The 144,179-nt window shown below is 37.1% G+C and overlaps 2 protein-coding genes and 2 pseudogenes across 7 annotated transcripts; all 4 read right to left on the minus strand.

Annotated features, from left to right (window-relative positions):
- Positions 1-4,768: 4,768 nt before the first annotated feature.
- On the minus strand, positions 4,769-12,702 carry LOC149831578 (BEL1-like homeodomain protein 1). Of its 6 annotated transcripts, none has more exons than XM_090013990.1 (7): positions 12,556-12,702; positions 12,067-12,121; positions 10,863-11,043; positions 9,066-10,355; positions 5,798-6,174; positions 5,644-5,704; positions 4,769-5,575 (listed from the first exon to the last, which is right to left on the minus strand). In XM_090013990.1, the coding sequence occupies exons 4-7, from the start codon at positions 10,173-10,175 to the stop codon at positions 4,910-4,912; spliced, it is 2,214 nt and encodes a 737-aa protein (XP_089870116.1). In that variant the 5' UTR covers positions 10,176-10,355; positions 10,863-11,043; positions 12,067-12,121; positions 12,556-12,702; the 3' UTR covers positions 4,769-4,909. The 6 variants fall into 6 exon arrangements, with proteins under 6 accessions (XP_089870116.1, XP_089870112.1, XP_089870113.1 ...); XM_090013986.1 differs by having other exon boundaries at positions 12,411-12,702; XM_090013987.1 differs by having other exon boundaries at positions 12,067-12,178; positions 12,411-12,702.
- A 40,605-nt stretch (positions 12,703-53,307) lies between these two features.
- LOC149831579 (inositol-tetrakisphosphate 1-kinase 1 pseudogene) lies at positions 53,308-53,715 on the minus strand (annotated as a pseudogene).
- A 17,246-nt stretch (positions 53,716-70,961) lies between these two features.
- Positions 70,962-87,979, minus strand: LOC149831580 (folate transporter 1, chloroplastic-like; annotated as a pseudogene).
- Positions 87,980-105,359: 17,380 nt separating this feature from the next.
- LOC149831581 (putative ubiquitin-conjugating enzyme E2 16) lies at positions 105,360-111,724 on the minus strand. Its single transcript, XM_090013993.1, has 6 exons — positions 111,659-111,724; positions 111,410-111,513; positions 111,217-111,319; positions 111,040-111,103; positions 105,864-105,952; positions 105,360-105,771 (listed from the first exon to the last, which is right to left on the minus strand). Exons 1-6 carry the CDS (start codon positions 111,680-111,682, stop codon positions 105,676-105,678), a joined length of 480 nt encoding a protein of 159 aa, XP_089870119.1. The 5' UTR covers positions 111,683-111,724; the 3' UTR covers positions 105,360-105,675.
- Between the last annotated feature and the right edge of the window lie 32,455 nt (positions 111,725-144,179).

Raw genomic sequence — 144,179 nt, forward strand, 5'->3', positions numbered from 1 at the left:
ACAACATAATTGTATACGGCTTCATCTTGCTCTCAATTTTTTTGAAAAAAATAATTGCATTTTCATCTCATGAATGCTCGTGCTGCACTCCACCAAAGTGTACTGAGTGATGGACTAAATTTCTTTAAAAAGTTTTTCGTCAAATACTTCATGAAATATCCAATATGACATATAGGTCAGGTATGAGAGGCAATATACTCCAAACATTCATGTCTATCTCAAACAACTATAAGCTTTAATCTCTCTTTATATTCATCAAAGCATATGAGTTCTTACTTTAGATGCTTCAAAAACCACTTTTATGAATTTTGTCTCCTTGTCAACAACTGAAAATGCTACCAAAAATATCTCACCACAAGGATCAATATTATGGGTCAGTGTATCTTTCTTTTAGAAATGTGGCATCTATCATAAGAATTGGAGGGCATCCTTTCAAAAACTCATTGATGCTTGGACATAAGAATAAGAATAAGTATTGAAATCGATCTTTATGATTGGTCTGAATGTACTCTAGCAATCTTCGGTTAGCCTTTATCAAATAATCCAAATAGTCAAAAAACATCATGAATGACTTTTTGAATGAACTATATAATGCCCTCTTAGTTTCTTCTTATCAATGATATACTAGTTTGTAAGTAGTATCCATATATTGCTCATGATTGATGTCATTCATGATTTCTCTTAGAGTTATCTTTGGGTTATCGTGCATGTGTTTGTGAATAACACTTGAAATCTACTTAGAAGATATTTTTCTACTACAAGGTTGTGAAGCAATCCACTATATGTATGCTCACATTGATACTTCTTCGTTTGTTATTTTGTACACCTTTGTGTAATGGATCTTACAAGGGAAATCAATTGTACTTAACAGGTTCTTTCTCATACATACAACAGTAACTGTTATCATAACTCTTTAAAAAAATTATAGTTATTCTTGAGCATATGATCTTTCAAAAACTCGTTAATGTTGAAGATCATTAAACCTTTTGCCAAAAGCAATTTCTCAATTGTTTGAGCCTATTGTTAGCCACTGAAATTATTTATAATGATTAAGATGTTCGTTATAAAACTTGTCATATAAATAAGATGAATATGCTTCAATGATTTTCAATTGCTCTTGATTGTAGGAGAATCCATTGAACGAGAATATATTCAACCATGTCTCATTAGTGTAATAACATAAAATAGTTATACTTCTTAATAAATGCTCATATAACTCATACAACATACCAAGGGCTCGACTTCTCAAATTTTATTTATATATCGCTTTTACTTGCCATTATTTGTTACATGTCATCACTATTTTCATCATCTCTCATTGACATGATAGTCATCATCATTGATATCATCTGATTCTTCACTATTAACATGATCACTGCTATTACTAATTGACTGTTTGATTGCACAAACTAAATCAAAATTCATTGTATCTATTACTTCTTTTGCTTTCATGCATTCAACATTAACCATAAAAACTTTACATTCATCATTACACCTATATTTGAAGCATAAATTACAAAGTCTAACAACTTGTATCTAGCTTTGTCATATGTCTGAGAAGGCTGAATGCCATTCAAATTACTGCGATGAAGATCACTAGCATTGGTTTAATCGTGTGGTTCAACATCCTCTGCAGTGATCCTTGGATCATGTACAACATCAATTATTTATTCTTCATTGCCTACATATTGAACATCTATATCCCTAATTGGTTCGGGCAACTGCATGCCCTCCGCATGCTTAAGCTCAATGTTTGGGACATAAATATCGTTCAGTGTTTGAGACAATTGGATGATCGTCAAAGGTCTGAGCTCGATAGATGGTGTCTCAGATAAATGCACATTATCTATAAGATTCTCATAATTTGACTCATCAACCATTTTTTTGTTTAACTTCGCAAGCAACAATTTCTTCTTTAGTTTTATGAGCAACTAAGTAAATGTCGCTACTAAATAACATTGATCGTACATTATCATTGTCCAACACAGCTACCCATATATATTGGTCATCTAATTTTAGAGAACAACTATGCCGAAGGATAATTTGCTCTCATGCATATCTGATTTAATAAGTTATTAAAGCCATAAATTCTTTATAGTTACTATTTTTTTATACCACTATTGATCTCCAAGTAAGGAAATTAGTGCTAAGATAGCATATTTTAACATATTCAAAAGCTATCATTAATTACCTACACCAACCACAAAAATATATTATTCATCTAATAAAAATAGCATGTGAGAAAAGACCGTCCATATACACTTTATACATTCAATTAACATAACTACCTCCAATAACTACTCTGAAAACTAACTCCTATTCAATGCTTGTGCATAGTGAACCCTAGTCTCATTACATCAACCCAAGAATAATAAATTTTAATTAAAGGACAATAAAATAAATATAAATCATCTACAACACAAAAACACACACACACACACATATATATATATATATGAAAAAAATCCTAAACATAATAAATTTAAATAGTAGATCTAGTGACAAATATTAAATAAAACATAGAAAAACATACAAAAAACATTCACAACAACAACTAAACACAAACACTCATGGGGCTATTAAATGATTATATTTATAAAAAAAAAGTTCTCAGTGAACTAAAACAATATGCATATATATTATTTGTATGAAACTCACCTTTCGGCCTAACCAAAAAAGTCTATGAAAATGATGATACCATAACCTTGTTAGAATGCAGTGCTAAAAAGTACCCTAGCTTTGCTGCAAGGAGAGAGGAATAACGCTGAGGGTTCTACAAGAAAAATATGATTCTTTTCATACACAAACAAACAAAAAAAACAAAAATGAGTTTATATATGATTTGGCAAGCATGCAAAGTTATGCGAATTTGCATGCCAAATATTTGCACAGATAGCTATATATTTATGGATCTCTTTGTTACTGAAATGAAGTTTGCATGGTAACCCATGAATTTAGTATCATATATGCGACTTTAGTTCAATATTTGTGAAGTTACGAGGTTTAGTTTAACAGAAAGTTCATACATTTTTTATACTAATTTTGTATTATATATGTGAACTTAGTCATATATTTGTGAAGTTTTGAAGTTTGAGTTTAACAAGATGTTCACAAATATGATTATGTGAACTTCGTAATGTCCACACACAAAAAATGTGTGGACCTCTTTTTAAGTGAGAGTTTGTGATACTCGATGAGCGAAGCGATATATGCAAAATTCGTGAGTTTCACACATGGGAATGATAAAAAGGTCCTAACGAAGTTGGCTATTTGCGATTTTAGACAAAGCAGATTTCAAAAATTATGAGGCATTTGGAGAAACATGTCATTTTTACTGTAGAGTACGATCATTTTTCGTAGAACATGTGACTTGACTTAAACAATAAGCAGGAGTTCATATCAATCTAATTGCCATTACAAAAGATTAGGAGTTTTTCATTACAAGGAATTTTGGCCCAACCTCTAATCTCACCCGCTCTGCAACAAAACCACTTGTTCCTGATGCGAGAAGTCATCGAGAAGCCACTGAACAACGTAAAAAAGAATGGTATTAGTATAGCTATTCCTTTTATTTTGTTAAAATAACAACATATTTCACCAAAACTTGTTCTTCAAACAAGAAGCTAAGAAACTAAAAAGAGTATTTACAATTGATTCATTGCACATGTTTTCTTTCTTGCTGATCACTGCATTTCTTGTGAAGGTTCAGTTATCCGGACAAATTTTTCTTTCTGCAACTTCAAAACTTATGCAGCCTTAGAATGAAAAATCCATTCGGAGATAGGCATCTATCAATGGGAAAAAAGAAGGCTATCCTTTCCACTACCATGTCCATGAATCTAAAGATTGGAAGAGTTCATTACGATGTTGCAGAGCACAAACAGTTTTCTTATACCATTCTGATAATCACTAGCCAAACAAAATTAACCTGTTTGGAATCTAGAAACTGGGATAGGAGTTAATGCATTTGGCAAAAAAATTGGTCAAACTACCACCTGGTGGCTGTTTGGAAACTGGTAGCTGGGATGGGAGTTAATGCATTTGGGATGGGAAGTGACATTATATTTACACTAAATCCATGATTTGGCAGCTGCCACTTCCTGAAATGCCTCTTCTTCCCATTCCAGCTACTAGTTTTCAAACAGGGCCTTATTGTTTGAAGCAACTCTTGAGATTAGTCTTTTCCATCATCTTGTCACTATTAGTTGTTTGAGGCAAGAGTATTTCTAGCAGCCTGAACATACTTTTTCGCTGGTTACAATGGTGATGGTAAAAGAACAGCTTTTATCAAGGTACCCATGATGAAAATTCTCAAGATGTTAAGTCACGTGAGAGGCCTAGTTTCCGGAATTTAGAACTATTAAACGAGATGGTATCCAAATTTATTCAGTGAACCAACTCTATAACCTAAGCAAATGCTGAATGATCATTGGAAAGAAAAAATTCCATCCCACAACATATGAGAGAGAGAGCTAAGTGCAGCAAACCTGCACCTTAACCCGGTGCTGAACATGAATCAAGTTGACCGGACACTGCTTGTTACAGCACAACAGATAGAATCTTCATTCTGCAGAATGCATATATAATGCTTCCATCTTTCTCTGGTACATTGCAGATCTATATTTCAACTACAAAAGTTTCCCCATGCAACAAGATTCTACTGCAGTGGAGAAGCAAATATTTCTTTTTCCATCTTTACATTTACCCAGCATGACAATTGCAAAAAAAGAAAAAGAAAATATGTAATATACCTATACAATGCATATAACAATACATTCTCATCACTTTTATATTACACAGTGCTTCACACTGGGGCCCCATTTAACAGTGGGACAAGAATGATACAAAACAGCTTTAATCATCATTATTATCAGAGTAAACAGATGACAGTGCAACTCAAGCAACAAAATCATGCAACATATGGAGGGGGACCAAACTTTTGCCTTCTGTTCCCCACATTCAGGAACTCATAGTTTGAAGTGCTTGTGCCAACAGAAGTTGAATTGTATATATCCTCCCCCGTAACTGTCGCAAAATTCTGTTCTTCACTGGATATTGATAGCCCGCCACCATCACAGTGTTGCAACCCTAAAGTGAGAGAAACACCACCATTGGCATGTGCCTTGGCAGCATAAGCATCATTCTCGAATCTCCCTAAACCTGCCATTTGGTATGAAATGAACCTGTCACCGGTATCAGAATGCAAGAAAGCACCTTGAAGAAGATTGCATTGGTCGGTACCAGACCTCTGGGCCCGGAATTTTGTGCTTCCGTAGCTACTGTTATCATCAACAACATGCGAACTACTATCAAACTCCTTGGTACTAGCCATTTCTGTATCCGAGACAAGAACTGACTTTGACCCTTTGTTTTGGTTGCCATGGGTTTTGTCTGCAGCAACCTGTCTGTTACCCTGCAATTCTCTTTCCTCAGGATCTCTTTTTGAATCACCATCTTTAGTTGCACTTTCAGATGAATTTGAGTCCATCTCAGTCTCACCAATTTCCTCTTTATACATCTCCTCAACCATTGGCTTCCAAAGTCGAACACGTGCATTTATAAACCAGTTTGAGACCTGAATGGACATGACATTTATCATCAGAAAATATGAGTGACAGAGAGAGAGATGCCTCATCACAGTACCTGGCTTCTACTCAAGCCTGTTTGCCGTGCCAGTATTAGTTTATCAGACTCACTTGGATAACTGGCAAGGACATAATTACAAGGGAAATGTAAGTAAAGTCTGATGAACAAATACAAACAAAGAAAAACAGACTGCAGCCATGAAAAGTCTTACGGATGAAGAAAGTGTTCAAACAGCCAAGCACGAAGAATAGAAACGGAGCTTTCCGGCAGGCCCCTCTGTGGCCTCCAAGTATGTGGCTGCATCATTCCAAGCTGTTGCAGAGTCCTCTGTTGCCTAAGCTGCTTATCTACAAAACGAAGACGAGTTATGCCACCACCCTTGCCATTTGGTGGATCTTGTTCACCAAGACTTCTTCTAGCTGCCTGTATTTGGCCATTTATAGCATCCTGCAAACAGCGGAAGTGCCTGGAAATAGTTTGAAGGGCAAGTGCAGTGTATGTCTTAGCAGCACCACATCCAGCAATTACATCAAAGGATGAAACGACTATCTGCATTTGATGATAATATTGTTTGTATCTCCTGTCCACCTGTACAATGGAAATTTTGGTTTTGGCTTCAGAAAAGTTATATTTCTCAGAACATCTAGATAGTTATGCAAGATAGATTTGTTTTTCAAAGTCCAATTCACTTGGGACCTGGAGAAGGATTTCAAGTTGGACAGACCCAGATCAACCAGGAAACATCAGATTAACCAGGCCAACTTACAAGTTAATTAACTGAAGATTGATTTCAGGCCCAGACAATAATTGAAATGGCATCCTTGCTAAGTCAAGTTCAAATTTAGCAAAAAATGATGTGGACTGATCTGTCAAAATCATATGTCAAGTCATACCCTCTTAGTTTCATTTGGAAATGCAAATGAACAGGGTTATTGGTTGATGTTTGCAACCTTGCATAGTTACATGGGAGAGAGATACTTTGGGTGCGCTAATAAAATGGAATTGCCTTCAAACAATCAACAAGACAATTAAAATCAGAAACAAACTTAATGTGCTGAATGAATAAAAATAAGTTTGTTACATATTTTATAGGGAACCTTACATTTCCCATGCGGTACGAAAGAGTTGATTGTATGTTGGATACATCCAGGGAAACAAAGATGGAGATGCACTTTTAAATGACTTACAATAGTTGCAATTTCTGTTTGAAGGAAACCATGCACACTAATAATGATTCATGCAGCTTACATGGATGGATCCACAGGAAAATCTTTTAGTAACTGCAAATTGGATTAGAGTAATGCCTCGTAGTGCTTGGCTTATTTCAATTCGGACAAGCTTATTCAAGAGACTTGGTTATGAATGACTTGTTCTCCTATCCTTCAACCTTTTTCTTTCACCAACCACTCTCCCCTTTTCTTCTCTTTGTTTTCTTCTTAAATATTTTTTCTGGGTAAATTTTGGCCTTTATTGATCCAGCACTGTAACTTTTTTTTCAATATATGATAAAATAGCTGGGAATATGCATAAGCCTGTGGTAGACAAGATGAAGGCAATGCACATGCTCAAGATCACACACACACACAGACATACAAACACGACACACACACAAAAAATAAACCAAGGATTTGAAGGGAACTCCCCAACACAAAAAGAGAGCATTCATATGTTACATCCTGACATAAAGACTAAACTAGCCCTCACATTTGCTAATGAAGACAAATGTAGCAGAGTGCATCTCTTGAGTAACCCAGCAACATACTTTGGACAAAGGAAAAGATTGGATGTTTTGTGTAGATGCAAAACCAAACTAAAGGAAATAATGCACTCCAACTAAATCCACTATGGCAAACTAGTCTAAGGAAAGGACTAAAGGCACATCTAAAAACCAGTGAGGGATATAATATATATATATATATATATATATATTAATCAAGAAGTTTTATTGAACTTATTAAATGGACACACTTAGAGAAACCAGCAGGAAAGGTTGATTACCATAATCCCACAAAAAATTCTCACTGCAACAGATCCTAGATCACATATTCATGAAAATACAATCTACAAGTTGCCCAAATCGACGGTTTTGACCAACATCCCTAACTTCAAATATGAGTGTCAAGTGTCAACTTTATGATTTTGAAACCTCAAGTATCTGTCCATGATTTCAGATACTTGTGTGACAAAAAAGCCCCTCCAGATATGTTTAAACTGGGCATAAAACCCAATCCATAATAAGAAGAATTTCTCAATTGAGTTATCATCCATCCAAACAACAAGTGGTGCTCCCAATGACGGTTGTTTTTCATTTTTCTGAGTACAAAGATGAGGAAAACTACATCCAAAGATAGGAAGAGGATGGCAGAGAATGTCAAATGGAACTCTCTGCTATCTGCTCAGTAAAATTGCATTTTAGTTGAATTTGCCAAAGCCAGCTCAAGATGCACACTTCACTCAATAGATGATTCCACAACCAGACTGGGTGATGGAAGCCCAATCAGCAGGTTCTACACATGCATTTCCTTTCAATGAAAATAAGCAAAAATCCATTATTGCAATCTGGTCAGTTACGTCCTCAGATTGCAGTAATTGAAACCAAGACAATGGTTTGAATAATGGTTGGTTTAGCTGATTGTACTAATTATTTATTCAAGGAAAGATTCTACTCTTAATGATATCCTTCCATGACATAGCAAGATAGGAGATGCTCCAAAGTCCCACTATTTTAGTTTACTCTTTTTCATGCCAACAAGAAACTGTTTCTTTGCATACTAAAGATGCGTTCATGGTCTTAGAAACCTAATAGTTTAGGTCATGTGTAGGATTCAAACAAAAAAACTGCCTGAGATGCGCTTCTGCGACTGACAAGCGAGCTGACAAGTAGGCTTACGGCGGTAAGGAAGGACCGTCGCGCCGTGCTGGCCCATTGAAGGAAATAGGCCCGTGGCAATGGTATTCATTCTTGAAATTGAAAGTGAGTGCTCTAAAGAAATACCATTTGAAAAAAAATGGCTCAAAAGGAAAGGCAACAATCTCATGTCTGCAAAACTGCTGAACAGTTTATAAGTGTACACAACAACACAAAGAACAAAACAAACAGAGGAAAGGCCAATATAAATGATGTGAACTCTGGTTTAATTACATTAAGCTTCACAGTGTTAGCCTCGAATACAAGAGGAAAAAAATTCATGCCCAATAGATAAGTACAAGGAGAAAATAATATGCCACTCTCCTTTGATAGGTCACAAAATTGCCAGATGCACAGAAGTAGTGACATGATAAAAAGGGGGAAAATCCTATTTAAAAGGCAAACATCTCATAACAGCAAAAGGTAAGCAAAAACCATGCCAATATGAGGTCCATTTATTCTATTAGCCCATGCTAAGATATTAATGTATCTCATGACAGGAACAAGTTTGATCCACCATCAGGTTAAAGATCAAGGTGTCATGTTACATGAGAGAGAGAGAGAGATGTACCTCATCCAGCATAGACAAAAATCGTGTCAGCTTCATCTGTAGCTCCTGTCTTTCAGCTGGTGAGTTCTCATTAGAGAAGGTTGGAGTTGATTCTTGAGCCAACCCAGTAGAGGAAAGGTTTTTGGAGGCATTTGTTGGCATATCCATCTCCTTGGGACTGGTTATGCCAATGGACATCCGAAAGCTCTGGCTCCTGTTAGTTTCAGGCTTCAAAGCAATCCGAACATTTACAACCTCATTAAGCAGCTTCTGTGCTGCCTTGAGATACTTGGAATTTGTAATAGTGTTTGCAAGATTTGTCAATCCATATGGAGAGGGACCCACATGCATCTGTTTGATCACGGGAGACTGAAAGTTGTTCAAAATGTCCCCTTTTGTTATGTGATCACTTGCTGCAAAGGCAGCTGGATATTGATTGCTACTTGAATGCTTCCTACTGAACCTATCATCTTTGTGAGGTTCATTCTCCATATTCGAATGTTGTGAACCCATTAATTCAACACCAGGGTTTTCATGACGAAACTGGAAAGACGCTGAAATTGCAGATGGGATATGTGCGCCAAGGCTCAAAGATAGTCCTTGCCCTGGGACAGCTGTGACATCTGACTGCTGCAGTTGCAAACTTTGCCCAGATTGCAAAATTCCCTGCTGTGTCCCCATACCCACCTCAGGGTTCATGTTAACAGTGTTGCAGACCAAGCCATCACCACTGTTTACTTGTTCTCCAATACCCTGCATACCAGTAAGGGTAATTCTTGGATGCATAAACATCTCATCCCTAGCATCTCTCCAAGCATTCAAAACATTGTCCCCGAGGCGGGATGCTACTGAATTGGACATAATGCCTGGGTATGATGCAGTTGGACGTGATACCTCCGTGGACGAATCTTGTGATAGCATAGCACCAGCTCCAGGAAGCTGAACACGATTTTGTGGAGACTGAAGATGGCCGGTTACGCTATCTGAATATGTACTAGCAGTCGAATAGTTCATATATATCACATTGCTGGGAAGCGTTGGTTCTGGATATGGATTATGGCTAGCATCCTTCAGATATAAGGTAGGCATGACATCTCTTTGGCTACTAGAATCAGAATAATATGTAGGCATGATTATCTTCCCTAAAACTTTCCCTGCTTGGCAGATTCAATATGGGCCAAATATGAACTTCACATAAGAGTTGTAGCTGCCCACAACAATTACTTGAATGTGCATTGATAACACTATCCCAACTGAGGTTCCATTTAGATCACTGAACACAGGGTGGTTAATAGGGAAGAAGAACATGGGCTGCAAAAGGCCATGCATAAGAAACAGGGCATCAGACCGTGAGATGTAGACAAAGAGACATATAGGAACCACAAATATACTAAGTTTTACATTTCTAGCATAACCAACAACTTGAAGAATGCTCAAGAAGACATTGAGGCTCTGTTTGGAAACCTTCCATTGAGATGGAAACACCATTACCATGTGTTGTCAAAATGTGGTTTTGCCCAAACATGGTGTTGAAGATGGAATCGCCAAAAACATCCTCATGAATAGTGTTGAAATGTGGTGTTGGGGCTGCCAATGCAATGTTTTGGGAACACCGCTGCCCCCAAACAGCAGAGCACATGAGAGCACTGGGGAAAACCGCATCATACTCCCACTTCAAGGCTCCGAAACAGAGCCTAAAAGCTTTCCCTTTCTTTTTTTATTCAGAAAACAGGTGTACCATAAGTATTTCAGTGTACAGGTTTTTCACAAGCATTCAGCAACCGAGGATATGAGAGCAGTAAAGTGGACCATCATTACCTATAGCCAGTGAATGAACCAGGAATTGAAGGCAGGATAGAAAGGAACCAATTCAAACCCGGAGTTGTAGCAGCCACAGAATTCAAGCTTTCGAGAACACAATTTCCCAACAACTCTGCCTTTCAAACACGAAAACCAAATTGAAACGCACAATCATATTTCCTCTCCTCATCACCAAAATCTGCACTACAAAACAATGACAGGTATTTGAAGCCTTCCAACATATATGCCAAAGAAACAAAACGTTGTGCAGGAAAAGAATCAAGTGATCCACTATAAGCAGCAACAACAATTTCATGCACCATACTAAAAGCGACTATCAAAAGAATCAAGAGAGCACGAAAAAGGACAAAGATTTTGCATAAACAGGAACAAGAAAGAAGGGGCTCAGAGCAAATTATCACTAACAAAGCTAAAGTCCACAATATGAAACACGAGCATGCAACTATGAAAAAATACTTATGAAAACGCCATCTTATAAAACATTTGCTCCATAAACCACAATGACAAAAGTTACAGGAAAAAACATATCTTTTCTACCAATTAAAGAATACCACCCAGTTTTTTTAACCCAGCGAGAGAGAGAGGGAGAGCACTACCTAAAGCAGCAGTCCTCACGTAAAGAAACGAAAAGCAAAACCCTAAACCCTCAAAACAGAAATCTGAGTTCAAGCTAACAAACTTCTTTCCAATTTGAAAACAACTTGAAAACAACCCAAAGAATTTCAAAATAGACAGGAACTTCCTCATTCTAAAACCAGATACTACACAGCACCCAAAATCTCACAAAACCCCTAACCATTACAAATATTCCATTAAACAACCATTGATAACCAGAAAAAGCAACAAAAACAAGTTGGTATTCGGAAAATCGATAAAGAACTCAGGAAGAAAGCAACAAACTTTTCAAAATCCCATTTTTCTCAGAACCAAACAAAAGCCATAACCATTTCAAATCTCCCATGAAACAACTGAAACCAGACATGGGCAACCATCAAAAACACCAAGTAGGCAATCAAAAAATCAATATATAATCCAAAAACAAGGCAAAAAAGATGATAAAAATCCAACCTTTCAGAATCCAACATAAACCTTAACCCATTTCACGCCAAAATAAGCGCACCATGTAGAGAAAACAAACAATTTATCAAGTGGGTACTCATAAAACAGATAGAAAAAGACCCCAGGGAAAAAAAAAACATACCTTTATTTTTCTCTCTCTATCTCTATCACCCTCTATCTTTGTGCGCTGTGTGGTTCTAATGGGAGGCAAAAAAGAGGGGAATTTGCAGAGGATCCGCAAGAGAGAAAGCGCCCTTAGAAGGGTACAACCCGATCCCGAGAACATAAAAATTCAAAAACAAAAAAAACTCCGATTAAAGAACTCACAGAAACAGGGCAAAGACGCAGACACCAACATCATTTAAATACAATTATTTTTTCCCTTACTTTTTCCTCTTTTTTTAAGATCAAGTCATACTTCACCCTTTGCAGGTGAGATTTCACCGTGAGAGGAAAAAATATTTTATTAATAAATAAATATCTCACCAATTTAGAAATGAGGGCTCCCCATCCAAGGGGATTCACAAAGAACGCCTCTCAATCCTCAACAAGTAACAAACGAACTCAAATTTCCTAAATGGTAGTGTCCTACATGGCCATTTACTCTTTGGTCACTCAGTTTCTTAATTACCATTATGGGTCTTGATGAGTTTCCACTTTCCACCCTCTTCGTCAAACTCATCGTGGGAGCCTAGAGATGGTCTTGGTGGAACCACTGTGTCAAATTTGGTTTGAAGAGCTCACTGAGTTCAAGCAAAGATCATAGACAGTGGTTTGGTTAACGGAACTGATTGGAGTCGGAAAGCGAGTCTGCGCAGTGACAATTGTCACTGCTTATAGACCCTGCTAATCCTAGTGATCTATCGACGACCACATGAAACTTGTGGTGTGAAACAAAGTGGAAGTTTGTGGTTATAAAAGTCAGACATACTATTTTTTTTTTGCCATTCTGTATCTCCTTTGTATACTACCAACTAGGGATGGCAGTGGACCGGGGCAGGGGGGGGACACGGTCTCCACCCCTGCCTCACCTCCATCCCTGCCTCCAGCTAGGGGTGGCAAAATCTGACACGACCCGCCAACCCACTTCTTAGCCGGGTTCGGGTTTGGCTTAAACGGGTTCATGTTATAAACGGGTTGACCCGCCTAACTTGTTTATTAAATGGGTTGGGTTCGTGTTAGGGGTATGCCAACCTGGCTGACCCGTTTAATAAACGGGTTAGGCGTTCGGGTCAACCCGTTTACCCGAACCTGACCCGTCAACCCGCCCGCCAGCCCGTTTACCCGACCTCGACCCACCCGCCAACCCGTTTACTCGAACCCGACCTGCCAACCCGCCCGCTAACCTGCCAACCCGTTCACCCGACCTGTTTATTAAACGGGTTAACTGTGTCGTGTTGGGTTACCCGTTTAATAAATGGGTCGGGTTCATGTTTGTCACAGCCGACCCGTTTAATAAATGAGTCGGGTTCATGTTGAGATATGCTGACCTGCCGACACGACCCAATTGCCACCCCTACCTCCATCCCCGCACGGGGATGGATTTTAACCTCCACCCCTGCCTCCATTCCCATTTCAAGTCCTCCATCCCCAGTTCAAACGGGGTGAGGCGGGGCGGGGCCTCCTTTCTCCTCGATCTATAGTCATCCCTTGAAGGATTGGAGATGGGGCGGGGATTGTGATGGGGCGGGTGAGGGAAAGCGTAAGTCCATTCTCGCCTTCATCTCCGCATGGAGATATATTTTAACCTTCATCCCCGTTTCATGCCCTTCATCCCCGATTCAAATGGGGCGAGGGAGGGCGGGCCCGTTGTCCCCAAGTCCACTGCCATCCCTACTACCAACAATAAAAAAAAAAGGGCTTTCAAATAATGGTTATATCAAAAGAACATGATATTTATCAACCGGGCCGCCTCCACCTATCTGCTAGGAGCAGCTAGCGCATCACCTTGTTGGGACGTTGCAGGTTCAAAAGTCAAAACCCATTGGTATAGTTGTATAACCCTTAGGGTCTGCCTAACCCCTACTTGCCTTAAAAAAAAGAACATGATATTTGTTTGCACGTTCTTGGTGGTAGGCATAAATACGTTGATTCTGAGATGGATTTGTATGGTCATTAATTTAATATTTTTAATAAATATGTATTATTTTTATTATTATTTCAAACAAAAAGTATTTTTAAATATCAAATATCATACAATCTTATTTATTAAAAATTTTTATGTATCCTCGTCCTATTTTTGAAAAAAAAAATCTAATTTGCAAGTTGAACTCGCATCCCGTGTCCTAAGTCCATGAATCTTCACGAATCTTTGTGATATAGAAAAATGCTTCCCCCACCCTCCTATCTACAGGTCCTGTTCATGTTGTCTTAGCAACAAGTTTGAATGCGATTAAGCTCTGGGATATTCCTGGATTTTTTAAATTTCATAATCCCAATTGAGAATACCAAGGTCAATGACAATTTAAGAATCTAGTGGCATTTACATAACCCTTGATGATGTCAAAAATTTGGATATGATAAATCATAAATTTACAAAACTAGAAGATTCTTGACTGTCATTAATTGTACTCGTCACAGCTTGACTTGGTACAAGCAGGACACTTAGCTGGGTCCAAGTCCATGACTTTTCGTGCTCAAAATGAATTGGATTCCATGGTTGTTGAGGGCCTTTTGGTGAATTAATAAAGTCGAGGGCCATTTTTTCTTGTGGTTGGTCTAGGGTTTTGGGTTGGCTTGGGGTTGCTGCTACCCATCGTGGTTGGACGTATAGTTAAGGTGTTAAAATCCTCTAACAACCAGTTGGTGAACCTAAACTCTCTCTTGAACCATTAAAATATTGTGGCACAAACCCTAAGGGGTTTAAAATAAAGGATATGCAAGTTTGTCATTTTGGTGATTGATTCATCTTAACTAGGGGTGTCAATGGGTTGAGTTTGACTTGGACCCTACCCGTATCAAACCTACAGGGTCAAGGTTTGGTGATAAATAAGAAGGTTTTAGTAGGGGTGTGAACGGGTCGGGTTTGGTTTGGACCCAGGTAAAATCAGACTTGGACCCAATTTTTGGGTATGGTATCAGGTTCCGACCCCAGTCTAATCAGGTCCATTATAAGAGAAACTATACCCAGACCCGATAGGAACTACATGAACCAGACCCAAATCATATCCGGTAAAACTATATTTTTTTATCATTTTTACATTGATTAGAAATTTTAAAAAATTCAGTGCCCTTATGTCAAAAATTTTCAAAATGTGAATTGAATCCCCGTCAGGCATCCTCATACTCCACGTGTTTTGTGAGATAGCCGACCATGCAATTAAGGGTGTCAAAGGGCCTGCTTTACCCTGACCCGACCCGAACCAAACCTTATTAGGGTCCAGGTACAGTGATAAATAAGAAAACCAGATTAATACCTGGGTCCAGACTCGAAGGTCCGATTAATACATGGACCCGGTATAGTTTGTGAAATTTTATACCGGACCCGGACCCTGCCCAAGTTTCAGTTAAGAGCCACAATTTTTCAATGTAAAAATGATAAAAAATATAGTTTTACCGAGTATGGTCTGGGTTCGGCTCATGTAGTTTTTATTGGGTCTGGGTATGTTTTTCTTATAATAGACCTGATTAAACCCAGGTCTGAACCTGATACCATACCCAAAAATCTGATCCAAGTCTGCTTCCACCTGGGTCCGAACCAAACCGGTCCCGTTGATACCCCTACCCACAATAGCAAGCCTCCAGTTGGTAAAACTCTTGAGGTTCCTCTTGTTCACTGAGAGAAGACCCCGAGAATGGACCTTATTGATTTTGAAGCATGGCCATCTCATTTCAGATGACAAACCATGGTGCCCCCTAACCAGGGAGATGAAGCTCCGGTGGGCAATAAAGATTTACATTTATTATTATCTATTAACTTAGGCTAAATCTCAAATCAATTTACAATAATAAACTTCATAATCAAATGTTCAAGGGCGTTTATTTCTTTCTTCTTTCATTCTTTTCTTAATAGGCAAGCTGGGGTTAGAAAGACCCACTAGTTACACAACATACCGTTGGGTTTTGAACTTGCAACGTCCCAAGACATGGTGACCTGCACTAACAGCTCCTACCAAACGACCAACCAAAGAAAACCACATTTCTGAAGATGACCAATGCTAAGTTATTGCTAACCTGAGCTTGGACCCAGACCCAGACCCCTAGTACCCACATCAAAATTTTCAGAAAAGTGAGGGTGCACTTTTGCAATTAAGGGTAAAAATTGGATGATAGATGAATTTTTCATTTTCTTCAAAATACCACCAGAAGGCAATCTTTATTAAAAAACAATTAAGGCAAGCTGGGGTTAGGCGGACCCCTACCAAAAGGCAACCTTTGTATGCAAGTTAACAAACCTTGCTTCTGACTTTTATATTCAACCTTGCAACTAACCTCTCATACAGCTCACTTTGTATATATGTGGTAATCCAATGAATGTCGGCCAACACTATCTAAGCTGAAACCACTGCAAGAGTTCTGCGAATTAGCAACGGACACTATCCGATGATAATCCGTCGATAATCCGTTTAGCGATGAATTGGCGACGACTTAGCGATGGATAGCGTTCGTCGTAATTTTTTTGTTGTTAATTAGCAACAGAACTGATCTATCGCTAATTCATGACCGATTAGTGAATATCATGATCCATCTTTTATCCATCACTAAATAATGACTGATTTAGTTTTGTGACAGAAACATATCCGTCGATAATCCATCGATAAAATTTCATGATGAATATGTATCTGTCACTAAAATTCGTCGCCAATTTAGCGACGAATTCGCGATGGATTACATTCCATCACAAAACATCAACTGATTCTGTTTTTGAGATAGATAAATATATGTCCCTAATCCGTTGCTAAATTCATGACGGATATTACCGACGGATAATATCCATCGCTAATCCATCATAATTTAAAAAAAAAATTGTTTGAAATATAAATATCGAGAAAAAATTTCTCGTTATACAATTTATATAACCTGTGTATAAAAAATAAAGTACACATAAAAAATACATATTCAAAGCAGGTGAAATAAATTTAACACAAGTTATAAGTGAAATAAATTTAACAACCCACTATCATCCTTGCCAAGTTCTAATTAGTTACAAGTAAACATATACAAAGAGTTTCGTTTGAAATAACAAGTACGTGAAACAAATGCAACACATGAATCTAATCCTTGCCAAGATTCGGAGCATCATCCTCTTCATTATCTTGATTTGCCCCTTCATCCATGCCTCCATCAGCTCCTCTACGCTGATCATCTCCAGCATTCTACAAGAGAACCGAATGTTAGTATTAATAAACAAAATATAATAAAATAAATTATATACAATGCACCTAATCTAAGACAATCAAAGTAACATGGCTCAATAACACATAGACTAGCAATAAAGTGAAAGACATTAACAGAATTCAGATATGTGTTCTAAGGCTGACAAAAAAAATTATAGTGATTCAATCATGCAGATATGTGTTCTAAGGTTGTCAAAAAAATATCATAGTGATTCAAGCATGCATATATGGTTTATAAGGCTGTCAAATAAATGTGTTATGTATCACAATCATGCATATATGTGTTATAAGGCAGTCAAAAAACTTTCATACTGATGAAATCATGCTTATATATGTTCTAAGGTTGTGAAAAAACTTTCATTGTGATTCAATCACGCATATATGTGTTATAAGGCAGTCAAACAATTTCATAGTGATGAAATCATGCTTATATGTGTTCTAAAGTTGTCAAAAAACTTTCATAGTGATTCAATCATGAATATATGTGTTATAAGGTTGTCAAAAAACTTTCATAGTGATTCAATCATACATATATGTGTTATAAGACAGTAAAAAAACTTTCATAGTGATGAAATCATGCTTCTATGTGTTCTAAGGTTGTCAAAAAACTTTTATAGTGATTCAATCATGCATATATGTGTTATAAGGCAATCAAAAAATTGTGTAGTGATGAAATCATGCTTATATGTGTTCTAAGGTTGTCACAAAAATTTATAGTGATTCAATCATGCATATATGTGTTATAAGGCAGTCAAAAAAATTTATAGTGATGAAATAATGCTTATATGTGTTCTTAGGTTGTCAAAAAACTTTCATAGTGATTCAATCATGCATATATGTGTTGTAAGGTTGTCAAAAAACTTTCATAGTGATTCAATCATGCATATATGTGTTATAAGGCAGTCAAAAAAATTTATAGTGATGAAATCATGCTTATATGTGTTCTTAGGTTGTCAAAAAACTTTCATAGTGATTCAATCATGCATATATGTGTTGTAAGGTTGTCAAAAAACTTTCATAGTGATTCAATCATGCATATATGTGTTATAAGGCAGTCAAAAAATTTTATAGTAATGAAATCATGCTTATATGTGTTATAAGGTTGTCAAAAAACTTTCATAGTGATTCAATCATGCATATATGTGTTCTAAGGTTGTCAAAAAACTTTCATAGTGATTCAATCATGCATATATGTGTTATAAGGCAGTCAAAAAACTTTCGTAGTGATGAAATCATGCTCATATGTGTTATAAGGTTGTCAAAAAACTTTCACAGTGATTCAATCATGCATATATGTGTTATAAGGCAGTAAAAAAATTTCATAGTGATTCAATCATATATATATGTATTATAAGGGAGTCAAAAAATTTTATAATGATGAAATCATGCTTATATGTGTTCTAAGGTTGTCAAAAAAAAATCATAGTGATGAAATCATGCTTATATGTGTTCTAAGGGTGTCATAAAAATTGTATAGTGATTCAATCATGCATATATGTGTTCTAAAGGTGTCAAAAATTTTATAGTGATTCAATCATGCATATATGTATTCAATCAAGTATATGCTAGCTTGAAATCTAACGACATGAAACTTTATACCTGACGGGTACCGAAGCTCATGTTGAATGCAGATGAAGTTCCTCTGTCCTAAAAAAAGTTGCACAACTTATTATGGACAAGGTCGAGAATGACTTCATGTAAAAAGTCACGCATTGTGTTATGAAGAAACTGACGGACACCATCCCAAGAAATAGCAGGGTCAATCAGACGGTGGGAGTTGATGCTGGCGGGAGAACTCTGAGAGCCCTGGTTGTAGGAGGCAACGACTGGTGTGGTGTTCATGTTACACCCAAACCCGAACACACGACCCTTTTTGGGTTCACCGGTTGCAGTCACCCATGCTGCAGGATCAAAAGGCGGATGCTGAGTGGAGTCATCGCCAGATCGCTCTACCATCTGCTGCTCGTATGACACCTACAAAGTAATTATTACAATATAAATTAATAATTAAGAATTACAATGTTTATGATAATATAATTCATGGTAACTTATATATTACAATATTTATTAATATAATAAATATATATCATTGTCGCTCTCGCCTTCTCTGATACAAACTCTCCCGTACTCTTACATTTATGTGTTTCAACAAACACATCCTTATAAGGCACAATGTCTCATTTTTCTGCTTTGTGCAAGGTTAAATGATAAAAAAAAATCAATTAAAAAGTATGCAAAAATACTTATAAATTTGACAATATATATTGATGAGTTACTATTTTCTTCTAATGGCTCTCAAAAGTCCTAGATCCACCTATGTGTAGATGGGCATGAGGCATCTACGCTCGATTTTGTGCAACTTTTGTTGAGCGGTTTCGAAATTCATGGCTCACCCACTTGTTGCACATTGCATCTCAATAATCTATCATGATAGTAGAATGGTCATGACTCTTTCACTATAGTGAATCATCTATCCCACCAGCTTCTTTTATTACTGCAGTCTTCATATTGTGCAGCATATCGGCAAATCAACTGGTAGCCACCTTCTGCCACACTAGCCTCGCGTCATGCTCCTCCTTCGCAGTCACAAAGTGATTCGAAGCCTACAAATAATTTCAGAAAGTTAGTACACATGACTATAACAAAAAATTAAATATGAAACACATTAGCTATGATAAATGATTGTATATCATGAATGAGGACCATAATTTATCCAACACCTCCTTTGGGTATACTTTTTATTGAGCGATCGGTCTTAAAAGATGTTGAACTAGTGACTTCTTAATTTTTTATATTATTTCTTGTGGCTCGAACTTCGTGCTGCACATGAATTCGTACACATTAACAATCGGCTATCAATATACACTATTTATAAGATAAGTATTGGACAAGTGACAATGAAATACTTATGATCGACTATCAATATATATTATTTACATGAGTCATCGTGTATCAGACTGAGAAGACCCTGCATATGGCGTTGTCTTATGATGTGTATGAGTAGCTGGTGTAGGTGGGTCATGTGTAGGCGAAACATCATCTACAGAACAATGAGTTAGAAATTCACATAATACACACTTAAATTAATCAAGTATACAATTATTTAAATGATATACATATCGAAGCATTACGTGAAGACAAAGGATGAGACTGACTATCACTGAGCTAGGATCCTATAAAGATGATTAACAAATAATAATTTTTATATCAACATATAAGCAAAAATATAATGAATGTTTATATTTAAATATAACACAAAGACATCTACCTAATGATGTTCTACGACCTCCACTTGGTCCTCGACCACTGAGTGCTCAACCACTGTGACCTCCACGAACCATATTCTAACAAATAAAAATATTATTTGGATCAGTTACATAACTCTTGATCTTAGCATGAACATGACATATGCATGAAATGTAAAGATTTAAAGATCCTACATGAATCAATTTTATAACTATGCATGTACATGCTAAGTATGCATGGAATGTAACATGATATGCAATTCCATGAATATAGATATATAATCAAATAAAAAATAACTTTATGCAAACATGAATACAGTCACATCAAACATGATAATACATTCAAATCATTCATATCACAACAATGTCAAACATGTACCAACAACAAACACATTGCAATATCCTGCTAACTACAATAATGACTAGCATGGTCTCTGAACTACAAAAATAAGAGCGTATAAGAAAGTGATATGGTATGTATTACAAGATGTATTTCACTAGCTCAAGTATGCTTCCTCATCACTTGTTTGACTTTTATATTATTCTTCTTCCTCCTTCTCTTCGTCTTCTTCTTCATTGGACGCTCATCCACTTGGTATATCATTTGGATAGCATTCTTTCATACGTGTGTTATCGAACAATGAAAATGTGACATGCAAACCATATGTGACATTGTGACCATAAGAGAAGTCATATATATAATCTAATTGATAGTAATCACCCTCTTCAACAATCTTGTTTCCTGTAACTGATCATACTTGGGGTATAGTTTAGACTTCACCTTGCAAACCGTCCCCCATTCATTTATATCTGACTTCCTTGTATTCAGATATGAAGTATAGTAAACTTGTTGAGCTTGCGATGCTAATATGAATGATTCATATGTTCCAAACCTTGATTTATGATTCACCTCCACAATGCCTAAGGCTTTGCCGACTCTTGTTACTGTAGGATCAAACCAATGACACTTGAATAAAGTTACCATGTTATTTATGCCTAAGTAAGTCAACTCCATTATTTATTCTATAACACCGTAGTAGTCAAGTTTATTTTCACCATAATTGCTACCCTTGACACATACGCCATTATTCATCGTTGACTTGTTTACACTGTAGTCTTTTGTATGGAATCGATAACCACTTATGATGTACCCATTGTAATATTGCACAACTTTGGTTGAACCATTTTATAAATTACATATTTCTTGGTCATTAACATCATCATGGCAGACCTACAAGCATAAACAATGACCATAAACATGATCAATTAAGTAACATATTCTTGTTTACATGGAAAGAATGCATGTCATTGTCCTTACCAACTCTTTCAACCATGCCACAAACTTATTTTCACGTCGTTTTATACTTCTGAATCAGTGAGATGTAGAAGTTCTCTTCGCAACTTCAAATCAAATCGTCTGCACTTAACAAATAATTATATTACCGAATCAAGTACGTAGAGAACTTACTGTAACATATTATATATACTTACTCGATGTAGGGGTCGATCTCTGAACAATTAAAAAGAATATAGATTTGTGTTGCATCTTGCTTTTGATCTTCCAAGAGTCTTGATCGGTAACTGCCAAAGGCATTCCCAAGTGGTTTAAATATCGATAATTTGTCAGTCACAATAACTTATTCTTCATCATCATTACGAGGTGGGCAAGTGTAACATGCTAGAATGTGAGGCTCAAAGTATATAAATGCGAAATTTGAAATATCTTCCAAAGTGTACGCCTCACAAATTAAACCTTCCACTCTTGCTTTATTTCAAACCTTTTTTTTAGGTCAACCATGCATCTGTCAACAAAATACATCTCGTAATACAATAAATTCTTAATAGCATTAGAGAGAAAAATATAAATAAAAATATATTTTTCAAATGGCTACATCCATCGATATTGCATATGACCACCAACCTTAAGTTCATATGGAAAGTGTATTATCACATGTTTCATAACGTCGAAAAATGCTGGCAAAAATATCTTCTCTAGCTGATAAATAATAGTGACGACAGAATCCTTGAAATTCTTTACCTCAGTTACTATAACTTCTGATGCACATAATGTTCTAAAAAATCGACTCAACTCGGATAATATCACCTATATAGGTTTGTCTAATATATCATGGAATGCTAGAAGGATCAACCATTGCCTGATGACATGCCAATCATGGCTCTTTAACCCATATAATTGTCTCTCGTCTATCTTCACAGCCCGAGCAATATTAGAGATGTATCCATCTGAAAATCTCAACTGTCTAAACCACTGACCTTCTTTACTTGATCTGGTCCAAGCACGTATCATGCCTTTGGTTTCAGTACTTTGCCATTGTACTCTTGGAGTTTCAATTCTAGTCTTTTACATATTACTTTTAAATTCATACAGGCCTTTGGATTATCTTTTATTTTTTCCTTTGACATCCATTACCGTATTAAACACATTATCAAACATATTTTTCTTCACATGCATCACATCCAAATTATGTCGTATCAATAAGGTCGGCCAATAGAGCAGTTTCTAAAATATAGATTTCTTTGTTCAATTATGATCTTTCTCAAATCCAAGGAAGGGCATCACAGTACGGGCATCTGTCAGTATATATAGAAAGAATCACAATCGTTTTAATATCTCTATGCTAGACAACCGTGTATGTGGACCTTCTATTTCAGTTGTGTATGTTCGAAATGTGTTTCTTTGTCGTCAGAATGGATGGTTGTTGGGTAGAAATCGATGGTGACAATCAAACCAACACAGCTTCTTTCCATGCGTCAATCTAAAAGATTTTGTATCCTCCATGCAGTACAGACATGCCAACCTCTCACGTGTGCTTCAACCAGATAACATATCATATGCAGGGAAGTCACTAATTGTCCATAGAACAACAATCTTCATAATGAAGTTTTATTTTTTTTAAGCATCGTACTTGAGAAAAATCGTCATCCCATAGTATTTTCAGTTCATCAATCAATGACCTTAAATATATATCAAGATTTTGGCCTGGAGACGTCGAACTAGGGATCAATAGAGAGAAGAAAATATTTTGACACTTCATACACAAGCTTGTAGGAAGGTTGTATGGGGTGACAAATATCGGCCAACACGAGTATGAGGTTGATCTACCCCAAATAGATTAAATTCATCTGTACATAAACCGAGTTTAACATTTCTCACTTTCATTACAAAGGTCTGATGAGTACGATCAAAGTGCTTCTAAGCTTTCGCGTCAACAGGATGCGTGATCTTGTCTTCATCATGTTCAACTTTATTTGCATGTCATCTCATGTGTTTAGCTGTCCTTGAAGACATATATAATCGTTGCAATCTAGGGGTGAGAGGAAAGTAGCGAAGTGACTTGTATGGCACTTCTTTTGACCTCGTGCTAGCATTGCCTCTTGTCTTTGACTTGAACCAAGGATACCCACATGACGGACATGATCTGTTATTTTTTTTATCTTTAAAATACAACATGCAGTGAGTTAGACAAACATCTATCTTTTGATGCCCCATACCTAGAGTGTTGACCATAACCTTCGCACAGTAGAAATTTTGTGGCAATTTCTCATCTACAAGATCAGATTTGTAAAAACCAACTCAAAAATACTCTTCAAAGGCTAGAAGTAGGTTAAAAAAGTGGTATATCCACATATAGTTCTAGTCCATAGAATTTCCAAGGACAGATAAATGGACATAAATGAGTAATACAAGGCCGTTTGAACATGATATCTTTATTATGGTACTATTTAATCAGAGGCCAACCGGCATCAAGATATTTACATAACTTGGCTGCTAGTTATGTTTTTAATCGAATAAACTTGGATGAGTGTGCCACGAGATACAATCCCTGCATAAGACTGAAAATCGACGGAGCAACGTAACCAATTGGACAATGGGGGGCATTACATCTTTTCCATCGATCTTTTTGAAATCGAAGGATTGTTTAAAAAAGAGCAGCTTTTTTTTTCCAAGGCTTTACAAATCAACAGTTTAGCTCAACATATCTACAGGGTCGGATTATCGAAAAAGAAAGAAAAGAAAACCGAAAACGCTTAGTTCATATAAAGTTTTCGCCTTTAAGTATTATTTATGTCACCTTAAGCTTAATAGGGTCCTTGTGTTCGTGAATGGATCATGGATGTGGTTTTCAAGAATTGGTGAGCTGGGTCAAGTCTCGATCATGTTGAGAAGGTCGGGTCAGGTTTATTCAAGTATCCGACGTGATCCTAACCCGAATACTTTGGGTAAGGGCATAAAAAAAGCCAGCCTAAATGTTATTTGGATCGACCCGAACTGACCCGATCGAGCAATATGCAGACCAGATGTGGCCTGTAATTTTTATGGGATATCAAACCTGACCCGGCTTGACGTAAGTAGCATATTTGTCATTTAGTGAATGTAAGATCATTAATTAAATTACGTTTCTCCAGGTCTGGGATTTCATTTTCTTGACCCGATGAAACCCATACCCTGGACCTGAATAAAGTAACTAGTTATTTGGGAGAGTTTTGTACACGCCCTTGGGTCATGTACCCTACCCGTTGACAGTCCTATGTTAGCACATCAAGCTTTTGGGGTTCTATGATATCAGTTTTTATCTGATATCCATATCCAATGGGGTTTCTTAGGCTTTTATCGTTTTGTATTGTTATAGGGTGTGCTCGAATTTACTAGATATAGGGATGTAAACAGGTCAGATTTGGTTCAGATGCAACTCATGCCAGATCTGACTATTCCGATATTGCTTAATTGAATTCAGCTTGAGATGAAGAAAGATTAAATCCAACTAATTACATGTATTTGGATTCAGATATATATCCATCAGATTCGGCCGTAGAATCCTAAACTGATTCTGAATATTAATCGGATTCTATTTCCTTTACCGAATTTATCTAATCGAAATTGGATTCGGTTCAGATATTAGATAACATCTGATCCGTTGACATCTCCTAAGGCAAATGTGAATTCTTAAGATCGACTGAAAATGTGAGAAAACAATGCCTGACAGTTTGAGAGGTCCAAAATTTTAAAAAATTATGGAGGAGACATTCTTGTGGAATGGGTTTCAAACAAAAGAACTGTGGGACGCTGTGAGAATTCTCAAGTCATGTGAATTCTAATCTCATTATCCAAACCCATTTGGATTTAGAATTTGATCCAAATCGAATGTTTCATTTAACATTTGGATAAAAGTTCACTAGAGGTTTGGGTCATGGTTTCTAGATATCTTTACTTGGTTATCCCATTTTTTTACTTTTTTCAAAATTTCAAGTTGTAACAAAAAAGTTGCTTTCACCTTTCAAATTTTCAATATTACAAATAATAGGGTGTGCTTGAATGTCTCGATTCCCAAATCTAAAGGAGTGTTTGATTGGCGGATCACAAGATACGATACAAGAAGTGTTGTGTTCCTTCTTGTGTGGGCCCTACGACGGTATCAAACACACACGGGACAAAAGTGTCCTACCGAAATCGAAGTCTAACATTGTCATTTTTTTGGAGAAAAGAGTCGTACCCCTACGGGTGTGACCTTTTGTCCAGGACAACCCATCCACGATAAGTTGCCTTGAACTCTTCTTTTCAATTGTCTTTTTTTTTTATGATGATGAAGAAAACCTTCACAGAGAACCGGGTCACTTAATCGACCTTTTCTTCGACCCGATTGTCAAGCACGCCGGATTTGATTTTAGAATTGAAGCTAACATTTCGTAAATTCACAATGAAAAAAAAATCTCAAACCTTTAAAATACTTTTTGCTATTCATTAAGAAAAAAAACCTCTAAAAATTTGAGGATACAAGCATAGTGACAAACATTGGCAGTTCTTTTAAAAAATACATAAAAAATTCTAGAAATTTGCCTGTATGGTAAAAACATACATATGGTAAATATGGCTAGAAGATAAACTTTTCATTTAAAGAAAATTTCTTTTTAATAACTAGTTTTTCTATTTCTAATATTTTTTTTACCAATATTATGCCAAAAAAGGCAAAAAAATATGTATTTTTTATTTCTCATGCCACTATGGATGTACGATTCAACAGTTCAATTGTTGGGATTTGGGTGTGAGCTAGTAGTCATCTGTGGGATTCCAATGCAAATGCTAGCATAAAAATGAAAGACATTCAAAATGCACCCAACACTTTCAGCATCAATAAAATGCCACATAATGTTGGGAAATATTGTTATGCAAAGCATGCATAAAACGAGACAAACCATAATACAAAGGCTATGTCACAAAGGTATATACGACGACATGAGAACACGTGGCATAAAAATTTTCAGGAAATAAGACATAAAGCCATGGATATTTTTAATTTTTCAATTTTAATCAATAAAAATAATGTTTATACATGTGATCGTGTCAGTGTCCGAACGTGTCATCAAGGATACACATCCTCCACCTAAGGGGTTGGAAGAATTTTTCATGTCAAAATTTTCTTTTTACATTAGAACCGTCTTCACCATCAAAGCATTCCATTCTCTCTCTCTCTCTCTCTCTCTCTCTCTCTCTCTCTCTCTCTCTCTCTCTCTCTTTGAAAGGGAGTCTAATTGATCTCCTTCTGCATATCTTCTTCCAATATAGAGAGAGACTTTTCAACTCTAACTTTTTTGTTATGACAAACAAGTGAAAAAAATTTAATTGTAAAAGTTCTCATGTCTAAACTTTTCATAAGCAAAATTTTCTTTTGAGATGTTTTGGTTTTTTACTTCCAAACATGGTTGTAAGGAAATACAAGGCTTTCAAAAACCTAAACCCCCAATGCACTAAAAACTTTGATGCCCTCGACTTAAGAATATATATATATATATATATATATATATATATATATATATATATATATATATATATATATATATATATATATATATATATATATATATATATATATATATAAGCCCAAAAAACCCATTCAGGGCTTTTATATATATATATATATATATATATATATATATATATATATATATATATATTGGGTCTGTGTTAAACCCATTTGGTGCTAAACCGCATGTTGAATGGGTTTTTTGGGCTTTTTTTATTTTGTTTTAAATTCAAAATATGTGACCTATGTACTTGATTTTATAGGGATCAACTCTTTGAAGCGTTTGATTCGGGTGGGTTTTTATAAAGTTCAAAAAATCAATGGTTCAAAATCTTTGTAAATTTTTTAAGCTCCAAACATCATTTTTTTCATGAAAACACATGATCCAGGTGTAGAGCCGGAACCACATAAAAAGCACTGGAGAAGCCCAAAAAACCCATTTATTACGCGGTTAAGTACCAAATGAGTTTAGCACAAACCCATTTTCCTATTAATATATATATATATAAAGAAAATAAAATCATAACTAGTATATAAAAAAAATTTACAAAATTAAACAGGAATTTTTAGAAATTTGTGTACATTCTTATAAAAGCCCTTCTATTTTTCACGACAACGAAACGAACGGGCCCTTAAAAAAAGGATAGGAAACTTTTGCATGAAAAGGTAACGCTGCCCAGTACACAAGCCAGCCAATGAGAAGCAGCTAAATTGCTGACGTAGGACAGTTCGAAAAGCACGTCGTACGATTATCCTCGACATCCGCGTCCCAGCTGTACATCTATATGATCACATTTGGACTTGCTCACGTGAGAAATGACAGGGGTATTCCACACAAAGTTCAGCAGACTGTTTCAGTCATTTCCTTCAGAAATCTGGTTTTTTCGTAACTATGTTTGCTCTTTGTACGATAGCATGCTTTCGTGGGCTTCATGATGCGGACGAATTGACACGTTTCAAGTTCCCATTGGTTAAAATCAATGGGGCCCATGATTGCGTGAGGACCCAACCAGACGGTTCCCTCGTCGACTCCCCATCAATGCTCCGTCCTGTGGGGCCCACTTGACACGTCACGCTTTCCGAGAGGGGTCCACCCTCCACTCAGACTCTAGCCAAAAATGACGTGCATGCTTTCCCGGTTCGGTTCGTTGCTTGCTCAGCTGGACCGGATTGGGTCCGGGATGGAAGTTCCGGGCCTGCTGTTGGTCCGGGTAAGCGGGTTATGAAAGAAAACCATGCAGAGAAGAAGAAGAAGATAGGTACTAAGATATGAGTTTTGGATGTTTTTAGGGTTTGCTTCATAGGGATTTTTCTGTTGGGTATACTTGTATTTTCATGGGCTATTTATAGCCTCCCTTGGGTTAGAGTTATTCAATGCTCAACCGTCCTAGGCAACCTATGCGTCAAAGGTAGTGGGCCCATCTTCCCTTTAACCCATGGACTCCAAGGGTTAAGGCCCAATGGCCACTGTGGAAGTTACAAGTCAACATCTCCTACTTGGCTATGAGAGGTGAAGCATGATGCTATGTTTTTCCTAAAGCTATATAAAGTCTTTCACTTGCATTAATTTCATTATATCTAGGCTTTACTTGATAATCTAATTTAGACATATCTTAAACCCATCTAAGATACATGTTTCAAAAACAATACTTTTGATCTTTTTCAAAAGAGCTTATTCAATTGCTAATTTGGGTTGAAGCTCGAACAAATTTAAGTTTTGGAGTTAAGCCTAAGAGCAATTGTGACTATTTTTTAAGATGGAAGCAAACTATTCGGGATATTTTCGGCAATTGTCAAATCCTTGGCCATCACCAACATCTTATTTACATTGCAACATCATTGTCGCTTTCTTTCATCGTACAAAAATTATAGAGCTCTAGAAGGATCAAGATGTGGGTTTTCGATATCGTGTTATATTTTGTTATAATAGTCGAAAACATGCTCTTTGCAACAGTATAATCCTCAAAAACCTTAATGGGGTTGTTGTTCATCCATATAAGCTAGCATGATGGTCCTCACAAGTAAATTATTTCTTTTAAATTTGGTATAATTGGTTTTGTCTTTTTCGGTTGCCTTGTCACTTGGTTCGGACATTTCTTTGTCCAACACATTTTGTGCCTTCTAAGGTCAGGGCCAACTGATTTTTTTTTTCACACAAAAATTTACTCCAATTAACTTGAGTCTTTGCCAGTTCAGAAGTATAAATTTTGCTTGTCATTTTCTTTTTTTTTTATGTTAAACCCTCAAATATTTAGTATATATAAGCCGAGAAGCAGATCAGGTCATGCTGAAAATGAGCATTTTTGCTCATGCCAACATCGTGACGGTCTGTTTGCATTTTGGATGAATGCATCTGCTTCGGAGAAGCAGTGACACATATATTCCACTTTATGCTACATAGTCTTCACATAAGATTACCTGCCACACATGTGAGAACATAAAGCAGATTTCAAAAATATTAGCAGCATATGATAATAAAGAAAACACTTATTCTCATTCTAAAACTAAGAATTTGAATCAGCACACACACGTGTTACAATGAAAAGACTATTCCAAAAATGATGCAGAGTTTTATATTTTAGAGGGTCTTAAATTGAAACAAGCAAAAAATATAACCCACTAATATGTAAATATCGATTCTATTTATACATGCATTAAACAGAAAAATAATAGAACCCTACCTATCAAGAGTGAATAAAAATTTGCATAGTACATATCATCAAACATTCAATATCCAGGGTTTTCAAATGAAATATACACTAAACTGGAGCAGCTAGCATGCAAATACTAAATAATCATGTGGCCAAACTAGAAATTATGACATCTTTCAAGTGTTTTTCAAGAAAATTAGTGATACAAAATTGTAAGCATAGCAACAATTTTAAGACACAAGCAAGAGGGTTCTATCTTGATCCTTCTCCTCAAAACTCAAGGTGAAGGGAGAGTTCCAAATGAACCCTCCTCCCTTTCACGCATCAGGCCAGAATAAGGATAGTCACCATTCTGAAACAGATCAGCCGAACAAATATCTCTGCTTTCCATATATATATATATATATATATATATATATATATGTGTGTGTGTGTGTGTGTGTGTTAAGAGAATAAAATCCAATGGTTTGTAAATCTTGATTGCACACCGAAGCCTCAATCTTCGGATTAAGGGAAGAGATAAATGAACACTGTCTGCAGGAACCCTGCATACAAAGTGTTCGAGGGTATGCCTAAGTGACGCACAAACAGAGAACAAACCTGAAAGGATGATGACAAATGAGAAAACCTGTATAGGCTCACACGATTTTAATGAGTGCAGGGTTCGCTAATAATGAAATATTCTGAGTGTTATCTAATATACAGTAGTTACAGAAAATCGGTAGATACTCCTACAAACTGGGAAAGGTTAGACCACTTTATAGGATAACAAATGACTACATTAGAGGTAGGGATGGCAGTGGACCGGGGGAAAGCGGGGCCACGCCCCGCCTCGCTTGGACCGGGGATGAAGGGTATGAAACGGGGATGGAGGCCGGGACGAAGGTTAAAATCCATCCCCGTCCGGGGGTGGAGGCGGGGATGGACATGCACTTTTCCCTGCCACGATCCCCGCCCCAACCCCGCCTCGACCACTTTTCCCCGCAATATCCCCGCCCCACCCCGCCTCATCCCTGTTTGAACCGGGGATGGAGGACATGAAACGGGGATGAAGGCGGGGGTGGAGGATAAAATCCATCCCCGACGGGAAGGCGGGGCGGGGGTGGAGGATAAAATCTTGAGGCGGGGCGGGGGTGGAGACCTTGTCCCCCGCCCTGCCCTGCCCCACTGCCATCCCTAATTAGAGGAGATGGTTAGGAGTTGTTGTTATATTAGAGGAACCGGCCACCTACATTAGAAGAATCGTGTGACAATAATTGTGGTAACTCTAGCTACATTAGGGGAGCCATGTGCCGGTAATCGTGATAACTCCAGGATTCATCCTCGAGGATTATCATTTGAAGTTATTGGTTCTTGAGAAGAGTTTAAGCTTATCTTATCACTCCCCTGAAAACTCAATAGAGGAAACCGCACGTTGAGCTTGTGATGAAGATTGAAGAAATGTGCACACGAAAGTGGTTTGGTTAGGCCATTCGTGTGTTGGTCATGAGAGAAAATGAACTTGACTTGAAGGTGGCCCTTGTGAACGTGATCATGAACAAAGTGAAAGTCAATTTCAATGTGCTTGGTTCAAGCATGAAAAACAAGATTGGCAGCAAGGTAGAAAGCCCCAATATTGTCACACCATGACGCAAGTGGTGCTCGAGAAGGAAACCCAAGTTCATAGAGAAGAGAGTGTAACCAAAGTAGATCGGAGGCAACACAAGTTAGGAATTTATATTTAGCCTCTGTACTCGAGTGAACTACAATTTTTTGCATGTGGGATGATCAAGAAGTGACATTTGGACAAAAAAAAAACAATAAAGCAAGCAATAGAGTTTCAATCATCGAGACAGTCAATCCAGTCCACATCCGAGTAGGCACTGAGCTGAAGAGAAGAAGATGATTGAAGGAGGAGGCCATAATGCAAAGTCTCCTTTAAGTAGCGTAAGATTCTTTTGACAACAGTCCAATGAGCATTAGTCGGTTGATGCATATACTGACAAACCTTGTTGATAGCAAAGACGATGTCGGGACGAGTAAGAGAGAAATATTGCAAGCCACCAACAATGTTGCGATAGAGTGTGGGATCCTGGAACAAAGGCGAGCCATCTTTGGATAACTTGGAAGAGGAGCCCATAGGGGTATAATTGGGTTTGGCGTCGGCCAAGCAGGCTCGCTTGAGAGAGAGTCATGCCAATGGAGGAATATAACACCTCGATACCAAGAAAATAACTAAGCTGCCCAAGATCTTTGGTAGAAGAAGCCACACCAAGACAAGAAATAAGGCGAGAGATATCATTTAAGGAGTTGTCAGAGATGAAGATGCCATCCACATAAACTAAAATATAGATAATAAGACCAACCTATTGAAAAATAAAAAGAGAAGCATATGATTGAGAAATAACAAAGGCATGAGAAACCAAGTATGAATTGCGTTGTTGGTACCAGGCCCATGGATCCTGCTTGAGATCATAGATAGCGCGATCAAACTTACAAACATGATGAGAAAATCAGGAATGCACAAAACCAGGTGGTTGGTGCATGTAAACATCTTCATTTAAGAAACCATTAATGAAGGCATTGTTGAAATCCAGTTTATGGACGTGCCACTTGAAAGAAACTGCAAGAGACAAAACCACTCAAATGGTGGTAGGTTTGACAACGGGACTATAGGTCTCAAAGAAATCAACTCTTTCCTTCTGATGAAAGCTTTTGGCCACAAGACAAGCCTTGTGATGGGCAATAGAACCATCTGCATGTCGTTTGATGTGGTACACCCACTTAGAGCTAACAACATTCAACTCTGGTTGTGATGGAACGAGATGCTAGGTGCAATTTTGTAAGAGGGCAGCATATTCATCCTCCATGGCAGAGCACCAATGTTGATGCTTGAGGGTTTGCTTGTAGGTGGAGGGCTCAAGCTCTAGAAGTTGGGCACAGGCTAAATTTTTTAAAATTTATAACTTGATATAGGATAAGTCCTGTCAAAATTTGCAAAGAATCTATGACCTGAAACAGGGAAAAACTTTGTAAAAATTGCAAATGGTCTAGAGTTCTTCCCTAATTCACATTCAAATATGAGTATAAAGTTTTGATATATATATATATATATATATATATATATATATATATATATATATATATATATATATATATATATATATATATCGATCAGAATAAATCCAAGATTGGGAATTTCTAGATCTAAAAAATAGGATCCATGATTATGATTTTCTGTAAATGATAGGTTTTATAATTATTGTTTACAAATGACATGGTATAAATTTTTTTATGAAAAGCATGTTAGGTATTTGCAAGCTTAACAAAACATGTACATGAATGATGAATGATGAATGATGCATATTTATAATTATGGTATATATATGCATGAATGAATAAAAATCATATATATATATATATATATATGGCATATGCATGAAATGTTATAGTTGAGTTAAATATGCAAACTTATAGTCCTAAAATGTATTCAAGGACATGCTTGGAAAAGAATTGAGTAAATCCATGTTATAATGTGTTGGATGCTTTTCATGTGAATGCTCGCTTCGTATGTTAAAAAATTTGTTATTCATGTTTTAAATTTTGCAAGTATGACAAATATGATATGATGTATGATGATATGAGATGAATAACATAAGTTTTATGGGTATTGACTCAAGTGTAACTTGCTAATATGATTTGAATTGTGACATGTTATATTTACTTTGAGAAATAACGTGCATTGGAAGAAAATATTCTTCAAAAGTTAATTATAAGTTACACTAAAAACTGTCACTCCTTGAAAGATGGGATGATAGTCACACCCTGAAAGATGGGGTAACATTGATCATCAAATGTGAGCAAGCTAGCTTGTTAAGTGTGAACAAGTGCCTACACTAATCCCGTGGGATATGTGTTGACATGAATATGCTTCGGCAGTTCGGTCACGGGTCAAATGTGAACTCATCCTCCTCCACAGAGGCTTAGAGAACAATGGACTATAATACTCAAAGTAGAGGTGAAGTTGTGCTTGTACGACTACTAGTACAATACAATAACTACAGGGAGATGGACGAAGTGTCCCAAACTCTGGGTCCTAAGGAGAGAGATGTATTGATGAAGAATCTTGGATTCTATCACCAGTGTCTTACTATTCCTCTAGGGGTTTAGAGAATATGTTTGAATGAATACCCGTAGGAGGCTTGAGAGCTCAAAGTATCTTGAGAAGTGGTGTCTCGGGATTTAAATCAGGATGATCACTTAATTTGTGATGATTGCAAGCATGTCAAGTAATTCAAAAGAAATTTAAATAAAAAGATACAAATTATTGTATGTCATACAAGTAAGTCATGTCATATGCATAATTGTTATGCTTAAATTATATGTTACATTGTAATGTTATATAAATGATCACCTATTAAATAATAATTCTTATTTGCTTTACGTATGTTGCATACTAAAGACCGGGTAAGGGTATGTAGAATTATACTGAGTATTAAGTTGTCTTATGCCTCTTTAAATTATTTTTTTTCAAGCTCATAGGAGTAGGTGGACGAATAATGCAGTACACGGGACTCATGATTTTTTTGGAATGAACTGAACTACATTTGAGAGTACTGTTATTTTTTGTTATGAAACTCTGATATTTCATTCAATGAAATGAATGAAATTATTTTTGTGACTTTAAATGAATCAATGATTTTTACTTAAAAATGGTGGTGTGCCCAAGGTTGACACATGTTTAATTCTAAAAAAACAAAGACTTCCACTGTGTTTTGAAAAGATTTAGAAAAAAACTATTTCTAGACTTTCAAGGCGTTACAGAGTTGGTAGACATTAAGTTGTCTCAGGAACTAACTCATCAAACCAAGAGTGATGTTGAAAACTTTCAATGTAAGTGGACCAAATGCACATTAAAATATGTTAGTAAGCTAGTTTTAGAAAAAATAATAAAATTGATCTAAATCAAATCAAACAGAATCATTTTTAAGTTGAGCCATTTTAAGGAGGATTCTTATTTAATTTATTTTTTAAAAATATATTTTCAATATACAAGTGAACCAACTCACTAGAATGAGAGGAAAAGAGAGGAAGTGGGCTTGAGCTCATGGGAGAGAGGAGATTAGAAAAGAGAACTCCAGGTGATATAAATGGGAGGGAGGCTGGGATATATATATATATATATATATATAGATTCCTGAGCTCTTTAAGAGCATTGCCGGAGGGGAGGATCGATGCACCACACCCCTTCTTGTTCCCTACGGGCAACAGCCTCGCCGGCAACCCCGACTGACACCTCCCCTCGCTCCCTCTTCTCTTGTCAATCTGCCGAAGCTAGATGTCGATAGTTTCCCCTATGCCGCCTCGCTCCTCTCCTTGCGAGCTCCCCTCTGGCAAGCCATTGCCGACAACCGTGCCATCCCCCTCAGGTAACTTGATCTCTCTCTCTCTCTCTCTCATTCCCTCATTTTGCTCCTCTCTCTGGATATATTTGATGACAGCATCGCCGATCTCCTTGCACCCTCCCTGACCGTTGCTCTTTTTCTTTGGGTTCTCACCCTCGGTCCTGCGCAGCTCACCGGAGCCCCAACATCGCGACCGACCAATGTTGTTGCCCCTCTGCCTTGACTTTCTCACCCCCCCCCCCTTCTCGCACGCCCTCTCTCCTCTGCGTTTTTGACGCGCCGCCACTGTCGCTTGAGATTTCTGGCAAGCAGAGCGATGCCGTGCCTTCCCTTGGTCTGGCAGGGGATTTGCCCCTGCTGATTTCTTTTTCGCTCACCCTCCGACAGGCTGGCAGGGGCCGAACCCCTGTCGCCTGGGCCTTCTTTTGATAGGTCAGCAGGGGTCGAGCCTCTGCTACCTTCGGTTCCTCTGACAGGCCGACATGGTGATGGCCATGTCGCCTCTTTTCGGCAGACCGGCAGGGGCCAAGCCTCTGCCACCTTTACCTTCTTGGCAGAGGCTTCGCCCCTACCCTTTGTGTCTTTCACTGACAGACAGAGACAAGGCCCCTGTCGCCTTTGGCTTGGTTGGCAGAGGTGATGCCCTGCCCCTCTCTGTCTCCCTCTTCTGCCTCCCTCCCTGATTTGGGTACCCTACAACCCAGTGTCTGGCTCAGCCTGGCAGCCGAGCCCACCACTCCTCGTAGCCTCCTTGAAGACCAAGGACATGCTTGGCCTCAGAGTCGAGTCTGGCCTCCTCTCCTGCCCTTGTTCATTTTCGACGGAAGGGTCTGTCGTTGTTTCATTTAGGCTCGCGGTAGGGGGCGAGGCTCCCCTTCTATTCCTCTGTTGCTTGACAGAGGGCTCCACCCCTGCCTCTTATTAGTTTTCCTAGCAGGGGCCGATCTCCCTCCCATCTTTTTCTGTTTTAGCAGAGGGGTGCTCTGGCACTTTCTCTTATTCGCGCAAGGCGGACGGTCGGCGGGCAGGGAAACACTTCTGCTCCTTGCTTCTTCTTTGGTCACTTTCATACTAACATTGGGTTTCCTGCATATTTCGCGACGGATTTCCACCCGTGCCCCGTGACTCGAGCTCCGCATCGCCTACACTCTCAAATGCTCGCAGCGACGCAACCTCATGAGGTAGGGTAAAGTCACACAAAGGGCAATAGATGAACATAACTAAGGTAAAATAATTATGATGCCCATGCTTAGACTTATATTGCTTCTGCATTGTGTATTTTCTTGTTTGCATGCTCATGGGTCGATGTACAATTTCATTCTTCGATTATTATTTCGTGTAGTTGTTTATGAGTTTGAAGTGTGGTTTCGTACTTCTTGAAATACATATGCCCTTGTTTGCTTGCATACATTTTTGTCTGCACAATTCCTTTGAGTGAGGTACAACTTCGTGTCTCATGTATTACTTATGACCTTATGTGTTTGCCTATCTAAGTGGCCAAGGTATGGTTTTGGTACCTCGTGTATTACTTATGTGTTTTTCCCTTGATGTGCGGCATCGCAAGTCGAGAGTTGCTTGTTGTCATGTTATAACCTACATATGCTCACATTTATGGTAAATATGTACTTACATAAATGTAGTCTTATGCCTATCCTGATTTTACTTGTTTTCAAAACACTAGAAGTTGTGCTTGTGCATTGCAGTTCTTTAAAAACGAGTTTCCTTCTGCGAACCCAGTGCTCTTTAAAATGTACCACTTTTGCAAAGTTAAGTTTTCAGTATTGCCGGATTGCGAAGTCACATTTCGGCCCTCCGAAGTCCACACACTTGGGAGAAATATTTTATAACCCCGATTCGAGTTGCAACCCAATTTGAATAACCCCGATTAGGAGCATGAGCCTATGAGTGAGTGGGGTTCTGTTAAAGGACCCATTCTTAATTTATTAAACCTAGTGTCGTGTGTCGTGCGAATCATGTCGATACTAAGATAAATTTTGGATGCAAGATTGATAGTTATGTGTCTTGTGTGAATGACTTAATGTAGCATTGTGGGTTTTAAGAATGAATCATGCCAAATGAGCACTCCTATATTCTTTGAATCATTATGAAGTTGTGTGTTGGGTGTTTCTTTTGAGAAGCTTACACACACCCCTTTTTGGTGTAGCATACTTTTAGACATGCATGACATGTTAAGTACTTTGTTGATCGGATGAGAGATCCGAGACAACCTTGTATCATGAAATATGCAAAATATTGTTGAAATGAATTCAAGACTTATCTTGCCAAATTGTGTTGTGTTACTTCTTTTGCATATAATATATGTTGGGGTTTCTTTGATATAACCATATCCCTTTCATCGTAGTTGTACTTTTGACAAGTACATCCGTACTTTTTGATAAATACATCTTCTTACATTGCGATGATTGGATGAGTATTTTGTGGCAACCTCGATCAGTGAAAATAACAAAATGCTGAGATCACATAAATAAGTGATGATTTCTGCTTTCACCAGCAAGATGCTCGAGTTGGGTCAAAAGACCAGAGTATGTAGAATGGGTCTTCAATTAACTACCTCTGATGTACTCATTCGAACCGCTGACTCCCATCAGGAGAGAAGACAGAAATATACAAAATTTCTGATTGACAGGCCATTAATGGTAGTTACGAGCAAAAGACTCGGCTTCCCCAGTCATCAGAGTTTGGGGAAGAGGACTACCATAATTATCCTAGGTGATAGCCCTTCATGTTCAGGATGCATTAATTGTTTATGTAGCTTTGAAAATTTCTCTCTTGGTCACCGACCATCCCCTTAGGTGCGAACACAGTCAGCTATCTGAGTTATCATAAAATACATAGCATAATAAACCCCTGGATCAGTTTAGGTTGTTTCTAGAGTCGTGCCTTGTGCGTACCCACTTGACCAGTTAATATCAAAAAATAATTTAAATTCGATCACACAATTTGTTGAGTTATGCACGTATAAAGGTTATAGTGTGCAACGGGTTCAATACTTATGGAATTGTATCTGTGGTTGATGCAGCATTGTATTTTGCTAGTTGAATTTTTTATGCAATTTTTTGCTTGTAATAGTTACCCTACTTGTGCCAGTAAAATGCTTGTAATAATTTTAGCATTGTGCTCATGATAGTTTGCTCCATGACTCTATTGAAAGCAAATTGTTATTTAATTGTCTGTCTACTTGGCATATTAAATTATTCTGCTTAATTATGTTTTATATTATCCTGTTTGTGCACCTATCAGTTTTTAGTGAAACTGACCCATTTTATGGGCAGGTGATGGATAGGTAATACAGTCTGCAATGGCACGATGACGTGATGAGATCAAGATAGAGCTCTTTCTCAGACGTTTCACTCCTGAGTACATGTTGGTAAATTTGGTATGAATTATATTTCAAAAATTCTCTTTTAATTTAACCTTGAGTTACTAAAACTGTTTTAGTAAACTTCTTTTTGGTTTCAACAAATATAATGAGTTGTAAAATCCCATGAACAAATTCGCAATTATTGAAACTGCATTTCGAAACCATTTGATTTCAATAGTTGTGCGAAATTCTATAAAGGAAAGTTTACGCTGTAATGCGCTCAAGGTCCATTGACTTGTGGTTTTAAAAATATCATTTTCTGTTGAAGTACTATTTAAACTCTGATAATCGTATGATTTCAAAGCTTTCTAAACTATTCTAAAAGTTACAAGTCCTAGATTTTTGGGGCGTTACAAAGAGAGGTTATATCCAATTTCTTAATTAATTTATTTTTTGCGCTCAAGGTCCATTGTTCTTTTTTACACATTTTTGTTTCTAATTTCTTAATTAATTTATTTTTTGCATATAAAAAGGTGAGAAAAACAAAAAATATAACCTCTCATAAGATTTGGCTGCCATCATTTTCCCGTTCTAAACTTTGCCATTATATGCAAAACCTCCAAGCCAGGTGCAAGGAGAGTACGGATCCAGTCCTTTGACATAGCATTCTACATTCAATACTAACTGTCCAATCAATGGGTAAGATTGGTCCACATTTTTCCCTGGATGTGGACTAACGCTAGCCGTCCAAATTCTCCAGCTTATGCTAGGATCAACATAAAATGGAACCCATCCTGTGTCAAAGGATTGGATCCTTTTTGGTGTGTAGAGCCCTTGCGAATTTATTTTATATTCTCTAGCTAACTGTCTGTTAAGAAATTAGACTCCATAAGATAATGTTTCACTATGCCTAACCATCATTAAAGTTCTTAAAAGCAATGTGATAAATATCCACACTATTTTAAAAAAATGCAATATTTTTGTTCACTGTTTTAAACAACAAAATATCACGATATTTTTGTTAAAAGGTAGATACCATGATTCTATCTTAACATTTATATTTTTATCAATCATTTTTTTTTTGTAAAAAGTGTATGAATTTGTTTATACGGTTGGATCTTGGTACCATATCCAGATATAGCCATAGGGTCTCATAAGAGGAACCCCAAGAACCATTGTATGGTTGGCTCATTGTGAATTGTAAATAGGTTCATTAAGTGAGATTAATGTGAATATTCATCCCGATTTAATAGTTGAATGCATGACATGGGATTTATTATTGGGTTTAATAGGGCACTATCTCTAAGTCGGTAGCGATATTAATCCAATCATTCATGGTTGTTTATACAGGGAAGACCTTGGTTATGAGCTCTTTTGGAGGATTGCGAAGAATCTCACATTTAGAGATTGGCTAGAATAGCTCAATCAGGTAGAGTTTGTGGCGTGATGAGGTTGGAGGTTCAGTCCCTCTTTTTAGTGCACATGCCTCATCATCCGACTACCCTTCACCATATCTGGCATAGGGACCTAAAAGAATCCTACATATACATAGTTTTATTTTTATTTGTTCTAACAAAATATTGTTACTTTTAAAATTATTTATTTTGCCAATAAAAATGCAAGACGTCTTTCAATTTCTCACGAGAATTGGTCTGCTTCAATTTTTGTAGTTTTAAACGTTTGTCACTGTGCTTAAAAATTGCAGGAGACAGTTCGATGAATCACATGAATTTTTATTATTTTGAAATTTTAGTTGACTTTAGTACTAAACATCTTTAGGGATCAGAAGAAACTCAAGTCATTGAGAAATTTGGGCTCTTAACTTGCAAAAAAACACATTTATGCTCATAATCCCATTTAGATATTTAAATTAGACGTCTTTCATGCTAAAAATAGTCTTTCAAATTTTCACAAAACATAACATGAAAATGTGCTATTTTTTCGGAATTGAAATCAAATGTGATTTGAAATCATATATTCCACCATGTGATTGAGAATCACATGAGATTCACTTCAACGTTTCTCATTTGCATGAGATTCCAAATCACATGTTTGATTAGCTGTGAAAATTAGATTAGTGAGATTCCAAATCACATGTTTGGTTAGCTGTGCAAATGAGATTCGTTGCATGAGATTACAAATCAAATATACAAATGTTTGAGCCTGGTATTAGTACCCTCCACTGCAGCCTAAGATGCAAAGATACTTGAGAACTCCAGGAAATACATATTGGTGGGGTCCACGGTAGAAGTATGAGCATCAACGGGCCAGACCTCTGCCACAATTGAGTGGATGTGGACCCGGGTCTGTCTAGTTCTGGTAATATGGAAAAACTTGGGTCTAATTAGATCTACCATAAGAAAAACCATTTCCAAGTACGATAAGAATTACATGAACAAGAGTCGGTCTGTACTCGATAAAATAATTTTTTTTATATTTTTACATTGAAAATTTGCGAGTCTTAATCGGGATTCGGGACCCAGGTCCAAGTGGTATAAAATTTCATAAAACCATGCGTAGCTCCTTTTGCTAACCAGACCTCACATGTCTAACTTGGATAGTTAAAAAGACCCCTTCCTTTGTTACAAAACCCTGATACTACTAGATCCATCAAGTATAAGTTAGGATCCAGTCATACCCAATCCCTTGACACCCCCAAGCATGACCTCTTTTGGCCTTGGATTCATATACGACCTTAAGGAGGCGTTTGGTTCACGGACAAGGGAGGACAATTATGATGTATCCTGTCTTGTCCTGTCTGCAGACAGTCCAAGACGCATGGATGGTGCATGCTTTTTTTGTTCAACAGGTGTCCATGCTGTCCTGTCCTTCCTGTTCCACGGGGAGGGCTGAACAACACATGACATGAAAACTCGGAAAGGACATCTGTCCCACCCGGCCGTGCATTGTGCATTTGCATGGGTGCACTGCCGTGGACAGTGCATCCGAATCAAACGCCCCCTAAGCTACAGGTACAGGTTTGGATTTGACTATAGAAACGCCTAGGTTCAACTAAATTAGTGTTTCAACCGTTTTTCAGTCCGGTAGGGACAATATCACACAATGGGGTCCTATTTATAGGTGAAATAGTACTTGTAGTTAATTTCCATTAGCACTATTGACCCATTCCACTGACCTGGCTAAAGTTGACCACTATTCGGTTGGAGTTGGAGTGGCTAATGGTTCTTATCCTTGAACCTATCTCACAAAGACACGGACATGAACCGTAACTCGACGGACACAAGTTACAGTTTTTTTTTTTTTTTAAATAAGACACAAGGACACAGTTTTGTATCATTTAATTGATTAATGTTTCGATGTTTTAATACATAAAAATATACTTATTGTTGAAATTATTATTAAAATATTAAATTTTATTAAAAGTAATGACATGCTGTCCATATACGTTATATAAGCATGTCATGTGTCGTGTCTTCGTGTTGTTTTGTGTCACTAGACAAGGAGTCAAAAATGGTGTCTCCCTCTAACTAGGGCTGCCAACAGGTTGGGTTTGTACAGGGTACCCGACCCAATCTGAACCTGAATTCTAGAGTATGGGCATAAAAATGCTGACCCGAACCCGACCCAAGCAATATGCGGGCCAGGATTGAGTTATTATTTTTGGCGGGTACCCTACCTGACCTGATTTTTTTTTTGCCGAGTATCTGACCCTACCCGAGTATTTTACTACCTGGTATCGAGTCCAGACCTGGGTCTAATCGGGTCCACTATAAGAAAAACCATACCCAGACCTGATACAAACTACATGAACCAAACCTGAACCGTACCTAGTAATATCATATTTTTATCATTTTTACATTGAAAATTGTGGGTCTTAATCAGAATTCGGGTCGGGTCTGGGTCTGGTATAAAATTTCACAAACTGTACCCAGGTGCATGTATTAATCAGACCTTTGAGTCCGGACCTGGGTCTTAATCGGATCTTCTTATTTATCACCATACCCAGACCTTATAGCGTTTGGTTCAGGTAGGGTCCGGGTAAACCAGGCCCGTTGACACCCCTACCAGTGAAAGGTGCTGAAGTGTGGTGTTGGCCTGTTGCAATGCATTGTTTCAATAACGCCAATTTGTGAAATTTTATAGGAGTATACGCCACTGCTGAAGGATATTTTTGACCTTAGAAAAAATAAATAAATCTCGAATTCAAACAAACACTAGGACATCAATGTCAGGGACGGAAAGTACTCTGCGGCCCCAAAACCTTTCTTGGTTTATGAGACGGTACTTTCTACACAATTATCAATGACTGAACCAACTTTTGGTTTTGTCATTTATCTGGTACATATGTCCTATGTTTAAAATTAATGCCTTAAAAAATAAATCAATCTTTCGCCCCTAATTCCAAAAATGGGCCTCACGTTTTGAGGACCTCTGTTTTCTTGGAAACTGCCAAACAATAGCCTGCCTTTACTATTATATATTGACATAAGGGTAGGAGTGGGCAATGGGCTGGGTTTGGGTCGAGGTTTTAGGCCGTGACCCATTAACTATCTGATCGAAACTTAACCCGTTATATACATGGTCCGGGCTTGGGTCGGTCCACAGGCAACCAGGACAAGCTGATGAAACTGAGTTACCTAATTATATTTTTAGTAGCTAATTGCATGGAAACTTGATAACTATTATTATTTACATAATTAGATAGGTGTCCATGTCCTCGTTTTCATCCTCCCACGGGTTTTAACTTTAACCTTCATTCTCCTTTCATGTCCTTCATCTTCGATTTAAACAGAACGAGGAGGGGCAAAGCTGTTAGGAAAACCGCGAGCAAAAAACAATCGAAGAAAACAATAAACAAGAACGATCAAACAAAACACATCAAGAACACATAGATTTACGTAAAAAATCTTCTCTCAAATTCGAAAGAGAGTAAAAAACCATGGCTCTTTTCCAATAGATACAAAAGAGAAAGAAAAGAAAGAATTTATACAAGGCAAGGGCGACAGTCCTAAACCTAAACAAGTCAGTATGATCCATAAGAAACCGAGTCTCAAACTTAAGCCGAAGAAAAAAATGCTTTGGGGGCAGCTTCTCCCCCTAAGACCGCCAGCCCCCCCCCCCCCCCCCTCCGCCCCTAACCCCCTCTCGCTGAACATGCAATGGGACCCACACCGAGAGAACTTCGAACTCTCTTGTTGCAAGGGCAAAAACTATAAATCAGGCTCCACAACTCGTCAAGGGCCTCGTTTCTCCTCGTTCCACTATCATCCTTAAAGAAGGACTGGGAACAAGGTGGAGCAAGACAGAGATCGGGATGGGCAAGGGGTGGGGTGGGAGAAAATGTATGTCCATCCCCTATCCAAACAGGGCGAGGCAGGGCAGAGCGGGGCTGGCCCATTTCCCCTGTCCACTGCCATCCCTAACCAAACCATGCAAGTAGGGCTGATAAGCAATTCGAGCGCGTCTTCAAGCTTGGCTGATTTTTGTGGCCAGCCAAGCCAAGTTTAGGCTTACAGTGAGCCCTAGTAGGCTTGTTTACAAACAAACTAACAGAAGCAACAAGATTTTATACTTTGGTCATTTATTTTGCACTATTATATGATATAAAACATATCTAAAATATATTGGTGGCTATTACCTGACACCTTTTTGTTCTCATGTTCAGTCTGCAGAGTCTATATTAATGGTCCTGCTTGTTTCCCAACCTTACCTGCAAGTGTAACAGAATGGCCTAATTTTTTTGAAAAAGAATATCATTGTCCCATAGGCTTTCTAGGCCAGTTTTGAGATCTTGAATGGTAGGTGGGGGTGGGATGGCCCTACAGCCTACAGTTTGGTCAGCCACCCTTTTGGGAGGGCATGAAACATGAGGCCCTATGGTTTTTGCCTTGTTAATTAATTAATGAAAGAAAACTGTATGAAACATACACGAATATAAAAAAAAAGAAAGGAGGCATGACTAATTATTTCTCTTTCTCTTTTGTTCGCATCCCTTTTGCCAAGTAAGACTTTAATTTCATGGCATCATCAGCCTCTCACTTTAATGAAACCCATCAGATTATAAAGGGACAATGCAGCAAATAATCCAAGAAATAGAAAAATAATACGAAGGCTAAGCTCAAAATGAAGACAGTTTTTTTTTTTAAAGGCAAGCTGAGGTTAGGTAGACCCCCACATCATTGGGATTCAAACTTGCAACGTGACGTGCAGCAGCTGACCATTGGTAAAATGATGACAGCTTTGTGACATGGAATCTGGTTGAATATCACCCACGCAGGCTCTGCTCATCTAGTAATGGCAATTCATGATATTTCTACGTTGATGGGACGTTACAAGTTCCTAATCGAGTACTTTGTCACGTGCTTAGTAGTGGATAAGGAGAACTAACTTTTTACAATAACCAACTTGGTGAATGAGATCATTTTTCTTCATATTATAATATATATATATATATATATATATATATATATATATATATATATATATATATATATATATATATATATATATATATATATATATATACCCACGTGTCGGAATGGAATACTTAAGTACATATATCACTTTTGTACAATTAGAATTTAAAAATAAAACAAAAAAATCTGAAAACTCATTTAGCTCGTTTTATTTAGCATATAACCATTATTATTATTATTATTATTGTATGTAAGGGACCAACCAAAAGAAAAGTTCAAAATCTATGACCAACAACGATAAAACTTATCGGCTCTTCTTTAGTGTTTGAGCATCTTATTGATCGAATCTCATATATTTGTTCTTTATAATTTATTTAGCAAGAAATATGCTTTAAGAAGGTTTTACCACGTATGCAGTTACAACTGGTGAGCCATTAATTTTTAGAGTTTTAAAAAAAACGCATCTAAATATTAAAAATTTATAATTCAAATCTCCCTTAGTCTCTTTATTTTACATATTGATTGTAAAAGCCTCTAACTTTAACCTAATTTCCATGTTTCAACGGTCTAAAAGCGTATGAGGTCCCCTTTTAACAATAACAAGACTATCACCCGTCAACTTTAAAAGAATCATATGAATGCTATACGTGAAAGTGACAATGTATAAAGCAGACAATGGACCACTTAAAGATTGCATTTTCATGTGCTCTCTAAACGCATTTAGGCCCTACCAAGCCAATAATGATGCATGAGTGATGGGCATGTGTTTTTGTCTGCTAAGACATGGGGCCTAGGCAAGAACAAAGGCAGCGTGTATTTGTTTTCATGTGCAAATAAATAAAAAATCTATACACCCTTGGTTCTATTTAGGATGAATAAACATGTGGTTCTACTTTAATTGTTATAAAAAATTATATGGTCTCTCATTTGGTTTTTAAGTATTATTTGCAATTTTCTCAAAAAAATTATTTGTTTGCAATGAAATTTGATTCTCCAATACAACTTATGTTTTTATAATGAAATAGCAATTACTTTAATGGATATGTATATATATATATATAGAGAGAGAGAGGGCTTTTAACCATGGTTTGGTATGAATTTTTAGCGCTACATGCTGACTTGATGCCGGTTTGAGAGTATCCTTATGTAAAAAAAATAAAAAATAATTGTACTATATGACAAAAATGATGTCTTAAAAAATGCACCACAATTTATCAAATCTGACTAATGGACAATACCACATGTTCTTAATTTTTTTTAGCACTTTTACTCTTTGCAAATACAAATTATTATTTTTTGCGTATCATGACGCTAAAATGATACACCCACAAAAATTGTCAATAAAATCACATCGAAGGTTGCGATATTTCAAAAAAGATTACAAAATTTTAAACAATTTGTAAAACTCGTGATGAGTTTTGCGTGATCACATATGAAAATCATAAAAGTTGAGGAAGTCTGATAATTGTGAAATTGTGGATGAGTATCGCAAGACACATTGCAAAAATTCATTTAAGTGTTGTAAAAGTTCATACCTTATGAAATTTATTATTCTCATCGCACATGTATTGCGACTTTTTTTTTATGAATTTTTGTCTCATACAAATGTCTGTTTACATTTTTTTCTTCTCATTTGTATATAGAAAAAGCGATAACCCCAATCCTTCTCTCTCTAGAACCCCAACTCCAACATAATTGTGATAGGTGAGACTGAAAAGGTTGTTCCAACGAAGTCAAAATATAGTGAAGTGCTATTATTTTATGAAGAAACTTTGTTGGTCAATAAAATAAGTATATTACATGTTTTAGGTGTGTTTGTTTGTTCTGATCATATGTTGATTATTTTAAAAATGATATGAGTGTATTTACCTATTTAATACATCACTTAGAAATATTCATATTGAGACTTAGTAGTTTATACAACAAAAAATTTATAGAAAGATGCAATCTGCCAAAGACCATTTACATGCATGATCTCATACTTCTTTGTGAGTCTATAAAATAATGTTTCTCTTTTTTTCTAATAAAAATTAATCAGTAAATATTAAAATTTACAACAAATATTTGAATCTCTCCTACATCGAGAAGGGACATGCACATGCTTGTTGCCCCACCATGTGTCGTATCCGTTCAATGAATATGACAAGGTATACACTTACGTAACATAAAATTTGAATTGCATAACTATCTTAAAATTGATTTATGTTGAAGATCTTGATTCCTATAAACTGCGGCAATTATTAGTGGTCTCTTTGAGAGATGAATATGAAAGTGAAGGAGTTAAGGTTGGACAATTTGATAGTGACTACAAAATATGCTAATAGGAATGCTTTAAATATTGTACATAATATTATTACCTTTTCAATATTGTATTTTTTTTGTTCAAGTACTCATTTGGTTTAATGTTTTGTTGCATATTCATTTTTTATCAGAATGGATTAGTTACAATATTTATGTAAAATGATTGACCACTGTTGTGCAAGATATTCCTAAGCAATCAAACTAATAATTACTTTTGTACATATTTGTTCACTTGGTATATGAATATTACATGCATGATTGTGAAATATATGTTTTTTTGTATATGCCATACTTGGGATTAGGCAAACCATTAAATTTTACACAGGTATATCATGCTGTTGTTCATGTTTAATCTTTTTCTGTGATATTGTTGCATGTTTAATGAGTCATATTTTTTCAAGATCATGTAACTGTAGTTAGACATCGAATGATAAAGTTATATAAACATAAAAGAAATCATTGGAGTGGAAGAAAATAAGGGATGAACTTGCAGCAATGAAAACTTCTTGGAGGATGGCGATGAGACAACATTTGACAATAAGGTGTGAGACGACAATGAGAGTTTATAGGAGCTATAGGTACTCTTTACTAATAGTTGTAAGCTATGGGTATTCTTTGTTGATGGTTGTATATATAATAAGGACTTTGTAATTTTAACAGAATGAACAATAAATGAATTTTATGTGGATGTTTATGCGATGTGAACAATGAACAAATTTGATTCTTATTTTTTGAGGATAATGAATTATATAACAGAAAATAAAATTGTTTGATCTTGTTTTTTGTTTGATATGTGTTATTTATGTAACAGATGATTGATTTGTTTATGAGAATCAATTATGTATAATGTGTATATAACAAAGAATAAACATGTGTTTGTAACTGATGATTTTTCACCTCAAAAAGAAATTTCTCAAGGTACATGTGAATTTTAGTTTACTTTTTAAATCAGGAAGGAATTTTGTAACGTACATGCAAATTTGTGTTCATTCTTTTTAAATCAGGAAGAAAATTTTCATAGTCATCCACATTCATAGTAAAAAACTACAGTCATCCACATAAATTTAAAATTTGTACAATTTTTTACATCCATAGACGATATATAATATTCATCACAATATTCACCTGAATGTCGTCAAAAGATTACCGAAAGGATTGAGAACCATCGATTGTGTACAAGGACCCTAAGGTTGCGAAAAGATGGCATCCAGATACAAAAAAAGGGTTGAGAAATGAAGCATCATTCTTTTACAAAATTAAGTCACCCATTGCATTTATTTCATTCTTTTACAAAATAAAATTGTCCATACATTGTATTTATTTTATTCTTATGAAGTCGCTCATACATGCATTCATTCAATTCTTTCATAAAAATTTTGTTTCTCAATACATCTTTAATAGGGAAAAAACAAAGCATGTGCAAAGGTACTTCCATCTCTTCAGCCTCAAAAATATTGTATTTCATCACATCTTTGATAAAGAGAAAACACAATATATCATCATTGATTCTATACTTTGTATTGTTCTCCTAAATTTTCCTATATCACTCATACCATGTGATCGAACATTGACCGTGAGATACATCAACTCTGTGTTGATAGAGGATATCAAAGTTTGTTAAAGCATATGCCCCTCATTGATTCTACATCATCATCATTCATGATGAGAATGAATTTTCAGATGATCAATTGCATCATTTACAAACAACTTGCAGACTTTTGGTTTCATATCTCATCCATATCATAAGATGCGCTTTTCAAAAAAACTCATCGTTGATGATTTTTCGCCGATGAAATGCTGTCAATGAAGACCACAAAAACCTTAGTTTATGTGAAACCCTAGCTTTGCTTTTATATTTTGCTCATACAAAAATCAAGAAATCTGAAAAAGAATTTCAAAGTACTAGTGCGATGGGAATACAAATTTCAAAATATTGAATTTTCTCGATAGTTGAAGACCACAAAGATTTTGCAAATTTGTAATTTTTTTGTAATTTTGCAATATTGTAATTTCTCATGTTCCCCTTTTGAAATTTTGCAAATGATGAAATATCAATAGAAAATTACAGAAAAATCAGACTTTCACGTATATTTTAGAATTTTGCAATACCTAATACGATACTTGTCTGCAATTTTGTAATTATCAAACTTTCACAAATTTTCTGTTTTTTGCAAGTGATCGCTCTAAACTCATCACGAGTTTCTCAAATTTTTTAAAATTTTATAATCTTTTTTGAAATATCACAACCTCCGATGTGATTTTATTGAAGAGTTCTATGGGTGTATTATTTTAGCGACATGATGCAAGAAAATAAAAAATTTGCATTTGCGAGAAGTAAAAGTGCCCAGAAAATTTTGAAAACTTACTATATTGTTCATTAGGAAGATTTGGTACATTGTGGGGCATTTTTTAAAATGCAGCATTTTGGATGTACAGTACGGACATTTTCCTTAAAAAAAATCATGAAAAGCATTCAATTATTTATTTATAAGAATTTTCACCAAGTTGACCTAACTAGGGTTTTTTTTTTTAAATAGTCGAGCTGGTGTCTCGGTTAGGATATAGTGCAACCCTAACCTATCCACCTATCCCATTTGTCCCCAACCGTCTTACTACCATTCCTATCTTTCAGTTAAGAGGTTTTCTGCTCAGTAGCATTTTTAGGTTCCGTAAATATGCCGGTTATGTTATTTTTATCACCAAAAAAAAAAATATTGATATGGGCAAAGACCTTGCCCTTGTGGATAATTTTATACATTTCAATGACTTTCAATCCAAGCCTGACCTAGGTTCAAATCCCATGAGCGTCACCCCCTGCTGAAGCCAAAGCATGATGGGGTAAGCCTTCAAAGTTTTACGCTGCCAGGACAGCAATTGTAAGTACGGCAGGCAGAGCCAGCATGACTAGGTCTCTGATCCTGAAGCGGTTTTTCAAAAAAAAAAAAAGTTTGTAATTAAATATCCTCCTTAAATTTCTCATTTTCTAGTATAATTATATTTAGGATCGGCCATAATACAACTAAATTTGGCCTTTCTCCTACTATTATCAGAGATGTTGGAATTCGTGAATTGCGTCTTTCATGTGAAATCTAGATGTAAGACCTCTACAGTTTGTGTGGTTATACTTTAGCCTTTTGTTTTTTCAAGAAGAAAAGTAATTTAATTAATTTTTTATTATGATTTTTAGTTCATTCTTTGAAGGTTTTCAATTCCGTTCATATCATCCTAACGACAACGGAAAGAGGTCCTCATAGTTGCTTTTTTTTTTTCAAATCTGTTTTGATGATGTCTAAAAGTGTAGGTCATTTTATTTTTACATTTTAATTTGTTGAAATTAGAAAATCCTATACATTTTTCTTGAACTTGTACCCAAAATCGTCTTTGAGTTTTTTCTTCTTTTTTTTAACAACATAGTCACAAAAATCGGCGATATTTTCATTTTCTCACGAAAAAAACATGAAATATTGGCAAACCAAAATATTTAGGTTTTAAATTTATCATTTTCAAGATATCGGCATATTTCAATTTCTCGTGAATTTCTCCTGTCTTTTATCAACAGAATAAAATCTGAAGCTACATTCAGTATTGGAACACTTTTTTGGAAATGCCCATTTCCTATATTTTAACATTAAAGGCATTCACTTTTTTGGGAAACCTCCAACATGCCTTTTAGCACTTCCCAAGAGAGAAAAATTTTATTGTAGTGAATGACTTGAACCTTTGGTTTTGAACAGATTTCTCATAGAAACGGAAGAGAACATTAAGTATTTCACAGTCATGAATATTAATTGACATTTATCAATGCATAAAAACTAAACCTTAGTTCATTACTTATATTCAAGATTTTTCTGATAATCATTAAGTATTTCACAGTTATGAATATTAATTGACATTTATCAATGCATAAAAATTAAACCTTAGTTTATTACTTATATTCAAGATTTTTCTGATAATTTCTTTAGAAAAAAAGGTGACTTTCAATTTATCACGAAATTTTCTCTTGCCGAGAAAATCGTGAGAACTACATTTGTGACTATGACCCTCAAAGGCTCCACCTTCTAGCTAGAGGCTATGGTGGTTTGTCACTTGACATGAGATGACCACAGTTTTGAAACCCACACAATGCAACCCTTACCACAAGGTCAAAGATAAGCATGCTCCCAGTTGCCTGGCAGGGGACCTAAAGGTTTTTTTTTTTTTGATAGGCAAGGAGGGGTTAGGCAGACCCCTATCAGTTATACAACTATATCATTGGGTTTTGAACCTGCAACATCCCAACACAAGGTGACATGCACTAGCTGCTCCTACCAGACAAGTGAAGCCCCCATTGGTGGGACCTAAAGGGTTTTATCAACTAGAAGTCTGCCAATGTGCTGCATGTGACTGTGGAGAGGAGTTTCTCCTAGGGGATAACCGCGAGGTTTCAAACCTTGAATTCCTTGATTATGATAGTGCAACCTAACCATCCAGTTGCAGTTGCTTCTTTAAATCTCATTGGAGAACTAATTTTATCTAATCAATGTCATGCCAATCTTTAAGAGGTCAGTCAAACAGTATATTAGGAGTTCCAATGGCCAATCAATTTTGTTTTAAGTATGTTTATGTACTGAAATTAGTGCAGTTTATTTCAAGAAAATGCAAGCTCCAATGAAAACAATGATTGAATACTCCATCATCATCTATTTATTTATTAAATCATGCCATCCAAATAAGCAAAACCGTCTATGAAATGTTTTAAGTACTATTTTAATGCTTGAAGAACCACAGCTTTGAAACTTTGACAAGTGATAATGAAGATGGATTGATATAATGTAATTCAAAAGGTTAATAAATAAATGTCTCACTTGGATTTTGGGTCATTTTGTGATGGGATGGTACACTATTCGTATATTAATGACAATTAATCTAGTTTTTGTCATCTTCTTCTTCTTTTTGTTCCCTGTTTTTCTTCTCTCTTTTTTCTTTTTTAAACATTTCTTGTTTTGATCATCATCCTTATTCTCTTCCCATTGAGTGTTACTTTTACAAGGGTATCAAATTTAGAGCCACAAATAGAGTTGCAAAGATTTCACCAGATACACTTCATCTTTAGGGGCACAATGACAAATATCAGCAATATTTTGATAATATCCATTTTAATTTATCAAAATATAATGATAATATTGTTTTAATGAACATATCATGTTTTTATCGCAATATTTATTTGATATCTGACAGAATTGGGAGTCAGATTAGGTTAAGAAGACTCAGTCTGATTAATAACTGGATTCAGATTTGGTTCAGGATTTCATAACCGAATTCAACAGGTTTCCAAATTCGATCACACTTATTCAGATTCAATATTAGCGTTTCTCTAATTAGACAATATGCGATTAATCAGATTTGGTATCGGTTATATCCAACCTGAATCTGAACTCAAACCGTTTACATCCCCATGCCATGCAAACCTTCACTAGAAGCATGATTGCTCCAAGTGGTTTGAACAATCATAAAAAGAAGCTTTGTTAGCCCGAATCAACATCGCTCCAGAAATTATGATTCTTCAAGGTGCTTTGAGAAAACTTAAGCCTAAAAGGAGGAAAGTTTATATGCTTAGTGTGAATTCAAGATGATTTATTGTTGTAACTGGTTCACTCCTGCAAAAATGGCTGATTGATTCATTAGAAGAGAGTGGTTGTTCCACCCATATTTAAGGGAGGGTATTGATTTTGGCATTATAGACTAAGGAAGGTGTACCCTCAGGGTATGTTTGATGCGCCGTTCCCAGCGTGATTCGGATGAAAATCTTGTTGGGAACGGCGATTTTCAACAAATGTTCAACACGGTGGATGGTGTTCCATGGGTCCGCCGCGTCCTTATACACGTGAACTTTTCATTCCACCCTCCCCCTGTTACAAAAGTAACAGGGACGAAGGGGACGCTGATTTCTTCTCAACGGGCACTCCTCTACCCCCTCGCTATCTCCTCCACGAGCATCATGCTCTCTTGGAGGCCCATCAACTTGTAGTACGCCTCTCCTCCATGGTTCTCCATCATGTTGGAGACCTGCGAGAACGAGAGGGATCCGACGATAATGAGCTGATCAGCGAAGACGTCCAGCAACGACAGGCGAGCATCGGCATCGTAGATGACGATCTGATTGGGGATGCCGAAGGTCTCTCTCTCCTGCAGGATTCGGAGCTCGGAGACCACCTGCAGCATGGAGATCCTATTGTAGAGCCGCGCGATGGCCTCCGGCAGGTCGATCACGCCGATGCCAAGGTTCCTCGCAGCGAATTTGCGCAGCTGGTTCCGCCATTCATCACCGTAGATCTTGTGGATGATGCAGTCGAAGGGCTCCTGCTCCACCAACATAAATCCACAACTCTGACAAAAACTCACTGTCCATCGCTTCACCCACTATCTCCGTTTGCTCCACCTACCGAGCACTGATAATGTGTTTGATGTAATGGTTATGTGAGATGTTATATTTTGTGCTGACATTGTTGATCAATAAGTTAAATTTGAGGTTGCAGTTTTTTTGTCAATATAAAGTTGTACTTCAATTGTTTGCTGTAATGTCTGCAAGAGATGGTAACCCATGTAATGGCCATAGCAGAACTCCATTTAGAATACCTCAACAAATGAAACTTTGATTCTATTTGGAATGTTAGATATTATAAAAGAAAATGGAATCGTTTTTGTGAACTGATCATTACGTGTCTAGCTTAGTCTTTTCTCTTGTACATGTAAAACCTATTTCAAAGAAAAAATGCTCCTGTATAAGATGCAGGTACGATTGTGTCACATGTATATTGTCTAGTGTACCTTATCACACACTTACTAACAGAATGAAGGGTACTAATGAAATTGACCTCAATCATAACCGTCTTTGGATTTTCTAGGACATGCTAAATGTTTATTCATCTCGATAGTATGCTCTTTGCATGATTATTCAATTTAGAATGATAATTTCTCAGAAAACAAAAGGGAAGAATGAGAAATCACAACCATGGTAAATGTCTCATTTTCATGCAAATGCTCATTTCTTGGAGAATTTTCAACTGCGACATGTTATGTACTTGTAAAAATGGTTGTCATTATCATTATACTCATTGAAACTTGGAATGTTTGATTGCTATTTTTTTTTCAGTTAGTTATCTGCAATTTAACTGTTGGAAAGGCGTAAGGAATTTTCTCGAATTTATGGGTATGTCTGGTTGGATACAAATGTTATTTGGAATATCATGCAAGTGAGAGAATGAATCTCATTTTCACGGCTAACCAAACATGCGATTTGGAATCTCATGCAAATGAGAAATGGAATGTGGTTTGAAATCACATTTGAAGTGAATCTCATGTGATTCTAAATCACATGGAATTTATGATTTGAAATCATATGACTTCAAATCACATTTTATTCCATCTCATGTGATTCCAAATCATATGAGATGCCACCAGACATAACCTATATGTATAACCTAAGCATTGCAAAACACATGCCTAATGTTTTGAATGGGTTGAAATACTTGACTCCATTAAATTGGTTAAATAACATCCAATGCAAGCTTATCCTTGTTTATGTAAGTCACTGAATGATCTTGCATGATGTATTTTCACTCTGCTTAAATTTATCTCCAGAAAGCCATCCAGTAAATAGGTATGGGGACTGACTGATTGAACACTCGAGAGCACCCTTTTCAAAGAAACATTGTCCCGCCAATTTTATTAGTGATCCTATCATGTCCAAAAGTTCTTGATTCTTAGTGGGTCTAAAGATGATCGATGCCAAGCAAGTTTGCTTCACAGAAAAAGATAAATACTGGGCACTCCTGTGAATCTATTGTTCCTAAGTAGTACTCTTTCGAAAATTATGAGCTCTGTCTTTGACTTGCTTAACCTCTTGCCTAGCATTTGTATCATAAATTCGCACTTGTCTACTTCAAACTTCTCATAACCACATTTAGCATAGCATATCATTTAACATTCTGATCCTTTCAAACTGCTATCTAATGGACCATTCTATCTAAAGAGGGAACTTTAGTCGATCATGTTAAAGAAAAGAATCTTATTGTATTTTTATGTATGTCTCTAATTGCAAGGACTTCCTTTTTCAAATACCATGCATATATCATATGTAGTGTGGAGGGCACTCAAGAGTAAGGTGAGGTGCAAGGCTATCATCAATTGAGTACTTTGCTTGGAAGAAGCAAACAAAACAAAAATATGAATATTTGTGAAGTCCATAATCTGCTTTAGCACCAGCTAGTTGCCTACAACATGACTAACAGTTAACCTGAGGATACTCGAGGACATCTAATATTGCTATTTTCTTTGCCTTTGTAGGGAAATAATTGAAAATTTTGATATCCTAAACATGCATGCTCATTCCATGCATCTCTTGAATAGTCCAAGTAGTTTGGAAGTGGAGATTGCAAAGGTATGACTGGATTTGAGAATTTGCTTCTGGAGCATCTATATTTCAGTTCTCTTAAAAAAAAGAAAAAGAAATTCAGAAAGATAAATTTTGAGAAATCATTTTCCTAAGTGGAGTTCTTCATTTTCAAGAAGATGATAATTCTGGTTTCCCAAACAGGTTTGCACTATAGTCACAAATATTGGAAAGATATTGGCTCATGAAAAATCTCAAGAGATGATTTTTTATTCAGAATATATTACTGTTTTTTTTAGGAATTAAAACTTGTTTAAGAAATTAATTTTTTTCATAAATGTGTTAGTATTATTTGGCAAAAATTTCTTGTCCAGAACAAGTTGCATTTGTCCAAGACAATTTGTCCTACCAACTCAAACATAGGACAAAAGTTGGTATTAAGCATAAACAAGTTGATTTTTGGCCTTGGAAGTTGAGGTTTTAAGGTATTAACAATAACCCTTTCATTCTTTCTTTATGGAGCTCATTTGTTTATTTCATTATTCATCAAAATGTCATCAACTTGATGCTACAAAATATTATAACGGTAAAAATTAAAATCTTGACAGTTTGGTGTGAATTTTGTTTGCTTTATGAGAATTTAAGAATATGAAAATTCAATTTGAGATCCATATTCGGGGCAAAAATCAAATTTCAAATTCATATTCAAGGCAAAAAATCATGATTTTAAATATAATTTCATAATTGGATCCATATCCAATCAAAAAATCATAATAAACTTGTTAAAACATGTAAAATGTTTGATGGATCGGGTCATACGATCCAAAATGAAGTAATTTGACTCATTATCCATGACTATCCAAGTTGTTCGTACATCGTCATCAAACAACGGACATTTGGTAGATGGATCAGGTCATACCATCCAAAATGAGGAGGAGATGAAGGTTAAAATTCATCCCCGTGCGGGGATGGACCGACACTTTCCCCCGCCCCATACTACTAAAAGACCCTGAATCAAAAAATAAAATCTTACTAACCCTAACACTATGTTTTATCCGTCAGAGTCGTCGTCGTCACCTCTTTCTCTTCCCCATCTGCATTCTCGCTAGAGTCAGGCCGTCGCCGACCACCGTTGGATGACGCCATCTCTCCCTCCTTCCTTCCTTTTTCCCTCACTCCATCTCTGTCGCCGCCCTGTGCCGCTGCTGTGAGCCTCGTCTGCGGTGCCACCTCCTCCCTCTTCTCTTTTTCCTTTCCCTGTCTGTGGCCTCGTCGAAGCAGCGTTGTCGCTGACACCCCTAGTTGACCCCTATCCTCACCTTCTTCTCTTTCCCTTTCGTCTGAACGTCAGCCATCGCCGACGTCCCTCCTCTTCCCATCTTCCTCACCTTCTTTTTCTTCTTCCCCTTCTTTCTTCTTCTCCCCTCTTTGATCTGTCGTTGCATTCCCCTCTGTCCGAGCATCGACCGGAGGCAGCCACCACCCATTGTGGTTGGCCACCCCTGCCATTGTGTTTTCCTACTTATCCACCACCAACGCTGGGATTTTTTGTAAGCCACTACCCCTATCCAAATGCCCCTATTTTGGTAAGCCACTACCCCTACCTCTATCTAAAGCATAATTTCGACTTTGAAATGTATGCTAGCTTGTGCTTGCATCATATAATTTATGGCTTCGAGGGTTAACTAAATGGAGGCAGTTTAAGTAGTTGAATGTCTTCAGTTTTGTTGTGTTAATTGGATATTTCTATTGTTTGGGATTTTATGATCATAAGTTTGAAAAGATGTGATTCATTCCAATGTGATCTCTGCACATCGTATAGTGATGTTAAATCAAATGTAAAACCCGAAGTATTCAACTAACAAGTATGTGTATATTCCACTGTGGCGATTAGAACACTTCACAGTGAAACATAAATGACATAATATTAGTAGTTTGCTTTTGAATCTTAATGTTAGCCAGAATTAGTAATTGTATGTTGCATGTTATTTTTTCATAACTATGTTGTTAGAATAGAATATGGGTGGCAGTCGCCAAACTGTGATTTGGGCATGACAAATTTATCCTTATAGTACGAATACTTTGGTGGTTTTAGGAAAAATGCTGGTAACTACTAATTGTTTAACAAAAATCCAATATGTGGGTTGATTCTTGTGAATCCTTAGGGGAAATCATAGTTGCTCATGTTTGTTTTGTTGGTCCCTGAAGTCAAACCTTTAAAGGGGAATAACTTGATATGTGATGTCTAACAATGCCATATTGGTTTATGAAATTAGTATTTTCCTTTCCATATTGGTTCAAGTTGTTAGTGTTTTTGTTTGTTTCCTGCATTTCAATTTGGGTTGGTTTCGTGTATGAAATTTCTTTTAGCATTACATGTGTGTGTGCATGCGGCCAATTTGCCCTCGCCTACAATCACCATCAGAATCATAACTACCATCATCTGATAGCCATTTTTTCAACCTCTGACTGGATTTGTTGGACTCTCTCTCTATCACCTTTACAACATAATTGTGTTGTGGTGGATGTAAATTTATGTGTATGTTTGTGGAGAAATTAATTAAAGTTCACATCTGATAAGCAGTCTGAAAATTTGTTGATAGTCACTTTTTTGTGAATGTTTTGTAGATCTATAAGTTGGTGGGTAGTAATTTGATATGGAAGAGGAAGAACCAATAACCAATAAATTAATTTCTCAACCTTCAAGTTCACATAGTATGTCTCAAGCTTCGGTAACACCAGTTGATAGCAACCATGTTTCAATGAAAGATAATGAAGATCAATCAACTAATTCAGGTAGATTTGCACTTGAACAGACAAGTAGGCATAAATCAGTTGTATGAAAACATTTCACTAGGAAAAAGATTGGTGGAAAGGATAAGTCAGAGTGCAATCATTGTCATAAATGTCTTGTTGGTGGTGCCAAGGCTGGAACTACTCATTTGTATGATCATATTAAAATCTGTCATAGGCTTAAGCATAATAATATTAAGCAATATATTTTGGCTACAAATAAAGCTACAATGAATACTGAAAAAATAATAGAGAATTGGCAATTTGTTCAAGATGTTGGAAGAAAATATCTTGCTATGATGATTATTCTACATGAATATCCTCTTAGTATGGTTGATCATTATGGGTTTAGAAAATATTCTAATACTCTTCAACCCTTGTTCAAAATGATTACTCGAAATATTATAAAGGAAGATATTCACAAAATTTATAATGTGGAACGAGACAAGACAATAAAGTTGTTGAAAAAAACTAAAAGTAGAGTTGCCATCACTGCAGACATGTGGACATCTTCCAATCAAAAGAAGGGATACATGGTTATCACTGCACACTTCATTGATAATTCTTAGAACTTGCAAAGTTGAATCATAAGGTATTTGTCAAATGTCAATCATTTTTTTTTCAATTCTTACTAATATGTTTTTTCAATATCAATATTTAATCACCTTCATTAAATTATGTTTAGGTTTTTATATGTACCTTATTGACATACCAAAGAAGTTCTTGTTGAGTGTTTGATGGATTGTTTGTTCGAGTGGAACCTTGATAGAAAGTTGATAAGTTTGATGATAGGTAATTGCACCACTAATGATGTAGTTGTAGATATTTTATTGGCTAAACTTTCATTTGGTTCATTAATATTGCATGGACGGTTGTTTCATATGCGTTGTTGTGCCTATATTCTCAACTTGATTGTCCAAGATGGTTTGACTGTGATTGAAGAAAGAATTGAAAAAATTCATGATAGTGTTACTTATTGGACATCATCTCCCATGAGAATACAAAGATTTGAAGAGTCTGCTCATCAAATGCATATTTCAATTACCAAAAAACTTGTTCTTGATGTTAAAAGTCGATAGAACTCAACTTTTCTCATGCTTCAAACTGCTTTGCTTTATAAAGATGTTTTTACTCATTTGACATATCGAGATCCCTACTACAAGCGTTGTCCGACATAAGAGGATTAGGAGGTGGCACAAGATAATTATGAGAAATTAGAGTTATTTCAGCGTGCAACAAAATTATTTTCAGGTACAAAGTATCCTACAACAAATGCCTACTTTTCAACTATTTATTGGATTAGAGTTGAGATGACTAAGTGGCTAAATTATCCAAAGGATGTGGTGAAAAACATGGCGCTTAAAATGCTAGAAAAATTTAATAAGTATTGGAGTGTGATCCATGGTATTATGGGAGTGGCCACTGTTTTAGATCCAAGATATATATATACACACACATACATACATATATATGAGTTTGTGCAAGTTAATTTATTGTCTCTGGAAGGCCCAATGAACCTGTGACAGCCACTAGCTGATAAACATTCTGAAGCTTTTCATATCTTAGTAGTTTTGTTGGATAGATTGTCTATTACTGGTGTTTAGCTTCCTTTTATTGGCTTTAAGTGGTTGTAAATCCATTGCACGTGGTCCTAGCTAACACACTTTACTTTTTATTTGTAATTTTTCATGGTCATTATATGCATCAAGTCTGAAGTTCTTCTTGATCCATCTGTGCAAAATAAATTTCTTGAATGACCAAATAGATTTTATGGAAACAAAATATTCCTATTAAGTTGTTCATGCCTCTAGGGAAATTAGATATACAATAGCGCTGATTATCACAAAACAACTTTTTGGATGCTGTTTTTGTGTTATGTTGCTTGGTTGAATCATTTCTATCTGATGATTGCATTGTGGTTTAATTTAGAAGTGTTTAAGGTCTCTATAATCCATATGGCCATTCTGCATTTATCCCTGGATTCTTTTCAAGAAAACGGGGCGGGGTGGGGATGGGGGACGAGGTGGGGGCGGGGATGGGGACGAGGCGGGGGTGGGGACAGGGATTAGTATTTTGAGACGGGCGGGGGTGGACCGGGGATGAAGGTTAAATTTTAGAGATGGGGCGGAGGTGGAGACCTTGTCCCCCGCCCCGCCCCGCCCCGCCCCGGTCCACTGCCATCCCTACATGCAATCAATGATGTGTGTTTTTTTCACACAAAAAAGTCCTTAAAGTCGGTTGTCAATTGCAGATAAAAGGTCAAAAATTGGACACACGGCATGTGACTGCGTCTGTGTTTTGCTCGCTGTTCAACTCATGCAAAAAAGATTCCATTTCTAGGATGTGCTATCTTTCCTTTTCACAAATAAGAATCTCTCTCTCTCTCTCTCTAAAAAAAAAAGAAAAAAACTTGAAAACAAACACTTGTAAAGTAGTTGGAATAGTTTCAATTTGCTGTGAACACATCAATTGTGAGATTGCAAATATGGAGTGAGAAAACTAAAAAGAAAATACATTTTAATGGACCAATATGAATATGAGGCAACAGGACAACAGCGCACATGTAGTGTTTAAATGCTGGACTCATACTTTACAACTGGATTGAGAGCATCAAGTGTCAAGTACTCTTCCAATGCAATGGTAGGCCAAGTGTGCCCAAAGATTTGGATCATCCACAGGTACCCAAGAACAGGAATATAATCAAAGCCTCATGTTTGCTTTGGTCACAGGTGGTATGAGCTATCACAGCTGAGAATTCAAAAACTGTGATTGTCAGTCACAATGTCAACCAAATTTTATAGGATTGAAGGGAGAAGCATTCTCAAGTGAGAATCTCAATCACAACTTGCACCTTCTCATGTTTCAACATGAGAAAGTGTTGGGATGGTGATTTGCAATCACAGTAAGCTGAGAAAGTCCAAGAATCATAAGGCATTGCAAACGTGTTGGACTCCCACAATCTCTTTCCAATGGAAGGTGCTACTTTTATTTCTTCAAAATCTTGGACCATGAACTAAAGTAATAGTACTAGTACTAATAGTTGTTGCTGCTGATTATTATTATTATTCGTGGTTTTGTTGCTGCTGTTGTTGACATTATCATTTGTATTTCTCTAAAATGGAAAGGTTCATTTCCTTCTCGCATCCTCCAAGAGTGAAACTACAAAGGGTTGAAGTGCATGTTATGTCACAAACATTTCGAAAATATCATCATTTTATAGCGGTCTTTTAAAACATAGAAACTCAAAATTAATGTCATATTGTCACAGTAATTGAAAATACAGCCACACTATAAGGACGTTACCTTATAAAAACAACTTTTTAAATCATAAAGTATAATAATGCATATTTCAAAAATATAACACAAAAGAAATCACATTGGAAATAGACAGGCCATTGTGGGGAAAAAGTGGGGCCCACCTCAATGCCGCCTTTGTTTCACATCCCGTGGGAAAGTAAGCGGGCTTTAGCATGAAACAAACGGACCCTGAGAATCCTCATTGCTGTTACTATATTACTTGGTCAATATTTATTTTTATTTTTTTTGAAAGGCAAGCTGGGGTTAGGCAGACCCCTGCCAGTTATACAACTATACCATTGGGTTTTGAACCTGCAACATCCCCAACACGAGGTGACGTGCACTAGCAGATCCTACCAGACAAGAGGAGCCCCCGTTGGTCAATATTGGTTCTGTCAATACCAGCAATTAAAATCATACGGAGCCTATTTCTATGGTAGGACATCAAGCATCTTGCAGAAAGGAAGAATCATCACATACCAATAATGCCATATTTTTGGAAGTAAAGAGTGAACCATGTGCATGCATGCCCTGCCCTGATAAACACCTTAGGTCCTACCAATTCATGGGTGCTATACAACTTTGTCTCCTAAAGGTGTGGGCTACAATCAAAGCCAAAAATGAATCTTTGGATTGCTTCGCTTTACAAACAAATGGAACCATTTTTTTTGAAGGATTACAAACTAATAAAACCTAAAAAATTATTTATCCCTTCAGGAAATAAGCATAAAACCGTTGCATTTCTTTGGGTTTTTTTTAAATTGGGGATGGAGATTTATGGTTGAAATTTCCTACACTGAATTTTTTACATTCTATTGACTTTTCTGAATTTTTAAATATCATATACTTTATTTGGTTGTGAAGATCTGGAGTTATGTTCTTATTTTCATTCCAAATTAATGTCTTTCACCATTTGTTATCAAATAATTCACACATCAATACTTAAATATAATCACAAATTTATAAGATGCCTAAGACTGTCTTACAATCACAGTAAGAAAGATACTCTATGCATGAGAGTAAAATGGAACTAAACATATGGAATCTGAAGCTTTTTACCCCAAATATTGATTAGTCAGCATGACTTGAAGTGGGCACAAAAGATAAACTGCATGGAGCCACCAAGGTGCAGAGGGCACAAGATGATAGGTAGAAAATCCATCAGATTATTCATTAATTTTTAATAGATCCATAGATTATGGAAGGGGTGGTTGAAAAATCTGAAATGAAACTGAAAAGGAGATCTATACTTCCAAAGAATCTTAGTACAGAATCCATTGGTTGATTCACTCCAACCCATTGGTTAATCTGGTAGAAATGAAATATCAACAAGATGGGGCCGTGGGATTGACAATGATGAATATGATTTTATATTTTTATACCTCAAATCTCGAAGGGAACAATGTTTAAAATCATTATGGATCAATCAAGCACTAGTTCGATAAAAAACTCTATCTCTTGATGAGGCAGTAAACCCGGTAAATCCTCAAGAAACCCATGGATCATGTCCAATTGTTCCAAAGGCGTATTTTGGCTATTCGTAGCGGACACATTGACCAAGAACACTGCTTGTAGTATTTAGTGATCTTCATCACGGATAAATCTTCACCTCACCCATTGGCCTAGTCACCTTAAACACCAAAGTTGACAGATCGAGCCACTCCAAGCAGACCTTCTTGCCTCAGCATTGAAGAGTAGCATTATCTTGTGATAGTCAATCTATACCCAAAATGACATCATAAAATGTCATCTTGAGTATGACAAAATCAGCAGACAACTCGTATCCCTCAATAACTACTTGAACTGCAGGGAGGTACTTCGCACATCGAGTGAACATACCCATCGAAGAGATAACATCTAATGCATCCTATAAGCTAGATGTTGCAATGTCAAGCAATCCAGCAAAAGAAGATAGAAAAGAATGGGTTGCCCCTGAATCGAACATGACATGAGCACGATCATCAGCAACAATGATAATACCTTTGATCAGGTCAGTCCGATCATTTTGCTTCGCGGTTGTGGCAGCATACACCCACCTGTTTGTCTTCCTTTACACTTGCTGCTGCTGAGGTATCTGCTGCTGCCAGTTGCCCTAGGCTATTGACTTGTTTGGGAACTACTATGCAACATGTTCGGGCTGCTGACACTGATAGAAGAGCCCCTTGAAGAGAGGACAATGACCGTTAGGATGGCTCATGTTGCATCTCCTGCACGTTGGTTGTGTTTTTCCCTACTGTTGCCTCTATTAAGGACATTATGATGGTTTCCCTACTGGGTCTTCTGCTTTTTGCTTTGCGCCTCATGCGTCATGTCACTCACAGGTGGGCTCTTCTGAGCTCCACCATTATCGTTGCCACCCTTCTTTGACTGCCCTCCCTTGAACCGCTCATATTTCTCATTCAAGATGGAAGCTTATTCAATGGCATCGCTGAATGTCGTAGGATGGCTAGTCATCACCCAAACACATAGCCCGTCCTTGAGCTCCCTCACATACTTTATTGTCATCGCCTTATCCCAGCAAATAGGTTGGGGCAGTATCACTTCGAACTCCAAAATTTGGTGGTACAGGCCATCAAACTCATATTCACCTACGTTAGCTTGAGGAACTGTTGTTGCATTCTTTCCCTGACAAAAAAGGAAAAGTATGCCTTCAAGAACTTCTCTCGAAAAGTCAACTAGGAAATTATCTTTGCATACTTCACTCTACTCACGATATCCCACCATTTATTGGCATCACCCTTAAAACGGTATGTGTCAAAGTTAGTTTGTATGTCCTCTGGTACAGGCAGAATACGAAAAGCACGCTCGATCTTCCCGGCCCAACTCTCAACGGCTTCAGGGTTGACCTTTCTAGAGAAAGTTGGTGAATCCAACTGCATGAATTTCTTATGTCATTGCACAAGTGTTCGTGGTCACAACTGATGCAGGATGCACACACGTCGTGGGTTGAGCAATCTGTGCCTGAATATGTGTTATCACGGTTTCAACCAAACTGTTGAGGGCATTTGTCAAAAAATTCTTCTGTTCTTGCCAATTTTCAGGTGCGTTAGCACGATCGCGATTATACATTTAAAAAAAAATCAACCAGAAATTATCAATAAATTTATACTCATAGATCAAGCATGACCCCTTAGGATTGATCCCATTGAAGCAATCCAATCATATCAAGCATACAATTTAAATCATCACACACTGATTTAAATATAATTATCCATACAGTCAAAATGAAATTTTTTATAATTTCAATACAGTAAGAAAACAAAAATTCACAAGATACCCCTTATCAGTGACATAGAGACTGCTTCTAGAGTATGAGTTTATAATCTTTATGGTCGTGGTTCTGATTAGCTCTGATACCAACTCTATAACGACTCCAAACAGACCTTTGAAAAATGCATAATTTTTTTTAAACAATTGTGAAAAACCTCCCAAGGGCCAGGGTCACATTACATATTTAATATTCATAACCCACCAACCATTTAAGACATAGAATAAATTTAAACCATGAACTGAAATTGAATTAAACTTAATTAAATAGTCTCAATAAAGTTTCACACTGATCCCAAAAAAAGACAAAACATACATATCTGTCAAAACTCGAGCCACCAGATCCATAACCCTCCAGTCCTTCAGCCAGCCAATCCCATCATCACAAAGCTTTAGAGCCTGAAAAACATTTTTAGAAAATAGGTAATAATCGAAGTTCTCGTACGAGACCCTCTAAATTTTCAACAATAAGGAAATAGCATAAAGTAAATCGAGCATAGATTTAAGAGGATTCAAAAGTAACATATTATCAGAACAAACTTACTATCTAAGCAGTTCAAGCAAGCATTCAACAATTTCATGCTAAATCAAACATTTAGGGATGCATAAAATTAATGTTAAGCATTTAGGGATGCATGAATCAAGGCAACAAGCATGAATAACTTTTTAAGTTAATTGATCAAAATTGTTTTTGCATTCATGTCCCAATTTAATGTATACATTTAATTTTCACTTTCTTACAAACCTGCGAATACTCAAAACGGGTAAAGTTTCAAAGATTTAATATAGTTCTCAGTCGTAATTTAACACAATTTATAATTTTAATTATTGGATTACACACTTGTTCCCCAACCGATATCAAGAATCCTCACCATCCATCAGAATATTAAGAATTCATACCTAATGTCGGGACATCAATGAAAAATCACAATCATTGATGCCACTTATTTGGTATACCAATAATTATAGTTGAGTCAACAACACCCCCAGGCAAAGTGGCTGAAAGTTTTCTACAACTGTGACCAAGAACATGAACCACACATTGGGTTCTTGAGGACAACAAATGTACATGGTGTTTAGTATTCTTACGGTCTCGTAACTGCTATCCAAGGTTTCCACCCTTTCAGATGGATACTAAGAAAGAAAATTATTACATTGTTTGATCTATTTTACCATCTTAATTAATCAAGAATTCTTTACACTAGAACAATTATGCAAATCAAAAATAAATTTGAGCTTTTACCCTATCAATTTAACTGTGTAATTGATTCAAAAACAATTATTTTCTAATGTATTTGCAGTTTACTATCTCATGAGCAACACATGCTCCTGGCCTCCAATGGCTCATCAGTGGTTCACACATAACCACTATATAATTGAATAACAATTTAAATGATATTGCAAATTTCAGTTAACATAAATCATACAAAGATATTCAAGCTGGTGTTCCCAAGGCAACATCAATGCATATTCACAGTGCATAAATGAATGCATATTGAACCAAGCATATCAGAGTTTTAGGCAACTAAAAATAATCATATTCCAATTTGATTTCCAACCATACTCCTTTCATGCATGAAATCAAATTTTTATGACGTCAGGAAATCAAAAATTTATAACATGCCCAACTTTCATTTAGAATCAGATTTAGTTAAATATTCACAACAAACCAAATGGCAACAATCATAAATATCCACAGCAAACCAAATGGCAACAATCATTTAGTTCAGATATAATTAATTATCCAAGGATGGTTAATCCTGTGGTTTCAAAAGAAGTTGAACATTTTGAACAGCATAAATAAATTTCAATGTGTTCAAACCTCTATCAAAATCTATCTAGTATTTATACTCACATGTCTATATACCGGTCGATGCATATATATATATAACCTGGCCAAAGTATACATATGCTGCCCAACATATAAATTTTGTATAAAAAATTTCCTTTTAGATCAGTTTTTGTATATGCATATTGATACAAAAGAAAAAGTGTTTCACATAACTCAGATTTTTTTTTGTACATATACGTCATGTACTAAAATTTTATAATAAGCCGGCATGCATATATATATATAATGCTAGCAGGGAATTGAGACAAATCAGGTTTTTGGATTTGATCCAAAAATCTGGATTGAATCAGCAAAAACCAAAACAGATTCCAATAAATCTCTGTTTTCAGCACAACCCTGCATGATCTGGATATGAATTAGATCCAGGATTCGGTCTGGTATCATCAGCATCATATGCACAGTAAAAATAACAGCACAGTATGCACAGTAAAAACTAATTAGCATAATAAGCTCAAAGAAAGAAATCTAACAGCATGTTGTGCTCAGTATAATATGCCCAGTAAAGGACTGACAGCATAATATGCTTCATAAAGAACAACTAACAGCTACACAGATTCAATCCACATCGATTTTTTTATGGTGAATAAAAAATTAGATTTATGAGCATCGGTTATAATGCATTCAACTTGAGCACGATTCAATAATACAGACTTAAAATCATGTTTATGCAACTGAAAAATCATCAGTTTAAAACTAACCGTGTGTGTGTATATATATATATATATATCAGGCTGGACAGAAAGATCATCTCAATCTCAATCACAGTATCTTTTTCTGGGTATTATGACTGCGATGAATTTTGATGCTCAGGCCCATTAAAACTTAAGTCAAGAATCAATATTTAACACAGCCAGCATGGTTCCAGATTTGATAGAATCGATAAATCTCTCTCTCTATATATATATATAGATATATATATATATACATACCGATTTGAGTCCTCTCTCAATTCCATACTTGATTTAGCCCATGCAAATCCTTTCACTCATCGGAATAGAGAGTGAATCTCGTACCTTGCTCTTCGGATTGCAAAAACTTAGAGGAAGGAGGAGACCTTGAAGATGCTCTTCTCTCTCTCTCTCTAATATTTTTATTTTCAACTTGACATTTTTTAGAGAGGTTTAACCCCTCTCTTCTTATACTGAGGGAGACTTCCTCACTAAGGGGTGACGCCCCCCCCCCCCCCCCCCTCTAAATGGATAAGTATTGTTTAGAGGTAGAGTTCTACCAACTCTACTAAAGGTAGAACCAGAGTTACTGGAAGCTTCTTAGATAGGTGGGAAGCTTGCTTCAGAAGCCCGATACTCTAAAACTTGATGATAATCTTGATTCTCTCATGCTTCTCCTATGCTTTTCACACACTTCATCTATTCTTATATGTTCTCTCACGCTTCTCACTCACTTTCATGTGCTTTCTCTAAATTAGCAGTCATCATTTTTAGATTTTGTTAAAAAAATAATTTTTACACTAAAAATTATGAAATTTAAGAATAGTCACTTTTATTTTAGTTTTTATTTATGTTTCATTTTTATTCCCATTCAATTCTTATATTGTTTTTTATTCCTCGCTTCCCGCTTCCGATACATTTTAAAATGCAACGCTTCTCGCTTTCGCTTCTTGTATCGTTTTTCGCTTCTCCTTCCTAGTTTGGCAACTTTGGGTAGAACTCTATCATCTATATATATATATATATATATATATATATATATATATATATATATATATATATATATATATATATAATGTTTCTTAAAGTTTTAAATTTTCTTTATTTTAAATTAGTCATGGATGGATTATGGGTTTGAGTTGGACCCGTGATCCAAATCCATATCCATTTGGATTTCAACCCATTCATTCATGGCACTAGTTAATGTGGATCCTAAACTAGGTCCAAATCCATATTGACATCAACCTGAATGTATATAGGTTGGTCGGCTTTTGATCCGATTGAAAAAAAACAAAATAAAGGCCGGTCTAATTTAAAAAATGCATTTTCTGAACCAACCCATGTCCAAAATCGCCAAATCAGATCTCCTACGAGATCTACAGTTCATAACGGATCTGACTAGGATCCTAGTTCCATTTAACTCCTGAATTTAAAATTATTTTAACCTAAATTTTGCTTGAATTTTGCTTAAATTTAAAAGTTAAAAATAAATAAATTTTGCAAGTGTTACATATCATATATAGTTATCTTCAATGGGCCTTGGACCAGGTCCAAACCCACATTGCCATCAGCTCATATTTATTATTTTTTATTTTTGATATATTAAATATAAATATTTAATTAAAAATTGTATTTTCAAAATTAAAAATATAGGGAAAAAATTACGAGATATTACACACAAGACATGGTATTCATATATGTTATGAACATTGCACAAGATTTCTCATTTCTTTTTCCTTTTGCAAAATGTTTGATGAAGTAAAGGGAGAAACAACTCAAGAATGTGGCTTAATGAGCGACATCCTATGCTGACTGAAGTGTTTTTGCCGCTAATAAATCATGACTTGAAAGTTGATACATTGACCATGTTCATGACAAGAACTAAGCCTAGATAAAATGGCAATATAGACACACAATGACTAGAAAGGGGAAAAAGAGAGAAATTCTTCAAAGCACCACAATCAACCAAAACAGAGCCTTCCAGACAAGAAAGTGCAATGTAATGATAGATGCATTCTTGAAATGCCGCAATTAGTGCCTGTATGGCATCAAGTTTTCCACATCATGCCCTCATAAATCCCACTACATGAACACGTTAGCACCATACCCCAACAGATGGTGTTTTTTCCCTACTTCGTTTCAGCCAGGTTAATATCAGATGATACTAGAAAACATATGCACATGCACACACATACACACACAACATGAAAAAAAAAACAGGAGAGGTGAAGGAAATATATATAAAAGAAAATAGAGAAATAGATAAAAAGAAACTAAGGAAAAAAAAACAATACAAAATGTAAAGTACCAATATGAGTGGGTAGGTTATGACAATTTTTATAAAAACAACCTGTCACATAGGTGAGGGTGCGGCGACGCAGCACTTTAAAAAAACTTGGGTGCAGGGATGCGGGAGGGTATATATATATATATATATATAATTTTTAACTGTTAACAGTAACACTAATGAAATAAAAAACAATTGTCATAATATCATCAATTCATAAATGCAATAAATCAAATTAACAATCTACAATTCTATTCTTCATCATAAAAACTAACACTACAATTAAATCAACCTAAATATATTATGAAAACAATCAAACAAGTAAAGCAGGGGAAAGAGGGAGGACGTGCCCTACTACTAATACACTGATATTACATTCCTTAACAAAAATGCCTTGTAAAATCTGGATTATGTTAAACCCTATAGGTTATTATAATATCTAGCCTGTTATTTTTCCCAACACTTTGATCATGTGTGAGAGTTGCAAATTTATTTTGAAGAGAATAATCACTAGCTACATTATACTCAATCATGAGTTGTAAATTAGAAATAGTGCAAAACTCCAAATTGTCCTCTTCTGCTTAACATTAGGACATGGAGCTAACGATAGCCCACTTGAACTTTTTCTTTTTCTTGGAGAAGCAACAGCCCACATGAACATAATTTCACTGATTAGTGGATATGTCCAATGCAGGATGAAGGGACTAGGTTAGTGTTTTTCCAAGACAGTGGGACCCATGCATTTCCCCATGTTTCTAGTAAACGTGGGAAAAATATTTAAGTTGAGCTTTTTAGTCAGTTTTGACCCATTTGTCCATAAAAAATTTGTTGGATGCAGAGAGTGTCTTTTTTTTCCATAAAAGTTTTATCCTACTCTTTTTTTTCTTCCAAATATTTTCCCAGCACGGTAGAGGCAGAGAGGAAGAAAAGAGGGTGATGGGAGAGTGGCCTCAGCCACCCCCTTCCGGCATGCCTCAGGAAGAAGAGGAGGTTGGGGAGAGAGAGAGGTACTTCAAGAGAGAGGCAGGGCGGGGCTTCACAAAAATATATATTAAGATATGAACTTTATTTGTGTCCACGTGTTAATCTTAATAAACCAAGTACTATTTCGTAAACAACAAATGTAATTGAAGCAGCGCTGCAGCAGGAATGTTTTTCACCAGCTTCGGAGTGATACCTCTGTAAAATCCACGAGTTCCCTCGAATCTACGAAGAAATTTTCAGATGGTCTCAGAAAAAATATGGAATTTGGCAAAAAATCAAAGAAACGCATGAATACCAGCTCACCTCATGGTTTCTTTGATTAGCTGCAAGAATATTTGGAGGAGCCATCACATATGGGCCTTTGCTGCAGCCAATGAGCAATGTCATCCTTATTTGTCTTGAAAGAAAAATAAAAGGATATGCATGATAGCTAGAGCAAAGCTTGTTACCGGAAGTCGTGATCACATGACCTGAAAGATGAACAGAAATTAGACACGTTATATCATGAAAAAGACAGAAGAATTTGAATATACAAATCATGCCTGGGAAGGATATGTCAGCATCATAGCCGCGAGTTTTAATATCCCCCTAGCATTGCATAGTCAGCAGAACTCTGCATAAAACATCAGCAAGATCATTTAGGTATGATGTTGTGAGCTTGCATAAAGAAAAACATCTAAATAGTTTTCCTATTCCTGCTTTAAGAAAAAATTGATAATAAAATCTCCAGTTCAAAACATTTTGCTGACATTGAAAGCCTTACCTTGGTAAGCACAAAGTCAAGAACCTTCTGCACAATCTGAGTTCAATAGTTCTGGGAAAACTAGACTACATATGGTAAACTCGAGTTTATGTACACATGCACGTGCAGACACATACACATACACATGGGTGTGTCTGCAGACACCTCAAAGACAAAGCACATAAGGGCTCCACCAAGAAAGTTTAAAGATCAAAATCTTCTACTTTTTCATGAGGTAAAACATCACAATGCATGTAAAAACACAAAAGGGATTCACCCAATCACTTCTATTTAGCAACAAGAAACACCTTCACATCATGGAGACACTAAGCATATGATACAACACAGGATATTTTCTGGAAAAATGAAAAGAGAATACAAAAATCAATTTCAAAAGTATCAGACCAGAAAATCCAGAATATCACCGGGTTTGATGTAGAGGTGTCTGAAGCTGCAATCTTGTTTTAACCAGCCAAACAGGATTTGTAAACAGACATACCTGAGAATGGCATTAGTAGTCACTTCATCTGCAATGCAATAATCATAACCTGGAAAAGATTTTAGTCAAACTTACAAACAATAATCATAAACATATAACATACTGCAACATATATAAATATGTGGAGAATGAAACTGGAAGTGAAGCTGGATGAATGAATAAATATAAATAATATTTTGATGCAGTATAAAACAAATGATTTCATGGCGATGAGAATCCCTCCAACAACCTTTAGATGCACAACCAAGACTTGCTGACTGGATGAAAAAAAATGCATCTTTTTATGGTGATCTTAAATACCAGTTCATGAAACGCCACCTAGTGTACCCAAGAAGTCTAATTCCCTTTGTTAACTAGAAGACCATAATTCCAAGCTTAGGATACTTGGCAGTCCTCACAATGTCATATTTGGGTGTATCCTGACTGGCCCAAATCCAGCACCCTCTCTCTCCCCTGCTCACGAACAATACTAGGAACATTAATGGAGATGCTGGGAGTCAAAGTAGATGAAATATTCATATTCTCCGTCTGAAGCCCTTTTGAAAATGAGTCCCTTTTTTCCATTTTTGAATAAAGTGATTTAAGAGGATACAAGGGAGTGGGGGTGGCAATTGGGTCGTGTTGGCGGGTCAGCATACCTCAACACGAACTCGACCCGTTTATTAAACGGGTCGGCTGTGGCAAACACGAACCCGACCCATTTATTAAACGGGTAACCCGACACGACACGGTTAACCCGTTTAATAAACGGGTTGGGTCGGGTAAACGGGTTAGCGGGTGGGTCGGGGTCGGGTAAACGGGTTGGCGGGCGGGCTGGCGGGCTGGCGGGTCGGGTTCGGGTAAACGGGTTGACCCGCCCGCCTAACCCGTTTATTAAACGGGTTGGCGGGTTGGAATACCCCTAACACGAACCTGACCCGTTTATTAAATGGGTTAGGCGGGTCGACCCGTTTATGACACGAACCTGTTTAAGCCAAACCTGAACCCACCTAAGAGGCGGGTTGGCGGGTCGTGTCAGGTTTTGCCACCCCTACAAGGGAGCATCAAATATCAAAGGAAAACTGAAGCGGTAGAAGTTTCAGAAATTGTTGAAGTCAATGGCAGAGATCAAGGTTGTGAGTAGCGTATCGTTACCCATATTGGTCGAGCACAAAGTAGCACCATATCGTATCATGTCGTAAATTTTTAATAAAAAATTCTAAAAAATCCAAAGAAATCAAGAAAATCAGAAAAAAAAAACAAAAAATCTAAAAAAAATCATAACACATGAAACAATGATGAATTGCACAAAATACAACCATAAAATCACATTTATGTCTCTATGAGCTACATAAGACATCATCAAATATCAACTAATATAGAATCATAGATAATGTTGCATGCATATCTCACAAGAACAATACCACAAGACTCATACTTTCATATTATATAAACAAAAACAAAATAACCAAGTTTAAGAAATACGATTAAAAAAATGATATGTACCATACCATATCATACAATATGTATCATACTGTATTGTACAATACAGGGGGTGTATCGTATGATACACTTGATACAGGTATGATACACACTTGTATCGAGATACGGAGTATGTATCGTATCGTTTTCCCCCAAAGTATCATACCATATTGTACGATACAGTATGATACTTACAACACTGATGATGACATCAACACCAATAATGCAGATGTGAAATTAATGTTTCCGTGTCTGAAAAGTACAGCAAAAGTGAAACATATATAGAAGGAAAATTAAAACAGTGAAAAGACTTGATGAAGAAGAAGAGTTAAAGAAGAGAGGAAAAGAACTTGGGCAGCAAGAAAACAGAGAAGAAAGAAGAAGGTAGAATAAAAGATAACCAAGAAAACAAAATTTAATTGTGAAGAAAGAATAAAGTGAGAGAGAAAATGAAGAGAATGAGAAGGATAAGAGAAGGAAGAAGTAAGAAGAGAAGGAGCGCGGGATAGATTAATGAAGCACAAAAGAAACGTTTAGAGGCTCTGATACCATAATAACTTTGAGAAGAGAAAGAAGCTTGGAATACCTTGGACAAGAAGCATCAAACAACTCCAAATAACTGCTTGTGTGTGAGGCAAAACACAGCAATTTTTTTTAATACAAAGAGCCCTAATGGGGCAATTCACCCACAACTGACATGTCATTCAATAGTGTTGTACCAAAATAAGAAAGATAAAACCTAAACAATACTTTTATATTACATCCAAAAGAGAGATTAATAACAGAAATACCACCAGATGTGGAACCCAAAGAATACTGGCTGCATAAAAGGATGATAGTTTCCCTTGTCACTCGATCAATACTTCGCTACAGTCAGGAATATCAAACTGACTGCCTTGCAACGTGAGCTCTATCATTAGGAAGAACTCTTGGTAATGTTACACACTAAGTCACAGGGATTCAGCCAACCAGGTGCCGCACCCGCATCGACGCGATGCAGACCCTGGGTGCGGTCAATGCACCCAGGGTCATTTTTGTCCAGTTTTTAGACTTTAAAAAAAAAATCTGCCCGATGAAATGGGCTGCGGAGGGGAGGATTAGGGCAAATTTTTTTTGCCCTAATCCTCCCTTCCTTTCCTCCCGACCTCTCCTCCTGAAGCCGACGCCGATCAACCTCTTCGTCGGACCCCGACGTCGCCGCCGACCGCTTCGCCGGACCTCTCCTCCTCAAGTACTCTCTCCTCTCCGACTCCCTCTGCTTTCTGACAGAAATCATCAAAATCTATTCACAAGCAAGAAAACTCAGAGATGAGAGAGATAGGGTCGTAACTGATCACGTATTCCCTTAATGAACAGTGAGGGAGGCGTGATCTGATTCTATTAAATATAAAGTAATAACCCTAATACATTATTTACAAGAATGCCCTTATATATCACATGTATTTACAAAGGTGTCTAATATTACACGTTGGGTGTCTAATATTACACAATGGGTTGGATCTAGATCCAGACCCATATAAGAAATATCGTACTCTAATAGCCCCCCTCAAGTTGTGCATGATTTTGGACCATGGACAACTAGTTCCTCAAGAACCAGAATCTGCACTTTGTGAGCCCTTTAGTAAACAAATCGGTCACCTGATCTTCTGTTCAAACATAATGGGGCTCAATCTCTTTTTCCTCAATCTTCTGCCTAATAAAATGTTGGTCAATCTCAATGTGATTAAGAGATATCTGAATAGCACTCTGGTTATCACAAAGGAGAAGACAACTAGCAATCGACTCTCGTAAGTCCATCAACAAATGTTAAATCCATGTGACCTCTCTTGTAGCAACAACCATCGATCTATATTTAGCTTCTGTACTAGACCTAGCCATTGCCTTCTGCTTTCTGGTACTCCAGGAAATAAGATTAGCACCAAGAAAAAAGTTATAACTTGTGAGTGACTTTCTATCATGATGCAGGGCAGAAACGGACTCGGATCCATACAACGTGACCCAAGCCAGGGACGGGATCTGCACTTTGGGAATCGGATCCAAGCAGCGGATCCAATCCAGATATTGGTTCCAAGACATGGGGAAGAGGTCTTGTTACGTGCCAACTCCAGATCCAACAGCACATCAGAGCGGCATCGGGTTCGGGGTCGGACCCGATACCCGGATCGGGCGAAAAGCCTTTGAAAACCCCTCTAGGGTTCCGTGCACAAGATGGAGAATATTCAGAACGGGCAGCAGCCGAATTTCCTTCAGCAACTTTTTTCCTATTTTTTTTATCCCTTTCCTGCAGATTTCCCTTTTGCATTTATTCTTTTTGTCTTCACGTCTTTACCTGTTATGTTTTGTCTACTGTTATTTCACTTATCTATTGTTTATTTGTACGGCTGATTTCCATTGCAATAAAGAAAATAAGAAAATCAGGCCCACCGTTTGTGGTGGTTTTTCCCTATTCCCTCTTGTCATTCTTCATCGCACGATTGTGAGGATCGCGCCATCGGTTCTCAACAACCCACAACCAGCGTCTTCCCATTTGGGAACGTTGGTCCTGTCACGGCAATAATAGCCTCAACGTTCGGCACGCACGCGGCAGCGGCAGATCCTTGCGGGGTGATTTGTTCTTTCTGTCGCTGTGCCGAAGAGCAGCAGGTTGGGTCCGGATATCGCTTAAGCGTCGCATCCCCCTTGCATCAAAGTCTCTACAACTCGATCCCCGATCCAACCTATCCAAATCTGGGTCCGACGAGTAGTTTAGGAATAGACCCGATCCACATCCAATCGGACGAATCAACCCAATATTATTATACCAATCCGACCCAATTCCTGAACCAGGGCCAACCCATTAACCTGTCTCTGATCCAAAACCCAATACCGTATCCGGCTCAACTCCACTATCCTCACCCGACCCATAACCCAAACCCATATTATCCCATTCCTACCCACCTAGAGCCCGAGACCCGGGAGCCCCATCCCCCTTACTTTGGACCTCCTGTCATACCGGTGCCACAACGCCGGCCACAGATGGCTCCCGCCCATGGGCCAGCCAAACCGAAGCAGATTCAACAGGGACTGGCGCGACCAGAGCGCCGACAACAGGTCGTCGGCATTCCTCAACCCCAACAGCCAGGCGAATAGGACCGCAGAGATGAAGCAGTGTGGGATGATGACACCTTCTGGAACGAGCATCCTGCAGGAATGGTGGAGTCCTGACAACAGAGAGCACCAGAGCGCCCCTCCACATATGGGGTGAAGTTAGAGCTTCCAGAGTTCGTAGGTCGATTCGATCTGGAGCAGTTCTTCGATCGGTCATATGTCATCCAGTTCTTCTTCGACTACCACGATGTCGCCGAGCACCGTCGTGTCTCCCTAGCCTCTACCCAGTTGAGAGGTCTCGCACAAACATGGTAGGTGGAGTTACAGAGGTCGAGGGTGCGACAGGGATTAGAGCACGTACAGACTTGGGAAGAGATGCAGCGGTTGATGCAGTCTAAGTTCGTGCCGTCAGATTACGCCGAGAGAGCCTACAAGTACCTGACCCTGCGTCAAGGCACCAATACTGTGGCGGATTACACTGCTGAGTTCCATCGACTTTCCCTACGAGTACAGATCGAGGAAACCGCCCGCCAGCAAGTCACGAGGTATATTTCCGGTCTATGTCCCGCTATTTCTAATGACTTGTGCACCTACCATTTTTTCGACTTAATTTTGTTTCATATTGTCTTACTTGTGCACCTACCAGTTTTTCGTAAAACTGGCCCATTTTATGGGGGCAGGTGACGATTAGGTTTACCAGACGGTCGATGGCGTTATGCAAGATAGCACAAAATCTCACTCCCTCTGCTCATAGTTTTGCATCTTGGTTACCAGTTTTAGTTTTGGGTTTTTGTCTAAGGGGAAACCCTAATTTTGTACAAATTGAAAATTATCTTTAACACATATGGTTCACCAATTGTATTGCTAAATTGCTTTTGTTATTGATGATGGGGGGGGTTCGCGCTAATGCGCCAAAAGTTGTCAACTTGTCTTTCTTTTCAAAAAAAAATCATTTTCGGTGATTCTTTAAAATAAAAACTCTGAAAAATGAAAGGTTTTCTAGTATTTTCAAAGGTCTATAAGTTTGAAATTTTGGGGCGTTAAAAATTGACTCTTTTTTAATCATCCACCAGTCTTGCCTTCACCACCAAATATGTAGCATACTTATGTTGAGACAAGTTCAATCCCCTTTGTGAGTATGTTATCTCTAGCCCAAGAAAATATTTTAAACGCCCAAAGTCTTTCATCTCAAACATGTTGGCCAACTTCTTCTTGGTCTCCTTTACTCTTTCCATATCATCCCCCATGAGTATCATATCATCTACATAAAGAAGTAATATGCATTTTCTGAGTTTAGAGGAAGACACAAATAAGACGAGGTCATGATGACTCTACTTAAAACCAAGTAATTTCACTGTTACGCTCTGTGAAGTCTACAAACCCTACTTTCTAGATCTGAATATCCCTATGGTAGTTTCATATACACTTTTTTTCCCAGATCTTCATATGCACTCATTTCTTCAGACATAGCGCTTTGTCACTCCTCTTTTCCTGTTGCCCCTGGATAAGACTCAGGCCCAACATAAGAATGAATTAATGCTAAAAATGCACGATGTTGAGAGGAGAAAGACTTGTAGAATACAAAACGAGAAGAAAGAACTGAAGTTGATGAGGATTAGGGAAATAAGATAAAAACTCTAAATTTTAGTGGTCGGATTCAGCTGACAAAGGAATAGGATCACAATTGGCCTCTTATCTTTTCTCTGACTATTCCTCCACTTGATCTAGAAAAGGGATTTCAACCACATCTTCATATCTCCTTGAGTAGGTCTGCCCAAACTGACTAAAACTGACTATCTCTGGGTTGAACCTGCTCCCCTTGAATCTCCACTATTTCATTCACACCTTCCTTTTCACCAAAAGGAACCAAGAATGATAAGTCAGTCATTTCTTATCTTTTCTCCATGTTGGCTGAAATATAATATATCCTCATGAAAGACAACATGTCGGGATACCCACACCCTCTTTTCAATAGGATCATAACACTTATAGCCCTTTTGACCATTTGCAAACCCAAGAAAGCAACACTTAACAGTTTTAGGAGACAACTTATCTTCATATCTATCAAGAAACGGAACAAAACATATACATCCAAATACTTTCATCACATCATAATTTGGAGTTTGTCTATACTATTTTTGAAAGGGAGATATACCCTTAAACACACTTGAGGGCATACAATTTATTTGATAGATACTTAGTTGAACTGTATCTGCCCAAAACACTTTGGGCACCTCACCCCAAAAAATAAGAGCTTTTGTTGTTTCCAGGATATGCCTATTCTTTCTTTCAGTCAATCCATTTTGTGCAGGAGTGCAGGGATATGATCTTTAATGAACTATATCTTTTTCCTACAGGAGCTTTTCAAATGCACAATATATTCACCACCAGAGTCAGTTTGAAAAGTCTTAATCTTAGCAACAAACTAATTTTCAATCATAACACAAAAATTCTTAAAGATTTCAAAAAGTTCACTTCTATTTTTCATAAAATATAACCAGGTAAATCTTGTACAATCATTTATGAAGGTAACAAAATATGATGACCCTACTTTTAACAAGACTGGCGAAGGACCTCATACATCAGAATGCACTAGATCAAAAGAACTTTCTGATTCTCTATCACTAGACCCAAATTATAAGACATGACCCTTAGTCAACCCACAACTCTCACAATCTTTAACATGATTTGACACAATTAATTTAGGCTTACAAAAACTTCTTGAAGACACAAATTTTTGTAACCTAGAGCTGAAAATATGACTTAATCTCTGATGCCACAAAACAGACTCATCTATGACAGACACTCTAAATCTAATCTCAGGCTTCTTCTGCTCACTCATATCAATCCAGACTAGGTAGTATAAGGTTCATCTTCTATGGTCAATCTCAATCTTCTTTCCTGATAATTGATCTTGCACGACACAACCAAAATGAGAGAAGGTAACATTACAATTAAGCTTGGTAATTTGTCCAACAAAAACAAAATTCATAGCAAGAGATGAAACATGGTAAACTTGAGAAAGATTAATCTTACTACCGAGATAAGAATCAAAAGTAATGGAATATACTTTTGAGATAGACATAGAAGAACCATCTGCAGTGCGAAAAACGTTACTGCAAGGTTGACAGTTGGTTAGAATAAGCTCATGGGATATCATATGACATGAAGCCCCTGAGTCTAGTAACCAACCAGAGGAATAACTTAAGATACCTGATAAAGCAGTACCAGAGAAAGATACAGGAGTAAGTAGAGGAAAGAGCTACGGTTGATTGGGCAAGAAGTTGCAACTACTGAATTTGCTATTGCATTTGTTGTTGCACCTTTTCAAGTAAAGTTGACCACCACCTAACGATTCTGGAGATCTCGCAGCTGAAAGACCAACAGACTGGGTGTCAATGTCAAAGTAAACAGCTTGGGCTTTACGCCCTCACCATTAGAAGATGTTGCATAGACTCCATCTTCTTTTTCTTAAGAATTGATAATAATTTTTTATATGACCAAAATTCTTACAATAATAACATTGAATAGAGCTCAAGTCACCTCTCCCTCCAAAACTCAAATCACCTCTTCCACCAGCTCTTCCATCACATGTGCCACTCAATTGCCGAGAAATTGCCATGACATTGTTACCAAATGAATATGTTCCAAGAGACCTCATCTTAGTCTCTTCTGCAATCAACTCTGCTATGACCTTGGTGACAGAAGGTAAGTGAGAATGATGCAAGATGGCACTCCTTGTTTTATCAAACTTTAGCTTGAATACCATAAGAAACTCAATAACCTTATCAGTTTCTCTATATTGGTCAAGATGTCCTAGACAAGTTTGACATGAGGTACACATCTCACACTTCGCATATTTTTCACATTTTGTTTGGCCCTCCATAAGTGCAAGGGCATCCCAAATTCTTTGCATATCCGAATAAAATTCTTCAATATTTTCTTGGCGCATACTCCTCGATTCTTGAGTGAGTTGATAATGCCTTGCCCAATTCTCTTGTTTGTAGACTTGCCTGAGGTATGCCCAAACTTCTTTGGCCTCTTGAAACTTGAAAAGATTCATAACTATTCTTTGTTCTACTGAACTCAGAATTCACGCCTTGACCCTTGCATTATTTATAATTTATTCCTCTATTGCTTTGTCAAAATCAACACTAGTGGGCTTGGGTTACACCTTCGAGCCATCTAAGTAGCATCCAAGTCATTTTCCTACTATTACCGTAGTCATAAAGTTTGCCCAATACGCATAGTTTATTCCGTCAAGTTTCATGGGAACAATCTGTATGCCTTCTTTCTCCCTACCTCACCAACCCCCAAACTACAAAATTCATAGTTCTTGTACACAAAAACAACAAAGCACTTCCAACCCAAGAAGCCAAACAATGTGGAACACGTACAACTCCAAATATACTGCACACAAGCAAGAAATAACTCCAGCGAGATTCATGAATTCACACTTTTGTTGTCTCACAACTATGACCCCAACATAACCAATGTTGTGAATCAGACTCAACAAGCAAAGTAAGACCACAACTCCCAAAAAAACCACAAACGTCTCAGCCAAACCCAAAGCAACTCTAGAGTCGATGAACCCGATAAACATAAAGTAAGATAGTCCCCCAAGAAACTACAACTCCCAAAAAAATACCAAGATTCATCACAAAGCCACTTGCACACCGGCTTTACACCAAATAACTATGACCCAACACTGTAACATAGTGAATCTGGGCCAAAACAGAGAGAGGTCAAGGCTCAAAAACTTTAGAACCCAGGTTACCGCCAGCTAGAACCTCCCAAAACTATGATAAATCTCTCTCAAAACGAGAGATAAAGCCATCACAACACCACAACTATGATTCTAGGTCAAAAACAATCCAAAAGCAACAAACAAGGGCCTCAAACACCTACCCATTCACTCGAATTGAGCAAAAAACTCGAATCTCGTTACTGTTCACGACCCTTTTGAAAAATCAAAAGAAAATCCATACTAAATCGACTATGCCTCCGATGAAGATAATTTTTTATCCACAAATCATCTAAAATCATGATCTACTTGATGCTGCCTGAAACTCAACTGTTCGTACAGCTGATGATGATGTCAACAACCTCTTGGCATGCCAAATGATGCATACCTTGAAGCCTAGAATGAAGTCCTCTCCCTTCCAGCAAGGAACCCTAATTCCCTTATTGATTCAATATGGCTCTTATACCATATTGATTGTGCTAGGGTTGGACAAGATTCAATAAGAGAGAAGAGAGAAGTAGAGAGGAAACACTAAAGCTTCTTTCTGTATAGAGCAAATAAAAGCATTATGCTTATCATGGGGGTCTACACCTCTATATACATACAAGGCAAATAAAAGAAAAAGTAATAAGGCCAAAATGCCCCTAATATAAATGCTATATACAAATGAACCAAGATTAAAAAGGGGCAGTACCCATATGGTAATACAATATATTACATAATTCTTAGCATGTGTTTTTGGTATTAATATTGGCATATTGGAGATAGTGTAGAGACTATGTGTGTGTGTTGTTGTACACATTGTTTTGGATATCGGTTCACTGATATTGTTTTCTTGTACAACACTATATTTTGTAGTTGGGGGGTTGGGTGAGATATGGAGAAAGAAAGAATTTTGATTGTCCCAATGAAGCTGGATGGGACAAATTATGCTTATTGGGCTCATTTTATGACTCGTAATAGTTGGAAAATACTTGGAAGGTACTTGAATGGCTCAAACGTGAAACCCAAAGCTCAATGATGTTAATTTTAACAAAGCTATAGAGGAATGAGATGTGAATAATGCAAGGCTTAAGGCTTGGATACTAGGTTTAGAAGAACAGAGGATAGTTATGAACATCTTCAAGTTTCAGAAAGTCAAAGAAGCTTGGGCCTATTTCAAACAAGTCTACAAACAAGAGAACTGAGTCAGGCAATATCAAGTTACTCAAGAATTAGAGAGTATGAGTCAAGGAAGCAAGTTGATTGAAGAATTTTATTTTGATATGCAAAGAGTTTGGGATGCACTAGCACTCATACAAGGTCAAACAAGATGTGAAAAGTGTGCTAAATGTGAGATGTGCACTTCATGTCAAACACGTCTGGGGCTTCTTGATCAACATAAGGAGATAGCTAGGGTTAAGTTTCTCATGGCACTTCGACCAGAGTTTGATGGAGTGAGGAGTATAATATTGCATTGTCCTCTCTTACCCTTAGTCACCAATATCCTAGCTGAATTGATTGTAGAATAGACCAAGATAAGGTCTCTTAGAACCTATTCATCCAGTGACAGTGTTAATGTAGTTTTTCAGTAGTCAGGTGGTAGATTTGATAGGAGACATGGTGGAAGAGTGGGAGGAAGAGGTGACATGAGTTCTGTTCAGTGTCACTATTGTAAGAACTTTAATCACATGAAAAACTCTTGCCCAACCCTTAGGAAAAAGAAAGGTGAAGTTTATGTAGCATCTTTTGATGGTGAGGGCACTAAGCCCAAGGATGATCACACTGATATTGGTGATCAGCCTATTGGTCTGTCTCTCGAGAGAGCCTCAGAAACATCAGGTGGCAGTCAACTTCAGTTGTTGGAGAAGATACACCGACAGATGCAACAATAAATCCAACAATTGCAACTCATTGCCCAGTCAGTTATAGCATCCCCCTCTACTACTCTGTCTTTTCCTATGGTATTGTTTTCTCATGTATCTCAAGTCACTCCTCAAGTTGGTTAATAGACTCAGGGGCCTCTTGTCATATGACAGTCAATGAGCCTATTTTAACCAATTGTCAACCCTGCAATAGCATTTTTCGCACTGCATATGGCTCTTCTATTACTGTCTCAAAAGTCGGTTATGTTACCTTTGATTCTTATCATGGCAATAAGATTAATATCTCTCAGGTTTATCATGTTCCATCACTTGCTACGAATCTTATTTTTGTTGGCTAAATTACCAAGCACAATTATAATGTTACTTTCTTTCATTTTGATTGTGCTGTGCAAGATCAGTTCAAGAAAGAAGATTGGGATTGGCCATAAAGAAGAGACTTGTACTACTTGGTTTGGCTTGACACGAGTGAGCAAAAGAGATTATAGATGAGTTTGTTTTGTGGCACCAGATACAGGGTCATACTAGCTCTAGGTTGCAAAAGTCACTGTCTTCAAAAAACGTTGGTGGGCCTCAGTTAGTGGTGTCTAATCATGTTAAAGATTGTGAGAATTGTAAATTGACAAAGGGTCATGCCTTGTCATTTGGGTCTAGTGATAGGGAGTTTGAAAGTCCTTTTGACTTTGTATATTATGATGTGTGGGGTCCTTCGTCGGTCTTTTCAAAAAGAAGATCATCATATTTTGTTACATTCATAGATGATTGTACAAAATTTACTTGATTATATTTTATAAAAAATAGAAGTAAACTTTTTGAAATCTTTAAGAGCTTTTGTGTTATGATTGAGAATTAGTTTGCAGTTAAAATTAAGACACTTAAAACTGACTCTGGTGGTGAATATGTCAATTGTGTATTTGAGAAGTTCTTGCAGGAGAAAGGTACAGATTATCAAAAATCTTGTCCCTACACTCCTGAGCAAAATAGAGTAGCTGAAAAAAAGAATAAACCTGTCACCTGGGTACGGGTGCAGGTGCGAGTACAGAGGCGTAGCTAGGGGGGGCAGGACTGGGCTGTAGCCCAGTCCTGCCTCCCGAAACAGTTAATTTTTTTTTTTTAAAAGCCCAGTCCTAACCCAGCCCTGATTCCATATGAAATAGATTTTTATCCATTTTTTAGCCCAGCCCTGACTGCAGCAAATAGTTTGATTTGTCCATATGAAATAGATTTTTATTAATAATTGTAGCCATTTTTTATTTTATCTCAAAAAAATTTTTCCGGGGGCGCTGCCCCCGAACCCCCAACTATCACACAACTTCTTTTTCTACACCCCTGTTTGCCCCCCCCCCCCCCCCCCTCGCATGAATCCTAGCTACGCCCCTGTGCAAGTACGACACACGGCAATTCCAAAAAAGACACGACTATATATATCACATAAATCAAAATAAACTAAATATAATCTAAATATATATATGTTATATCTAAAAATATATTATATACTAAAATATAATTATAAATTAAATACAATCTTGTATGTATGGAAGGTAAAATGGCATGTTCAGGTGTCAATGCATGTCAATACAGGGATACACATGTTGACACGGGTACGGAGGGCAAAATAGAGTGTCCAGGTACCATAGGAATAGACATATCTTGGAGACAGCAGTGCCAACATGATACTGAATCCTCATTCCAAAAATCTCAAGTTGACTTTCACAAGCTACAAGAATAGACTTATCTATCAAGGAACAACAACTTTTAACATCTTTCTATTCTATAATAACTCTGTAATGATAATCAAAACAATCGGTTCTAACTAATAAAAGAACTTCTCTAACTACTGTCTTTAGGTCAGCAGTCATGCAGAGGCCATCCAGGTTGCGTTTAGAAAAATGTTTGGCATACCTTCTTCTTCAACAAGTTGGTCAAGGGATCTCGCCTCTATGATGATAATGAAATTCAAATAAGGGTGGAGAAAACCTACCTAATAAACGAAAACAGCAAAATAAGCAAGAATTAGAAGCACTACTAGAAGGATCAATGAATGTATTTAGACAACTGCTATCAAGCGAAACATTGGAAATGAGGAAGGCACCAGCTTGTGATGTAATAAATTAGCTTCTTTGTTGACAATACTAATAGTAGTCCTTTTCATACTATATTAATGGGTAAACCTCCACTGCAAGCAAGCTCAAGCTAGTAGATTCATTATAAATTATCACCATTATAATCAGGAAATAAAGAACTTCAGATTCAAAAAGATAAAGGAACAGACAAAGTAATATGCAGTTAACTCTCAAACAAGTGGAAAAGCAGGAAGAAACAAATTACATGAAGAAATATAACCCCCAAGATAAGGTTGAAACAAGAACTGCAGGACCCAAGCCAGCATAAAGCCCCTTAAGTCCCTGCAACACATGTGTACCATTACTATAGCATATTACAATATCAGTGCCTCTACTGATATGGATCAATAAAAAACAGCATCATGTGCAAGCAACTAACATACAACTGCTGACATGAAACTTTGTCCACTGACATAAGGGTTGGAACATGCACATCAGTGTGCACATATAAATAAGTGTAAACATCCATACATACACATACAATGGTACAACATGGAGGTTTTCACTTTTCAGATAAATAAAATCAACAGCCACTAGTTACAACAAGAGATTTTGTCTGACAGAAAATAAGATGAGATATTGCCAAAAAGACCAACAATACGAAACCCACCCATGGAACATATGCTCAAGGAACCTCAATAACCAGTTATATATTTAAAATCAAGGTAAAAAGAATCAATAAGAAAAAAATGTGTGTAAATTATGTCCACTGCTACGGGAATGAAATGACGGATTAGGATGAACAAGTACAACATTCAAGATGGACAGGAATGAAATAACAGATTAGACTGGACATGCATAATTTTCATGGCAAAGGACAAAATAAAAGAAAATGACGAATGATTGTAAGAAAACAAAAGGAACAGAAACCAACAATTTAAAGGCTTTACAAAAGACAATTTTGTGGACATGTTGAACAGCAGTAAAGGAGACATTCTATATTTAGCTCCACAACTTGTAGTAATTTGACATGTAGTGAAACAGGACCAAATAATGCATAATGTATACTCAACACTAAATGAAGCAGACAACAGATTTTCCCAAAACAGGTTCCTATTAAGCTCATCAGCAAAGAGACACAGAGGCCCAAAGAGATAGTCTTCACTAGTAAAGTCAAAAAATATAAATAATCCGAAGAATTGTTATGGAGAAGGATCTTTATCCCACTGATCTCCTTGTCTACACATGGCTCAAAAAAATCAGATATAGAATGATGTCATGGTGAAGCAAACAGACAGACACATCACAGATCAAAGAAGTGGCATCTTCATTTTCCGGATGCCAAGATGCCAGTTTGTTGAGTAACTCCAACCAGGTCGCTATTTTCTTTTCTTTTAGGTTTCTTCTAAACTCCAAGGCCCTCCCTACACCCTTCTTCCAACAATCTTTATCTCTAACCTTCTTGCCTTTTGAGATATGTAAGGCCAAACATTCAGTCGATGGCTGCATCCTACCCCATTTGTGATGCCAGAATTGAATCTTATCACCCTTTAGCTTGATACATAATCTGCACATGAATTCCTAAAAAGACAACAGCTGAGATCTCTATAATGACGATGCCAACTTCCATTTCCTAGTAATGGTCAACTCCCGGGGAATTTCGCAGATATTATAATTTTGTTCTTAACATCTTAGCTCGTAGCCTATTCTTCGAACACAAAGCCCACCACCACTTACCAAGAATTTGGTATGGAACGCCAGTTAATTCATCTGGATTGTATTGTTGTTGAGTTGCTTCATAGAATCATCTTTGCTGTCTTCAAACAGGATGATCAGTTCAATTGGATATTTTTGGCACATTGCTGCTGAATCACTACCAATTCATGATTGGTTTAGACTCATTCTAGGCTTCTAAAAGAGATGTATTGTGTTGGTGATTGGTGATTCAAACGTTGGAAGGAAGAGGATGCCAAGATATGGCTTGCCATTTCTTAACCATCTACTAACTATTTGGAGCTTTTGAAGTCTATGAATATCTGAAATCCGTGATCATCAAGCTCATTCTTTTGCTCGAGTTCATACGCCTAGTTTGAACTGAATTTGAAGGGATAGACCTCCAAAATGGGATACCATCTTGCAAGTATATACTCATGCTTCATTTGGGCAACTTAGTACCTAGTGATTGCAATCAAATCTCCTCTTTCTTAGATCATTCATGAGAAGGGGGAAAACAGAGGGACTCTTAAAAGAACAAGAAATTACTTGAAGAACCGATTCATGGGTACTTGATAATACAAGATCACAAGCAAAAACATGAAATTTAGTGATCCACCAACATCAGAGAAAACGAACCTCAGCCCGTGCAATGCTGTATATCGCGTGTGCCGTGTTCTTATACGAAGGAAGCACCGCTTGACGCCCATCATTCGCTACAAACCATCAATCAAACAAATTAAGAAAAATAAGAGAGAGAGAGAGAGCACCTTGGAATCTTGTACGCACAACGTCAAGAGGGTGCAAAGAAACGACGGTGACGAAACCAGAAACGGCGCCGGTGGTGGCGTTCTGCCACCATCCTCCTCCCTCTCCACCACCACTCTTCGCAGAAGACATACACCCAGGAGAGAGAGAGAGAGAGAGAGAGAGAGAGAGAGAGAGAGAGATTCACGTCATTCTTTGATACTCTACCGGGTCATCCGTCATCTCCTCCTTTTATTCGGGCCTCTCATTCGGACCCTATCTGAACCCAAGTGGGTCCAGATCTGGATGAAAATTCCCTTTCACTGTCCGGCTTAGGGTCCAAATTAGATGGGTATTTGATGACCCCAGATCTTAAACAGGTGAGGATTTTAGACCATTGGATTCAAAAAAAAATCTCAGGCGAAGTATGTTTGGTTCTGGCCTACATGCTGTGGGTTTGGACTTTGGAGCTTTTGAGGATCTCAAATACGAGGATTTGAAACCACTTGCTTAAAAGCTCATAGTTTTATGGGTTTTTTAATGGGTCCGGCACACAGTCCATGGTGGGGATTGACTCTGTGGGTTATGAAATGTCCCCTTTGTTATGACAGTCTTGATCTAAGTCCAGATCTCATGTAGCTCGATCCGGATTAACAAATTTAACAATTCATTTTTGAAAAAAATTAAAATGGCACCAAACTACCTAAATTTGTTGTAAAAAAATACGGTTTTTTGGGGGAAAAAATAGAAAAGCTCCAAACTTTTTAAAATTACCTGTACTTACTGCCAACTCATCCTGATACATCTGAAATAAAATCTCTCTCTCATTAATCAGTATTGACATTGATACTCGATACACCCTATCAGGCATACTCAAAATACTAATGCAAAACTTTCGGACACAGCATCAAATGTTTAAGAAACCTGTCCCACATACCATTAACTGTAGAAACTCATTTCTATTACATTAAAAATGAGTATCAAGTTCATTTTTGCCAACATCTAACACTTTCCTTTTTTTCTTTAATTTATTTTTTTTAGCTCTCAAAAATATTAAAAAAAGGTTCTAAGAGGGGTGAAACATGCATCCCCATGAGAAATTTGTGGTGAGTCCCATATGATATATGCCAAGTAAAACCTTCTTTCCTATCAAAATTAACAAATGCCCCTTGGGTGAACAAGAACTTTGCTTTGTGAGAAATTGTATGAATTACATGAGAATGGGGATACCACTGAGGGGTCGCCCATGTGGCCAATGGGATGGCTGTGAAGGTGTTGAGATGAAGGCATCGGATCTGTAACGCTTCAGGTTTTTCGAGCCCTTTATTATGGTATTTATTATTATTATTATTATTATTATATATATGAGCTGTTATTGGGATTGGTGCTCGTTGAAATTTGGATCTCCATTATGTTGAATTTGGGTTTGAATCAGATCCATTGGGATTTGATAACATGGTCATCCTTCTTAAGAAAGATTACGGCTTTTTGGGCAAGTGACATGCCCAGAATTTAGTATTTAGGGAAAGGGTATTTTGGTAAAAGGATATGATGGGTATTAGCTGAGTTGGATTTGGTTTTATTGGTAGGGCATTGATGTGATTATGTGTGCAACTAGGGGCATTTTGGATATGAAAAGATTAGGTGCAGGATTTAGAATGTTTTGGGGGGGTATTTTGAGAAGTTTTCTTTTTGTTGCAACAGCCAAGTGGCCCCATCTCTCTCTCCTTTTCATGCCACCTCACCCGCCTTTCCCTTGTACTTTTATTTCCTCCCCCTCTTATTTATTCTCTCCTTGCGTACACCCCCCTCTCTCTTGTAGGCTTTCTTCCTCACCTCTTCTCTCTCATTCTACCACCCTCTGTTAGAGGGGCGAGTTTCAGTATATTCGAAGCTTGAGGCATGTTTTGGACTAATTATAACATGAAATCTTATTGCTTTTGACATAATTATGGTCCATAACTCCGTGATTTGCTTGCTAGCATTCAACATGTCAGTAGATATCATGCTTAAGATTAGATAATTGTGTTTAGAAGGATTTGCCTTTGGAAATTAGTATTTTATATTAAGGATTTTGTGTTTTCCTATTTTGAATTCTGGCATGCTTTATAATTTCTAATTTCCTACTTGATTTGGGGATTTGAATATGTTGGAACATGTTGACAAGATGTTGATTTTGGGAAATAACATACATAGGATGATATCATGCTCTAAAAATTAGTTTTTAGTATGCCTTGTGTTTTTATGAACATGTTTATGATTTAGATCAAATGAATCTTGTATTTTGAAGAAAAATCATGATAGAACAATGTTGTTGTGATTATTGAAGTATATTCCATGTCTTAAATACTTGAAATTGTTGTTCTAGCATGTGAAATACATGTATTTTTGGATGATTTAAATCTGTCCTATACGTGGGACGTGCTCTTGTGTTGCTTTGGTTGAAGGATATGTTAAAATCCATGAAATCTGGAATATATCTATATGTGTATTGATCTTAGCATATGTTGTTTTTTGAAATTTTGTATAACTCGATGTATATTGATCTTAGCATGTGTTGTTTTCTAAAACTTTGTATACATAGTTGTATCTATCTTAGCACATGTTGTTTTTTGAAAATTATGTATATATATATATATATGCATATATATCTGATTTGAATCAAGCATATATTCTGTATAAATCGATTTTGAGTCGTAGCTTATAAATCTGATTTGAAGCATATAAATCTGATTTAAATCATATGTAAACCTGATTGAACCCCAACCTGGATTGATTTTGATTTTTTTTATATATGTGCACATGCATTTAAATTCCAACATGTATTATATGCTTAGAAAATATTGGAGTTGATTTTATTTTATCATGAATTTCATGATTAATATAAAAATTTTGGGTTTGATATTTTTGTATTTGTTCTGAGACCTAGAATGTAGCATGTCCTAGGTTAATTTTAAACTTAATTTCATATTAGCATGCTTTATATTCGTCTCTAGCCTAAAACATATATATGCATGTTAGAATTGGATAATGAAATATGCTTAGAAGTTTTTTAATATGATGCATGTTTGATTATAAGTAGAGGAGGACATATATAATTATTTTGGTAGCCTTGAGGTTTTGGCTTGGTCTTAAGGACCCATTTGTATAATGATTTATGCATGATTATATGTCTTGCGACATAGTGGATGTGCATGTTGTTTTGCTATTCTAGGCACACATATGCATGTGTTGTGATGAATAATGAATTAAATTGATAGCATATATGCATTGGTTGTGGACCCTAGGTTTAATCTTTGTTGTTAGGTGTGGACCTGAAGGTATCATAAGTGTGCGAGATGGCTTGATTTTTTGCCGGTGTCATATTGGTATGATGTGGTGTCGGTTTTATACTAATGTCGTGATAGTATAATGTGAGTTGGTTGTTTGTCGGTGTCATAATGGTACAATGTGAGATATGAGTTGGACATATCGACACCTTGTATTCTTCTTTTATGTTTTGTTGATTGATGGTCGACCCCTGCTAAGTCAAGGTCAACTTCTGTAGATTGTAGATCAACCCGTGAGTTATGTGTTGACTCTTGGGAGGCTCGAGTTGTGTTTTCTTAGTGTTTAGGCTGGGATACGAGTTGTTTCACTTGAAAGTTGATAGATTAACCCAAAAAATGGATCGTAGAGAGCTAGAGGAACTCGATCTTGTTGTGAAATCTTAGATTTTATGTTAAGAGGTTGGGATTATGACCCAATGTTGTGATTCTTGGATCTTATGCTAGAGGCATGGATTATGATCCGATGTTATTGTAATTCTTGGATATTGTGATCTTGATTTGTGTGTTAAGATTAATGAATTTGTTACTTAATCATATCTAATTTGTAATTTCGTGTTGAGAGGCACTGATGTGGATTGTGAGGGTCCAAAGAGGATCGAATTGGTGCAAGAGTGCACTATATGCAGGTGTGATGTGTTGTCATGTTATTCGTATTGAGAGTTTGTTGAGTATGATAATGGGTTGTAATGTATGATCCATGGATGACATAGCCCATCGATGGGTGTTGACCCATGTGTGTTTGATTTGTGTGTGTTTACCTAGTGCATTCGGAGAGGTGGTACCATGTTATGACACAAGGAGTGTGTGTGTGCGTGATGACTTCCGTACTCTTATAACATGTTCCTCAGATCAATATGCCGCACTTGAAATTCTAAATACTAGAACTAGCATAATGACCCCTCTTCTCAGGATCAAAACATGATAGATGTATATGTGTGATCATGGTATTGTACCCAATAACTATATGGAAAGATTGAATAAGATATTCACACATATTAATGTGTGTATATGATCATAGCATGGATTAGTGTATTTGGTGCATTGGACACCTAAGGGTCTACTCAATTTGTATTGGAGGTTGAAACCTCTGAGTTTAACCATGAAGGATTTGGAGTTTGTTGTAGTCTAGGGTCAACAATGGTGTGAGAAGGTTGACTCCTAGTAGGATTCAGTGTGGCCTGAGAGTTGACCTTTGAGATGAGAAAGTCGACCTCTCTTTGATTCAGGTTTGTGATTTGGACCTGAAGGTCGGCACCTAAGTTGGGTGGGTTGACTCTTCTTTGATCCAGATAAGTGGTTATGTGTTGAGAGTCGACACTGGTGTGTGAAAGGGTTGATTCTTTCTAGTTCAATTGAGTAGTTTTTTTTCTATGTTGAGGTTCGACTCTTAGGATAGTAGGGTCAACACCTCTTGTGATCTTCTCTTTCTGTTAAGTTTGCTTGACGGTTGACACATGTGTGCTTGAGGCTCAACTCATCCTAGTTCAGTTGTAGTTTCTTTTCTCTGTTGAGGGTCGACTCTTAGGATAGTAGGGTCAACACCTCTTGTGAACTTTCTCTTTGTGTTAAGTTTGCTTGAAGGTCGACACCTGTGAGTGAAGTGTTGATTCTTTCATTCTAAAACTTAGGTTTTCGCTTGTTTGGCGTTCCAACCACTTTTGTTGTGCAGTGCTAGCTTGTGATCATGTTGAGTGGTTTAATTATACTCAGACCTGTGGGTTATTTCACTCTTGTTGTTGATATGTTTTCAGGGGGTCAACTGTAGGCAGATGAATGGTACAACACAGAGGTCTTGAGGAAATCTACAACACTAGACCTGAGACTGCTTCTGGGTGCTTTGGTTTTTTGGTACTCTATTGTGTACATATGATATATTTTGTAAACCTTTACATTGAGAAATGAATGAAAGTAATTTTTATGCCAAAATTTGGGTATGATTGGGAAAAATGTTTTGGGTATTGACCCAATGACAAAATGGTACATTAGGATTGGCTTAAGGTCGATGCCAAAATAGTACATGGTAAACAAAATATTGGCCTAATGTTAGTGCCGAAATGGTACATCAAAGAAATGATTAAAATATTGATTTTCCTAAAGATGCGAAGTGTTTAAAAATTTATGGTCCTGGTTTGGAACCAGTGTTTTGAAAAAAGTCGGGGGGGGGGGGGGGGGCTTAAAGGTAAACTCTTTTGTTGCGCTTGCCTTTCAAAAAAATAAAATTTTAAAATAAGTTTTCTAAAAAAAATTAAGGCATTACATGATCAAACCCCATTTGTGCATGGGTCTGTCTGTAGCTTTCAGAGGTAGGCCACGTAAGGCAAGGTGGTCGTGAGGCCCCACCCACAGTTTTCCTTGCTTTGGCAAGGGTTTTTCGTTATTAACAAATACATGGGCAAGGGTTTTTCGTTATTAACAAATACATGAGAACGGGGATCATCATGCCCCATTTTCGTTCGGTCATTGTTAGGACCCTCAAAAAATCATATTTTTTTGTGTTTTATGCTCAATCTGAAGTGTTAGTTGTTTATCATTGTTTACTTAATAGAGAACATGTATTTGATTAAGCATCTTATTGCTTAGATATGTATTTTAAAGAGATAGAAAAATCAGCAATTGATATTATACTAAAATTTGAAGATAAAATATGCATATTTTTCCATAAAATCAATTTGAAATAAAGTTTGTTTCATTTTTTTAGAGAAAAATAAAGTGTGTTTCATAATAAATTAGCAATAATAAATATATCTAATGATTCATATTCAGCATAAAATACCTAAAAAATGAATTTTAAGAGTCCTAACAGTGACCTAACAGAAAAAGGGGCAGGGTGATTCCCATTCTTGAATCACATTTGTTTTAAAACTCTTTTACATGAAAGCAATCATGTTGTCGAGATTCACATCAATCACGATGGAGGAACAAATCATTCAACTAGTCGACCCCTAGTTGAGTTCACCAATATCTTGATAATATCAAGATAATTAATATATTATGTCAAGCCAAGTTGTCATATGCTTCACCCATGCAATATAAAACCCACAAATTTTCAAAAATATTATGAGCAATAAAGATGAATTTTATTTAAAATAATGGCTTGAATTTAGTTCGTATTTAATCTCAATTAATGTTAAATTATTATTTGGATTTTAGTTGAAATTTAATTTAGTTTAGTGTTTCATTTTAAGTTAAATTTTCATTTAAGTTGAATTTCAATTTGGGTTTAACTTAGGATTTAATTTGGGGTATATTTGGATAGTTATAATTTTAATATATGGGTCTAATAAATAGTCCTCAGATGATCTAATAAATGGATCTTGAATAATCTAATAAATAAATCTTGGATATTCTAATAAATAAATTTTAATTTTAATTTAGATTATTTTGGATTTAAATTGGTATATTTGACCCATAGGGAGGGATGCCCCAAACAACGTTATTACTGTTCTAACAAAAATTTTGGCTGATCGATGACTCATTAATTAAATCAAAGTTAACCTTTATGTTCTTCATCTCAAGGGCATCAAGTCCGACTATCTATATGCCCAAATTGGTGGTGATTTATGCATTTTGTAGTTGGCAGAAGTTCATACCTAATTGCAGATGAAAAATCAGCATTTTTTAGTGTCATTTTTTTTTATTGATTCGTGCACATACAATTAAATCTAAAACCATCACAACGATCAATGTTTCAAGGGCTAGCAAATCAACTATTTAAACATTGAATTCAGTTGAGTCTTCATATCTGTAAGCCTCCTAAAAAGATAAAGTTCTCATAGTGGTAAGAGTCTATTTGGAAGAGAGACTCCACAAAAATCTATAAAAGGAGAGAAGAAGACCCCTCACTCAATTTTGACCCTCCTTTACTCTCTACCATCTTCTTCATCAAACCCAAGGGTTTATCTACATGCTGGAATAAAGTTTTAGATGTGTATTTGATGGGATATCAGACCTAGCTTCATACTTGGACCAATATTTGAAGGTCTATGGGACCCCAAAAATGGTATTTATCAAAAAATAATTTATGAAAAAAACCCAAAATTTTGTTTGTAGTTCGTAAAGATCATGTTTGATATTTTTATATTATGTTGGATGTGTATTTGATATGATCAAAATGTTTTAATACTATTAAAATCAATAATTATGGTATTTAATTAAATTTAAAACTAAAAAAATAAAATAAAAGCCTAAATAGTGAAAATTGATTTATGTAATTTAAGATTTCTTTTTGGGAAAAATGGGTTTTAAGGTTTTTTTGCTATTATGATTCATGTAGTGTATGATATGAATAATATTTATGTTACATTCATGATTTTAAGCATGATTGAATTTAAATATCATAAATAAAATTATATAATTTATACCAATTAGGGTTTATGGGAGCCTTTTTAGAAAATATAAATTATATGGCTTCATTTGTGATTTTATATTTGATTAATTCATGATCAACCTATATTTTGTTATTCTTGATAGATCTGATATAAATGTACATGATTCATATGCTATTCAAAATTAAATTATATTTTTTAATACATGTTTCAATATATATATATATATTTGTGTGTGTGTGTGTCAGTTTTGAGGAAAATTTATTTTTGTGTGCTTCAAGTTTATTATGCATTGAGTTAAATTTTGCACGGCATGAAATTATGTTGTTTCTTCACTAATATGATATTGATTGTATTTTATTGAATTAAATCATACAAATTCATGCTTATGAGGATTATTTTATGAAAAATATGCAATAAATATATTTTTTATATGAAAAGGCATGCTATCATGTTTTCATGGGCCCAAACACTTTTTAATAACTTTATTGTACATCGAAATGGTTATGCCAAATATTTTCAAATTTTATAGGGATGTGACATATAAAGGAAGTCCAAGAAAAAATTTAGCATCACTCAATGTGCAGATGAGAAAATATGACCTCCGAAAATCAGAACAATAATTTTATCCTGACAAAAATTATGTATATGACTGCATAGCCTTGTTGATTTTATTTCTCTTAATATGTACAATAGTTATGACTGAAAATTTTATATTTGTTAGATTATATATTAAAGAATTTTCAATACAATTTTTATGTACAGATTCATTACGGTATGTGAATAAAAAATCATAAAAGATGATTCGAAAACCTGAAAATTTCTAGAGCACAGTCTGTCCAAGAACCTGAATAGGCTACGGTCTGTGTATTTTAATTCATAGCTAGGATGAGGTTTGGACCAGATCTCTCTGAAAGATTATTTCAGACATATCCATCTATCTATGATAATTTTTACAAAATTTTTCTACTTCTATAAGATTACTGATTAATTCTTCTTCGGAGAGGTTAAATTAGATAGGTCAGTTCGGGAGTAGAAAAACTAGTTTCGATAAATTAATTATTTTTTATTGCTCTAAACTCCGATTGAGACAAGTTTATGGCTATATTTAGCTAACACATCTGTTCATATACTATAAAAATTTTAGATTTTTACTCTTTATAATATGATCGTGACAAAATTCATATCGACTGATAAAATTTAGTCACTGCAGTTTCGAGTTAGAACTCTTATATTTTTGTTGTTCAAGTTTCGAAAATGAACCAACAAGACATGGTTTAGCTCTAAAACTGAACCAAATATATACATTAATTGTTAGATATCAATGTGTTCTCATTAATGTTTATGATATGTAGTATGTTGGTTGTGCATGCTTTTATGTTATGATGTTTAACATGTATTTATAATATATTGCATGTGTTTATGATGAATAACATATTTATAGCATGCATGTGATGTAATTAATGTATATAGTGTTATGTCATGAAGTATGTGTGCATATGATGCATATAGAGTTGTACATATATAAAGTGTTGTGATATATAACATGTGGTCATGTGATGCTTGCATATGATGTGATGATATGCATATGATAATGATTAAGTGCAGTATGTCATGATTGTGCATAAAAATAATAATAAAGTATGTTGTATGTGTTTATGCATAAGACTATGAAAAATGATATGTATGCATGCCATGTTGTTCTTAAAATGTATATTGAGCATTGGTTCTGAAAAAGAAACTAGGGACATACTAAGTGGGTTGTTTGCCACCTATGACCTTAATAAAGATAACCTCACACTTGGTGATTTTTAGGCATTTGCTGCCAAAATTGCAAAATCATAGATCACACTTAGCGGTTCTAAGTATTGGCTATCGAACTTGCATGAACACTACTTTTCTTTATGGGTAGAAGGTCTCACTTGGTCTTTAATTTACGGAGTTAGGGGGTCAGACTACCAGTTTGTCATAGGTGGTATGTCATTGTCTCTTCAGAGTTGTATGATCGATCCTATTTATGTTGAACTTTTGAGGGTTTTCTCTCGGTTATGAATCATTCCCTTTGAATTATCGATTTCAGTTAGTCATTCCGATTATTAAAATAGAGAGCATAATAAAAACTTGAATAATCTCAACCGAAGTGATGACGTGAGCCTACGAGTACCCACATGGGTGTAAGCAAGAGAAATAGTTGAATAGGTTCACTTTATGATTATGTAATTATATTTGTGTTATGAGCCTGCATTTGATAATATTGATATTTAATATATTTTGATAATAAGTTCCATCATTTAACTATTATAGTTATAACTCTTATATTTTATAATAAATAGATACAAAATAAATGAGTTGTAGTAGTTGTGGGATGTTGTGGTGGTGCCATGAGAACCAATTATTAATACTTGAAAGACTTTTGTTTTAATTTGTGCTTGCTTATTTTATTTAATTTAGACAGATACACAATCAATTTATGGAATGAATGATTTAGATTCCTTTATGGTTTGGTAGAGATGTTTTTACATACTTGTAACTTGGTTAGAATGTTTAACCATTTTCAAAATAATATTTTTGCTGTAAATTTTAAATTATATATGATTTCGAAATAAAAGGTTTTATCAGTGGGACATTTTTCTCGAATTCAGTTCTAAGAAGCTAGTAAACATAGATGTTTGTGTAAGCTAACTCCTTAGAGTTCAATTCGGTTAAGGTAATACTATAGATGAGATCTTGTTTAAAAAAAATTATGTATTTTTTGAGTTAAATTTTTGGGGCGTTACATGCAAAGCCCATCTCTTAGTCTTTTTTTTTTTTGGCTGCTTCGTAGGTAACTTTCAAGAAAGCTACCTTCATCATGTTTTCACTAGAGAACAACTAAGAGTGGCAGAAATGGTACATATAGTCACTATGGAGAACATCTGTTGTAGATCAGGTCTGGATCCAGCATGACCTGACCCGTATGATATACCCCTAGTTTACATATCATTTCTCTCAATCAGTGCCATGGTGAAACTTGCTGGTATTGATCCCTCCATGCATCGCCCGTAGGTGATAAGCAATTGAATGTACCACTATATTTAGGAGGTTACCCTTGATAGTACCATAATCTCTAGTAAAAAAAACATGGTTTCATATATTATTTTAGTCAGTTGGATGAGGTACTATTTGTCGTGGTTTGTTGAACAAGAAACATGCACTGGATATAACTGTTTTGCTGTCAAATATTTTGCATTGTGGGCCATTGATTTTTTTTTTCGTTCTTTTTAAAACTCGCCTGCACATCAAAACACTATAATCAGTGCTTGACTTCCACTAATATCACATCTATAAAAAGAGAAGATGTTTAAAAATTGTTTTGTTTATGATGCAGCTTATCCTCAAGGTTAAAAATTACATCAATTATATAAATATAAATCTTAAATTAACGCCTGACCCCATCATGCTAATCATCCTTTAAAAGTTTGAAACCCTTAAGCTTCGCATAATGTAGTAGAAAACCAAACCTTGAAATCACGAGTCATTTATTAGAGCTATGAGAGGCATGGTGGGTTTCTCCTAATTATGTTGTTTACAACAGTTGCAGAATTTGATTTTAATTTGCAATTTGCAAACTGGTACCAAAATTAATGATAGAATGGTGTTCAAGTATAAAGTTATCATGTCAAGATAGGTCAAAAAAACCCCACTATCTGACTCCACATTCCTGGCTAGGACATCTTCAGTTCGAAACCCAGGAGTGGCATCCTATGTGCCAGCCAAAGCATAAGAGTGGGCCTGTGGAGTTCTACAAAGAGTAGGGGTGGCAATCGGGTCGGGTTGGCGGGTTGGCGTGTCAGCATACCTCAACCCGAACCCGACCCGTTTATTAAACGGGTGGGCTGTGGCAAACACGAACCCGACCCGTTTAATAAACGGGTAACCCGACACGACCCGCCAACCCATTTAATAAATGGGTTGGGTCGGGTAAACGGGTTTTCAGGTTGACGGGTTGGGTTGGCGGGTTGATGGATTGGGTTGGCAGGTAGGCAGGTTGGCGGGTCGGGTTGACGGGTTGGCGGGTCGGGTTGATGGGTTGGCGGGTCGGGCAGACGGGTTGGCGGGTTGACCCACCCGCCTAACCCGTTTATTAAATGGGTCAGCCAAGTTGGCGGGTTGGCATACCCCCAACCCGAACCCGACCTGTTTAATAAACGGGTTACGCGGGTCGACCCGTTTATTAAACGGGTTGGCTTAAGCCCAACCCGAACCCGCCTAAGAGGCGGGTTGGCGGGTCGTGTCAGAAATTGCCACCCCTAACAAAGAGCGTGCCGGAACAAGGCACAATCAATGTTGTACCTCTTGGTGATCCAAGAAATAAGTGCTTATTTGCAAACATTCGAGGAAAGAAGAAAAAAGAGAGAGAGAATCATATGATAATTTGCTATAGTCTGATTTTGTGAATTAATTATACAACTTCAACTATAATCATTTGCTTTGATCTTAGTATTACTACCTTAATCCAGCAAGCAATCTCTTAGTCTATCATGATCAAGAATGATAGAACGAGATATCCTGTGGATCCACCGTGGTGGTTACCCATGTGGTCAGCGGGGTCCTATCTGTCAAGCTGATGACCCAAGATGTTGCTTTGTCTTGGTTGGGGCATGTAAGGATGGGTGGTTATATCCTTAACCCTGAAGTTTTACCTCAAAGGGAGGCAGGGCCATTGAGTGATCTGGTTCTCGGTGACGTCCTTCACTATATATATATATATATATATATATATATATATATATATATATATATATATATATATATATATATATATATATATATATATATATATATATAGAGAGAGAGAGAGAGAGAGAGAGAGTAGGCATCCTGCACATAAAGTAGCGCCAGATTTAGGTTTTGGGATCATCCCTCAATGTTCTTATCTTCTAATACCAATATGCTTCTGTAGATCCTGGCATCAATTGACAAATATCACGAGAATTTTGAACATGGGATAATATCGCGAGAAATTGCCTGAAAGTTTAAAATGACAATTTCTCGCTAGATTTTCAAAATTCGCGAGAATTATGAAAAAAACATAAATACCGTGATTTAAACTCAACATTTACATTTTAAACGGCTATTTATCGTGAAAGAACAGTGTCTTTTTATTTTTAAATAATTTTTATTAATATTTTCTTATAAATTTTTTATATTTTTAATTAGTTTTTTATTACCAAGATTTTGCCAACAAATGCAAGATTTATAAAAAAAAATCAAATTTTCATGAGTTTTTGAAAAATGAGATTTTGCTGAAAAAAACGTTTGTCACCGTGGCATCAATTAGTCCAACCCAAACTAAACAAAAATGTGAGCATGCCAAATTATTCGATCTAGGGGTGGCAATCGGGTCGGGTTGGCGGGTCGTGTCGGCGGGTCAGCATACCTCAACACGAACCCGACCCGTTTATTAAACGGGTCGACTGTGGCATACACAAACCCGACCCATTTATTAAACGGCTAACCCGACATGGCACGGCTAACCCGTTTAATAAACGGGTCAGGTCGGGTAAACGGGTTGGCGGGTTACCGGGCGGGTTGGCGGGTCGAGTTCGTGTTAGAGGGCGGGTTAGCGGGCGTGTCGGGGTCGGGTAAACGGGTTGGCGGGTCGGGTTCGGGTAAACGGGTTGACCCGCCCGCCTAACTCGTTTATTAAACGGGTCAGCCGGGTTGGCATACCCCTAACACGAATCCGACCCGTTTAATAAATGGGGCGGGTGGACCCGTTTACAACACGAACCCATTTAAGCCAAACCCGAACCCCCCTAAGAAGCGGGTTGGCAGGTCGTGTCAGATTTTGCCACCCCTAATTTGATCCAAGCTTCTTTTTTTCTTATAGGTCAAGGGAAAACCCCTGCACATTGACTGACCTCTTGGTAAAACCCTTGAGGTCTCTCCTGTCCACCTAGGAATACACTTAGCTTCGACCTTGCGATAAGGGATGCTCAAACTTGTGACATCATGTACTTGGTGACATTCACAAGTCCCCCTACCAAGTGGAGCCCTTGTGGGCTTCCATCCAAGCTTTTCTTAAAAAGCATGCAATTTTCTGATCATGTGATTTCAGTTTTTGTAATGACTTGAGAGAGAGAGAGAGAGAGAGAGAGAGAGAGAGAGAGAGAGAGAGAGAGAGAGAGAGCTCAACTATGCCTTTGAAATGGTTTCCTGATCATATGATTTCGTGTATGGCAAAAATGACACATTTTTTGAAATGCTTTAAAACTTTTTAAATTTGTTCATTATCCAAAATTGCAAATACTGTTATTTTTATGATCATGTTAACCTTCGCACCTATCATTTTTGTTGTGAATTTTGTCCTTATGCAAATTTCCTTGTCTCCACAAGAAACGCCTTAGCCGCACATGTTATGCGAATTTATTAAATTTTTTATGCAAGGTAACTCAACTATTTGTGAGGTTTCTCAATTCGAGTTTAAAAGAAGTTTTACAGTTTTTTAGTACGTATTTTTAAATTTTTTATACAAAATAACTCAAGTATTGGAAATATTTGCTATGCTTCTCGGTTTGAGTTTAAAAAAAATCATAAATTTTTTATGCAAATTTAAAAAAAAAAAAATATGCAAAGTAACTCAGGTATTTACGATGTTTGGAGGTCCGAGTTTAAAAGAAAGTTTGTTTGCACTTATTTTATGTGAATTTCGTAAAGTTTTTATGCAATATAACTCAAGTATTTATGAGATTTGTAGGAAAGAGTTTGTAGCACATTCTTTTTTGTCAGAAGGGAATGGCCTGGGTTTCTTTCCTTAAGTTACCTTGCATAAAAAATATAATAATGTCTCTTAAAAAATTTATAAATTTATTTTTTAACTCAAACTGACAAACCTTGTAAATACTTGAGTTACCTCACATAAAAAATTTATGAAATTCACATAAAATAAGTGTGAGAAAACTTTTTTTAAACTCGAACTTCCAAACCTCACAAATAGTTGACTTACCTTAGATATGAAATTTACTAAAATTTGCATAAAATATATGCGGGCAAACTTTCTTTTAAACTCAAACCTTCAAATCTCATGCATACTTGCGAGATAATTTAAGAAAAGAAACCTAGGTCATTCCCTTTTGACAAGAAAAAATGCACTACAAACTCTTTCGTACAAACTTCGTAAATACTAGAGTTACCTCGTATAAAAAAATTATGAAATTCGCATAAATAAGTGCAAGCGAACTTTCTTTTAAACTTGAATCTTCAAACATCACAAATACCTGAGCTACTTAAGGCATTTGTAGTGAAAACAAAAAAATTTACAAATGAAAGAAATTTGCACCCAAAATAATAGGTGCAAAAGCTAAAATGATCTTAAAAATAACTTGCAATTTTTTACAATAGACAAATTTAAAAAGTTTATAGGCATTTCAGGAAATGTGTCATTTTTGTTGTACACTTAAGACATTTTTAGTTTCTTGAATATTTTATACATTGTAGTTCTTTTATGGCATGAAGTTTGAAGCATTTAGGATTAAAGCATAAGTGTACAATGAATAAATTATGGGGTTTTGATTGTTTGGATAAGCCAAACAAGGTTCTATCTTCGCTTCCTAAACTTACAAAATGCAAAACTCTATTCAGGTCAGTCAAACTCCCAACAAAATGCCATATATCAATCTTACAAATCTTGATATCGGGGTTTTCTTGACGAGATAAATCACATGATAAACTAAAAAAAAGAAAATCAGTTTTCAGGAAAACCTCAAGATAAATATCGACATATCCAAAATTTTGATTCCTAATTTTTAAGACATTTTTACCCATCTACAAATATAACACAACCTTCTCAACTCTTGTGAATGTCTTACTGTATTAGAGAATGACAAAGGACATGGCAAAGGACATTCGTAAATTCAGTATAACCTTCACAACTCCATGGTTGTGAGTGTCATACTGTATTAGAGAATGACCCCTTACCTGTGCCATATTTTTTTTTACGGATGATGTTCGCAAATGTGTGAGGACATTCACACGTGAATGATAGGACATTAGGCCTTTAACGTGTTTTTGAAAAACCACTAAAGGCTCACTTCTGCTGGGACCTTTAGCAGCGCTTCAAAACACCGCAAAAACCAATTGAAAAAATAATGAATGCATCCCTGCAAGGGCTTTTAGTGGCATTTTAAAGCTCAGCTAAAGGTCTCAATTACCGATGCTTCAAAAGCATTGCACATCCTTTTCTGTTTTAAAGCACATTTTTTGTGCATTTTTTGCAGTCCATTGGTCAGAGTGTGTGCATTCCGCTTAGGTAACTATGTATTAAGTACCAACCACTTTTTCACAAATGTGAAAGTATTTAGTTAAAGGAGGTTCACACATTTTAGGGACTCCTCACACATTTGCAAATGTTCTTATAAAAGACACATACGGCATTTGCAAATCCAACATTCACAACTCATAGTTGCGAGTATTTTGAATGTCTTAATAACTTGGCCATTTTTAAATTTTTGGAGGTTGCACATTTTTGGAACATTCGCAGGTAAGAGTTGCGAAGGTCATACTGCATTTGCGGAGGGATAAAAATGCCTTAAAAATTCGAGAACCAAAATTTTGGATATGAAATAGATTTTGTCAAATTGCTAGGTATTTCAAAAAATGCACCATTTTACAAAGAGATCACGGTTGGTTTCAAAATTTTAAACATGGCACAATTTTCAGGATTATATGGGCTTTTGAAAATATTGTGATAAAATTGTTATATTTTATGCTTTTGAATGTGCGCTCTGCATGCTTTGATGCAGAGGCCCCTTCCCATGAATGTTAAAATAACAGAACTCCATCCAAATTCAAACACATAAAAGTTAGGACACACATACATACTAGGAGAAAGATTTTTTAATGAATTTTTTATTTTCACAAAAATCAATTTCTTCAAACAGTGTAAACATTCACCTAAAAGCGCTTAAAATCAAAACCACACACAAAGAACAGCTCACCAGAAAACTTTTAAATGAGGTGATAAGCCAGAAAATCAGTACAAGATGGTTTGCAAACCCATCAAAACTAAAAAGACGCTAATGCAGCGAACTTGCCAAAAGATCATAAAAGGGAACATAAGAGACTTTCATAGTCAGAAAACTGCTAAAAGAATCACCATGAAAAAGGTGAAAATAAACAGTGAAGTACATCAGAAGAGATCACCAAGAACTAAGTCAGTGGTGAATGATTAGCCAAAAATTAGGAACAGTAAAAATACCACCCTAAAATCAACTCAAACAATCAAAGAAGGGCCTATAAACTATGATAATTTTCTCAGCAGATAGTGTGCTGAAGCATGCACAGAAAGGAAGTATGTGGTTGGGTGGCCATTGTCTAAACCTTTTCAACTTACAGTATCTGATAGCAACAAACTAGGGGCATGACGCTGTTATAGTTCCCAATGAATGGAGTCAGAAAGGATGCTTATCTTGTCGATGTTTTTGGTGTCCTTGACTGAACTACACCAGACCTCATGGAAAAGGATAATCTTGTCCTTCGTACAGTGGACCTAAGCATACTAATCCTACCAACCTTGTCCTTTCATTCAAAGCATTCTCCAATGATCCCTTTATTCAAAATGGGTGATGCGACCTTTGTTCATTTCCAACACTAGACTAGTCACTAGACCACCAAAACTAAGGTAGATTCCTGACATAGGGAACATACTAAACCAACCTTCTGGCCTTTCACAAAGGGTTCTGCATGAACAGGCAACTAAAGGCTTAGAGTGTGGTACGTGCACAAATTTCTCTAATTCACAGAATAGCAGAAATTGATGTAACAAGCCCAAACAGAATCAGTATCAGGATGGATGCAGGTCTGATCAAAGACGCTTCCATAGTCTAAGCAGCATAACAGGGAGAAGCCTGAAGCAAGCACTGGCATCTGGTAGCCAAATTCAGAGCTCGAATTTATCAAAAACTTAACATGTTCAGACAGATATTGCAGGAATACTGCCATGAGATTTACCAAGACAAGTTTTATCATTTACTTGACAAAGACCACTAAATACAGACCACTGTTCTTCATTACATGTACCAGGAATGAAGCACATCTTGGATGAAGAGCTTGCTAGCTCCCAACACACTTGAGACTGGCACTGGAGAAGAACAATGAGCATGATGTTTGAAGGAAAGCCCACCTATTTTTAAGGCTGATACAAAGCTTAGAGACTCACAGTTGGGGGTTTGCTTGCACTTTATCTACACTTTGTCATCGTGGAACCACCATCTTGTCTCCTTGGGTGACCGACCATTTTGGCAGTTCTTCACATAGCGCTCATCATCAGCAGGGCGTTTCTGTGAGCAAAGAATTACAATTAGGTAGAGCCAAACCAGGAAGCATCATCCACTGACAATAGAACAAAAGATTGCAACCAATGGAGTAGAACCTTTGCAGGGGAGCTTGAGAGCATAGAAAGAAGGCTAATACAGATTGAGCTCACAGTCATGGCTGGAGACCACGAATCATAAAGAATGTCTGAGACAAAAATATCTAGGTCATTTCAATGATCCACATGAACACATCTATGCTTACTTTACCAAATTATATATCCACAAACATACAATCCGAGACCAGCATGAATGGAAGATACACAGCAAGCTTATCATCAAGGAGAATCATATTTATGTCAAACTTTAAGAAAGATTACACAACTCAAATTTTCGAAGTGAGAGCTAAAAAGAAGGATGTGTACACAGCATACCACTAATAATCTAGCACTAAACATGCAGCTATTTTGAGACATGAGCCATGCAACAGTCAACAGTCAAGAAGCTCTCATATACTACAAAGCAAGGTTGCTAGAGAAAAAGTGCAATTGAGAAATAAAAAGGCTTTTAAAGTTTTAAACTAAAATTTTCATCTTTAAAACATGAATTATAGAGTAATATATCAGAAATGTATTGAAACATAAAGATGCAAAGGGACATGAACTTAAACATACACAAAACTAATTATGCATCAACACCATAATAACCAATAAGCAGCAAATAACAAATGACCTTTAACAATAAGAAGTTTGAATTATATGCAAAATAATACATAATAGTGCACATGTTCTTCTTGTACTGAGAATAAATGTGCGTTTTTTCACCTGACTTGTTTTTTATATTAAATTATCCAAACGAGCTTTGACCTCCATAATAATGGTTACATTTTGCATGTTTTAAAAAATTATGAAAAAAGTTTGACAGTTAAGATTCATCCCTCAATAAAAATTAAATTAGCCAACTGCATAATAATCACAATAACCAGTTTGTTCAAACATGTTGCTAAAAACTGGAAGTATAATTATCATCTTCAATATCCCGATTCCCTTTTTTCCATGACAGGGGAAAACTTAAGAACCACCTAACTTCCAACTTCTGAAGCAGCTCCAAGAAACAAACTTCCAATGATACATAAAAATATGATGGTAACATGCTACATTTTTTTTATCTTTTCTGGTTTTGTCACTCACTTTGAGGACATTGGATACAAACTTAATATCAGTATCTGCTAAGCAACAAATGCCATCAACTAAGTCAATATATTGTTCCTTGCTTGGAAGTAGGGCTAGATATTGGACCAGGCATTTGGGCCAGCTATGTGCTGCCTTCTGAGCCTCCAGCACAAACCAGACAGGACTAACCTGCTAAGAGGCTGAACTGGTCATGATCAGCCCATGACCATTGATGGGCCAGGAAACCAGCTGAAGGATAGACATAGCCAAGCAAGCTAGCCTACCCTTTCAATTGGGATGGGCAACCCACAGGCCATGGGTGGCCTGGCCCATTTGGGCAAAGGTTTTAGAGCCTTGGTGCACCCCAGCCCCTTTGCAGGTCAGGTTTAACAGGACCACAACCTGAACCTGTTGATGGCTTGGGTCAGCTTCTTGCCACTCCCACTTAGGATGAGATGCATAGGGGTCATGGTTAGAATTAAGGGTGGGCATTGGGACAGCCTGACACAGCCTAGGTTTGACAAAACTTCACCATCAGGCCATTTGGGGTAACCCAGCTTAAGTGAGACCTACCTATTTAGTACAAGATTGGATTTTAGTCTGACTCATATCCAGCCTAGGTCCTAGGGCTGGCCCATGGCCCACCTGTTAACCCATTGAGTCATGTAGGCAGGCCTAACTTGGCCTGACCCAAATTTGGAGTATTTCGTAAAAATGAAAAGAAAAATCCCAAAACGAAGTCTCAATTTCCCCAAACCACTATGCCTCTATCCACCATGACTGCATCAAATTGCTTCATGTCACCATCATCGACGACCATTGGCTTCAATATGAAGGTAAGACTTGATACCTACCAAAATCTGCTTCTATGCATCAACCACTCGAATAAATGTGCACATGAGAAGATCAAGAAAAGAAAAAAACGCGGGAGAAAAAATGAAGCAATTTGCAATGCCAATTTGCAGTCAGTGGTTGGCCACTACCCTGTTCATATCAGTCACCTACCGTATCATTTAAGCAAAGAAAAATAAATTTGGGTCAGCCTGCTTAGCCCAAGTGATTACCCAAGTCCAACCGGAGTTACCGGAAACTTCTTAGGTAGGTGAGAAGCGTGCTTCCCAGAAACTCGCTTCGGAAGTGTGACAATGCTCGCTTCCCAAACTTCATGGGAATCTTGATTCCCCCACGCTTCTTCTATGCTTCTCACACCGCTTTCACTCACTTCCCATGTGCTTTCTCTAAATTGGTAACCATCATTATTAAGATTTTAACAAAAGTTTTTATTTTAGTTTCTATTTGCTTCTTGTTTGATTCCTATTATGTTCTCATATTACTTTCTTTTTTATTCTTGTTTCACATTCAAATTGATACATCGCTTTTCGCTTCCTGTAAATTTTAAAATGCCTTGCATCTCGCTTCTGCTTCCCGTATCGTTTCCTGCTTCTGCTTCCTAGTCTAACAACCTTGAGTCCAACCTGTTAATAAACTGCACAGGTTTAGGCCCAACCCCTAATAATGGAAATTGTTTCAGTATGTCGTCAAGGATCCATGTGTATCAGGGATTTGGAATTCGATGATGTTACAGTCAATTCCCTTTCTCTGTCACGTACCTGGGGGGACATGCAAATAAATACATACCTTGTGTTAGACTCTCATACACAAAATTCAGTCACATATTAATTGGACCTAGAAATGAACCAAGAGGATCTTTTAGGTCCCATTCGTTCTGTTTGTGAGTGCAGGGAATATATACCATCCCTTTTGTTTGATAAAAAATAAGAGTAATATGAATCAAGCCAGATTATTGTGTACACCAGAGCGAAATAAATGGTATTATTATTCTTGATTGGGAAGATTCATATCCATAGGTACAAAAAGAGAGAGAGAGAGGAAAAATATATTTGTATGTTAAAGAATTCATCCATAACAATATACCAATAGGATTGGCCCCTCACTATAGAAAGGGCATTAGGGGTTATGACTGTGTTTTCCTATCCATTGTTCTCTTTAGGGTTTTCAACTGGTCTGATAAAGTGTTTCAGCAGTTGTCTCCATTCTCACCCAACTGGCACTAACTTTTACCCAGGAACAATTTCTTGGATACTTGTAGTGAAGTAGGTAAAATATCACGACATTTTGAAACTGTTGCCAATTTGATAATATCGTGTGCAATATTCTTGTGATAATATCGCGATATTATCAATTATTGTTAAAGATTTTATTTATTTTATATATCTTAAATGTGTTTTTCTTCTTTATTTTGCATTTTGTATTTATTTCTTTCATTATATATGTATTTTATTATCTAAACACAATATTTTTTTACTTATTTTTGTTATTTTTATATATTTTTCAAGCCCCAAGATTTTTCCAAGATTTATCACCAAACTTATAATATCGCGAAAAATAGCCTTGCCGATATATAGCCGATACCGATATTTGTGACTATGATTGTTAGTAATCACTATATATTACCAGTTTTTTGAATGCTAAATCAAGTACATTACCCCTAAAAGACAACTGCATCAGTTTTACAAAAACTATCATAGTTACAACTTACAAGAACCAAATAACTTATTTTAGAAAGAAAATATATTTTTTTAACCATGGAAAATTCGCCTTGCTCACCAAGTTCATGGACATAAAAACCCCAAGTCCCTGTTGCCTACCAGGGGTTACACCCAGCTTCAGCCCCGTGACAAAGGACGCACACCATGGGTTTCAAGGTCGTAACATCCCAATCCCCCCCAAAATGCAGTGGTATAATGCAATAAAATGGTAGAGACAACAGAATATAAGTAATACGCTGTTGCTGTTGCTATTATGTTGCATGCAAGCAAAGGTGGTGACAAGAGATTGTCATGGCCAATTAGTGAAAGAAAATAGAGAGATAAGGTAGCAAGCACCTAACGGTCCTAACCTACAATATAAGATAAACAATAAGGCTATAGGTTATCTGTGCTCAAGTAATCAATCCTATGCTATTATTTACTATCCGAGCTATGTTACTCCAACTGACCATGTTTTTGAACCCAAAATGTTTCTAAGTTGCAAAAGGACACATGAACATATTTTTGTACGTGGCAAGACAGGTGTTCTTCAGACAAGAAGAAAATTGAGGTACATCTGGTTGTCTATGTGTGTATGTTCACGTGAGTCTATGCACAAATTTAAAATTTTATTGAAGTACAAAGACAAGAAAATAAAAAATAGACTTGGATCCAGTTTGCTACAAAAAAAATATTCTCACCGAAAAAAATGAGTAAAAAACATGAAATGCGCACAGATGTATGTAATGTACAATTTACCATATATTTATCACATATAGTACATTTATATATGGCGGCACTTAGAAGCACTCAAACATCAGCAGACAAATGACCAAGCATCATGTCACAGAGACCCATCAACAATAACAAATAGTCTGTCTAAGTGGGCATCCCATGGTTAAAGTTCTTTTATTGTCAATAATTGAACAGGCAGATAGCATCAAGCCTTTACAGTCCTTTTGTCATCCCATAAGTGATGGTAAGACTACTTTCGAGGATCAGTTATGCATGCCTAATCAACAAAACCAAAATTTTCCCTTCTTTGATAAGCAATATTAATTTCAAAATGGAAACACAGTAAGAAAATTAAATGGCTGTAGTTGAATGAAAAAAGTCGTCATGTACAACTAATCTGTTTTTTAGCCTCATAACAAAGTACATGAACTATGAAGAAATGACCAAATTAACGGACCAGCCTCCACGTGTTCCAATAGCAAAAATGGGATACCTGACGAAGGTAACCACGTTCACTGGGAGGCTATGAGTTATGATCCAGACCCACTTATCAGTAATACAAAACAAGCTCTATAATATTGCCAACATGTCAAGCGAGCAACAACAAATGTGGCAACCATCCAAATGAACATTCACAATTTTCAAGAGAATTAAAAGAAAGTCAGAATATGAAACAAAGTTCAATCTACCCAATGTAAAATCAACTACAAAGACTGCATTCACCAGAAACCGCAAAAGCTAATAAAAAGTGATAATTCGGGCGAATAGAAAGAAGCCCAAAAGAGAATATATGAAAAGGAAAAAAAAAACCTAAGACCCAATAAAACCACCGAGATTACCTAAACAGATATGGCCATTGCTGTAAATGTGCGGGTGCATAGGAGCCGGATGGAGGAAAATCACCTACCAAACAAAACCGACGCAACAAAATCACCCCAATTCCACACATAGACCAAACAAAGACTCAAACAAGGGGAAAATAAGAAAAGCGAAATATCCGGAGAACTCGGTCGAACCTGCGGCGCCTCCATGGGGTAATGCTCGGGGAAGTCGACCTGAAGCTGATACGTTTCGCTCGCGTACAGCGTCCCGGGCGCCCCGACCACTTCGATAATCCACCTGATCCACCGATTCGTCAAAAAAGAAAAACCAAAACCACCTCAGAAACCCCGCAGAATTCTCCGCGGCTGACCGCGATCGAGGGCCTACCTCTGGAGATTATCGGTGACCTTGTGCTTGAACCCGGCAGGAGGGTTGACCTGCCATTCGAGAAGCTCTTTCTGCAGGCGATTGCACGCGATCTTGCTGAGAGCCTACACCAAATACCAATATTACACACACAAAAAGGGAAACGAAAAAAAACACTGAGCACCTCTGTTTCAGAGGTGGGAGGGAAGGCTTCAACCAGAATTGGGGCAAAATTAGGGCAAAATTTTGGGTTAGGGTTTGGGGAAGAACCTTGCGAGAGGCAGAGGCACTCATGCTGAGAGAGAGAGAGAGAGGGCGACGTTGCGGTGAAGATGAAGCACAACGTCGCCTCCCTTCCCTGCATATTTATAGAGTTAGATAATTACCAAATTACCCCTCTTAGGAGCGACCGGCCGTATCGAAAAGAGGGCTCACTCTTTTCCGTCGAACATTCTCTATTTTTTGACCGTTTTCAGTAAATAATCTCATATTTGTGGTTGATTTTGGGGCTCAGGTTTGGGTGATATTACTATCACGCCCAAACATCTGCTGCACTACTTCTCCTCAAATAACAAAAACATGTTTTAAAATATCTCCTAATCTAAAAGGTTTGGATTTTTATTACGATATAATGCAACAAGAAGCTCTCATATGGACATACCCGTCAAAAGTTTAGGCCCATCCCACTGCGAGTGTCACAAAGTTGATGGGACGTCACAAGTTCCAAACTCAGAGAAGGCGCCCCTTGCTTCAAGGACGAAGCTGGATCTACTATCGAGTGGGTAGGGAGAACCCTAATGATTGATCCAACCATAGGCCAACAAATGTAGGTTGGTGATGGGGTTGGATTATCTAAAAAAAATGGAATAAAAATATTTTGTATTTTTCAATATTTTTATATCTTTTGTTTAAACAAAATCTAATGTGGTTTTGAACCACCGTGGCATGCTATCACTGTTGTTAAAATCAGTTCACTAGGTCAATCGGTTTCTTTAAAAACCCCAAAAAATCCAATTGCTTTTTTTTTATTTTATATTAGAAAACCAAGAAAATAGGAAAAAACAAAATTTGGTCAATTATGAACCAATTCTACTTCAGACCAACCAATTTTTGTCTATTCAATTGATTCAACCCAACATTGGTCAATTTTGGAGGGGTCCAATCGACCCTGTTTCAAATCGGCTAAGGGCCAATTCAATGTGAATCGGCTCTTGTTTGCAAGGAATATGAGAGAGAGAGGTAGGGTCAGGCCCACGAGAGAGAGAGAGAGAGAGAGAGAGAGAGAGTGAGTGAGTGTGGTGGGTTACATGGGTAATACTATAGTGTCGTAGTGGGTACTCGCTTGGGCTCGGGGTCAGGTGGGTATTGTGAGCTCTTTGACTCAGGGTCATTGGACACGAGTGATGCCCACCCTGAGCTGGGGGGCATTGCCCACCTGCACTCCGGATCAAGGTAGGCACTGCCCACCTACTTTGCAGGTCACCCATTATCCTCGTCAAATACATTGGATCTAGAGGGCTCTGATTGATCCGAGCTGAACCCAAATTTAGGTAGTAGGTCCAGATCTTAAAAAGGCTTGATGGAGCATAGTAGTATGCAAGTGCAGATTTTATAGGGGCGCCATTATATCCATTAAAAATAGGTTTAAAATCTTTATTCATAAATGATCTTTCTCTATGACAAAAATGATGCATTTCTAAAAATATTTAATAGTTTACCAAATTCGCCAAAATGGACAATTTTCTTAGAACCTTTTTACCCTTCTCATATGCAAACCTCATAAATTTCAACCCCCATGTGAATTTTCTTACAAATATGCATAACAGTCTTTATTCTCAAATCTATATCTCAATCATTCGACATTAAAAACCCATATTTTTATAGTCGTTCAAAAGTTGAGACACAGATCTCAAACTTTTCTATTTTGAGTCAGAACTGAAAACCGCTCTAGGGTTCTTGTTTCTAAGATTCAAAACTGAAACAGAAAATTATTATGCAAACTACTATAATCGAATGGTCTATGTTTCAGAATGTGTTTCTTTTCAACCAATCATCAAATCGATATAATATTGATGATGTTGGAAAGTTAACGTTTTGATTTTCCTCTATTATTTTTCTATTTCCCTGAATTATTGGCACAAGCTGCTAAAAAATATTATATAATCATTGGGACCGGCGCAATTGCATCTTTTCATCTCCTATTTTAAGAATATTTTTAAGGATGTATATCAACATCTTTTCGTTATTTTTCATTGAATAAAATATCATTGAAATAATATTTTCGTCTAGAATTTTTGTTTTTTTATATTTTTTCAGATTCTTTCATTTTCTGCGACAAGATGAAGTACCATCGATGAAGTGTTGTCGATTTGTGTTAAGCCTGAAACGAAACATCACATTTAATGTGGCAGTAATTTCACACTCTAAAAAGAAATTTCACATCACCGCATACAAAACTTTATAAAATTTATAAACATTTCAGAAATTTCATAAACTTTTCAGGAATTTTACATGAACAAATTTTTATCTTATCAACTTTTGCACTCAAGAACAACTCACATACTTTTGGTTTTCTATTTCATTCATACCATAATATCTCATTGTCGATGCTTTTATCGAAAAAACTCAACGCCGATGAAGTACCGTTGATCTTTTCACCATCTATGTTTTTTTCGAAAAAAAACCCATTGTCGATGAAGTATCATTGATCTTCTTACAATTGATGCTTTTAAAGAAAAAACTCACCTTTGATGAAGTGTTGTCCATGCTTTTAAAGAAAAAAATCACTGTTGATGAAGTGTTGCGCATGCTTTCAAAGTTTACCATCACCGATCAACCACTACCGATGAAGAATTTTTGCAAAGCCAGAATGCCATTAGAATGTTGCCGAAAGGATTAGGGACCAAAGGAACCTTAGGGCGGCAAAAAATAGGGCATCCACATGTAAATATGGGTTTAAGAAACAAAACGTCATTTATATTGATAAGAATTTGGCAAGGAAAAGAAATTTTCCAATGCCATTGTGATACTCCTTAAGAATTTCACATATAAGACTTTCACAAGTTTTAAATAATTTCGCAATACTTCATGTGATACTTCTTGAAAAATTTGCAAGGTAAAGGATTTTTGCAATAATTTTGGAAATATCACAATATCAATTGCCATTTTGTTGATGAGTTTCACAAGTTCATCAACTTTTGGCATTGTGACTTGAGAAAATAGGAAACTATGAGAGGTAAAAGTGTCTAAAAAAATGAGAACCTGTGAAATTATTCATTGGGTGAATTTGGTAAATGGTGGGGCATCTAGAAAAATGCATCAAATTTGTCTTACCGATATTTATTTTACATGTAAAACATATACAATCCGATTGTATCAGATATAAACCCAACTAAAATCCAAAAAAACGTAAGGAATCTGGAAAAGAGTTTTGTCCACACAATCCCACATCTCATAAGAAAATGAATTTACATTATATGCTTTAAGATTTAATATGAATATAACACATGAAATTCAGATCCAAGGTCTGACTTCATACAATCCAGTAGCACTCTAGACATCAAGCATGGTCTGGGTTGCATGTGTAGCTTAAAAGTTGAATGCGGTCAAGCTCAACCCAACCCTGGTCAGCCAAGCCTCATAAGAGCTAGGTCAAGCTTTTGGTGGGTTAGGTCTTTTCAAAGGCCCATCCTACTCTAATGGGCATGTCTCATCCCGACCCAATGTCCACAAAGTCTCCTCCTTAACTAAAATTTGGTTCCAAAATTAAATCCGTGTTGCTGTCGCCGATTTGGACATGGGTTCGGTTAAGTTTGAAAAGTGTTAAAAACTATGTCACATGGATACGCCATCTTGGTCTGGTGACACGAATTCATATTATTTTAATAATACTTCAAATAAAAAAGCATTTTTAGATATTAAATTAATCAAATAATAGTTTTTATTGATTAAAAAATAAAAATCCATCACCTCATGTCCCATTTTTTTTAAAATTGAACTTGCCCAAATAGACCAAGCTTTAAAAAAGGCTCGCAGCTTAGTGGGCTAGGTTGAACTTTGACTCCAATTTTTACCGGTGAGTCTTTTATGTCCAACCTAAATGTGGCTCACCCCAGCTTAGTGGTCTATGTTTGACTTTGGGAATTCTTTAAGGGCACGTTTGGAATTTGTAGCTTGGGATGGGTGTTTATGGAGTTGAAGAAGTGGCAGCTGCCAAATCCACGATTTAGTGAAAGAGAAAGGGCCTCACTTTCCATCCCCAATGCATAAAGGTCAATCCCGGTGCCCAGATTCCAAACAGGACCACCAAGGTAATTTGACAAAGATATTACTTCGGGACCACCAAATGCATAAATGCCCATCTCAGCGCCCAGATTCCAAACAGGCCCTAAATCAACCCCAAGAGGATGATAACCAATACGTGGAATCAATTCATAAGAATTTAAGAACATCCTATACAAACAAAGCATTTTTTGGGTAATCAGATGCTTAGCAGTTACTTTGTGTTTGGATTCATGAGATTGGTTGCAATTTAAATCCAATTCCTTGATTTTTTTTCCATAGAAAATAGGTAACAAGAGAATTTCGATAAAGTCGAGTTCCACACACACACACACACACATATATATATATATATATATATATATATATATATATATATATATATATATATATAAGCATCCTTTTTTTTCTCTCAAAAACACAGTTTAGGATTGTTGTTTGGAAGACAACCCACCATGGTTTTGGAAAACCATAACTGGGTTTTACCCGAACCAGTAAATGCCCAACCTCGGGATCCAATTCATGTACAAACCGAGCTTGACCAGACCCGATAAAGGTTTGACCCATTATACCTAAACCGTTCATACCCAACTAGACATATATCGGAACTCTACGACATGGTGGTGTCTAAAATAAACTATATACAGAGAACTGAACCAGAACCTTGTTCAAGTCTTTTCGGGTTTGGGTCTAATTTTCAGGCCTAAATCGAAACTGGATATGATAAAACCATACCCAACGCTATTCAGTTACACCAATTTTTGTTTTTTTAGGTATTTTGTGTGAAAACCAAGCCAACCACGTTACTGACTTCCTGGTGTTGACGGAGGGACTTATTCGTCAATTAATAAAAAGAAATGTCGTTCTGTGACTTTTTAATAAAACCTAGTTTTTAAAAAAAGAAAAATAATATCAATAATCTGTCATTTTCTCTTCCACGATTGCCAAGTTCACGTCCTTTTCCTTCTTTAAAAAATCAGGAGAAAAATTTTCTTCTTTTCTTAAGGCCTCGACAGCGATTGATCTATTCAAAATATTACCTTGGGGTTGTACGCGTTTTGTACACGAACCCAGCTGTTTAAGTCCGTGAGAAAATGATTTCCCATGTGAGGGGAGGGGAAAGGGGTTATGCAACCTGTTTTCATATGAAAATGACCCTTTTTTCGGTGTGAGAGAAATGCACCCTTGGGAGGACGGGGCGTTTGTTTTACCCCAAATCGTGGGAAGGACGCCAATTTTTGGGTGAAAGTGGGCTTTTTCCCACTTGGAGTGGGACGAACACCGAAGGGGATGGTGGGAGAAGTCCACATGAGGCTTTCGCATTAAATGTGCTGAGCCCATTTTCAGATGGAAAGGAAGTCGTACACCCATTCAGGGAATGATTTTCACTCCAAATGTGGGTTTTCATGGCCATGTTTGGAAGTAAAAAAAAATCTGATAAGAAAAATAATTGCCTACGAGAAGTTTTGACATGAAAACTTTTCAAGACAAAAAAAAATCGCTTATTTGTGTGTAACAAGATGAATATGGTTAAAAACTCTCCATCTATTAAAGAAAAATAAGGGAGAAATGAATTGATCATACCTTATTTCACGCATACACAAACACACCGAGAGAGAGATGAAGGTACCAAAGTAGCAGCCAATGGAATGAAATGCTTTGAAGAGGAGGGGTTGCTCTAGTGCCAAAAAGAAAACTTTTGATACCTAAAATTCCTCCACCCCCTCAGGTGAAAGAAATTTTCTATCAAAAACCTGAACTTTTAGAAAGCCTTTTCTTGCAGAAAATTTCTCTCGTTTGGAACGGGTGAAAAAAGTTATCACTTTTCTTTCCTACTTGTATTTTTTTCTAGTGTTTTCTCACTTCCAAACGTGCACTAAGACTGTCAACAGGTCAGTTCAAGACTGAGTCAGGCAAAGAAATTTTATAATAAATTAAAATAATTCAACATGAGGTTATTTATGAGCCTCATCTGGAATAAAGAAGATCATGATCAAGATGACTATAGGTATAGCTATACAAAATTACATGGCGTGAACAAAATCAAGCTATAACTGCTATACTATATTCATGAAGTCTTATAGAATAAAGACCCTCATCATATTCATTTGCTAATGTTTTTCATGGTACTCACTGTCCCAATCTAGAGATGAACCAGCAAATTGCATGGTGAGCACTGTCACAATCCAGAGAGAGAGTGCGAATGGTAAGAAATAAGAAAATCCTTGAAGATTGCTGTTCAAACCTGCAGGTCATTCATGAAAGATTTAGTCGAGCATGTTTTCTTGTGCAAAGTAGAGATGACCAGAATTGAAAATTTGTTGGTTTGCGTCAATTAGATTTAGTAAATGTTCATTATGCTAATCATAATTTTCCTATTCTTATTTTAATTAATGATTATTAATATTACTTTCTTCTGAAAGAAATACAGTGCATTATAACTTTACAACGACTGTTGCATGCTTTCCGATTTAGAAAGAACGTGTTTGAGTAACTCAAAAGTTTCATCCTAGTTAAGTAGATACATAAAAGATTTGACAAGCAATCTCAGGATCAAATCCCTATGCTACATGAGGCGGCTGTTGTTATGGTAGGGGTCAGCCTAACCCCAGCTTGCCTTTTGAAAAAAGAAAGAAAAAGATGGGTAGCAAATTCTTTGTGGAATCTGCTAGAGCCAACACGTCTCTCATTCTTTACAAAGAAACTACAAAAAGAAGGTAAGAAACTTGTTTCAACCACTACTCCATATTACATGCTATTGCTAATTATGTAACAGTCGCAGCTGCATACTCTTCAAAAAAAAATCATAAAAAAAAGGCACTAAATTGATGAGGAAATAAAATTCTTCATCATAAGCATACTTTAGGGTGATTAGAAAGTTTTCAATGTTGAAATTACTTGCATCAACATACACATGAAAATGTATTAGTTGATGCCACAAAATGTGCATGCGGGTGTTCGGCGTTCTCCTCATCCTGTCGACGCCCACGATGAGCCCAAGCCTTATGTCGACCGTGAGCAGGACCTATACCACGTAAACCTGCATATAGAATTTGGGTAGGCTATTGCCACGAATATCTCATCATTTTTGTAGCAGTCAACCCCCTTATATAATGGGGAAAGAGGTACATAACTGTCACCCACTATCTCTCCGTTATGTGGTCCACTAATGTGGCCCACTAATGGTGTCAAACCGAGTCACCTAAATAAGTTGGATCCAGATCCGTTATGTCCAACATTCTCCCACTTGACCCATTGACACCAAAAGTGCACTAAATCGGGGGTTTTACCGTTATCTCAATTTAATTCTTCATGTGAGTTTACATGCTATCCTTTATCATAAGGATGAATCATATGAGTGATGAAGATGAACACTCATTTATGAAATATCATATTCTTATGTATTACACTATAATTCACCTTCAGTGCTTAAGCATGTTGAAATTACTTTTATAAATAGGTTGGTCTCTTACCTATTCTTCTTTTTGGTCTTTTAATATTATTATTCTGCTATTCTCTCTAACCCATATGAGAGATCCTTTATGCAAAATCAACAATTTGTAAAGCCTTAGAGAATCAAATGTGATCACATAATGTATTGTCATACATGAGAAGGAATCAAAAGTACTCATCCCCTTTACATGTTGGGAATACAATCTCATTGCTAGCCCTTTAGTAAGAGGATCCAGATTCATTTCCTTCGTCTCAATTGTATCAATACATACTAGATGATTCTCAGTCCTTTCATTAACAACAAAATATTTTAACTCTATGTGTCGACACGAGATTGGGCTTTTGTTGTTATTTAAAAAAAAACATGGCTATTTCATTATCACAAAAGATCTTTAGTAGTCTCTCAATAGAGTCCACAATACCAAGACCTATAATCAAGTTTCTTATCCAAATGACCTGAGATAAAATCTCGTATAAAATCAATAATTTATGTTTTAATGGATTTTAGAAATTCTTTCACTGTCCTGCAGTGAGAGATAACACCTCGAATATTCTGAGCCACTCAAGATTGCAAAAGTAACAGGCTAAGATTATTCGAATACTCTCACTTCTCATGGATATCCTTTTGAGCGCTCCCACTTCTCATAGACAACCTTCAAAACGGTTATTCTATTCTTTGTATGAGTGGGGGATAAATCACTTTATACGAGATTTATATTGAAAAGGTAAATATGAGACCTCTTATTATTCACCTTTTCTGAGACAAGCATAGTTGAGTCATTATCGTTCCACTTTGGTGGAAACGACAATATTGATAGTTGTTTTGTCTCTTCAATTCTCAAAGAATTGACTTCAGTTGGTGAAACTAGCAGATCATGTAACCAGAGGCAATTCAACACTACACATTTGGGTACGATCATGCTTCAAGAGTTGGAAAACACATCTACTATAACACCCTATGTGAATTTGGAACACGACCTACCTTTGAGTAGAATCGATGTTTCATAAACTCACACACAATCATAATAATGAATCTTAATACGGTCCAAAGAATCCTTAATCAACACGACTCAGATCACTTTGGTGATAACATAAGTCAGTCAATCAAGATCTTTTACCAAAAAATATATTCATATTATGAAGCATGCCCATGCACACATATTAATGCTTGTATATTCATGACAAGATACACTTTATATAAAAAAATACAAGTTCATGCTTTCACTCATATGCATAAACTAATTTTGATATTAAATATCATGAATTTAGTCATAATTCATGCTTAATGCTTAAAACCATCATGCATGACTTAACCAACATAAAACACATAAATTAATATGCTTAAGTCATGCTTTTTATACAATAAACACTTTATAAAGCATGAAAAAATAACTAAAACAAGCCCATATGGGTAAAACTCAGAGTCCTCAAGCAGAAACTGGTCTGAAAATACTCTGAACCGGTTTGAAACGGCCCCGAACCGATTATCCAAGGGGCCAAACCGGTGTCAAGTATGAACAAAGGTTCATAAAAACCCTATAACTGTATGCCAAAATCCCTGTATTTTCTTATAATTATGAAAACAGGTCTTAGCATCTTAGAACCGGTGAGAAACTGGAAAGAACCGGTAAAAAATGGCTCTGAACTGGTCCTGGAAGGGGCCGAATCAGTCCCTGATCCGGTTCAGACCAAATAGTGCCGAATCAGTCCCTGATCCGGTTCAGACCAAATAGTGCCTGGACCCTGTTGGATCCAGGTAAAAAATAGTTCAAATTGGATCCGGGTCGGACCCGACTTTAAACTGGATCCAGGCCAGACCCGGTTTGGACTAGATTTGGGTCAGACCCGGTACTAACTGGATCCGGGTCAGACCCAGAGTTTAATTGGATTCGGGTCTGACCCAGGGTTTAATTGGATCCAAACCAGACCCGGTTGTAACTGGATTCGAGCCTCCAGATTAGATCCAAACCTGGATTCTTTATGGGTTCGGGCCACAACCTTTTCCAAAAATGAATCTGGGTCTTCCGAATTAGACCCAGATTTGAATACCTGATGAGTCTAGATCACAACCCGATCCAAAATATTTTAGATCTTGACCCGGTTAAACCGTCCAGACCGGACCAAACCCGAAACCAAATGGATCTAGATCTAATCCAAAATAATGGTTCTGACCTAGACACAATACTAAATGGGTTGGAGTCCATAGGATCAGACTCAGACCTGATGCCTTATGGGTCTGGGTCCAGTCATGAGACAAAATCGTTGACCGGATCGAAGGTAGATCTGAATCCTCCATATGGATTCCGCCCCAAAATGTATCAGACCTAGACCCGGACACCAAATGGGTCCGGGTCCGATCCTAGGATCGATTAGCCATTGGATCTAGGCAGACCCGATCCACCCAAATCCATATTTGGATTGGGAATGCCACCGAGTCAGAATACCCGGTCCGCACAGAACCTGATCCTATCATCGGGCGTTAAAACAGAAACCCAAGGGTTTCTATTTACACAACCCTGAGAAACCAAATCGGTTTCTCTCCTCCAGATGTCACGGTGACCCACATCGCCAGGGAGCAAAAAACTGGCGACCCATGCCGCCCAACGACGACTCACATCGCCTGCCGACGACCCATGTCGGCAGCCTGCTCACGGCAGAACCTCCATCGACCAAAAACCCAGCCTGACGACTGAAGAAGCAGGGCAAAGAAAGGGGGGTTTTCAAACCCTAGATGTCGGCCATCCGACGATCTCCAACCCTGGCAACAACTCCGGTGACCTCGGCATAGGGCGACCACCTTGCATCCTGACGACGCAAGGGATCTCAGGCGACGGCCCATGCGGTCAAGGGACTTTGTCAGCGCGACGACCCAATGGACGCTCCTTCTGGCATATCGCCCCATGGCGATCATCCCGATTCCCTGGCGATGGCAGTCAGCTCTGCAGCCCCAGGGCCGAACAAAAAGAAAAGAAAAGAGGGTTTTTAATCCAACGATTCTATGCATCACCAGACGGATGCCGGCAATCCAGCACCCCCCCACCCTCCCCCCCCCCCCCCCCCCCGACGACGTTTGTGGCGACGCTCTAGGTGACATCCCCAGCGACATCCTGAGGCAACCCCGATGCCAGTAAAACCCCCAGCAGCCTGACGGCCACAGGTAAAACCCTTGATCTGTATTTTTTTTAATGAGGGTTGTCGGAGCTGCAAGCACCACCGGCGAATGGTTGCCTGGAATGGCAGTCGCCCTACGATGACTGTCACCATCATTCGGTGACCAACGTTGCCCCCACGATGATGGGTTGTCACCACAGGTTGACTCTATCGCCGGTGAGGGTTGTTGCCCCATGGCAACAGTCTGTTGGGAAAGACTTTCGCCTCACAGCGACAGTTGCCATTTACTAGCGACCAATGTTGACGGGCTATCGGGAAACACTGTTGCCCCACGATGACAATTTCAGTCTGTTGCAATCGCCTCATGGCGACAGACTGCCAGAAAAACAGTCACCTCAGAGTGGTTGTTGTCATCAACATGCAACCTATGTCGCCCCATGGCGACAATCGCAACAAATGCAGCAAGCCCGCACGCACCCACGCGCAGCGGTATGCGTGGTCGTGGGCCCATAACCTATTATTGGAATTACTTGCATCAACATACATAGAAGCGTACCTAAAAGTGTATTCGTTGATGCCACAGAATGTGCGTGCAGGTGTTCGGTGTTCTCCTCATCCTGTCGATGCCAACGATGAGCCCAAGCCTTATGTCGACGGTGAGCAGGACCCTATACCACGTAAACCTACATGTGGAATTTGGGTTGGCTATTGCCATGAATATCTCATCATTTTTGTAGCAGCCAACCCACTATCTCCCCATTATGTGGTCCACTAATGATGTCAAACTGGGTCACCTAAATGGGTTGGATCCAGATTCGTTATGTCCAACATTCAAAACTTTAGGAAGGGCTCCCTTGTCTGATATGATCATATATACAACAATTAGGTTAGGTTTTAAATCCAGGTATTTGTTGAGTTGCATATTGGACAACCCATATCCAACAATATTTTGGATTCACAATCTCAAACCCATTTGCAAATAACTAGTACAATGTGTTTTGAGTTGGGTCAGATAAAATTATAACACTTGAAATGTTTATCACAACAATGCCAACAAACAAGAGGTATGGCAAAGGTCAGCCACTTTGTCTGTTAAACCTTTGAGCAAGGTTTTCCGGAGGCTTCACATTTCATTTACAAAAACAAATATTGGGTCGGGTCAGACAGCCAATATGAATCAGGTCGGACATTCGACCCAACATCATTCAGTTTAACACAAATGCAGACCAGTATCTGGTCGACTCTATGTATAAACTATAAACTCCCATACCCCGTTCTATATTTTCAGTGGGTTTTTTTTTAACTGCCCAAATCCTGAAATATGTATTCGGGTCTGGCAGGTACCCAAGCCAGATCCTGCTTGTTGACACCTTTAACTACTAGTTTGATCCTTTCTTTGTCTTAGAGAAGTATCAAATTTCCAAACTTCTTTAATATTTCCACATTCAAAGTGTCCAAGAAGACCCTGAACAGTGTCTGACTGTCTCCATTGGATATCTAACCGCATTATGGATTGGATTTGGGTCAAATGTGGACATTTTTGTATCACTGGATCCGGACACAGATAAAAAAAGAGCTTCAGATTCAGACTCTTTATGGGTTTTGCCAAGTTTGTGATGTGCTAGAATAGAGAAAACAAGAGTCGACGCTGGATTTAACGTGGTTTGGCTCTTGGCCTACATCCATGGTGAGAGAAACACATACTCATATTATTGATATCACACGACTACAGTGATACTCAAGTTGATACATGCTCGTCTTTATATATGGCTCAGGGGACGGTGGTGCAATGCAGGGAGGACACTATGATCCTTATCGGTAGTTACAAGGGGATAAGGATGGACAGAAGGTTTAAACAGGTAAGGAACCCGGGTTTGAATGTGAGAAGGTTCCTAAACCACGTAACCATGGTGGGATTGAGAATCCCATTGTGATGAGTATACTATAATTTTAACAATCCTCCTCAAGTCGGGACTCAATGTTGATCAATCCCAACTTGACTTTGACATCTTGAAGTTTGTCGTCGTTGACTGCTTTTGTGAAGACGTCGGCTAGCTAGTTGGCGCTCCTGACGTGTGTGGTGGATATGACCCCTGCTTGAATCTTTTCTCTCACAAAGTGACAATCAACTTCTATGTGCTTAGTCCATTTATGAAAGACTGGATTCGCTCCAATGTGTATGGCAGCTTGATTATCACACTTCAGCTGCATGGGCTTGTCGTTGGGGAAACCCATGTCTTTGAGGAGGGCCTTTATCCAAATGAGTTTGCATGATACAGAGGCCATTGCCCGGTACTTGGCTTTCGCACTGGATCTGGCGACAACGCTTTGCTTCTTGCTTTTCCACGTACGGGTTCTCCATCATCCTTACTGACCTTATGGTTCTGGTCGATGGGTATGTTGATGGGTTTGGCTCCAAGCATGTCAGCTTCTTGAAGGAGATCCATGGCATACTTTCTTTGGCAAAAAAACATTCTCTTATCGAATTGTGTGACTTCTATGCCGAGGAAATAATGAAGCTTTCCAAGATCTTTGATCTCAAATTTTTGACGAAGGTGCATCTTAACGATGTAAATCAGCTTAGGATCATCTCCCGTTATGATGATGTCATCAACACAGAGAAGGATGATAACTCTACCTGTAGTGCTCATTTTGTTGAACATGGAGTACTCAGATGGGCTTTTATAGAAGGCAAATTGTATAAGTGCATCACTCAGTTTTGCAAACCATGCCCGGAATGACTGCTTGAGACCGTATATAGTCTTTTTTAAATGACAAATGAGATCTTTGTTGTCCGCATTGTTGTACTCTGATGGAAGCTCCATGTAAACCTCTTCTTGAAGATCTCCATGTAGGAAAACATTCTTAACATCGAGCTGATATAGAGGTCATCTTTGATTGACTGCAACTGATAGGAGAATTCTAATGGACTTCATTTTGACGATGGGAGCGAAGGTCTCATTGTAGTCGATGCCTTCTACCTGAGCGTATCCTTTCGCAACGAGTCTTGCCTTGTAACTCTCGATGGTGCCATCACTGTGATGCTTAATTTTGTAGGTCCATCGGCAACCCACTAGTTTATTGACAGGAGGGAGAGTAATAATATCCCAAGTGCCATTCTTTTGTAGGGTTGCAAGTTTTTCATCCATAGCAGTCCTCCATATTTCATGTGTGTTGGCTTCCTTGAAAGTGTATGGCTCCATATTAAAGTATATGTTGCATAAGTATGAGAGATATGCATTAGAGAATTTGTCAAAGGATATGTGTCTTTCAATCAGATGATCTGTAGATTCAGAGGTGAAGTAGGTATAGAAGTCACGTAGTCTACTGGGATGTCTGATAATACTGTCGAATCTTTAAGGTAAGACAATACTTCCTTCGGTTGTCTCTGCATGCATCGTCGCACCCGTAGTGGGTGGAGTGTCAACGTCAGGAGACACAGAAGGTGCGACGTCAATAGTTCTGGTGAGGGGGCCGTCAATGATGTCAATGACAGGTAGAGTCGGTCTGGCATTAGGCAAGATTTGCTCCCCCTAAAAGTCAATGTCACGGGTGGGCATGTTTTTATCTTGGTAATATGGTTCGTCTTCGAAGAACTCGACATCTTGAGAGAGAAATAGCTTTTTGCTTATATGGTCATAGCACTTATATCCCTTTTTTGACAGAAGAGTATCCTAAGAATATGCATTTGGTTGCTCTTTTTTCGACTGTGTCTCTGTATCACTCTTGAAGATGGACAAAGCACTTGCACCCGAACACACGAAGGTGCGAAAAAGATGGGGTCTTTTCCCTAATTATTGCCAGAGGGATCATGTACTTAACGACTTGGCTTGGCAGACGGTTGGATATGTAGCAGGCAGTGGATACAACATCTGACCAGAAGCGTTTAGGGACGTTCATGTGAAACATGAGGGCTTTGGCTATATTTAAAAGGGTCATGTTCTTGCGTTCGACAACTCTGTTTTGTTGGGGTGTGTCAACACAGATGGTCTGGTGGGTGATGTCTTGACTTGTAAGATATTCAATGAACTTGTCATTGATGTACTTTGTTCCATTGTCGGAGCGAAGAGTCTTAATCTTGGCATTGAACTGGGTTTGGGCCATGTTTTAGAATTCTTTGTAAATTCTAAGAACTTTATCCTTGTGTTTGAGCATATATACCCATGTGACGTGAGAGTAGTCATCAATAAAAGTGACGAAATATCTATAGTTAGAATAAGATTCAATAGAGGTCGCCCCCCATACATCAGAGTGAATAAGGGAAAAAAATTCATCACTTTTAGTTTCAGATAAGGAAAACGGAATTCTGGTTTGCTTAGAGTATTGACATGCATCACACGAGTGCTGAGGTGAAGGTATGTCAGGGAATATCCTTCTTAAAGTTTGGTGGGAGGGGTGTCCCAGTCTAAGGTGTCACTTCTTATCCATGTTGGTCTCCTTGTGGGCGACATGAGCCCTGCTTTCTGTATCGAGAAGGTAAAGCCCATTTATTGTCTGCCTCCTACCAATCACCTTCTTCATGTTTAGGTCTTGAAACACCACAATGCTTAGAGGAAAAAATAGCAATACAATTATGACTTTTCGTAATCTTGCTAACTGACATGAGGCTAGAGGGAAAACAAGGAATATATAGGGCCTCTGAGGGACTCGGCCCGTTGAGGAGGGATACCTCACCAACACTTTGGATCAGGATCTGTGTTCCGTTAGCAATACTAACGGGACCCTTGTTGGCAGATCAAAGATTGGAGAGTAGGCCAACCTTACATGTCATGTGGTCGGTGGCACCAATATCGATGACCCACCTGGGACTAATGAGTTTAGAACCAAGGGCTGATATGTTAGCTGCAGGTTCCTTTTGTTGACTTTCTAGCAAGGTTGCGAGGTTGGATTTATTAATCTATTCAAGAAGTTGCGCAAGGTCATCCATTGTGGTTCCTGCCTTTGACCCTTTATTATGTGCCTTTTGTTGCTCAGGGTGACCGTGAAGGTCTCAACACTTCTCCTTTAGGTGTTCGAGTTTTCTGCAGTGGCTGCAACGAGGCCTGACGTGAGAGTTCTCTCCGGTCGTGTGTTCAGGCGGGGTTCTGGACGGCTTGTCCTTGAAGTTGCTAGAGAAAGCAACTTTTTCGTGGGCTGGAGTGATACTCAAGGCTCGTCTTTATATAGGGCTCAGGCGACTGTGGTGCAATGCAGGGAGGCCACTATGATCCTTATCGGTAGTTACAAGGGGATAAGGATGGAGTAATTTTAACATGATGCTAACCTGATTGAGATGTAAAATCCCAGATGGGACTGACCCATTTCGTAAATCGTATTTGAAGGTCCCACTGGACCCACTTAAACAGCAATCAGTCAGATATCGAAACCAATCTTGATCCATCGGCATCATTCACCGTGGTTACCGGATAACTCATTTACCCTCTTGGGCATGTGATTGGTTAAACTTGGACTTGTGTCAGGGTTCTTCACATTGAACATTGGTTACTTATTGGATCTGGATCTGATGAGACCTTGAAACCAATTGTGGAGTATCCAAAACCTTACTGACTCTCTGTTCCTTCACTCCCAATTTTTCACTCAACTTACATATAGTTCCAGTGATCACAGGGCAAATCAGTCATTTCGTGAAAGGTGGTCAAAGCCGATTCAGAGAAGCTTCCTTTTCAAGTCAACGAGTCGGTGTCAATTGTAGACCCGGAAGTTGGTTATTACGGATCGGTCCATAAGACTGGATCTAGTTGACCCGGTTCAAAAAATGGCCCCATTGAGATATTTATGCGGGCAGGGTAGTGGCACACAAAGGATACCATGCATCTCAGATCCGTTTAGGGCTGCAACCGGATCGGATACATGTAATAGAATAAGGGTCTTATTCACATTCAGATCCAGATTGTTTAAAATTGAATCTGGATATACATGGTTATCCTGGATCCAGTAAAAGAAGACTGAAACCAAGGTTTTTAACTTTTGCATGTAAAATGTGTGATTGGATCAGATCAAATCCAAATCTCAACATAGATTTGATATAAAATATCGATCCAGATTTTATCAGAATTCAACAAATCTGAATCTGATCCGAATACCCTTTCAGACCTTACTTTAATAGTCTGTGCCTAGTAGGGGTGTCAACGGGTCGGGTTTACTCAAACCCAACCCAAACCAAACACTATAGGGTCCAGGTATGGTGATAAATAAGAAGACAAGATTAAGACCCAGGTCCGGACCTGAAGGTCCGATTAATACATGGAGCCGGATATAGTTTGTGAAATTTTATACCAGACCCGGGCCCAGCCAGAGTTTCGATTAAGACTCGCGAATTTTCAATGTAAAAAATGCTAAAAAAATATTATTTTACCGGGTCTGATTTTTGTAGTTCTTATTGGGTCTGGATATGGTTTCTCTTATGGTGGGTCTGATTAGACCTGAGACCGGACCCGATACCATACCCAAAAATCGGGGCCAGGTCTGGTTCCACCTGGGTCCGAACCAAACCGACCTGTTGACACCCCTAGTGCCCAGGAGAAACGAAGTATCAGACTTGGATTGGAGGTCCAGCAAAACTCGATCCATTTGCACCCGTGGATCCATCCATTGAATCTGGCATGGTGTGGGGTCTATAAAATGGAGATATGAGATTTCTATTTTAGTTGTAATTGATGCTCGGATCTCGGATCCGAGTTTGAGATCCAAGCATTCAAACACACTTAAATTTGATATGAAAAAAAAAAGTAAACTACAAAAGGTCGTCCAATACTTCAATTTGTCAGCTATTTATAGGAAACACCTAGGGATTTTTATTAATATATTTTACCTATATTTTCACCTTTCTTTTGTAAGAATGCTTGGTCCTAAAATCACTCAGTTGACCATTGTTTTTTGTCAAAGCAATTTAGATGCGCTCGTTATTTATATAAGTTACTTTATCAGCAACTTATAAAAAAGTGAATTTATACCTTTTTTTTGGGGATATTTATCAAAGGAAAACCTGGGTACAGGTGGTGGGCCCAGGAAGCCATTGACTCTATGCTATATGGCCCACCCTTAACCCCTAAGCAGTTAAAAACCCTTGGCCCTCCCTCTTGCCCGTTGGGAAACTTTGAAATTCATTCAAAAGGAGGAACACGATTGAAAGTAATAATAAAAAAGTTTAATGTAATCCTAAATATTATAAAAGCAAAAATGATGGTATCAAGTGAGAAAAATTAGATGTTTCATTCACTTTTTTCAAGTGACATCCGTGCCATGTATGTTGACAATGTAATTAGAATTTTGTTTCGACATTCTCTCTGTCTTTATTGTGTGTATGTATGTGTATAAACCTGCACAAATCGGGAGAGAGACTTTTGTTGTGTAAAAAAAAAATGGTTGATATATATATATATATATATATATATATATATATATATATATATATATATATATATATATATATATATATATATATAGAGAGAGAGAGAGAGAGAGAGAGAGAGAGAGCAGTGGTAATATACTCGACCCCATCCCTGCCTGACCCATACCCGATGGGCTTTTTTCGAAAATCCAAACATACGAATTAGGGGTGGCAATCGTGTTGGGTTGGCGGGTCAGCATACCTCAACCCGAACCCGACCTGTTTATTAAACGGGTCGGCTGTGGCAAACACGAACTCGGCCCGTTTAATAAACGGGTAACCCGACACGACCGGCCAACCCATTTAATAAATGGGTTGGGTCGGGTAAATGGGTTATCAAGTTGGCGGGTCAGGTTGGTGGGTTGGCAGGTCAGGTTGACGGGTCGGGTTGACAGGTCAAGTTGGTGGGTCGGGTTGGCAGGTTGGTGGGTCGAGTTGGCGGGTTGACCCACCCGCCTAACCCGTTTATTAAACAGGTCAGGCGGGTTGGCATACCCCTAACACGAACCCGACCCGTTTAATAAACTGGTTAGGCAGGTCGACCCGTTTATTAAACGGGTTCGTTTTTTCCAAACCCGAGTCGGGTTGGCAGGTCGTGTCAGGTTTTGCCACCCCTAATACGAATGTGCTATGCATGATCGATTCACTACAAATCAACTCTTGGATCATGCATTTTGGATGAAAAATGGTTTTTGGAGCCTCAAAAGTTTTAAAAAATTATAGACCGTTGATTTTGGAACCTTATAAAAACCTATCCATGCATCAGAATCAAATGCTCTAAGAACTCATTCCTATACAAACAAGCATATAGATTACATCTGTACGGTCAGAATTTTGAAAAAAAAAAAACACCTAAAATCCAATAAAACATGTGATGGGTAGGTTTGCCATAGTTTTCCATGGGTTAGGTTTTCATTATATATATATATATATATATATATATATATATATATATATATATATATATATAAAAGCATCACACTTCTTGTTGAGAAAAAAATAAAAGAACACAACACATGAAAATGCCATGAACCTGAACTAAAAAAAACAGATGCATGCTCACATCATTCCTAATATATGAAGCATGGTAAAACCCATTAGAGAACTTTCAGAAAAAAAATTAAACAACCTGAAAATTAGATAAAATATTTCATTCTTTTGACAAGCTTATGAATAACAAATACAAAAGGACAAACCAAGATGGACCAGAACTTTATAGCATGAAAATCACACTGTTTGTGTCAAAACAACTCAATTCAAAGCATGTTTTATATAAAGAAAAACATGGTTAATATATTCATAGGATACTATTTGTTAGATAACTCATGCAACTATAATTTTTTACCAGATAATATAGCAAATATTTTTTCGTAAACTATAAAAATACTAATACGATGAGTTCAAAATTTTTATAAAAATCTAAGAGTTAACAATGTGGCTCATCCATCATTCAGGTTGTGTCCACCAAGGCCGTGATGGACGGCCAGTATGAGTCCACTGGTAGTTGCGCACCTACCACTCAATATATATATATATATATATATATATATATATATATATATATATATATATATATATATATATATATATATATAATTAACCTTGTTTTTCATGACATTTAACGAACTATTTGGACAAAAAGAACTGGAGTTTATGACCTTGTTTTTTTTCCCAAACGAAGGATGAAAACAAGGTATACCGATAGCGTTATTATGATATGATGAAGGCACTACTAACAGTCATAAATGGGCTAGATATAAGGAGAAATGCATCTGGATCTGATTGCAAGACCCTTAAACCACATGTACCTAAATCTGGGCATTTAATCCATATCCAAGCGCAATTAAATGGGTCCAAATCTGATAAGATGGATATGAATTCTCTTTCACGTGGTCCACATCTGATATTCTTTTTCATTTGCCCACATCCACTGAAACAAACTAGCTTGGACACAACCTGATCAAGATTAGATCCATTGACAGTCAAAAATTGCTACCTTTGGTCTTTTGGATAGTGAAAGTAGGGCGACAGCACCTTGTTGGATTCGAATCTGAGACCTCTAGATAAGATGGGTAGAATTTGCCATCAAACCCATCACATCCAGACCCACATCGGATGCTAGCTGAAATCAGTCATAACTTTTCAACCTAGATCGAATTGAAAAGATCAGAAGAAGAATACTTACCTCATTTTAGCAAAGGAAAAAAAGGAAGTGTTTTCCTGATTCCGGATTGGGTGCAATCACATGGCACAAAATTTGTGCATTAAGCACCTCATTGCCTCCATAGGCTCCACAACTGACACAGGCCCTGTCCTCAAGGTGGAGGGTGATCTTAATGCACAAATATTTGTGCAATCATATTGCACCTGATCTTTTCACTGTTTTCCTTCTGATATATGTCATGGGGACACACCATTTAGGATCATATGTTCAGTGGACACGACTCAAGGCAACATGTGACACATTATGACAGAGATGTGCAATATTCTATAATTTTTAATGGTTTTTAGTAATATTATTAACAATTAACATATTTTTATTTATTAGGGTAACGCAAAAATATTTTTAACTGACAATGACATAATTAACGGCACACACTTTTAGCACCATTTCATATTTTGGCTGAGACTGGAAAAATATGTTGGCCAATTCACTACAGTAATTTAATACAATAGATTTGGTCACTTGATTTTTATTCATGGTTTGACCTTTTTATCGCTTAAAAAATTAGGTGCCTTGGTCAAATCACTCGTCTAAGTTTATGCCTAAATAAATCGCGCACCATATAAGTTGTCACCTGGAAAAATCAGGCATGTAATTAGTTGTCGTCTGGGAAAATCATGCACCATGTAATTTGAGTCCGTAAATGGGAAAAACTATTAAACAATAAGTTGGCCATGTTTATTATATTTCTAAGTTTGCGGTCAATTATGGTATTTGCAATAAAAATTAGTGTTAATTAGAGAAATATATGCCCCACACACAGTGTGACAAATATCGCGAGATTTACTAAAATCTCGCGATAACATTGTGAGAAATTGCCTGAAGGTTTAAAACAGCAATTTCTGTCAAGATTTTCAAAATATCATGAGATTTATGAAAAAAATATAAATATCATGATTTAAACGCAATATTTACGTTTTAAACAGCTATTTATCGCAAAAAAATCATGTATTTTTATTTTTAAATAAATTTTATTAATATTTTCTTATAAAAAATAATTTTTATGTTTTTTAATTTATTTTTTTTATTGCCGAGATTTTGCAAAAAATGCGAGATTTATGGAAATTTTTTAATTTTTTACGAGTTTTTGAAAAATGAGAAATTGCCGATAAAAACGTTTGTCACTATGCCCACACATAATTTGCCAAGCTGAAATTTTTAGACCAGCTTATTGTTGCAACCAAATTGAATGGGAATATTGGCCATAACCTCTCTAACTTCTTTTTCCCTTTATGCATGCTTGCCTTTGTTCCCTCTTATCCATTGTTACATGATTGCAGGAGATATGGTGTGTCATTGCTCCAATAATGTTTCCATATTAATTTGTATTTTTAATTTGGAGAGGAATATATGTAATGTTCATCTTGAATTGAGAGACTAAAGGATTATCTAGGATGTGCTGGGATACAGTAGAATTCTAGAGAAAGAAGATTCCTATTTATCAGAAGACTGGTTTCTCATGCTTGGAAAATTTTGAGAACTTTCAAAATTTTCAAATTCCCACCCAAGTGGGAATCTGAATTCACATATTTGAGTTTTCTTGGAAGGGTTACGATTCCCAAGTATCAGTCTCCGAGAGTCGTACAGGTCTCTCTCTCTCTCTCTCTCTCTCTCTCTTCCAAGGTTTCCCCCTTTGGTTCTTTTGGCAAACCCTAACATCGGAATTCTCAATCTAAAGTGTTTTTTTTTGTTGAGAATTTTCATTTTCTTGAGAAATCTTCTTCAAAGCATCCAAGCACAATTATAATAATGCCAGAGGCATAACACAAATGAAGGTCAGATCCACCATCCGATTTGTCGGCCCCACGTGAAAGTTCACCTAGATACATGGCAAAGTCACCAATGAACCTTCAACGTGGTCCAAAAAAGTAATTAGAGACTATATTGAAATGTAGGAACGCAAACGGGTTGGATATGGGCTCACTACAAGAAAAATGTTAATTAGCGACGGAAATTTGCGACAGATTTTTTTCGTCATAAATTTGCGACAAATTAGCTAGAAAAAACTTTCATCCTGAATTTGTCACTAAGTAGCGACGGATTAGCGATGCAAAAATGTTATCGCTAATCCGTCGCTACTTAGCAACGGAATAGCGACTCCAATTTTTTGTCGCTACTTGTCAATAGAAGAAAAACAAATTAACGACGAATTAGCGAGGGAAAAATTCCCTCGCTAAATCCGTCGCTAATTTTTTATTTAAACCGCCCATCAAGAGCGCGAAATTTTCCCTCTCTCCCCGTTCAAAATTTAAACCGACCGAGTTATTTAAACCGACTTCCGAAGGAATGATGTCGAGGGACGCAAACGGGTTGGATATGGGCTGGATCCTCACATCCAAATCCAAATCCTTTTTAAGTAGCAAATTCAAATTCTAATTCCAATTCCGAAACAAATTCTATGTGGTAATGTTTAATCTAGATCTGGCATATAAAAAAATAGTATCCAGTGAAAAAGAAATGGTTAGAAATAACGGTTTTACATGAGAAGAGTAAATGGATTGGATACAAGTCTAAATGTGATTCAGATTTACACCCAGAAGTTATTTTAAGATCCATATCCGAGAATAATGTGAGAATAATGTGTTGAATATATATCGAAAGCCTGACCAACTCAGATTCATTTGCACTCCTCTTAGCATTATTGAGTTTTGACAATAAAGCAGAGAGAGAGAGAGAGAGAGAGAGAGAGATTCATTTGCATTCCTCTTAGGATTATTGAGTTTTGACAATAAAGCAGAGAGAGAGAGAGAGAGAGGGAGAGAGAGATTCTTGCACGTCATTTCATTTATGGTTCAATCACAATGCACTAGAGCCACAATGAGAACATGATGCTAAAGTAGTCATCATTTTTTCGGTTCTAAAAATTATCATAACTCAAACCAAAACTAATGACAACCAAGACGTCTATTTTTGTGCTTTCTTAAACTGTGACAGTTGGGGGGGGGGGGGGGGGGAATTTAAAGGTCAATTATATGATTCTTGAACTTCCTTTTTATTAGGCTAAAGTTTGGCATATGGACCACCTATCATATTCCTAAGAAAAGCAAGCATGTGTCACCTCAAGTTTTTGCGACATTACCTTCACCAGCGTATATATATATATATATAGAGAGAGAGAGAGATGGTTAAGCTCCTTTTTTCATTAGGTCTCGTTAATTAGGCTCCTTAAAAAATCACAATTTAAGTGTTTTATGATAGATATGAACAGTTATATGTGTGTATCATTGCTTATTAATTAAAAAACAAGATTTGTTTTAATTCAAATTTTAGTATAATATCAACTATATATACGTCTGAACATAAAGATGCTTAAGCAAAATCATGTTTTCTAGCCAACGGGGGGAGGGGGGCTCCGCTTGTCTGGCAGGAGCAGTTAGTGCATGCCACATTGTGTTGGGAAGTTGCAAGTTCAAACCCCAAATGGTATGATTGTATACCTGGTAAGGCTCTGCCTAACCCCAGCTTTCCATGTAAAAAAAATCATGTTTTGTATTCAATAAACAATGATAAACACATCTAACGGTTCAGATCTATCATAAATTACTTAGAACTATGATTTTTTGGAAGGGCCTAACCATCCCATCACACACACACACACACAAAAGGGGATATCATCAGACACTAAAGTCGGACGCACATCTTTGCGGCACGGTTTTTTGTTGTTGAAAAATGGTGTTTTAGCGGAGGTTTTGACTGCCTCTAAAAATTGTATTGTGCACAATTTTTTTGCACCTCTGATTGCGCAATAATCAGTGGCGCACAAATGTTGAAAAATCAGCACACTTTATGTGTCTGATGATACACCCTACAATATATATATATATATATATATATATATATATATATATATATATATATATATATATATATATATATATATATATATATATATATATATATATATATATATCATTTGAATATGAGACCCTTGGTTATGATAGTGCCACCTAGCCATCCAGCTATTTCACTCAATGCCCCAGGAATATATTGGTCATTTATAATGGGGAATATATGTTCATGGAATCAAGTTTGTGGTTATTCTGTGCATTGCTTAGCCCATTCTTGTGTTTGATGCTCAAAGCGATTTTTGCTTAAGATACAAAGACCTAACCATATTCATACATGACATTGTGGGCTGCTTTAACTTTTAGGGATTCTCATGCTTAAAATGAGAGGTAGTCCCTTTCTTCCTTTTTCAAGAAGAACCTTACCCAAATCAAACTTGGGAAAAAGTAGTGATGGTTGAATGAAAAGCATAACAAATCAACATATGATGAAGCAAAAAAGGCCTAGAAGTTGAAGGTTATATGCCACGATTATTGTTGATTTAAATGTATGAGTAAAGAATTATTGGAATAGAGAAAAGGGTTTAATCAACAGAACCTAGTTGGACAAAGAAACATTGTGGATCAGAATTTGACTCTGTTGATTGAGAAACAGTAGGGCTTGTGGTGTTCCCATAGGAAGGAATAAAGGGAAAAATCCAATATGGGCAAGTGATATCTGACTCGATGAATCCGTGGAATTTTGCAGAAGGGCCCAATCAAGATGTCGGCCGACACGACCGGTTTGTTCGATCAATTTGTAGTTTGGATAAGTTAGGACCCACCAGATCATGGTTGAAACGTTAGCATGGAAGTGTTTGTTTCAATTGAAAACAACTTGGGACTAAGAAAGCCAAGACATTTTATATCATCTCTTTCTCATGTAGGCCAAAACAGTTGATGGGTTGTTCAAAAATTGTGCAATAGCAGTGGCAAAAACTACTACTACTACTACTAGCTTTTGCTGTGATAGTAGTAACAATATCTACTACTAGTAGTAGTAGTTGTTGTTTTTGGTGTTGCAATAAGTGTACTAGTTTTTTGTTGTTGTAGTAGTAAGAATATCTACTACTAGTTGTTCTTGTTGTTGCAATAACTACTAGTGCCATAGTGACAAATATTGGTAAACAACTTGACATGTCATTTGGCTGATTCAGTCAAATTCAAGGTGGGAACAAATAAACAAAGTGTTTGAAGGGGGCACAAATTTTTTCTTAGAAAATTTGAATGTTCGTATCATATGAAAAAGCCTTGGGTGCACGGATATGAAAGATTTCACCATCGTTTGTCCACCTTCTTTTGTGGTGAATTTTTCATATGTACGCATGCTAAAATCTTACAAAGATATGAACGTCTTGTCTAGAAGCGCATGGAAAGATTTCATTTTCCTATTGCTTGCAGAAATTCACATTTTTCTCACTTCCTAAAGTGTCACAAGGCCCCCCACTTGTTTCAGGAATTTTTCATATGAAAAAGTTCACACCGGCAAGTAAACCCTAGCTTTCCTCACGATAAGTGAAGCAAACACAAACCAAATTGAGGAAAAAATCCATGCTGGCACATGGTTTTTCCCTCCATTCTCATGAGATTGCATTCACACCTACTCTGGGAGAGGTGTTTCATGGGAAAACTAGCCTGGTAGGACTTTTTTCAGAAATTTGTCCCTTTTCATACAAAGTGCCTTCCCTTTCCTCAGCTTTCACCAAAAGAGTTTTTCCATTTGTTTCATGCAGTTTTCATTGGAAACTTGCTGAGCTGGCATCCCTTTTTTTTTCAACAATTGAAACAGAAATTGATATTTTCTCTGACGGTTATCATTTTAAAATATCACTAGAAATTAAATTTTCAGAATTTTTTTCTTTGGTAAACATTTATCTTTATTTTCGAATAATTTTATTTTGATATTTTCCCGTACAATACAAGAAAAAGAAAATATTTCAATATCTCACGAGAAAAAACCGGCGATACTTTCCCGCCTTTAAAAGTTTGTCATTATGCGTCCCATGTTACTTTTGCCCGAGATAGTTTTCTTTTGTCACCACACAAAAAAAGGCTGTGGAAGTTTTAATGGAAATTTTGTACCTGCCATACTCCTAAAGGAAACAAAACGTGGCGTTTTTATCCCGGTATTTACATTTATATTGGCTATACCCTAGAAAATAATTCAGTCTGGTTTTATATTTTATTTCTTTGTACAATATTATTCTCAACTTTTTACTTAATTTTGCTGAATGAAAACGAGAAAACGAAACAAAACAAAATTCAGTTTGTAACGACTCACGAGAATTTGACTTCTATTATTTTCCTTTTTAAAATTTGCCATACTTGAAAACTTCCATGTCGTTTTCGTTTTCATTTCTCTAAAACTAAAAACCTCTTTGGTTTTTCCCACAGCCACAAATGGGGGCCATCTTCCAAAATTCTCCCGATTTTATCTTGAGATTTTCAATTTAATTCCACGATAAACACGAACATTTTGAAAATATCCTGTTTTTATCACTATACTATCGTTGTTGTTAATGTGATATTCATATAAGTACACAAGTTTTATATTTTAATGTTTTTTCTTTATATCTATATATAAATTTTTTTCTCATACATTTTTAAAATTTAAGTATACCAATATTTTCCCAAGAAGATCAAAATTTTCAACTTTATCGCGGGATATTACCTTGGCAAGAAAATTCCGATAACATGATTTTCGACTCTTTCCTTCCAATTTTGTTGGGTTGGGTGGTGACCCAGTTGAAGCGTATCAACAACAGGAAAAAGGAGCAACCACAAAGCTCCCTCTTCTGCTGATGGCTTCTCCCTCTTCATTGGTCTCTCTGAGAGCCCAATGTTGGACATTATGGGTTAAGGGTCCAACCCACAGTGTGACCCGGTTTGACAGCCATTAGTAGGTCACATTAGTGGCCACATAATGGGGTTAGTGGGTGGGAGTTACATGAATGTGGAGAGACCACATTCACGTAACTGCCTTATTCTCCATTATATAAAGGGGTTCGGAGGCTATGAAAGCTTGTCTCAGAAAAGGTGAAAATAAAGGGTCTCAATTTTACCTTTTCATCACGAGTCTCGTCTGAGCAATAATAGTAATGTCTTTCCATTTTTGTTCCTTGTTTTATCAGGTTTTTTCCTTATCGACGGTTCTAGTAATATCTTCATTTTAGACAGATCAAATTTTTTTTATTGGAAAAAAATCGTATTATTCACTTTGGGCTATATGGATTTAGATCTGGCCCTTAGAATTGATGAACCTCCCGCTCTTACAGAGCAGAGTACAGTCGATCAGAAGGTTGCCTCTGAGAAGTGGGAGCGCTCGAATAGACTTAGCCTGCTGCTTTTGCAATGTCGGGTGGCTAAGGATATTTCAGGTGCCATTCCTCACTGTGGGACGGTGAAAGAATTTCTGGAAGCCATTGAGGTTCAGTTCGTCACTTCTAATAAGACAAGGGCCAATACGCTCATGTCCAAATTAGTGTCTATGAAATATGTTGGTGACAGTTGCATCCGACAACACATTTTCGAAATGAGAAATATTGCGACTCAACTGAATGACATGAAGTTCGCCATCTCTGATTCCTTCTTAGTCCATCTGATCTTAATCTCGTTACCTACTAAGTATAGACCATTTAAAATCTCCTACAACACACATAATGATGAGTGGTCTTTTAATGACCTCTTGGCCAAGTGTGTTGAAGAAGAGGAGAGATTGAAGGGTGAGAGGGTACCAAGTGCACATATGGCCTCTCATAAGGATAAACAAAGGTTGAGGCCAAAGAAAAGCTTATTCAAAAAGAAGAATCATAAGAGAGCTACTGGGGAGAGTTTAAACTCTCAAGCAAAAGCTAAATTCCAGTTAGGAGGCCCCTCTATAAAGTGTTTCTTCTGCCAAAAGAAAAGGCATAAGAAGGTGGACTGTTTGAAGTACAAGAAGTGGCTCGAAAATAAAGGTAATAAGTCATTCGTTTCTCATTAGTGCAATCTAATTTATGTTCTATTGCATAGTTGGTGGATTGATTCTGGTATCACGGTGCACATTGTCAACTCTTTGCAGGCATTTTTGAACAAAAGAGAACCAACGGAGCATGAAAGAAGCATCTTCTTAGGAAATAAGATGTGTTCGCATGTGAAGAGCGTTGGGATCTGCAGAATTGTGTTGGAGTCGTGATTTATATTGGATTTGATCGATACATTTTATGTTCTATCTTATAATCGGAACCTAATTTCAATTTCAAAACATGATAAGTTTGGTTTTGCTTTTAAATTTGAAAAAAATGAACTTATTATTATAAAAAATTTAATGAATATAGGTTCTGCATATATGTGTGATGGTTTGTATCGATTAAGAACCAAATTCCAAATTCGAGAATCTCACTCCATTGAGAACACAATGATTGACAATAAACGTAGCCTAAAGGATGATCAATCCTATTTGCTTTGGCATCGGAGGTTAGGACATATCTCGAAAGAGAGAGTCCAAAGACTCGTGAAAGAGAGAATCCTCGGATCTCTTGATTTTATGAATATAGAACCATGTGTTGATTGCAAAAAGGCTAAGCAGTCTAACACATATAAGAAAGATGTTAAACGCAGCAATGAAAAGTTAGAAATAGTGCATACGGATGTGTGCGGCTCTTTTTCACCGTGTTATACGGGTGGAAAATATTTTGTCACATTTATAGATGATTACTCACGGTATATGTATCTCTACTTATTATCTGAAAAATCAGAGGTCTTTCATGTTTTTAAGGACTTCAAGAAAGAAGTAGAGAAATAAACTGGTGAAGTTATTAAGGTTGTCAGGTCTGATGGAGGTGGCGAATATTATGCTCGTTTCACTGAGATGGGACAAAAGGAAGGTCCATTAGCGTAGTTTCTAAAAATGGAAGGCATTATACCTCAGTATACCATGCCTCGTAGTGCTTACCAGAATGGTGTAGCTAAAAGGAGAAACCGTACGCTTAAAGAAATGGTTCGAGCGATGTTGAATCACTCAAACCTTCATTTGACCTTGTGGGGTGAAGCTCTTAGGATAACAGTGCATATTCTGAATAAGGTTCCTATAAAGGATGTTCAAAAGATTCCTCATGAGTTATGGACAGGTAGAAAACCTTTTTTATCATATATGCGCATATGGGGATGTCCAACAGAAGCTAAATTGTATAACCCACATGTAAAAGCTTTTGATCTTAGGACAACTAGTGGTTTCTTCATTGGTTATCCAGAAAGATCAAAAGGCTTTAGGTTTTATTGTTCATATCATATACCACAGATAGTGGAAACAGATAAAGCAAGATTTCTTGAAAATGGCTTTGTTGGGATAGATGTGTCTCAAAATATTGATTTTGAGGAAATGCAAGATTCAGGTTTCACACCTGCTAAGGATAAAAACCTGTTTTTTTCTATCATTGTCCATTCGAGTAATGTAAGAGAAAATCCAATCAATGAATATCAATCCTAACTAGATCCGATTGTTGATGAGGATATACAACAACAATAGGATATAAAGGCTCATTTTGAACCACCTGTAACACTTGTATGGAGGTCCACCAGAATTACAAAACTGCTATCCATCCAGACAATGTGGTGTATTTACAAGAGTCAAATGATTTCATAGACATTGATGAAGATCCCTTCACATTTGCAGAAGTCATTGAAAGTGAAAGATCAACACATTAGATTAATGCCATGAAACAAGAGCTTGACTTTATGGCAAAGAACCAAGTGTGGGATCTTATACCTCGACCTGATGGAGTTAGACCTGTTGGTTGTAAATAGGTTTATAAAACCAAAACAGACTCTAAAGGTCATGTGGAGAGGTATAAGGCTAGGCTTGCTGCAAAAGGTTTCACACAGATAGAGGACATTGATTATAATGAAACTTTTTCTCCTGTTTCAACGAAGGAATCATTGAGGATAATCATGGCCCTTGTAGCTCATTTTGATTTAGAGCTGCATCAGATGGATGTGAAAACTGTCTTCCTGAATGAGGATCTGGATGAGGAGGTATACATACAACAACCTCCTAGTTTCAGTATAGATGACTCGAATAACTTAGTTTGTAAATTGAATAAGTCAATTTATGGACTTAAACAGGCTTCCCGCCAGTGGTATAAGAAGTTTAATCAGGTAATAATGAACTTTGGATTCACTGAAAACATTGTTGATCAGTATATTTACATTAAGACTAGTGGGAGTAAGTTCATAATTTTGGTTTTATATGTTGATGATATTCTTCTTGCAACTAATGATTTTAGTCTATTACATGAAACAAAAGATTTTCTTTCTTTTCATTTCGATATGAAAGACATGAGTGAGGCCACTTATGTCCTTGGAATCGAGATCCGTCATAACAGAACTAAGGGTGTCCTTGGCCTATCTCAGAAATCCTATATCCTTAAGGTTCTTAAAAGATATGGGATGGAAAATTGTTCTCCTTATTTGGCACCTATAGAGAAAGGGGATAAATTAGCTTAAAGGACTGTCCTTAGGATGATATTGCGAAGGCTCAGATGGATGTTGTCTCATATGCTTTGGCAGTTGGGAGTTTGTAGTACGCACAGACCTGCACTTGACTTGATATAGCATTTGTTGTGGGAATGCTTGGTAGATATCAATCAAATCCAGACATTGCGCACTGGAAGGCAGCGAAGAAAGTTATGCGCTATTTACAAGGAGCGAAAGACTATATGTTGACCTTCAGAAAAGCTGACCACCTAGAGGTCGTTGGATACTCTGATACGGACTTAGGAGGGTGTATTGACAGTAGAAAATCCACTACTTGATACATTTTCCTTCTAGCGGGTGGTACTGTCTATTGGAGAAGTGGAAAGCAGTCTATCATTGCTGCTCATACCATGGAGGCAGAATTTATTGCCCTATATGAGACTTCGTCACACGCCATTTGGATTAGAAACTTCATTATGGGTCTTAGTATAGTGGACTCTATTGAGAGACCGCTAAAGATCTTTTGTGATAATGAAGCAGCTGTGTCCTTTTCAAATAACAACAAGAGCTCAACATCGTGTCGACACATGGAGTTAAAATATTTTGTTGTTAAAGAAATGACTGAGAATCATCTGGTATGTATTGATACAATTGAGACAATGGAAATGATTGTGGATCCCCTTACTAAAGGGCTAGCACCGGGATTGTATTCCCAACTTGTAAAGGGGATGGGTCTTTTTTATTCCTTCTGATGTATGACAATACATTATGTGATCACATTTGTGTTTATGTTTTTGATTCTCTAAAGTTTTGTGTTATTGTTGATTTTGCATAAAGAATCTCTCATATGGGTTAGAGAGAATAGCAAAATAACAATATTAAAGGACCAATAGAATAGGTGAGAGACCAACCTATTCATAAAGGTAATTTTCTACATGCCTAAGCACTGAAGGTGAATTGTAGTGTAGTACATGGGAATATGACATTTCATAAAGGAGTGTTTATATCCATGACTCGTATGATTCATCCTTGTGATAAAGGGTGGCATGTGAACCCACATGAAGAATTAAATCGAGATAATGGTATACACCTCGATTTAGTACACTTTTGGTGTCAATGGGTCAAGTGGGAGAATGTTGGACATTATGGGTTAAGGGTCCAACCCACAGTGTGACCTGGTTTGACAGCCATTAGTGGGTCACATTAGTGGCCACATAATGGGGTTAGTGGGTGGAAGTTACGTGAATGTGGAGAGACCACATTCACGTAACTGCCTTATTCTCCCATTATATAAAGGGGTTAGGAGGCTATAAAGATAATGAGTTATTCATAGCAATTATCCTGCCAAAACAATTCCATATTCGGATATCGTGAAAGGGTCCTGCTCACCGTCGACCTAAGGCCTGGGCTCATTTGGGCGTCGACCGGCTGAGAAGAATGTTGAATTCCCTACACGCAATTGTGATCCATGGTGAATTCAGGTACGTTTCTTGTGTTTTATTTCACAGGATTTGCCAACACCCAAACCCACTCTGCCCTTCTCCTCAGACTCCACAGGAGCACTTCATCCCTCAAAAGAAGTAGAAGAAAAAGAAGAAGAAGAAGAAGAAAATGGTGTTCCCTCTCTCTCCTTCCTCACCCCAACCACCTATCGTTTCATCTCCTCTCCACCACCATCGATCCTTTCTTCCCTAGAATTGCCAGAAATTTCACCCATTTGCGCGCGTCTCTCACCAACAACGTTGAGATATCGAGTCCTCCATCCCTCTACGATGTCGCAGAGCGCTTGGAGGCCCTTTCTGTGGATACCCAACAAGAGTGAGCCCTTTTCATTGTTTTCCTCTGGCATTCTTGTCTTTTTTCTTGGTTCGGATTTGGTTTATTGGAGAAGAATCGTGTTTAATGATGGTTTGGAGGTGATATTCGGTTGCTTTTCTTTGATGGGTAGTTTTGGTTCTGGGGAAATTTGTTTGAGGTTTGGAGTTTTGTTTGATTAATGAAGTTGGTAGTGTGTGCGTGTTAGATGAAATTTTATCCCATTTGCATTTTGAATAT

This window comes from Nuphar pumila, chromosome 7 (genome assembly GCF_984573655.1).
Source record: "Nuphar pumila chromosome 7, dmNupPumi1.hap1.1, whole genome shotgun sequence".
Lineage (NCBI taxonomy): Eukaryota > Viridiplantae > Streptophyta > Magnoliopsida > Nymphaeales > Nymphaeaceae > Nuphar > Nuphar pumila.

Coding starts and splice junctions, on each gene's coding strand:
- LOC149831581 (XM_090013993.1), bottom strand. CDS start 111,682: ATGAGTGCCTCTGCCTCTCGCAAG. Junction 111,514..111,658: donor GTGCCTCTGCCTCTCGCAAG/GTTCTTCCCCAA, acceptor TATTTGGTGTAG/GCTCTCAGCAAGATCGCGTG. Junction 111,104..111,216: donor ACCCCATGGAGGCGCCGCAG/GTTCGACCGAGT, acceptor TTTGTTTGGTAG/GTGATTTTCCTCCATCCGGC.
- LOC149831578 (XM_090013990.1), bottom strand. CDS start 10,175: ATGCCTACATATTATTCTGATTCTAGTAGCCAAAGAGATGTCATGCCT. Junction 6,175..9,065: donor TTTTGTCTATGCTGGATGAG/GTACATCTCTCT, acceptor TCCATTGTACAG/GTGGACAGGAGATACAAACA. Junction 5,576..5,643: donor CAGGCTTGAGTAGAAGCCAG/GTACTGTGATGA, acceptor ATGTCCATTCAG/GTCTCAAACTGGTTTATAAA.